Consider the following 124583-nt stretch of genomic DNA (forward strand, 5'->3'; position numbering starts at 1 on the left):
ATGTAGACGTTGAAGAAGCTGCACAGTCAATATGTGTGCTATCTAGATACAAACCAGGCATCCAGAGAACAGCTCATTTGAACTGGGGCAGCCTATGCCTTCAGCTATTGCATCACCATTTTATTACCCTGCATCTCGTGGGGGCTGAAAAATCCCATTAGTATCTTGAAAGATACTCTTTGGCCTCTGGAGAAAGAAAAGCATAGCCCTGGAAATTCCATATCCATGAGGCATGAAAGGTGGACTAGCCTCTACTTTTGTAAATGTGTAAATGAAAAAATCTTACGATCAAATATATATCAAGAAGTTGACCTGATCTTTGTCATTGTGGCAGGGAATGTCCCAAGAATTAATAGACGATCCTTACTGTCAGTAAGACGCTTTAGGTTGTATGTTATCACACCAAATGCCTGCTCTCCTTCATCTTAAGACCTGCTGCATAGCTTTGGCCTGAATATTCTCTCTGATAACCCTTACTCCATTCACTGCATAAACGAATTCACCTTTTGGCTTAACTTCCATTATTTCTGTGCATAGATCAGTACCCATCATATAATGAGTACTTAATAATATTTGTAGGATGAATTAAAGAAAATATTGGCTATACCTTTTATCTCCTAGATCATCCTCCTCAAAATAACTGTCTTTCTTTTGATTATACTAATTATGGAGTCTTGGCTCAAAGGGAATGTGAAAATCTTCCTTCTTAAAGTCTGACTATGAGACGTGGACTAGGCCTAGACTATATCCCAAAGCTGCCTTTTTAGCTACATAGCAGAGAGGTCTGGCCATTGCAGCTTCAGAAGAGAGAGTATTATCCTCATCTAAATCGGGTCAGGGCACCACTGAATTCTACGACTTGAAATGCAAAGGCTATAGGGAACGTTTATTCTGTTTGCCTCCACCAATTTTGCAAGTGTGAAAATTGAGGTTTAGAGGGCAAGAGCTTGGCCAGGTCAACCAGGTGGTCAGTGGAGGAGTTAGGATTAGGACAAGCTCTCAGGATAGTGCTGCTTTCTGCCCCACCTAGCCTCAAGCTCAAACTGAAAAATATCAGGAACCCTGAAAGGGAAGGAGAAGTGATTTATGACATACCAATATCACATAATTTTTTTAAAAAATGATGCTTTAAGATATAATATTGGTCTAGACATATCTTTAAAAATATTTTTAATAGATATCTCAAAGGACTTTCATGACATAGACCATAGGTGTTACCCTGGGCTGGAGCAGTGGTCTTGCAGCTCTCAACATGCAGTCATGCAAAATCCTAAATAACATTGCCATTCTCTATGTGGCAGTTCACAGAGGACTGCCTTGGACCTTCAGCAACATCTTTGCCATATATTTTTGGAAGTTCTGGTCCTGAGAAGTTTGCCTTGGTAAATGAAAGCTCTGGTCACAGTCAAAATAAAAGGACCAGGGATATATATATATTTTTTTGGAAAGTAATGGAAGCCATCATCTGATATTGAAATTGAAAAGGGAAGTCACAGTGGAGATGCTCTTGGCTCCTGACTTCCTTTGGTGTATGGGGGTTTCTCCAGGGGTGGTTACCAACTGCATTCCCTTACTCAGTTCTGACATTGTGACCAGTGGCATGCATTGGCGAGGTGGTAGCTGGGTACTACCTGGAGTGGGAAAAAGTTATTATGGAGCAGAAGGACACATCAGAACTGGACATGTCCATGCTGGAGTGTCCTCACTGGGGCCCAGGGGCAGTGGCTTCCTTACTGGTAGCTTCACTTACATTTTGTATTGAGTTAGATGTGCTCATGTTGACTTGATCACTAAGGCCTCTAGTGACACTGTCATAGGATGGCGGGAAAGATGTAGCAGATGCAGTTTCAGATTTGTCTGGGAGCGCACAACCTTCATTCCCCATGAATGCAACAAAGCCTTCATCTGGGAGTGACACGGCCTCCTCCTCAACCCTGAGCATGCCTGGGGGGTTGGAGATTGTCTTAGAGCGGTGTAGCACATAGCTCCGATAGGCCTTTTGAATGACAGTGGCTGAAATATCTTCTTGCTTCCACCGGAGGGTGGTGGCTATTGGTTCATAGGATGCTTTTGAAAGATTAGTTGCCATAAACTTCTCCTCCATATTTGCCTTCAGAGAATCCAGCTCCCCAGATTCTCCCAGAACATTCTTGGTGAAGGCAAAAAGAATATCCAAACAATGGATCTTATCACCAGGGACCAAAGGCAGGTCCATCTGGATTAATCTATTCCGATTGGGTTTTGGGATTCGCAGAGGGCCAGAGAGGGTATCTGCAAAGTCTGAGAGGGCAGAAAAGGTGATAAACTGGGTGGCCTCGGGGTCGAACTTCTCCCAAGTCTCGTAGAACATGTCAAAGTCGTCCTCACCCAGGGGCTCCGTGCTCTCCTCTGTGGCCACATTGAAGTTCTCCAAAATCACCGCGATGTACATGTTGACCACGATGAGGAAGGAGATGATGATGTAGGTGGTGAAGAAGACGATGCCCACGGCGGGGCTCCCACAGTTCCCTCTGGTCCCATTGTTATTGGGCAGATTGGGGTCGCAGTAGGGGGGCCCCGTGTTGAGGATGGGGCTGAGGAGACCATCCCAGCCGGCCGACGTGGTGATCTGGAAGAGGCACAGCATGCTGTTGGCGAAGGTCTGGAAGTTGAACATGTCGTCGATGCCGGCCTCCCACTTGACGTGGGGGAAGCTGGCCATGCCGAAGATGGAGTAGATGAACATGACGAGGAAGAGCAGCAGCCCGATGTTGAAGAGGGCGGGCAGGGACATCATGAGGGCGAAGAGCAGCGTGCGGATCCCCTTGGCCCCGCGGATCAGCCTGAGGATGCGGCCGATCCGCGCCAGGCGGATGACTCGGAAGAGCGTTGGAGAGAAGTAATTTTCAAGTGATGTAAGAATTGCAGAAAACACCAGGCCTTTCGAGGAGAGAGGAAATGCTCTAATTAGTACTTCCAACCATGAGCCCTGACACAGTTGGCTGTGATCACAGCCCTCATCTCTGCTCCAGATGGACCTCCACGTGAGCATCAGTATTTAAGAACTCTGGGCCCTCTCAGCCTGGCACAGTGGTTGGCATAGAGTAGGCGTTCGGTAAGTGTTCATCACACAAATCCTTTCTTCCTCAAGTGAGTCTCACCCTTCCTACCATGTTCTTATCTTTCTCTCCATCCAGAAGATCGCCATAGTCAATCTCCATGGTCAAAACCTTAGCTTCTGAAGCCTAGTTCAGCTGGAAGCGATTGTACCATATTTCATACACACACTGCCCTTTGTCTGTTTCTGTCTAGGACATAGACCCTGTTCTTCCCTGAGAATTTAGCTTTTGGGTTATGCCCTTTCCCCCACCCTGATCCTATGCTCTGTGAAGTCCAGGACCCCCTATGATTCATCTCCCTATCTCCTACTGTGAAGATTAACTCAGTTCCTGGCACATGGTCCTGGGGATAATTGTACAGAGGCTGGTATTAATTATAAGGGGGCCTGAGGAGTTGGGCAACTTGCTGACAGCTAAAGCAGAATGGCTTTGAAGGGCCAGCTGTCTGTATAATGGTTTTTATTTATTTCTTTCATTTCCAGCTGTGTTCGAACTCTGTCAGGGCCTGGAGATGGGCTTGTTTAAGTCAGTTAAAGCCTCCCACCCCAATCATGAACAAGGTTAGAAAGATGAAAAATGCATACATCTCCCTATCTGGTATCTAACTGGATTTGTGAAACCTGATCTTGGGACCTGCAGAGGCCTACTGGGGCCACAGAAGATTAGGTAAGGCCTTTAGGTAAGACAGAATTCGGAACCTCTGAGGACAAAAGTTGAGGGGTGTGTAAGCCAGCTCTTTCCTTGCCAAGGTTCCCTTGACCCTCTTCTACTTACCTTTTGTCATAGAAACATGAGTAGTGGCAATATTGCATTGGAAGGAGGAAAGAAATGGGAGGAGACTTGGGATATAATTATAATTTAGATTATAAAAACTTTATGAAAGCCTCTCCTAAAGTCTACTTTAACTGGGACATTATTCCATAGTGTGAATTACATTACGTGTCCATATAATCTCCTAAAATTCTGACAGCCAACTGGTCTACATCTACTTCAAGGGAGAATGAAAGTTCCTACTTGTAACAATTGGATACTCATACATGTTTTGCTGGTGGGAAGGAAGAAAGGGAGAAAGGGAAGGAGGGTAGAAGAACGGACAGGTGGAATCTGTCTTTCATTTGCTTTCTAGCTCTTTCTGAGTGACCTCTGCCCAGTGAGTGGATGGTGGTGTTATATAGGTTATAGGAGCTGGTAGTTAAGGTGTCCACATTATAGAACTGAGTACTTTGAGTATATTTTATTTCTATAATACTAATACGGGAAGTCATATAAACAAGCTCCTTTCTCTAATATAAAATCAAAACGGCCTTTAGAATCTGTCGCTTTGGAAGACAAACACAAAATAAACCTCCCACAAAAAACAGCAACAACCAGAAAATAAAACAAAAACCAAAAATACATTGAACTTCCCCTGAAACAACCCTAAAGAAACTCAACACTGTTTCAGCACCAGGATAGGGCGATTGATTAAATGCTGCCAAGTCGTATTTAGATTCTATTAGCCTTTGATAGTAAATCAATGGAAAATTAAATCTACAGCTATGCCTAGACATGAAAAGTAAGCAGGTCATGATATAATAGGTCAGGATGTATTTATAAAGCAAAATAAAGTTAGTGTGCTGATATCTGGCCTTTATAGGGCCAAACTTTGGCTAAACCACAGAAAGGCCAGGGGCAGTCTTTTAGTTGTTGGTGGGAGGCTTCTTGCTTGTTAGAACATTAGCCTGGTCCAAATTCAGTTTTGCCTTTTACAAACTGTATGACCTTGCATAACTTTCTGAATCTCTGAGGTTCAATTTCAAATGTATAAAATGAGGATAATAGCACTTCTTCACAGGGCTGCTAAGAAGATTCATGGAGCCCAGCCCAGCTCAGAACCCAGCAAGCGTTCAATTATGGCTACTCCATTCCCCACTGAATAGAGTTAGCCTCTGACTCTACTCATTTTCTCTGAACACTTTTGGCTCCCAAATATTGGGCTTATCATTCGACAACACCCAGATTAGACCATACTAGCATTGATCTCTTGGCATTGATCTCTTGACTTTTCTATCACTCATATACAGATAGTTATACAGAGATTTAATTCCGGACCCTTGACTACAAATCTCCTTGAACAATCTCTTCCTAGACTTTCCTCACTCCACTGGCAACCCACCTCCTTTTCCAAAAAGGATTTTATGACTCACTCCACATCACACCACCCACTCTTCGATTGAAGATCATAAAAAGAAGGCCCACTGGAGACTCCATCATCTTAGGTGTTCTGGAGGAGCTATTGTTCCCTATCAGCCCCCACCTGGTGATGGTTGTGTACACAGTAGGTGCCTGAAGACACTTCATGACGGCATGGAGAAGACCAGTGGAAACTCTCCATTCCACTGAGAGGCCCAGGGACATTTAAAATCTGCTGCTTTTGGAAGGCAGCAAATATTGGGCTCCTTTAATGTACAGTGTGTTAAAAAATTTGTCGATCTGGTGACAGCCAGAGGGGAAGAGGGTTGGGGGGCTGGGAGAAAGGGGCAAAGGGTAAAAGATTACAAATTAGTAGTCCATGGATGGTCACAGGGATGGGGAGCACGGCATAGGAAATGCCATTAGCATTAATGTAATGGCTAGGTGGAGAGCCAGAAGAAATAAAGGGCAATTAGGGAGATTGTTTTATAAACTATATAAGTGTCTAACTGATGTACTGTGTACTTGAAACAAAACAAAACAAAAAAACCGAATCCAAAACAAAACAAAGTTTGTCGATTGTCGCCCTGGTTTTGAAAGAACAGCCAAAACAACCCCAAGCCGAGGCCGGGCTTCCCCACCATGCATGATGCCCACTTACTCCCAATGGAGAGAACCACGACGATGAGGTCAAACACATTCCACCCGTTGGTAAAGAAGTACTGCCTCAAGGCGAACATCTTCATGACACACTCTCCCGTGAAGACGGCCACGAAGAACTGGTTGATTTTGTTAAGGATTTTTGTCTTTTCTTCGCTCTGATCATCAGTCTCTACCATCATGGTGACCATGTTGAGGCAGATGAGGACCATGATGATGATGTCGAAAGTCTGTTTGGTCACGATGTCAAAGACGAAGCCCTGGTACTTGTTCTGAGGAAACAAGAGATGGTACGCCAGGGTCTTTAGGCCAACATAAACCAGGCATCCGGAGAGGCTGTGGCTCTCCATAGATGGCTTTTTAAAGTCCGTCTCGTTTGTCTCCCTCATGCTCCATAACTAAACAGAAGCCAACTCCTGTCCAACATCTCACTCTTAGTTAATTCTACCTCATTGTTTCAATTCAAGTTCTCATCACCCGTTAGGCCCCATGAAGTCAGCAGGCACTTTGTCCTTGTCCATGCTCTTCCATCCATTGGCAATGCCCTTCCAGCCCATCTCTTGGCTATCTAAATCCCAATAGTCTCAAGTGTTCCATCGTTTGTAAGCCCCACTTCCTCCAGGGAGTTCTCCTTAAACATATCACACTACATTGCTCCATCCCTTCCTTGAATTCCCACGTTCCTTACAGTCAATCTTGAGTTCTAGCATTCCATGTATGCTTCTCCTTTTTTCCTACTAGGCAGTGAGCTCTGTGAGGATAAGGATCAGGTCTTATTTAACTTTGTGTTCCTGTAGTGTCTTGCATAAAGCAAGAGTTCAAGAACTGCTTGCAAAATTTTTGATTCGAGGGTATAGTTAAGTATGAAGGTGCAAGTGACTTCTGCAGATGTTCTCTTTATTCCTGGGGCTATGAAGATGTCTAAGCAAATGCAAGTACAGGGCATGGGGTCAGGTTTTGGCCATTTGCATTCTCAGAGAGAGGCAGAGTGGCTTGGGTGACCAATAGATCATTTCCATGTGGCTATATTTACAGTGTTTTTAAAAAGTTCCTAGTATGGCCCTCGTGGTCTTGACATCATACTATTCTGTGACTCCTTGATCTGAACTCCATCCTTTACCCCTCACCTTCTCCTAAGCTCTGTGGAGCTTTGGTTGGCAAACATCTCCTCTTACTCAGTGGCTGCTTATTCTCTCTCATCCCATGTACTCCAGGGCTAGGAGGTAGGCTTAAGCTCCTTCTTGTTCCCCACTGTCACTTCTAAACCTTTGCTCTTCTTGTGTCTTGTAAAAACGCTTCTTCTTTGAAGCCTGTGTCATCTAGCTTGTCCACCTCCACCTCCCTTCATTGCTGCCACTTACAACCTCCTGGTCCCTCTGCTTCATTACTGATGAGTGAGGCTCTTGACCACACTTGGATACTCTTGGCTATTATATCTGGATTTCTTAGCTAAATCTCTAATGACCTAGTTTTTTCTAACTTAAAGAAAAGTCTTCTTGAAACTCACATCCTCCTCCAGTTACCAGCCTACTTCTCTCCCCACTTGTACAGCAAAATTTCTTGAAAGAATTGTATGTAATCGCTCTTTCCCATTAACTCCTCAATCCACTCTAGCATAGCTTTTGTCCTCATCCTGCCAATAAAATTGTTCTTGCTAAGATCACCAATGACCTCCATAATGCTAACACCAAGGACACTTGTTTGGCATTGCTTACCAGCTCCTCCACCTTGAAACGCTCCCTTCTTGATTTTCATCATGTCTTATTTTTCCTGGTTCTTTTCTTAACTTTCTGGATTTTTTTTTTTTTTTTTGAGTATTCTTTACCTAACCGTTAGCTGTTAGAGTTCCTTAAGGTTTAGTCCTAGGTACCCTTTGCTTTTTAGTCCCATTCTTCCTCCCTTGGCAATTTCTCAAGCCTGTGAATTAATGTATGTGTGATTTTTGCTGATTATTTCCAGGAGTCTCTACACTGTAACCTCTGTGATGGCAGGAGGTTGTCTATCTTGCTCACTGCTATATCCCCAGTATCTGCATAGTACCTGGCACTAGATAGATGCTCAATAAATAGATGAATGAATGGGCGACAGCTCTGTTACCTACCTCAAATAAAATTAGAAAATGACTCTGCTAGGGTTTGATTACATTTAAGTCTGTACACGAGGCACTTACTGAATGCGTATTATGTGCAGGGCTCTACAGGAGTGGCTGCAAGGCAAGAAGAGAGGAAGCTGTTAGGAGCTCCCACCAGGGAGCTCCTCAGAGCTGCAAAGCAGGCGGAGGGGTCAAGGGCTATGACAGAGGCTGGTTCCTACTTTCTGCTTCATGATGGAGATGAGTTGCTACTCTATGGGGTCAGGGCAGAGAATCAGACCCAAGTGGGCCTGGCTCTGGGTGTAACTACTGGCTCACATCATTCCTGGAGGGGTGAGGGGTATTGCTGGGCCACTAATACCTTTCATTTCATCACTAAACATGGTGGAATAAAAGGCCCATTCATGGCCACGTGACTTCTACTTAAACAAAATGGGCAATGACGTTGCTAAGTTCCAGGCATCAAGTTTGTCCTAGATATTCAGGTGCTGGGGAATGGAGCAGCTTACCGGCTGTCTTGGCTTCGCCGATGGGAAGGGATCCCACCTTTGCAACCCTCAGCGCTCTAAGAGATGATGATGCGGTGGATGACTGATAATGTGATATTATAAATCCTATTATTTTTCTATAAAGTGCAGTATGTGAAACCTGCTTTTAGTGATTTCTACTGTAGGGAATGCTGCAGAATAATATTTCTCATTCGTGTGGAAATCTTAGTCTTTGCTATGGAAGAGGCGTACGGTGTAAAACCCGGGCTTCACCAGAGGTGCAGGGTGGTCTGTCTGCGCATGCGTTGGAGGTCCCTCTGTCGTCCGCGTGGGCCGTGCCATGACGTGGCACCCATGCAACTGTGCGGCAGAACTGTGCGGATGCCGTGCTTATCTAATCGGCCTGTCCTGTTGGGACCCTTAAGGGAAGAAGGTGAGCATCTTAGTGCCCATAACCTGGCAAAAAGGAAGCTGGACTCAGGAAGGCAAGTTTTAGGCGGCAGAGGAAATCTCTCTCTCTTTTTTTTGAGTTTCTTTCTTGGCTCTGGACTTTGAAAAGGACAGGCGGTCAGGCTTGTGCCGCTGAGTGGTAGGATGCCAAGATGTTGCCTACCATATGGATGCCAGCCAGGAGCTGGGATGGGCTAAGGCTTGTGGGCCCTGGAGGTCAGCTACATGCAGTTGCTGCTTGAGCCCTGCTCAGCTAGTTTTCCTTGGACAGCCCTAAGACTTCAAAGTCTTGCTTGAATGTTTTGGCCTTGCTGAACTATGCTAAGGGGAACAAAAGAAAGAGTGTTTGCTATTCTTGGACCAGAATTTTGAGGAGAGAGCCATGCTCTTCCACTAAAGCTAGTAAAATATTGATAATTATCAATACCTTCCCCTCCACACCCCTTCCACACACATCTCCTATCATAAATGATGATAAATATCAGGAATAAAGTTGGGCTATTGTTCTTATTCACACGAAGGATGCCCCCCAGTGCCAACCTTGGGGCTTCTTGGTCGTGGCTTAATTAGGATTTTGTTGCAGGTTTTTCTGCCCAACCATCAACCTATTGTAGTGGCTGAAATTCTAGCATCAGGTTCCTACCTTTATATTAAGACAGTGTCCTCTCCAGGGTCCCCTTTTGAGATGCAGCCCACCCTGTTCCGGGGAAACTTCCTTCCTTTAGAGGAGGAAGCTCTGGTAGCCTGTGGGATTGGTTGGTGACAGTGAAGAAGCTGAGAGTTATGGAGAGATTGAGTAGTATGTAGGGGAAGGTTTCAAAAACCACCATGATTTTGCCAAGAGTTGTCTCTAGCATAGAGCTCCTTGGTGTCTGGTTCGAATGCGGATTCGACATGAGTCTAGGCACCAGTGAAGGCCAGCACGGACTCAGCTGTTTGTTTCTCAGTAAATCTGAGGATCCTCCTCCTCTAGCTCTCAATTTGACTAATTGGCTAGACTCAGCCTTTTACCTCCATATTTTAATTTTGAATCCATTCCTGCCCATTGGACTGGTTGACAGAAGGATACTCAAAAAAACTTAAGGACTTTCCTGCAGGTTCACCCAACCCCAGTTATCTTGATCTCATGTGGGAATTGGGAGGAACCTTCTGCCCCTACAGAGGTCTGAACATCCTATCACTTCCCATTATAACATTTTCTTTCAGAATTGATAATAGTAAATTATATATGACCTCTGTTTCTAAGGTGAGTGTGTCAAAGGTCATAATATTTTCCTCCTCCTATAAATGTTTTCAAGATTCTCTGTTCATGAAGTTTTCAGTAACTTATGCAAATCCCATGCCTTGGTTTAGAAATTCTAGTGCCTAGGCCAACAGAATGTACATCTCCCTAAGTCATTTAGGGAAAGGCCTGTCTCTTTGTTGAAGGTCCTTAGTCTCTGCTCTTTTGTGGGGAAGGGCTAATGGGATTGTACCATGGGCAATGTCTGTAGTTTTCTTCATAAATGTTGCATCTTAACCACAGAAAAGTTGTGTAAAGGGACAAGCTACCCATTCCATTCGCTGGAGTGGATGGCTCAGAAATTCTCTGAAGAGGTTCAGCTGTACATTTTCGACACAGCAATATCCCCCCTCCCAAACCTGTTCATCCACTTCCATCAGGGGCCAGCCAGGGGTCTGATTTTTCCACCTTCTGACAGAGACCTGAGAAGAACTTAGATGGTAGATATCACGTATGGTTTGGGCGCTGCATTTAATAGGGGAATAAAGGGGAATGTCTCTTAGGATCTTCGTAAATAAAGAAATGAAAGTGGAGCATGGCCCTAAGTCTTAGTCAATCTTTAAGCATTAGAGTGGGATAATTTTTGGTTGCTATCGTGCCACCTGACCGTGATCTTGACCAGCCCAGGATCCCAGGGGGTTGGGTTTCGGCCCTTTCCTCTCTGTCTACCTGTAGGCCTGGGTGGAATGCAGGCTAGGTTGGAGATACATTACGATCTACATCATGTTGCATAATCACACAAATGTTTTATCTCGGGGCTCTAACCACTCTACTATCACTTAGCCTAATCTGTTCTCAACCCTGTGCTTGAACCCTAAAAATGTTGGGGAACTCAGTACCTCCCTAGATAGGTCTATCTGGAGTAACCATAGAAGACATGTTCACTCCAGAAGATCAGAGTTGCTTCTTGTAGACTTCTTGACCCTCATTACCCTCCTCCTTAAACTCCACTCAGATCTCTGGCACAGAGGTCACGGCCTAGCACAGGCATAGGCTGTCAGGTTAGATTGCCAGACATCTTCTTTTGGGGGGAAGCTCTGGGGGCTCACCAGGGGCCGGGGGATGGGCTTCTGGGGCTTCTTGGAGCCCAGCTTCTTCATGGCATTATAGTACTTCTTCTGCTCCTCTGTCATGAAGATGTCCTGGCCCCCTAAGTATAGGAGAGGATAACATACGTCACTGTTATTAAAGCAACGGGAACCCCTAGGGATACCAAAATCATAGCATGCTGGAGGGGAAGGACATCTCAACTTCCTTCCCACTCTGCAGAAAGACAGGCCGAAGCCAGCATCAAGCAGCGTCCGGCCCAGGGGCCATAGCCAGTGACAGAGCAGATGGGACTGAACCCCAGCTCTGACTCACTGCCTGAGTCGCTGGAGCAAAGCCTGTTCCTTGTCCCTAGGAACTCAGAGATGCTGCATGGACAGAGGTGGAGAGGGTTTGGGAACAGGACCCGAGGAGAAGGTCTGTATCAGTTCAAATCTGAACCTTGAATCCAACCTGCTCATTCCAGTCCAATCCACTGGGCTTCTAGAACCACATTTCCTTCCGGAGGCAAGAGCTTCCCTAAGGGCTTGCTGATGCAAAGACCCTGGGACCCAGCTCCTTGACTCCTTCCTGGAGAGAAGGAGCTGAGGACAGGCATTGCCTTATCCAAGGGTCCTCGGAGAATGCTTGATTCGTTCTCTTAAGGCCCTGTCAGTTGCACTGTCCTCTGTGGTTATAGAGTTCACTGAAGATGCCTTCCTCCCTTAGGATTGGATGTTAGTTTTCTTTAGGGATGCTTTAAATCTCCTTTATTAAGCCTCTCACCTTTTAATTCCTGATATAATTTGAAAGCCTCTGATTTCAATAGTATGTTTGTATAAATTAGTCACTGCAAATGCTGGGGAAATGGACCGAGATCTGTAGGGTTTGAAGGGAGATTTCAGAAAGTTTGTGGACACAGAGGACTTCTTGAGAGAAGCATCTCTGGGGTGGGGGGAGGGGCAGAGGGTTAGCGAGTACCAAGTGGAGCCACGCTGAGAACTCTGGGCCAGAAGCAAACAGTTTGTTGCCCGAGCTTGACCACAAGGTAATCTCTCACTCTATTCCCTGACATGGCCAGCTCCATGCCTAGACCGAGGTTTCCTCAGCTGTAAAACGGAGGAAGTATTGAGTGGATGGTCACAAAGGCCCCAGGGCACCGATGACACTGGTCAGTGCTTTGGCTGTCTTGCTGAGCCCCTCTTGGGCTCCTGAAGACCTGCCCTGCCTCTTCTCATCCTCAGAATTCTGGCTGAGGACGTCCTACAGGTGGGATACCGACCCCACGAAATATATAATCTAAACTATCACAGCGACGCTTTTTCTCTAGTGACTATTGAGTGCTCAGCCCTAAATGGGGTGCTTCTAATACACGGTTTTATTTACCTTTCACCAAAAATTGTGCAAGTAGGTATTAATAATCCCTTGGACAGCATGAAAAAACTGAGGCTCAAAGAGGTTTTAAAAAATTGCCAGGAAGTGGCTGAGTGGGGAATGCAAACCCAGGCTTGTATGATGCCAAAACCAATGCTGTGTTCTCAGTGCTATGCTATGATTTCTCCGTGCAATCCCTTCCCCGATCTCAGTTTATACAAATCCAGAATGGTGCTCTATCTGCCTCATGGAGGGCATTAAACGAAAGGATAGCACGAAAGCATTTTATACCTTTAATAAAAATATGAAAGGTTATCTGGGATTGGAATCCTGTTCATCAGAGTCAGCACCCACGGAAGCAAGGGTCGTCTTCCCCATCCCGAAGAGTGTTGGGATCCTGTCTACACTGGGGCTCTGGCCATTCCTGCAGTGTCCTGACTCAGTGCCCTGGATGTCAGGGCTCCACACAGAGGCAGCAAGTGCTGGAGCCCTTTCTTTCCTTGTTGAGATTTCTCAAGGGGTCACCTGGGACATGGCCAACACACCTGGTTCCAGCTAGGAGGACCACAGCACTCTGGGAGAGAGGAGGGGGGCCCGAGGGTGGGGTGATGCTGATACGGAGAAGTACAACTGTTCCAGCAGCTGCCCCAGACACCAAACAGAGGTGAGGGTCGCAATCGGGGGGCAGAGGTCAGTGTTGGTGTCAAAGGTCAAAACTGGGCTCCCGGTCAGGCACAAAAGGCTGTGAACAGCGGTGACTTGAGCCTTGAGGGACAGGAAATATAGAATTGGCCACTACTGCAGAAACGAAAACCCGAGCCCCACTTATCTTTTTCTTCTGTTGATTAAAGTTGTCGATTATGACCCCGACAAAGAGATTGAGGGTGAAGAAGCCTCCGAAAATGATGAAGACGACGAAGTACAGGTACATGTACACGTTGTTCTCCCACTTGGGCTGCAAGTTCACCTGTGAGCAGACAAGGCGGAGAGCGGGGAGGAGGGTGCTGTTTTAGTTTGTGCTCACCCCAAAAGCCAACCCCAGGACGAGGACCTGGGTGCAGATGCTTCATTTGGGAGACGATGCCAGGAAGCAGGCGTGAGGGAGGAGAAGGGTAACAGGAATAGGAGGAAAGCAAGCGAAAGGGGGTGCCGCGAAGCAGCCGTCACTGTGGGCCATTGGCATGCCATCCTGTGGGCGCCCTCTAGGGAGCTTGACCTCCGAGGGACAGGGAAGCAGGAGCATTTATCTACAGACTCCCAAAACTTGTCCGTGAGGGTTGCCCTTGGGGGCCTTACATCCCTCACCCTGGGGGGAGAGGCTGCTGAACCAGCTCTGAGGCACCGAACAAAGTCACGTCTCAGACAGAGAATCAGAAACACAGCACGTGAGTGAACTCAGAGGTGGCCCGAGGGGATACGGAGCAGGGCAACAACAGTGCGCATGGGTCCCCAATCTTTTTGGCACCAGGGACCCCCGCTCCTATGAGCATCTAATGCCTGATGCTCTGAGATGGAGCTGAGGCGGTGATGCTAGCCCTGGGGAGCGGCTGCAGGTACAGATGAAGCTTTGCTTTCTTGCCCGCCACTCACTCCTGCTGTGCGGCCCAGTTCCTAACAGGCCTCCGACAAGTATTGGTCCATGGCCTGGGAGTTAGAGACCCCTGTTCAACACCATCTCCTCCACCTGGCTGCCATGATAGGACCTGAAATTCTATTTCATTGCTTCGGTTGTTTTTACCGTCGCCCCAGCTCCCACCTCTGCCCAGGGAGCAGCCCCCTTATACACAGTTCTTTATCTGATATTTTCCTCGGTGGCGAGAAGAGAAAGGGCTTGAGAAGCCTGAGGAGTGTGTATGGAAGGGAAACAGGCTTGGTTGGCTGTAAATATCCAACAGAGGGACAGCTGGACACTGCTCCTGAGAGGGATAGTGCCAGGCTGCTGGGTGGTCTCCTCCTCTGGCCACCTTCGCTCCAGTTCAGATAGACTGATGAGGGCAGGACATACGGAGGGCAAGACAGGAGGCTGAGACTCACCCCTCGGGAATCGATAGCCGCATACATGATGTCCATCCAGCCTTTAAATGTTGCCTAGAAACAAGGAGCAGAGGCCACTGAGTATCTGCCCATCTGTCTACACTGGCTTCTGTTTTGATTAACTTATTTGTCTGTTTTTCTCATAGAACACAGGCCCCTGTGGAGCCAATTCTGACTTGCCTCTGTATCTCCCAGGGCTGAGCTCAATGCCTGACATACCACAGCTACTTAGGGATTGTTTGTCAAATGAATGCAGGAACTGGCGGGGAACTGCATGACTAATGTGCAAGCAATTGTGTCAGCACTGAATGAACAAGTGGGTGAAGGCAGGGGATGAATAAATGAATGGATGAATGAATGAAGTACAAATGTGTTTGACTGACATAATCACTAGAATTATCTATCATTATAATAGACTTGGAACATAATCTTTTATCCTCTAGGAGATAATTTGCAGTATAAAACAGAACACGTGGCTGTATCATGTCTATTTTGTATAAGTAGTGAATTCTAAGTTATCACCTGGTACAATCCCCTGGCAGGTCCATCCCTTTATTCTATTCTATTAGCCCACACTGGTCTAATTGTACCATGGGGAGATCACACTCATTGGTAAGGTTCTCTAGCTTCATGGTGTAGTGTGCAGGAATAGGGAATGACCTCGGGTGGCACTGAGTGCTACTCCTTGCAAATTCTCTACATAGCATCTTCTGGAAGACCCCAGACCTTCCATGTTATTGAGCAGCCAAAGAAGAGGCATGTTTGATCTCGGGACTCACCACCTGCAGAAGCGCGAGGTAGCCCATTGCAACGTTATCAAAGTTGACCTTCATGTTGACCCAAAAGAGGTTGCCAGTGTTGTTTTGAAGGCTACAGTCAGACTTATTATTCACAATAGCCAAAGGCACAAGAGAAAAGTCTCCATTGGTGGTGTTGATGCACTTCCCAAACTTCCCTGAAAAGAAGTTCATGCCCATGATGCTGAAGATGAGCCAGAAGATGAGGCAGACGAGGAGGACATTCATGATGGACGGGATGGCACCCACTAGGGCATCCACCACCACCTGGGAGAAAATGCAAAAGGACCTGGAACCCCACAAATGCCCACCCCTCTCTTCTGAATCCAGCTCCTTTCTACACTCGCTCAGGCTGCTTCATGAGCCGGTGGCCTTTGGAAGCTGGAGCAGTGACTTAATCAGTGCAACGATTCAGACTCAGAAGACTGAGAGACTCTGGGCAGCTGAAGATGGGCTCATACCTTCTCTCTAAACTTCTTTCAGGGCAGGGTTCATTGTCTTTCCTCAGGATCGAGGGAATAGACAAGTTTACAATTGCTCACATGCTCATTTAGGGGTGTGATTGGCACATACAGGTTTCTAGAAACTTGCTTTATTTTCCTTAAATGCCACACACAAAAATATAGTTTAGTAGGCATTGCTCAAGAATCAGTGACAACCTAAAACCACAGTCACGAACTTGCTTATTTGTAAATCAGCAACCTGGAGATAAAAATCAAATAAAAGTCAAATTATTTCAGTCAAACACTCCTAGCGTTTGTAAAGATACAAGTTAATTTTGAAAATTCACTTTTGTTTTTGAAGATCTGACATCTTCTTTAAGTCAATGGTGGAGGAGGAAAGCAAAAACCTCACTTTCTGTACCAGGAGACTTTTGTAGTTGTGAGGAAGGGGAAGGGGAAAAATTAGCAGCCCCTCATCTCCCCATAAGGCAAGGGGCAGCTTTGCGAGCATTCCATCTTGAGGAAAACAGTGAGACCAAGGTGGAGGCCGATAGAGGTGTCTAAGAGAAGGGATGGATGAAAGGGGAAAACCCACAGGACCCGTGACTGTGTTAGGTTGGAGAGAAGATGCATTCCGCCAGGTGGTGGCTGAGGTGCTGAGCTGATGATGTCGCTACATTTGAATGGAAGTATCAGAGGAAAGTCTCGAGCTTGGGACACTTTGAAGATTTTGGCAATGAGGACACCTTGGCAGGGTGAGGAGACTGAGGTAAGGGAGGCTTGTAGGGCCGTGAAGCAGGATCACTAAGAGTAGGAGAAGTGAGGCCTGGGTCCTGGCAGCTGTGATGTTTGAGGCGAGAAGGGGAGAGCAACTCACCAAGGGACCTGAAGGGGAACTAGGAAAATTAGGGCACTGTAGCATCACCAGTGTCCAAGCAGGAAGTGAGGACACAGAGCTGACCCGTGGGGGTGGGGCCCAGAGCTCAGGGTCAGTGGCATGGAAGGTGTAAAGTGGGGAAGAGGTACCAAATCCTGCAGACCCAAGTGATTTGGAGGTAGGTCCTACCCGCATGCCTTCAAATCGAGACAGAGCCCGCAGTGGCCGCAGGGCGCGAAGGGTCCGAAGGACTTTGATGGATGACATGTCAGAGTACTCCAGGATCTTGGCTACGAGGCTCGTCAGTGAGATCTGGGTGCAGGCAGAGAGCAGAAGCATCACGTTAGGGTTCCCGAGAGGCTGTCCTGGTGGAAGGAGACGGGAAGTCCCTCCCACTCCCTTCTTTAAGTCGTCGTCCTGGCTTCCCCCTTATTCTCAGTTCCAATGAGAGGTCTAGCGAGAGTGCAATCCCTTCCCTTTTATTAAAGACTACTTTCATCATTTATCTGAACCCCTGGGAAAGAAACACCCTGTCTCCCACATCGCCGGCCCTGGTATGTAGGTGACCAAGCTCCCGGTACATTAAATCAACCTTCCCATTCCTCTCTAGGGTTACCAGCAAGGCCTCAACAGCCTTGAAACTTTGATTGATTTTTAGAGATTTGGAGAGACAATGTTTCTTCATGGGGGTCATGCGAGAGTTTATTTTGAGGAATAGGAAGTTAGTCTCAATTGTATGTGTTCAGAAAAAACAAGGTGGAAAGAATCCATCTGGTTGGGTCTAGTTCCTCTCAAACCCTGATATTTTGTGACCTTGGGCCAGTGCTTTGTTAGTTCAGGTCATACTTTCTTTCATCCCTTTGTGAAATGCGAGAGTCAGACTAAGAGAATTTCAAGGCCCTTCAGTTAGAGTGACCAGCATTAGACCATGAAATCCAGCTTTGACAGACGGCTGAGATACAATGACTGAGTTGTGACTTATTGGTCTGTCCATTTTCCCAAGGATTGCAAAGGACACGCAATGATGTGGAAAACATGGTCACACCTTCCAGGAACTCTGAAGGTGCATAGGCTTGAGTTTGCTAGAGACTGTGACCCAATCATGGGAGACCTCAACTGCACCATGACTGGTCAGCTGACTTAAGGCTTAGCTTATCCTGGCAGCTAGGTGAGATGTACACCAGAACTTTAGAAGGGGAGTGGTTTATACTTGGGTGCTAGAGCCTCAAACAATGCCTATTCTCTGAATGGATGGCATATTCCACCAAGACGAAGACCTAGAATGGCAAGGACCCCCTTCCTTTATCCACATGAGGCTCCAGACACCAGCAGGTGGCACCCGACTGTTTGACACAAGGCGAGGAGGTTTGGGGCCAGTTCCATGCTAGACCCTGTTCAGTCTTTTGCTCAGTCCCCAGGGAAGGCTGCTTCACAGGCAAGATCTGGGGCAATCAGTGGCTGGGGCCTCTCCATCCAAGCCCTGCCACCCAAGCCCAGCTCCACACCCACTGCTCAGGCCACTAGCTTCCCAACTGCTTATCTAGGCTTCTGTGTTGTATCCATCTCATCTCTTCTCCACTAAAAATCTGATTATTGTCACATCTCTCTTACTCCCAATCTTCACTGAAGCTTTATCACTCTTAGGATAAGATCCATACTCCTTAGCCTGTATGACACAGCCACAGTCTACTTTCCCAGGCATATTTTACCCATATATTCGATCCAAATCAAATTGTTCTTTAAATGTACCTGTGTCTGTGCCTTTGCTCAGGGTCACCTTTTAACTACGATGAGCCTCCCCCAGTCCTCTTTGTACCTCAGTGCTCATGCTCATTTTAAGCCCTATCTCTATGGCCACCTCCAATGTGAAGCCTTCCCAGCACCCATTCCCTGCATGGTGGCAGGCTCGTGTCTCTGTGTCCCTGAGATGCTTATTGTTTCCAGCAATGCTCACCACATCCCCTCTTATAATATGTTTATTTCTCTCTGTGTGTCTTATCTGCGGGAATATTGAAGTGTAAACTCCTGGAGATAAGCTTTTATTTATTGGCTTTTATCTCTCCCAGAGTACTTCATAAGACAATCCTATATTTAGTAGTTACAAATACACATTTGATAAACTGAAGAAAAGATGGAAGCATGTTGGGATGGATGGAAGGGAAAAAAGAAAAAAGGAAGAACAGCTGGATCAATAGTTACATAGAAGTATTGATTAAGGGATATAAAAGTGGATAGGATAGATAATTGAAAATAAGGCTGAAAGAAAAAATATGGAATAGTAGATTGGTGGGATGAATAGATGGGGGAAGGATGGCCGGCTGGGTAAAAGGATTGATGGATGAATGGAAAGATGGGGATTTGAATAGAATAGATGGATGGGAGAGATTAGAGAATGGATAGAAGGTTGAGTGGATGGATAAATGGATGGATGGGTGGATGAACGGATGGATGGATGGATGGGGAAAGGGAGGGAGAAGGAATAAATGGCAGGTGGGTGGGAAAAAGAAGGATAGATAGATTAAAGAAAGAATAGAAAGATAGAAGAATAGATGAATAGAAGAATGCTTGGATCGAAGGTACATAAATGAGTAAAAAGAAGGTTAGATGATTGGATAATTAGATAGAAGGATGAATCAAGAGATAGGAAGATCGAAGGACCAAAGATGAGATAGATGGAAAGAAGGTTAGGATGAATGGATGGGCAGAGGGAAGAAGAAAAGAATTTTCAGAATGAATAGATGGAAGGAGAGGACTGATAGGGAGGATAAATGGAAGAAGATGAATGGATGTTTGGAAGGAAGGAAAAAGGAAGGGTGAATGGTTGGATTTATGAAAGGAGGGATGTATGGAAGAGAGGATGGATGCTCAGAAGAAAGAATTAGGAGGAGGATGGATGAAATGAGTAGGTGACCATTTAAAGTGATTAAGACTAAAGCTAGTGAGATATATATAGGTAGGAGTGACTATTCCCCTAATAAGGGCGAGTAGCCAGAATATAAGACTTTCCTTTCATTTATGAATAATTATTTTACATGCACAAAATTATCACCTGTGACTCAGATTTCAGGGCTTACAGTTAGTCCCCGTGGTACAGCGGCCGGAGGCTGCCAGCTATCAGGAAAGGAGAATCGAGTGCACAGACCTGCTGTGGAAGGCCTGACAACATGGGAGGCTGGACAGAATGTTCTGTACTGGACTCCGTCCAGTTTCGGGAGGCAAGTACCAAATACAGACACATTTCCTGACACCTCTGATGTGCAGACCTTGGTGCTGGTGGCTGTTGAAGTGGGAGGGGCAGAGGCAAACGCAAGATGTGCCTCACCCTGCCTGCAGGGACCTTCAGCTGTGCAGAAGTGAACAAATAACTCAGTCAGCCATGTTGCAAAGCCAAGAGGGCAAAGGCCCGCACGGAGATAGAGGACTGCGGTGTTTAAGATTAAGGAGAGATCACTCCTACCTTTTGGGGGGTAGGAAGGCTCTTAGGAGACTTTATAGAGGATGGTTTTCTCACAGCATTGCGGAATCACAAGTCTAAAGTGTGGGAGGCACTTGGTAAATCCCCTGATTGAAGTAGGGACTCTTTGGGACGGGGGGAATAAGTGTGAGTTTGACACAGGAGCTCCAGCTCATCACCTCTCCAAAGGAACCCTCTGCCCCTTTTAGTGCCACTGGGGAGAAGCCAGTGGTGTTAGCTCAGTGGTTCTCCATCCCGGCTGCACACTGGGCACATCCAGGAGCTTTAACAAAATACCGATGCCTGCCTCCACCCTCGTTCTCCCCGCGTCCTGCCCCGGACCAGAAAGATCCCAGTCTCTAGGAAGAGCAGTGTTTATTTATTGTATTTTTAAGAGCTGCCCTGATGATTCCAGCATGCGGCCAGGGCTGAAGACCACTAAGTCAGCGGGTGGGCCGATACCCTGTGCTGTGCAGCTCTCAGCAACCTAAGTCCAGAAGCCTGGTCAATGGATTCAAGGTCATAAGACCTTCGGAAGCCTCATGTAAGTGTGCCTCCTGGATGGAGGCCTAGGAACTGAGGACTCACGTGAGGGTCACGGTTGTGCCAGAATCACGTCCTGCCTGAATCTTACCATTCACAGGTATGCAGGGCCATTCTCAGGCCTCTCGCTAAGTGCTTGAGTCTTTTCTTTGGAGTAGCCCTTGAGAACCAGGCTTCTGAGGTTCCTTGTGCAGCAGCAGCCATTAGTCAGAGGTAAGGCCCCCAAACCCCACGTGCCCACTGAGCCACTCACATCCACAATGAGGAAGTCCAGCCAGCACCAGGCATTGGTGAAGTAATTTTTGAAGCCATAGGCTATCCACTTGAGGAGCATCTCAAAGACAAAGATAAATGTGAACACCCTGTCAGTGTAGTCCAGCAAGGCCTTCACCGTGGGCTTCTGGTCAAGGTAATAGTCTTCGAAGGCCTGGAAAAAAGGGAGCAGAATGGCAGACTGCCTGGTCTCGCATTAGTGGGGCCCGATGATGGGAAAGGAACCCCCAGCTCCTCCCTCAGCCCGTGGGAGAGCTCGGGTAACCAGCTTGCCTGTATCATTTTGTTTTCTCTGCCCTGGGGCGGTAAGGCGGGATAGTGGAGGCCACACGGTGAGATACGAGATACAATCCAGGCCTTCCTCAAGGCGACCTACGGGATGTGCAGCCCTGCTCACACTTTGCAGGGGAGCCGAGTGCAAGTGAGAAAGGAAACCTTCTCGAATTGGATTTTGGAAGGGAACCAAAGGGCTGCTTACTGTGGCTTGGTTTAAAAATAAAAGCATCAAAGGATGTTCACAGGCAGTTCCCAAAAACGAAAGTAAGAATCGCCAATGGATCTCTGAAAAAGACTGTTCTACCTCGCTGGTAATTAAGAGAGTTTGAACGGAAAGAAGATGCCATTTTTTATTTTATCGGATTTGTGAAGATGGAAGAGACCAGGGAACCTCGGTGTTGGCGTGGCTGTGGGGAGGGGGCTTCTCTCCTACGGGGCGGGCCGTGAAAACCAGTTCAGTCTTTTGGAAAGCCAGTTTGGTAACATGACTCAAAGGTTTTAGAAACCAAGCAATTCTGCCTTCAAGAACTGATCTTAAGGACACTAGATGTTGTGGGTGCCCCACCCAGATCCTGTTTAAGGAGCCACAGCACCCCCCTTCCCCCAGCTTTGTGACTATCTGCTGCTAATAGCTCAGCTCCTGAATGCCCCCCGGGAATTTCCTGGGCTGAAGGGACTGCCTTGACCTTAGGAGGCTTTCTGCCCCCTCTGGGGACTGTGGGTTTAAAAGACTTCAAGGTGGGACAGCTCTGTGATGCCCTTGAGCTTCTGAGCTCCGTGGGATCTCTGTTGCTTCCCTCACAGGAGCCTGCTGTCCCCCCATTCCCGGAGAGTCCCCACTTCAGGTTCTGCTTCTGACCAGACCTAAGACAGGAAATGAGCCAATGTCCCCAAAGGCATAGACCATACAGACTCTTTGAAGGTTATTAGAAGTAAACACTGGGATAACTTAAATCCTTTGTGAGAACTTATAGAATGCATAATTATGGCTTCGGCTTTGTAATATTTATGTATCGCATGCATGAGAAAGATGGGCCGGAAGTACACCAAATGTTTTCAAAGTGAGATTCACTCTGAGTGATAGAAAAATGGGTGATATTTTTTCTTTGCATTTTCCCATAATTTCCGAGGGTTTTTTTTTTTTTGTACTTTACTTTGTCAGATGAAAATTCATGTTATTTTTTTTTTTTTTAAAGTACTCAAAGTAAAAGCATAAGGAAGACTAAATTTGGTGCCAGCCTGTTCGGTCCCCTGGGGAAAGAGCCATGGAGGTGAGGGAGAGCCGCCTGCAGAGGGGGCAGCGGCAGGGGAGCTGGGGCGTGAGGGGAAGGGGAGCAGAGAGTGACGGAGGGAGCAAAGGCCAGTGGAGAAATGAGGCGAGAAGGAGAAGGCTCATGGGGGAAAGACGTGCGTGAGCTAAGGGGGCAATGATGGAAACATCTAGTGAACAGCAAATGTGGTTATTATTTTTCAAGGAGGACGAGACGGAAGGAAAGGCGGGTGTGGAGAAAGCATTGCCCAGCCTCCTCGTGCCTGGCCCTGTGGCTTCTGCACCCGGCGCTGTACTGAGACTGCTCCTCCAGGTGGACAGTCGCTGCCCTGTGCCGGGGGCAATGCCATGCCCTCTGCACTCACCCCAGATGGCAGAGCAGCCCTGGTCCGTGGAGCTCTCTGCCTCCTCGGCTGGCTGCCCTTGCTGGCCTCGCCGGCCTCCCACCTCTCAGATCATGACTTCTCAGCTGCCTTTGCTCCTCCCTCAGGCTGCAGAGACACCCTGAGCGGTTCCAGCACCCTTCCCGGGAAATCTGGCACTGAAGCAAGGACCCAGACTCACGAGAATGAAGGACGCACAAGGAGCAAGACAAGCCAAAGCACCTGGAGCCAAGGGCCAGTGAGCGAGGCTGCAGTCCTCCCTTAAGCTAACGGGCTGGGACCCCAGGCAGGTCCCTTCATGTCTTTGGCCTATGGTTGCCTCATCCATAAAATGGGGACAACTGGGCATGATGAGTCCCCTTCCGTGTGCACGTCCACCTTGGTCCATGGGGAATATTAATTGAGACCTTGTGTGAGCTTAAATCACAGGACACAGAGAAGCATTATTCCTTGTCCTACAAAGGCGGGGGTTCAGCAAGGGACTCAGGAAGTGTCTCTCAGAATCTGTTTTCCCGTGAGGCCTTGTTATTCAAAAGTGTGGACCTGCAGCTTCCACATCGCCTAGGAGCTTGTTGGAAACACAGATTCTCAGGCCCCACCCCAGATCTCCCCAATCGGAATCTGCCTTTTAACAGGCTCCACTGGCCATTACATTTTGATAAGTGCTATTGTAACGATTTGTGGTGAACTGTGAACGAGCAAGAGTAGTATCTGTTAAGTGGCTTGATAAGATAAGGAAAGATGGACAGTCTTCTTTGAACCAGGCCTTTGGAGGAGACCAGTGTGGGAGGTCAGAGGGTGGAAAGTCAGGGGCTTTGGGATCACACGAGGGCAAAGTTAGGTTTTGCTACCGACAAGCTGGGTGACTTTGGGTAAGTCCCGTTAGCCCTTTGCATGTCCCCATCTTCCCCATCTGGAAACTGTGACGCTCGTGCAGCTTGAAACACTTGCAGTCCGGTGTCGCGGGCCGTGGCATGGGCTCCTCAAGCGCTACCGAGCCCCGCTGCTGACGGGAGCCCATGTGCTGGACTGCAGCTCTCTTTTTGGACGTAGGTTGGGGATGTTCATCCCAGGAGTCAAGGGAACCCACCGATGCAGCTCCGGGGCCTTTGGGTTGTGGGGGACCCCATCTGGAGGGCACAGGGACGCCACCTTCCCTTACCAGAGACCCGCTGCTGAGCAGGATCATGAAGATGATGAAGCTCTCAAACCAGCTGTGCTCCACGATGCGGTAGCAGGTCTTGCGCACCTGCCAGCCCACGGTCCACGGAAACTTGGTGGTATTCACTTTGCAAAAGGGACAGCGGCTCATGCAGCCTGTGGGGAGAGGTGACCGAGGGTGAGCGATGTCCCACTGGGAAAAGAAGAGCATTTCTACTCCAACCCTGCAGGGAGGCTGCTCTGCTGGGAAATCCGCTTGCCACTGGAATTCTTTCCTGGGACATGAGAGGAGCAGGGTTTCAGGCTTTCGATCCTGCCCCCAGGCATTCCCCTCCACCACTGGTCACGCCTACTCTCTTCTCCCTCCAAACATCTCCCTTCTTACAGATGGTACCAGTGGTCCTAGTTCTTATGTCCACCCACCTCTGGAAGCCTGGCAAGCTGTGCTGCCAGTGCCTGGCTATGCTCTGAGCCCCAACTGAACCGAGGGGCCACCCCATGGCTGGTTTGGGGCGTGGGTCTAGCCCAGGCCAGGGTCATGTGGAACTGGAAACAGGAAGTGTTTGTTTTCTTTTTTTAAAAAAGTGTAATCTTTTTGTTCTTGAGGCCATGGTTTTATAGTATGAACTATATATTTATTCCACAAATATCTATTTAGAGCATAACTTGCCTCATTGTTCTAAACACTGAAGAAAAAGAAGAGTAAGATACAGTTTCTGCCTTCCAGAGTTACACAAAGATCGAAGGACACAGACTCACCATGGCCCTCGTCTGGGTCATTTCTGTCCCAGATGAAGAGCGTTTACGGTGGTGACTCCTTTCCCCTCTTCAACCTCAAGAACTTGGTTTATACTGAATGACACGTTTTTAAACGCGATGAAGAGGGCATGGCATCTGTCTGCCGTGTCTGCTGTGGCAAGAGATGCAGCTCCCGTCCCAAGGCTGCTGTGAGTTGTGGCATTTGTGTTTGATGCTGGTCCCTCAAGCCTAGGAATGAGGCAGCAAGGGGCCCTGTCTCCTGTGGACCCCAGACCGGGGCCCTGGACACAAAGGTGCCCAGATGAGTGTTTGCTGAACTGGATTCTGGCCCTAATTCTTATTAATGAGAGGAGGCCTGTGGCCGCCACTTTACCTTCTGTGAAGCAGTCATCTGGTTCTTCGAGGTCATCCGCCAGCTCAGGGATCTTCTTCAGGATCTCCTCAGGATCCAGGAAGTCCACCGTGCTGCCTTCTGAGGAGCTCGCGTCACCTGCCGCCTGCAGGGCAGAAGCCCAGGGCAGTCAGCTCAGCTCTCCGAGCGGCCCAGTGAGTCTGTACGTGGTCACTGCGCGTCTGACTGGCCAAGAGCTCTGAGATGCTGGGAGAGCCCCTCAGGGCTGGACCCACCACGGTGTCCCTTGTGCGTTTGGTGCCTTGCCAGCTGAGGCCCAGAACGATGATGCTCTCTGTGGAACCCCAGAGCTTTAGCTATGCAAGGCTTTAAACCTCCAGGCCCCTGATGGAGAGCTGGCGATGGCCCGAGACACCGTAATTACACCCATAAAGACTCTGAGCATTCGCTGGGCTTGAATATTTAATCACGGAGCAATGCTGCAGCTCCGGCCCTGTAATGTCTCCAGATGAATTCAATTAGGAGCTGAAGCTGCTCTCATATTAGTAAACCTGATAGCTTGGCTAATGGACCCAAATGGTGGGGTGCGTCCCCATCTGTCACTGTCAGACCCCTCTCTGCCTGGTCAGGGTCATGGACGAAAAAAACAAACACAAAAAAAACACAAACCAAAACAAAACCAATACCCCGCAGCCGTGGATTAAAAACATCGAGTAGAAAAAACTAGCCAGGGGAGTCCTTAGAAAGCTCAGCAGGAAATGTGACGTCCATAGGCAGAAGGTGGCCACCCTCACCCAGCTGGATCCCAGTGGCTTGTGTGCACCCAGGGCCCCCAGATCCCATCTCAGCCCACCCTCTTATCTTACCCTGTCGTGGTCAGCCGTGCCCAGGGGCACACAGCCAGTAGCTGACATTCCTCAAGCTGAAGGGCTCGATAACTTTGGGGATGAATGATGTCTTCCTTATCTTTGCCCAGCCCAGTGCCTGCCACAGCGTCAGCACTCAGTGGCTAGGTGTCAAGTCACATTCCTGATTTTAATGCCACGGTATTAACGATGCTAAATCTTTATATAGACACTTCTTTCTCTATAGCCTGTTTTCGTCAAAGATTTGTAATGAAACCACCACGTTTATTTTTACCTCTTATAAGACATTTCTAAACACCGATTCGTCTTCCTGTTCAGTCTGCGTTAAGGCTGTCAGTATACTACTCAGTACAAACGGCCTCTCCAGAGCACCAGAACGTTTTTGGCTGGAGAAAACGGCATGGACAAAAGAAAGCGGGGGAGGGGAGTCACAGGGAAGACTGTTTCACCCACGAGCAACTCTGACTTTTATCTGCTGGCTCAGGAAGATGCTAAACTTTTTCTGTGCATTGTCTTTTGTTTCCTTTTTTCTTGGCTGTCATTTTCTGGGCACTTATTCCATTTCAGGCAGGAGCTAAACACTTGACAAGCAGCATCTCATTTAAGCCTCAAAATAAGCCTACCACGTTGGCATTACCATTCGGTTTTATGGAGGAAGTCAGAGAGGGCGCGGAGAAGGTGAGGAACTGGCCCTTCCCCCCACCCTCTGCTCCAGCTCGTGGAGCCTCTCACTCTTGCCTCTGAAATCATACTGATTAGCCCAGGAACTAGGAGGGACTTTATTCCCAGGGCGTGACTTGGGGTTACATGGTCAGGTGCGGTCTGGAATACCCCGCCTCTCCAGGAAGCTCACATACCTACCTCTGCGGGGGCCTGAGCAGCAGCCTCGTCTTTCCACTTCTCACCCAGGTATGGAGCCAGGTCCTCGGAGGACGTTGTGGAGCCTGGGCTCCTGGGTGCCGGGTGGTCCTCACATTTTCTTACTTGCTGCAGCTGCTCCTGGTAGTAAGAGAGGGTCCCGGCTGGGTACCTGTGCCCGGCCTCAGCTGACGACTTCTAAATTCTAAGAGAGCTGGCACTTCATAGTCTGCCAGAGCTAAGGACCTGATAAATGCAACTAACATACATATATACATATATACACACACTGGTGTGAAGTGAAGGTGGAGACTCTATAGCCTGTTAGATCTTTTAACTCTTGGCTTCATAACTTATAAGCTGTATGACCTTAGACAATATATTTAACCTCTCTGATCTTCACTTTTCCCATCTGCAGAATTGAGAAGGCAAGATCTACTTCATTCGGTTATTTTGGGGACTAAATATCTTAATGCTTATAAAACACTTTGCCTGAAGTGCATGGCTCAGTAGATGTTAGCCATGACCATTGTTACTTGTCTGGAGGTCAGAGTGGTAGTGAATTTGGCCATTTGGATTCCCCCAAGAACCCCGAAGTAACTGGAAATGCCAATGCCTGTGCGTGGAGGCTGCCATCACAGAGGTCATGTCCTTTACTCCGGGGATGGCGACGCCCTACCCTTGGCTGTCACCCAGACAAAGGCATGCAAAATACGGCAGCTGATCACAGCAGCTGCTGGAACACAAGACAAGTGGCAGCTGCGGGGGAAGAAGGCTGTGGAAGAGCTGCAGACTCGACGCACAGATGTCTAAGGCCACTTAGTGGCCTGGCTAGCAGCCCTGTGCGTCCCCGGGCCCCACAGGGATCCCTGCCTTTTCATATTGTGCGGAAGTGCATGCCTCTAGTCATTGAAAAGAGGTTAATGAGGGTTGCTATGTCAGCTTCAAGTAATAGGGAACCGTGCAAAGTATTTAAAAATACATATTACCAAAAGGCCGGAATGCGCTTTAAGTTCTTTGGTGCCAAAAGGAACAAATGTCACTTTCCTGTGACAGCCCTTGTCAGGAAACCTGAATAAATGAGTCACATAATGACCAGGACTCCTTGGCTTCTGGTGAAGACTAGAGAAGCCTTGCTCTTGATGACATCCTGTTCTTAGAGGAATCTCATTAGTATCTCATGCACAGAGTCAGGGTTTGGCCAAGTGAGGAGGGCTGCAGTGTAAAAGACCGTCCTGCCTGGCCTCAGAGTGGCCTGGGACTCAAGGCTGGCCTTCTTCCTGCCTGCCTGGGAAATTCTGGCCCTTTCTTTCAGGTGTTTAAATGCCACCTCCCAAAAGCTTGGCATGGCTTTAACCTCTTTATGTCAAGGGCTCGTCTACCTGGTTTGCCTGGGGCTCTTCAAGGCCAATGTTAAAAAATCTCCTTATCGCAACTTCCTCCCCTTGCCCCCATAACTTCCTCCTTGAGGTCTCTCCCTGATTCTTGTGGCTATCCTATGGGAGAGCTCTTACCTGTCTGCGGGGGATCACTTCCTGCTGGGAGCTCCAAGCATCCTCTTCCTCCTCCTCCTCCAAATCATCAAGGTCAGATTCGCCCTCGGCAATGGGCACACAGACCCACACATTAGGATTGGTGATAAAGTCACTGTGGTCAACCCCGGGGCCTCTGAGAGCGAGGAGCCCTCCGGGGCTCCCCACGGCTGAGTCAGCAGTGATGTGGTTCTCCGCTTTGGAGCTGGAGAGTGGGATCTTCACCACCAGCTGGGGCTCTGCCTTGGTTCGGGGGAGCAGGCAGGGCCTGCGGAAGAAGCTGCGAAGGGACTTCATGGTGCGATGGGCAAACGTGTGGATCCGTGCCAGAGCCACCTGTAAGTTGTTCATCTCCCCATCATCCTCTGGGGCGGTGAGGTTATCAGCGCTGAAAGAGTTCAGCAGCAGGGCGATGAACAGGTTGAGCACCTGAAGAGAACCAACAGGAGGGAAGATCGCTCAGTCAAGAGCTGAACCCACCCACGGCCCACCAGGTGGGCAGCCACACCTGGGCCTCTCACTGCACTCCCAGGATGCTTTTCCTTTTTGGGGAATAGACTTTCTGAGAGCAACCGAGGGGATGTCCCAAGTGACCTGCCTCATGTGGACAAGGCTTGGAAACACCGTCTCCACCACAGAGGAAGATCACCCCTGCTGAGCAAAGGGACCTTCAGGGATGACAGTGAGGAGCAGGCGTGAGCCTGCCCTGGGACCACTTTCACGTGCCGAAGCCCGGGACTCCAGTCCTCACCTTGGAATCCTGGGCACAACTCAGAGCTTCTAACTTCATGTTCTTCACCTGTAAGCTGGGAGCGTGGACTCTCTACCTTTCCAGTGGTTGTAAAGAAGAAATGACATGAAGGATGTAAAAGTGCTCAGAGAGGCAAACCTTCTGCCTGAGAGTTAGGGGACCCTGTGGCTCTGCAGGCAGGGATGTGCACTCAGCCTGGAAAAAAAGGCGTTCCGGCTGGCCCCTCACTCAGGGACATAAGCTGAAGGCTTCTAGCTCAGGGATCTGGGTGGGAAAGACTTTGAAGAGTGTGGATTTGTTGTTTCGCACCCTCTCTTGGTTTAGCTGTCTCTTGTCTATAAAACTCTTATGGAAAAGAATCTAAGTTGGTCGACTTCCAGGCAATGAGAAGGGAGGGGCTCCTGGAGTCTGTGTTCTGCCTCCAGCGGCAAGTCTCCCAAAACTAGAGCAGGTGGAGACAAGCTGAGGGCAAGGGGCCAGGCTGGGACTGAGAGAGGGTGCTGGGACCAGTTCGCAGGACGGCCTTTAGGGGAGATGCCCCCAAACCTGGGAGTGGATTTCGTTATTGCTCCTGTAGTGTTGGATGTTGTCCACGATCCAGCTTCCCCCTTTCATCTCATCCCCTGCTTCTCGCTAGGATCTGTGTAGCTTTGAGAAATCAGTCAGCTTTTACTCCTTTGAGAAAAAATATTTTCTGAGACTCCCTGGAGAGGGGAGGGAAGTTTTTCCTTCAATAGCTAACAGCTATCATTTATCGAGTTCCTGCCATAGCCCAGACACTGCACTAGGCAATTTGCATATGTCATCTCCTGTAATTTAATTCTCCCAGTAAGCTCATGAGCAAGCACTATTTTCTTAATTTTAAGGAAATTAGAGCTTGGAGAGATTGTCTCTTGGGCCAGGTCAACCAGCTCTACTAGAGGTAGAACTGGGATTCTCAGCCAGGTCTTTCTTTCTCTGTCACGTGTGCTCATTACTGCAAGTCGGACTGCCTCCCAAGGAAAAATTCTTATAAAGTGTCCCACATGACAACCCAGGAGGTACGAGGTGGGCATAAAAATGGGCAATGTCAAAGCTTTTCAGGATAACCTGGAAGTCTTCTCTGTTGCCCATGAGACAGTGACCCCATGGGGGCTCCACACTCACCACCAGGTTCCCCAGCACCATCACTGTCAAGAACAGGATGAGGCATACGGATTTCTGGCTGACTTCCATGCAATTCCACATGTTCTCAATCCACTCCCCACAGAGGATCCGGAAGATGATGAGGAAGGAGTGGAAGAAGTCATGCATGTGCCAGCGAGGCCATTCTTCTTCCGGTGCAGAGATATTCTGCCAATTCTTGCCGTAGTCGTCCCCGAGGAGCTGCTTGCCGACCAGAGCAAAGATAAAGACGATGATGGCCAAGATGATGGTGAGGTTCCCCAGAGCCCCCACCGAGTTTCCGATGATCTTGATGAGCGTGTTTAAGGTCGGCCAGGACTTGGCCAGCTTGAGGACCCGCAGCTGCAGAGAAACAAAGACCATGTCAGGTTCTGGTGGCTGTTCTCATCATTGTTCATCTCAAGTCTTGGCCTGAAACCCAAGGCCTGGGAAAGGCACAGGCAGCTCACATTAATTATGGGGTGCTCGCAGGGAGGTGCTTTCAGAGACCTTTCTCTCCATGTCGACAGTTACTCAGAAATACGATCAGTCCTCTATGGTCCCTACATAGCGATGTGCTTCACTGGCTGTGGCAAAGTGAGGGGTCTCGACTGGTGGTCTTGCCAAAAGTACTCTGTTCTGTAGCCTCAGGCCTCCTGAATATAGCCCTACTCTATGGAGGCGAAGCGGGGTGTGATGGACCTCAAAAACAAGTGAGAATAGCCTGCTTTTGACACGAAGAGAGGCTAGCCTCCTGCGGGTATGGCATGGCGCACTGCACTGGAGATGGTGGCGAACCATCTCTCTTAGGGCAGTTCTCATCCTGGGGCCAAGGACATCTGTTGCCCCCACCAGCTCTGAAATGGCAAGTGTCTATGATTTCATGGACCCAGCATTAAATAATTCATGGGTTAATTTAGTTGACCAACCAAACTAGTACTTTATTGAACGCCAGCCACACATGTGGCTGTACTAGCCTGAGAGGTGGGTGGAGAGATGCTCCTGCCCTCATGGAGCTAATGGTTTAGTTACAGAGACAAGACAAAGACCCCAAAAGTCTTCATTATACACCCAAATGTGCTACGTCCCACAAGAGAGCAAAAGCACTGTATAAACATTTTAAAAATACACTCGTGTGGTTCTCTGATTTGTTAGAAATACCTGGGCTTAGCTGGCATAGGGTATTTATGGAGCACCTACAAAGAACCAGGCTCTGGACCAGTTGTGAGAGTGCTGAACAGAGCACTGTAGCAAGTTTTATCACCCACGGAGGAGTTATAATCCTCTTACACAGAAATTCTGCATCCATTTCTCTTAGCGCTAATCTGGAAGTTATTTTTGTCATACTGGAAACGGCTTAAAACACCAATTTCGTGGACTGGACATACAGGCAGCTGACAAACCCTAATAAAAACTAAGTGTTAGTAACTAGACAGAGTCCTTTCGCGGAGGGTATTTGGAGAAGGCAAAGTTTCCTTAGTGACATGATTGATAAGTTCTCATTCTCAGAATAAATTCTGGACAAGAGCAAAAGCAGAAGCTGGAGTAGGGCCCTGACACAGGGTGACATCCACTTACCACAGCACAGAGTCTGTGGGGCCTAACGGCAAGGGGCACCCTGGCAAAAAGACCAGGCAACGGCTAGTTTTAATTGCACCTGGCTAAGGGTTTCCTCTGGTTCCTTAGTTAGGTGGAGGGGTGTGTGTGGAGGGTTTAGAAATTAATACAGTTGACCCTTGGACAACATGGGGGTGAGGGGGACTGATCTCTCATGCAGTCAAAAATACAAGTATAATTTCGACTCTTCCAAAACTTAACTACAGTTGACGGAAACCTTAACGATAGCTTAAACAGTTGATTAACACATATTTTGTATGTTATATGTATTAGATACTATGTTCTTACAATAAAGTAAGCTGGAGAAAATACATCATTAAGAAAATCATAAGAGAAAATACATTTACAGTATTTATTGGAAAAAAAATCCTCATGTAAGTGGATCTACAGAGTTCAAAACTGTATTGTTCAAGGGTCAACTGTGTTAGAATCTTCTTAGATAGCAATTTGTCGTCCATATTTAAGCTTATACTAAACTGTAAGCAAATCGTGTATAATTCTCATGAATTAAGTCATTCTCTATTAATGCTTTTGTTATCTCTTTAAAGGGCAGGGAAACAGGAGCCCTCCGCTTGCTATTCCAGAATTATTTGGATTTGGGGGCTGCTACTGGTAGCCAGTCAAAACACACTCACAAAGTGTCTGCTGCTGGGTTGTAGTACCCCTAAATGACCGAGCTGGCTTCTGCTGATACCTAGAATGAGTGGTCCAGGAGAGCCGCCCCACCTGTATCCGTGTTCCCCGTGACCCTTACTTCCACCCCCATCTAATCATTCTCTGTAGTTTTTGCCCAGCTTTGCATTACATAAAAAGAATTACTTCATATTATCACAGAAAATTTATAAACTGTTTTAATAGTTACTGAATATGCCTTCACGTTTAATTAACCATTTCTCTAGTAAATCTTATAATTAATATAAAATTTTCTATTTAGGTGGGGAAAGGCTGGAAGGAAATAAACCAAGCTGGTAACATGAATATATTTGTATAGAAACATATTCAAATATTGCAGGTCGTCGAGGTCATGTTATTAGGTTCTAGCTGATAGAATGGAGATGGAGCCAGAAGTCATGTACACTATTTTCAGGCGGAGCCATGAAACACCATGCGCTTTCGCTTGCCCTTCCAGGGCCACCTGGATCTCTGAGTCGCAACGTGGAGCAAACATTCTCAGTAGAGCTTTCCAGGCAGCATTTAGAAATGAGCATTTAGTTTCTAACTGTAGGCTATTCGTAGAATGTGCTACGAAACATAAACCTGTGCTCTGTTAACCGACAGATTTAGAAATGGTCACTGTGACGAGTCGTACGCATCTTGAGTAACGTAGAACTGGTACATTGAAAAAAGGGGTTGCCAAAAAAAGAAAAGAAAAAAAGTGTCGCCATTTTGCACGCATCAAATATATGGCACTGGCTGTGTGATCATATAGCGCACAACAAGGAAACTGATATAAAAGGCTTGGGAAGTGTTGATCTGTGTTGCGGTGGCAAAATTATTGCCTGCAATCACCCTGAGTGCAGCACGAGCCAGCAGCAGCCCGAGAGGAAGGGTTTGTAAAACAGACCTTAGTATTGTGTGTCAGTTGTAATTGGTTATATTTGTCAAGGTACTATAAGAAAGAGAGGAGCTCAGAGATTATTCGGCCGATTAATAAGAAATAAGAGGAAATAGGATCCAGAAGTTTAAAGACTTGAAGTTTTGGGGGAAGTACAGTGCTTTGTATCTCAAACAGTAAGCACTGGGATTAAGTCTGTGAGTGTTGAAGACTAGTTAAATATTTCAATGAAATGAAGCGACTCTTAGCAAAATTATATTAATGGTCTGGTCCCCAATAAATTGAGAGAAAAAGGCATGGGGACAAGAAAGCAAAGAAATAAAGCAGCACTGAGAACTCTGTCAAAGACCGTATGATAGGTATATAGCACCCAGAGAGGTCCGAAGTCACATAAGTTTTAAAGGAAGTGGATTGCAAAAGAAACCATAAGCCCTGACTAAAAAGCCTTTGACTGTTTAAAACTTGAAATGAGCCTTGGCCTCTCCTTTTCCATAAGCATGAGTCAAGCTTCAAAGGTCGAGCAGGCCATCTTCAGTCCTAGTGATGCCTGACTTGCATCATACTAGGACATGAGCAAGAAATAAATCTTTATTGGGTTAAGATGCTGAGTTTGGGGATTGTTTGTACAATAGCTAGAATTATTTATTGTTAAGTCACGTAGCTTTTTACAAACAAGATAAAATTAAAATACTTAACACAATAGTTAGTTGGAAAGAATAACAAATGAAAATTTATCTTGGAGGAAAGTAAAGATTTTAGCTTTTTACTTTAGATTAACTACTCGTGTTTTAATTTCTGAGGCAACCAAAGAATAAAAATGAGCATTTAGTTTCTAAACCAATAAAATGGAAAATGAGATAAGGAAAAAGTTACCAATCTAAAATAAATCAAGAAGAAGTAGGGGAGAGAGAGAATACAAACACATGAGCAAGTAAAGCAAATAGAAAACCCAAAATATAATGATAGACCCTTATCCAAATACATCAGTATTCACAAAATAAGTGGACTGCATGCTTTGGTTAAAAGACGAAGATTGGATTGTCAAAGCTGAATAAGAATCTAAAATCTGGCTATGCTGTTTGCAAGAGGTGTATAAAAACCCTGAGGATACACAAAGGCTAGAAGTAAAAAGATGAACAAATTCTAAACCAAAAGAAAACATTATTGAATTAAAATTAGGCAAGGAAAATTTTAAGGCAAAAAGCATTTCTAGGGATAAAGAAGATCAACTCTTAATGATAAAAGTTTCACTTTACTGGAAAGATATAACAATTTTAAACACGTATGCATTTAATAACCCAGCTTCAAGTTAGAACCATAAGGAGAAACAGACCATGCTGTAATCATAGTGGGAGGTATTTTTATACACCACTCTTGCAGTAGTTACTAGAACAAGCAGACAGAAATAAGCAAGAATATAGGATATTTGGACCACACAGTGAACTTTCTGTACTCAGTGGATTATGCAGAGTATTGCACCCTACAACTGCAGAAGACACAGTCAAGTGCATAAGAAATATATGTTCAATATTCTGAGCCAAAAGGATATTATCGATAAGTTTCAAAGCATTAAAATTATACAGTGCATGTTCTTGGACTATAACGCAATTAAGCTAGAACTCAATGGCGTAAAGATAACTAGAAATATCACATGTGTTTTGAAATTAAGAACCATGCATCTAATTGACTTTAGAGTCAAAGAATAAATTGAATTTGAAATTAGAAAATATTTATTTATTTATTTATTTTGAAAGTTTACTGGGGTAATACTGGCTAATACAATTATGTAATTTTTCAGGTATACATTATAATTTGACATCTATATATTCTATTGTGTGATTACCACCCAGAGTCCAGCTTCCTTCAGCTACATATGTTTTAGCCCCTTCATCTACTTCCCCCTCCCCAACCCCCCAAAATTTGAATATATTTAGAACCGAACAATAAGGAAAATTCTACACATGAAAGCAGTTCTTACAAGGAAATTGAAGTCTTAAATAAATATGCTGGAAAAAGAAATAGGTTAAAATTTTTATCTTAAGAAGTTAGAAAAGAATAAAATATGTAGAATGGAAAATGTAATTAAGATACATGGGAAGATGGCAGAGTAGGTAAACACTGTGCTTGTCTCCTCTCACAACCCCATCAAAATTACAACTAAGCTACGGAATAGCCATCATAGATGGGTGGTGGCCATGTGTGGACTGCCTGGTGGCTTATGCCAGATGGCCCGGGCAGGGTACAGGCTACGGTTAAACTTGGCCTGCAACAGGGCCCCTCCCAGAAGGCCCCAGCCTGCATGCCTGGTGGCTGGCTTCCGTCTGAGTCAGATTACAATCCAGGGTCACATTTGGGGACGACACACCCAAAGGGCAGACAGGGGAGTCACCAGAGCCCTGCCAAAGTGAATCCTGCTCAGTAGAGTCAGGCCCCTGCACAAAAGCTCCTCTACTAGTGATGGCCAGTCATCACAACAAATGAGCCTGAGGGTCAATGCCTCCCATCGACAAGCAAACAGGAGCCAAGACTCAACCACAACAAGAAGGCACATAAAACCCATATAAGGGACATAGCTGAAGCACCCGGCTCAGGTGACCAGGAAAGACTGTGTCACTGGGCCCCACAGCACATCTACTACATGAGGCCACTCTACTAAGACTGGGAAACATAACAGCCCTACTGAATACATAGAAACAAAAAGAAAGAGGCAGCCAAAGTGTGAAGACAAGGAAATCTACCCAAAATGAAAGAAAAGAACAAAGCATCAGAGAAAGAACTAAACAAAATGGAGGCAAGCAATCTACCAGATGCAGAATTCAAAACACTTGTTAGAAGGGTGCTCGATGAACTTAGGGGAAGAGTAGAGAAATTTAGTGAGATAGAAACATAAAGGGAGAGATAGAAAACATAAAAAAGAACCAGTCAGAAATGAAGAATACAATCACCGAAATGAAGAACACCTTAGGAGAAATTAACAGGAGATTAGATGAGCAGAGCAATTTAAAAGGTAAGGTAGCAGAAAACAATCAGTACAGCAACAAGAAAAAAGAATCCCCCCCCACCCCCCGCAAAATGGGGATAATTTAAGGGGCAACATCAAGCATAACAACATTCACATCATAGGGGTACCAGAAGGAGAAGAGCAAGGAATTGTAAACCTACTTCAAAATAAATGACTGAAAACTTTCCTAACTTAGTAAAGGAAATAAGACATACAACCCTAGGAAGCACAAAGAATCCTAAATAAGATGAACCCAAAGAGGCCCACACTAAGACACATCAAAATTAAAATGCCAAAGGTTAAAGATAAAGAACAGTAAGTGAAAAGCAGTTAATTACCTGCAAAGGAGCTCTCATAGACTGTCGACTGATTTCTCAACAGAAACTTTTCAGGCCAGAAGGGATTGGCAGAAAATATTCAAAGTGATGAAAAGCAGGAATCTACAACCAAGATTACTCTACCCGGCAAAGCTATTATTTAGAATCAAAAGACAGATGAAGAACTTCCCAGACAAAAAAAAAAGCTAAAGAAGTTCATCATCGCCAAGCCAGTATTACAGGAAATGTTAGAGGGACTTGTTTAAGAAGAAGGAGTAATAAGAAAAGATAAATTTGACTAATAAAATGTCAATAACCACATATCAAGCAACAATTACTTTAAATGTAAGTGGATTAAATGCTTCAATCAAAAGGTAGGGTAGTTGAAAGGATAAAAAGAATAGACCCTTACATATGCTGCCTACAAGAGCCTCAATTCAAATCAAAAGACATACAGACTGAAAGTAAAGGGATGAAAAGAGATGTTTTGTGAACATGGAAGCAAACAAAAAAAGTTGGTATAGCAATACGTATATAAGACAATGTAGACTTTGAAACAAAGGCTTTTAATAAGAGACAAAGAAGTTCCCAGCAATCCCACCTATGGGTATTTATTTGAAGAACACTCCTTGAAGGGACATGCGAATGCACACGATGATTGATATTTACAATAGCCAAGATAGAGAGGCAACCTGGGTGTTCACCGATGGATGAGTGGATAAAGAAGAGGTGGTACACGTACACAATGGATTATTACTGAGCCATAAAAAAGAAGGAAATCTTGCCATCCGCTACAACACAGATGGACGGAGAGGGTGTTGTGCTGAGTAGAGTAAGTCAGACCGAGAAAGACAAACGTCATTTGTGAAATCTAGAGAATAGAATAAACAAACGAACAACAAGTTCATAGATACAGAGAGCATTTTGATAGTTGTCAGATTGGGGGTGGAGGGATGAATAATGGGGGAGGAGATTAAGAGATACAAATTGGTAGTTATAAAATAGGTACAAAATAGTCATGGGCATGTAGAGTATAGCATGGGGAATGTAGTTCATAGTATTGTAATAACTACATATAATATCAGATGGGTGCTGGATTTATTCAAATGATCACTTCCTAAGTTATAGAAATGTCTAATCACTGTGTTGTATACCAGAAATTAATATAATATTGTATGTTAACTATCATTGAAAAAAATAATATATAAAAATTTTTAAAAATTGGCCAAAGTAAAAAAAAAGATAAGATACAGTGTTAATTGAAATAGAAAACATCAATGAAATAGAGAGACTCAAGAAGCTAAAAGCTGGTTCTTTGAAAACACTAATTACATTGATGATCTTGGGCAAGACTAATAAAAATGAGAGAAAGCACAAATCATTATTTTTAAAGAAAGAAAAGGGTGCTATAAGTACCAGACTGTTAAAAGGTAACAGCATAGCATATATGATTTTGTGCCAATAAACTTGAAAATTTAGATAAGAAGGAAAATTTTTAGAAAAATATAACTTACCAGAACCAATTCAAGAAATAAAAAACCTGACTAGTTCCACAGCCATTAAGAAAATTAAATCAGTAATGAAAAATGTTGACCTCCAAATCATTTCATTAGTGAATTTTACTACATCTATAAGGAAAAAATAATTCCACTCTTACCCAAAGTTTGGGTGCAGAAGAAGAAGAATATTCTTCACCTCTTTTTATGGAGATTAAATATCCTGGCAACTAACATACTAAATCCTGGTGAGGACAATGCAAGTAAGGAGAATTATAGGCCAAGTATTACTCATCAATATGAATGCAAAAAACTTAAGCAAATTCTTAGCAAGCTGAATCTTCCAAAGCATAAAAATTATATCATAATCAAGTTGGGTTTATCCCAGGAATGCGAAATTGATTTAACATTAGAAAATCAATTAATGTAACTACTATAATAGATTAAAGGAGAAAATCTTGTGATTATCTTAATATATGCAAAACAATTGTCTGATAAAATTAAACATCCATTCACGATAAGTATTCTTAACAATAGAGAACTTCCTAAGCTGATAAAGATTTTTTGAATCTTTAAAAGAAACCTGCCACAAATATCAGAACTGGTGAAATATTGAAAGAATTCTCTTTGAGATCCGGAAAACAGTAAGGATGTCTGCTATGAACACATCATTTCAACAGCGTCCTGGATGTCCTAATCAGTATGATAATGTAATGGAAAGAACCAATGGTATAAGTATGAGAAAATAAGAGACAAAACTCCTTATTTGCATATGTTATGATTGTGTTCAAAAGAGAACATAGGCCTCTCTTGGCTGGAGTAAAATGAGCAAGAGGAGATTGGAGAGGTAGGCAGGCCCCGGTTATGCAGAACTTTGCATGTCATCGCAAAGTCTCTGGATTTTATTCTCAGACCCATGACTTTCTGGCCTAGAAGTGGACTTAGCGAGATGGCTGGGCACTCTCTCCTTTGTTTTGTCATCTTTCTCTAAAGCTAGACACTGGGTTCTCAGTTCTCGCTGAGAGGATGCTGAGAACAAGAGGCCGGTACTAACAAACCCTGCCATTTCATAAGGCTTCTTGCCCTACTCCCAAGAGTCAGTGAGGCATCATGCGTCCTCTAGATGGCCTGGGAAATTGGGAGATCCCAGTAACCCAAGACTCTCCTAGGAATCTGGCAAATCTGACAGATGTGGCTCTTACAATGGTGGCCTAAGGGCAATGGGGCACGGGTGACCTGAAGCAGGGAACTCATCCTGTAGAGGGCACCCCAGAGCTGAGTTTGGAGAAGAGCCAGGCCACACGGGGGCTGTGATCTGGGGTACCAGGGAATCAGCGGATGACATCTATGAGGAGAGAGAAGCTGGTACTCTGGAGTGAGGCAACCTGACTTTGAGAAGCAGGTCTGCTGCTCGCTGGTCAGATGGGAGACTCTGGGACATCATTTAACCACTCTGTATCTCAGTTATCTATTCATGGGGATGTTAAAAGCCACTCTCTCAGGGTCGTTGTAAGTATAACATGAAGTATGTCATGTCAAGGGATTAACGCTGTGCCTGACACAACGTCGGTGCTCAAGAAACATTAGCTGCTATGGTTATCGTTGTTATTATTATTTGATAAGAGAACAGGAGGGTGCTGGGAAGTGCCCTCTTGGTGCAGATAAGGAAACCCAGATCCAGAGAGGAGAAGGCATGCCCCTAATCTGAGTAAATGGAAAGCACCAAGTCTCCAGCTCCCAGAAGCCATGCCTTGTCTCCCACAGGGATGGGAGAAGAAGAGGGAGCTGGCTGGTGGGGTCCCCGAAGGACAGTGTCTGTTCTCGGGGATGAGCCTTCCTGTTTGTGAGGGAGTTTCCCCAGGTCGCGGAGGGAGAACATTACCAGGCGGAAGGACCGCAGCACCGCCATGCCGCCCTTCTTGGCTGCGCCCAGCTCTATCAGGCTCACAGTGACGATGATGCAGTCAAAAATGTTCCACCTCTTCTGGAAGTAATAGTAGGGGTCGAAGGCAATGATTTTGAAGACCATTTCGGCCGTAAAAAACACAGTAAAGACCTGCAGACAGAAACAAAGATCCGTCTCAGCAGGGTCTGTGGCGTCAGGAGCAACGGACAAATAAGGCGGGAGGGAAGTGCCTTGTTTGTAAAACAGCAAATCCTTTTGCATTGTTCTTATTTAGTTTCTATGTTATCAGCTGAGTCCTGAAGGATCAGGAATGGTAACAATCAATGTGGCAACTGAATGAAATCTCAGGATCAGCACTCAGGACGTATGCATCCGAACCTGTGCTTCAGTGTTTCCATGGGAACGGTGATAGGAGGGGAGTAAGTGGATAATCATTAGGATAATAATTATTACATAATTAGGTAAATTAGAAGTCAATCTGGTTCAGTGGTTTAAAAGCATGGATTGTGGGGCAACATAGGCCCAGATAAAATCCCAGCTCAGCCATTTCCTAGTTTGCGTGAGCTTGGACAAGCAATACATCCTCTGTACCTCAATTTCCTCATCTGTATAATGGACATAAAAATAAGATAATGCATGTGCAGGTCTTAGCAAAGGTCCTGGCAAATAGTAATTCATTAATAAATAATACCTGTAAGCAAGAACTGAAATAATACATTGTCTCTAAGATTCTTTTCAGTTCTGGGTGTCTTTAATTGTCTTAGAACAGAATTCTGACACTGAGAAAGGTCAGGACCAGGGTCAGGTCACACAACACCCAGTAGGGAAGGACGACAGATGAAGAGAAAGTAGAGCACACAGTCAGGGGCTTTTCTTTCCTTTGCTCTTATCAAAGCTTCTCACCAGCTTCGGAAACAAAGCCCCTCACCAGCTTGGGTAAGTCAAAGGGCATCTTTGGAGGACTTGATGCAGGCAAGTCAGGGTGGTGTAACAGGGGATTGATGTTCTGTGCCCTAGAGATACCTGGGTCGACTCTGGCTCCATCTTCAGAATACTTAACCTCTCTGAGTCTTAGTGCTCTCTTTTAAAGTGTGAGCATGATGATAACCTCATAGCATTGTTGCGACTCTGAGATAACACTTACAAGGCACCTGACTTGTCGTAGGCACTAAACAAGGCCTGCCTTTCTTTCCTTTTTAAATATGGCGCTATGCTTTGTCACAGTGGGAAAGGCCTTTCTCTCTCAACTTCTCTGACTATAAAATGGGGTGTGAGCCCAAAGGTCTCTTCCATAAAACCCTCTGTGGCAAACCCTGACTTCTTAGGAATAAGCTTTCCCTTCCCTTCTTTCTGTTTCTCCTTTTCTGGAAGGAAACTAGCAAGTCCATAATTGTCTTTAGATGGGAAAGTGACATTTACCCCCATTTCAAGGTCAAGGTGACTGATAGCCTAAAATTCAAGTGGCTGTCCTGAACTCAAGCAAGCTTCCCCTAGGTTGGGCTTTCTCAGTCTACTTCCCTGTGCTCATTCATCCCAAAGCAATGTCCGCTAGCCCAGCCTGGCCCCACGACTTGGCTTCCTGAACTCAGCATCTACACATCTCCTACACTGCTCCTCTGCTCTCAGCTAGCTAGACCAACAGTCCAACCAATGGGAGCATGCTGCCACCCCACCCAAAGCCCCCCAGCCATGATGGCATGGGCCAGGGCTGCCAGTGCACTCACAATGTTGCCTATCTGGAACATGGTTTCGAAGGTGGAGCTCATGCCGTGGTGCTCCATGGCCATGAAGATTGTGTTCACCACGATGCACAAGGTGATGGTGAGCTCCGCGAAGGGATCTGACACAATTCTGAAGAGCAGCGTCTTGAGCTTCACCCATGTGGGGCAGCACTCCCAGATCAGATACTTTTGAGCCAAGCTGGTCAAGCAGGGTGGGCACCTCTGTCCAGACTCCTCGAGTTCTGCATCACAAATGTAGTCAGTGACAGCTGTCAGTCATGCATCGCCTCAGACCTCCTTCCCACAGCCACCTCCCTAGACCTCATTATCGCTAATAACCACTACCTCTAATCTCCATTTCAGCCTTCCATCTCTCTGATTACCATTTCCTACTTTTTCAAGTTCCTTCAGTCTAGCAACTCCATTCTGGTCTTTGTCCCCATCCAGTCCTCCAAACCACAGACCATATACTTTTTAACTGCTCATCACCTATGTCATGTCCTTACTTCCCAACTACCCAGCTCAGAGTTCATGTCCATCCCTCTATCTTTTCCTTCGAAGACACACTCAATTCCCCGGCCCCTCTCCCCCTCCATTGTACTTGCCTGACAGAATCCAAACCCTGAATAAACCCAATGTGCAGAGCACTCTGCACCAGCACCCGGCCAGCTGAAACTGGTTGGAAAAAGTACACAAGGGACTTGTGAGTCCCAGTTTGTCACTGCCCAGAAACCCTGCCATGTTTCTCTATTTCAGTCCACTCCTTTAGTCTACTAGACTACTTTCTCATTTCTTCCTCTCTTCTCCAACCTCCATTTCCCTCTCTCTACTCTGGCACTAAAAAGAAGTACAGGAAGTGGTGCTTAGTGAAGAATCTCGCAGAGACCCCATTGTTGCAGGAAGCAGCTTGTCTGTGAGCCAAGACATGAAGACACTCAGCCTTGTAAACAGCCTTAACATTGCTGATCTTGATTATCTAGGAAGACAGAGAGGCTAAAAGAATCATGCACTTGCTAGCGTGCAACATGATCATGGTTCTTCCCCAGAAGAATCTCCTGGAAAAAGCTAATCCACAAAGAACTTTCCTTCTTTCCTTCTGTTACAACGAAAGAGGTGTCCCTCCTATTAATAGCCGGTGTCTCCATGTGTGCATCCTCTCCTGCCAGCCGTTTCAGAAATCTATTGACTAGTCCCTCTTTCCTTTATTTTCAGTCTTTCCCATTCTCATGTCATCCCAAATTAGCTTGTAAATACGCTTTTTAAAAAGCCACACACACACAAATAAGAAAAAATATTCCTTCAATTCTACTTACGGTCTAGTGTCATTTTACTATCTCATTGTCAAAGGCAAACTTCTTGAAATATTTATCTAAATACAACAGTGGTCCCCAACCTTTTTGGCACTAAGGACTGGTGCTTCTGAGAATCTAATGCCTGATGATCTGAAGTGGAGCTGAGCTGGTGATTCTAGTGCTGGGGAGCGGCTGCAGGTGCAGATGAAGCTTTGCTCGCATGCCCGCCACTCACCTACTGCTGTGCGGCCCCATTTCTAACAGGCCACATACTGGTACCACTCCACGGATCGGACTGGTACCAGTCCATAGCCTGGAGGTTAGGGACCTCTGAATCCAACATCTTCATTTCTTCCCCTCTCACTTATTCCTCAACCCCTTCCAATGTGGCCTCTGCTTACTGCTCTACTCCATCAATCCTTTCTTGCTCAACCACCAAGGACATCCACTCGACTAAAGCCCTTGGGCCCTTTTCGGGTTTGATTGTGTTTGATCTTTCAATTGCGTTGCCTCTTTTGACCTTTCTGTTCTTTCTGAAGGAATTTCGACCCTTGGTTCTGCATTATATTCTTCTGGGTCTCCTCTTATTTCTGGGCATTCTTTCTCAGCTTCCTCTGCTGGCTTCATCTCTTCTGCTCAATCATCGATTACTGTAGTTTCTTAGAACATTGTCCCAGCCCTTCTTCCTTTTTTAACTTGATTCCCTCTAGGTCATCTATCCCTTGCATCATCTCAAAATTAACATCCATATTCAAACTGCTTTCAAATATGTATCTCTAGGTCACCCTTGTTTTCTAATTTCTAAGCCCACTAATTATAAAGCCAGCTTCCTACTGGACAGCCTTACCTGCATGTCTCAAGGGTGCCTGAAGCCCAATAGGTCCCAGACTCAACTTCCCCTCTCATCTTTTCCCAGCAAATCGCCCTGCTCCAGCGGAAGTGTCCCTTTATGTCATTGCACCAGCATCCTTTCAGTTGCGTATGCCAGATCAACATGAACCACCAAGTCCTGAATCTTCTGTCCCTCTCAGATAGCAATCAAACCCTCCCGTTTCCCATCATCCCCACTGCTACCTCCTCGGAGTCCAGGCATCGCCATCTTTCATCTGGTTTTCTCCCAAGTGGTTCGTTCCCCTGCCAACACTCTGAATTCCATTCTCCACATGTCTCCAGAGCAACCTTTATAAAATTTAAATGTAGTTCTCCTGCCTCCAGTTCTTCAGTGGCACCTCACTGCTCTAAGGGCGCAGCATCCAAAATCCTTAATACAGCCCAGGAAGTTCTGTGGGTCTGACCATATCTCTGGCCTTATTTTAAATCCCTCTCCTCCTCGATCTCCATGCTCCAGCTATATCAGGCTTTTTCCATTTTTTTTCAAGTATTATGCTCTCTTCTGCTTCAGGGTTCTTGCTATTCTTTCTGTCTAGAATATTTCCCTAACCCCAGGCTCAACGTAGCACATTTCCCTTAGCATCCTGCACTTCTCCTTCAAGACGCTCAGCATACCAGCAATAACTTGTTCTATGTGCTTCTCTTCCACTCGGCATGAAGGCGGAGACTGGATTGTGCTCACTGTTGTGCTCCTGCTTCTGATCTTCTGGTTTCGACAACCGTTAAGTCTTAGCTTATATGCTAAGCATAGATGGTTCACATGCTTTGACTTCAGGGAATTACCAAGTTCTTATTGGCTTGAACCAAAGTTTCTCAGGTACGATCACTCCCAAAGAGGTGGCCTTTAGAAATCCTGTCACAACTTGGACAGCATCAAGCATCTTTCATGTATTCCATGGGTATAATGGATATAATGTCCAACCAGAGAAGATCACAGGTGATCTGCTCAATGCTTAAAAACTGTTGGCCTCTTTGACCTAACCTAAGGTTACCTTTACCCAGATTCTCTTTAAAAATATCATTGTTTCTCCTGCCTTTCACAGTCTTCTCTCACAGTATCTTCCTTGAGAGGAAGTCTGTCCTACCTCGGGATATTGGATAATTCTCTATTCTCTTTTGATTCATCAGTTTGTATCATTATACATTAGTATCACCCTCTTCTCTCCACCAAAATCACTTTTGTGCATCACACTCATTCACCATTCATTCAGCAACTATCAGTTGAGTACCTACTATGTGCCTTGCACTGTTCTTCTAGGTACTAGAGATCTAGCTGTGAGCAAAACAGATACATCTCTGTCCTTGTGGAATTTATAACTTAGTATATATTTTAAAGATGAGAAAACAGAGGCACAGAGTGATTAACAGGGCCCAAGGGTTCCAGGATGCAAACCCAGGAAGTTAGGGCCTGTGTTTTCAACTACTACCCTCTGCTGCCTCTCATCCAATCAAGACCTCCGTTGTTCTTACCTAAATTGGGATGTGTTTAGGAAACACATTTTGATTATTCCTGTCTCATTTCTGCAAAATACACTGCATTTTCTGTTCTTTTTTCTGGAACTCTCACCCCCTAGGTTCTCACAAGGCTGATTCCCTTACCTCCTTCAGATTTCTGGTCTCTTCAGAGAGGATGGCCTTCCACAACCACCTCATCTAAAATAGCACTCTCCATATCCTTCTCTAGTTAATTTTTTCTCCTCCGTCTTATCATTACCTGAATGTCTACTTGTGTTTACCATCTGTGTGCCCTGGCTCGCAGGATGTAGATTCCATGAGGGCAAGTTTCTATCTTCTTTCTCATCAAATCCCCAGCATGTGAAACAATGCTGGACATGTAACAGGTGCTCGATGAATGTTTGTTGATAAGTAAATAAATTAAAAGAAGGGAAAAGAGGAAGCTTGATAGTACTTGGGAATAAATGAAAAAGCAAACTGTTTGTATTCTGTATTTGCTGTTTGATGGTTAATAGCAATAAATAAATAAATAAACAAATAAATAAATAATCCCAGCAATCCACCTGGCCAACAAAAAATCATGGGTAGATTAACCTGGTGAAATTCCAGGCAGCCATGAAAAATGTTGGGTGTGCAGACACTATTACAATAAAAATAATTAAATAATTTTCAATGAGGAATATATGAGAGCCTGGACACACTGCTGTCACTGGAATGTGTACACACTTCTCAAAACACAAACTCAAGTGTGCAAGGAATGTATGGATTTACCCAACCCCCGTAACTGCATTCAATTTATACTTCAAGTTGTCAAACAGAGGACTTTGTTTTGGCTAATTCAGTGTCTGCTACAACTTCATTATCTGAGGTTGTGTCTGAGTTCAGGGGGCTCAAGGTTGATGGAGGGTTGAGCAGGTCCTTAGTCTTTGCCAAGTGCATTTACATGAGCCATCATAGTTCCCATTTGGTCTTTGGTGGGGGAGCCATGGAAATGGCTGCTCCTTCTTTGCCTCTCCAGATTCCCTATTTTAGGCTCTCACCCATTTCCTTCCATAGCCTTCAACAGGGGCGAGGTCATCACCCAGCTACTCTCCTGTCATGCTGGGGCCACAGGGCACACTCTGAGCTGCCTTAGGCCTTCTCTCCCCAGATGTATTACCAGTTCATGCTACTCTACAGTATCTGTGCCATGCTGGGCATGTGGGTCTCTCTCTAAGGGCTGCGACCTCTGGCTCCACCTGGAAAGTAATGCACAGATTAGCTCTGTTTTTAAGTTCCTCTCTCTCTCTCTCTTTTTTTTTTCTACTGTCCAAAATGTGCTCCCCCACAGTTAGAATTTGCCCCAAAGCTGGGAGGATAGCACATCGGGCCCCTCCTCAGGAGCACCCTTCTCCCTCTACTAGCTAGGACATTTAAAGTATTTCTAGGGGAGATAAATACCAGATAGGACTAAGGCCATGTTTTCCATATCCTGAGGTAGAATAAAGGCTGGATAAGAAGGCAGGCCTTGTACTCAGGGTGAGGAGGAGGCAGCCAAGGGAACTTGAGTGTTAGGCAGCCATGACCTAGTGCCACACCCTTGGCTTGGTGTAAGCAACTGGAACTTAGATGCATCCCTAGGGAAACTAAGTGGATTCCCACTGAATTAATGAACCCCTGAATTAATGAGAATTTAGTTAAACTGTCTGATTAATTTATTTTAATTGTCTTCCAATGCTCTGCATAATGAGGGTTGAGACAGAAGTCAAATTATAAGCATAAAGTTACAGCCAGGAAAACCCCAGGATTTTGCCATGTTTGGGAGTTAAAGATCATTAAATTTCTTGCGTATCTGAAAGGTAGCTTGACATTCTCTGCCAGAAGATTTTTTTAAATCTAGTTTTGTGAATACGTATGAAGCAGATGTTAATTTGAACAAGAGATGGACTCGGACATTTTATCCATTGATTCTATTGTTTTTGAAAATTATCCACATTAAAAAAAAAAAAAACCACATTGAGTAAGGGTGAAGGTACATAAAATGAAGAGTATTTAGGATCCCAGGATGCAGAGACAGGTGCTCTTTGACACAGGTTTGGGCCCCACTGCCACTCACATGGGGACTCATCACAGCACAGTGGACTGACATTCTGATGGGCAACGCTTACCTTCGAGGACAGAGGTCATGATACTGACAACACTCATTGCCCTTTGGGCTCGGAAAGGTTCATTCAGGTATTCTGCTGATAATAAAGTCTTCTTATGTCCTGCATCACATGCCTGCCAGGACACAAACAGAGTCAGGACACTCCCCCAACCAGGAGTCTTCAGTGGCAAAGACAGGTCACTCAGTCTTTCATTGGCTAGTCTCATGGTTATGAGCTGTCCAGTGAAGCTATGAGGCTCAGCAGTCATGCTTGGAGAAACTAGGCTGCTGTTTGAACATGGGGTAAAAGCTCAGTCATGACAACCAGGACACAGAGCTAGGGTGAAACAGAGCCCAGGTTTGCAGCCAATGGAGTGACCAGGGCTCACTTGAGGCTCTGCAAACACTTGCCCTAGGACAGGGACCTACGCAGCAGGGTGAGGACAGGACTACCTCAAGGGTCTCTGAGGTTTCTGCCAAAGGGAGGAGCAGTGGGCCAGGCCGTCATGAGACGGCTTCTACGGCTTCTGAGCTGTGCATCTGACTTTTACACAGAATTTCTGCTCTCAACCTCACTTCCAACAGGCCCATTTCCCTCCTCAACACGTAACCCAGTTCTGATTCCACACAATCTCTTTCCTTCTGGGGGAACATTTGTGTGCCTTGATTGTCCAGTTGTTAGTTTTCTGACATAATCCTTTTGATGCTTCTCTTTAGGCCTTCCCTGGAGGTTCCGTGCCAGGTCCCTAACTCTAGTCACACACCTGGGACGTGGGAAGTTCGAGGCCCAGAGCTGCTGATTCGGCACAGCACAAACTATTCAGAATCCAAATTTAACAATCATTTACTGAGCATCTACCATTGGTGAAGCTCATAGATATATAGTAAGTGCTTAAGAAATATAAAGTTTAGAAAGTTTCCAACCATGAGGACTCAACAAAAGATACTAGCTGATACTATTATTTGTCAGACACATGTATATAGATGTAGGTACTTTATTATTCCGTTTAACTCTTTGGCTGTTTAGAAACCTTTTAGCAAGAGGAGACATGGAGGCTTGAAGAATTCAAGGGACTTGCTAATGGTGACAGCTGGTAAATCGCACGGCTATGATTGAAACCCAGGTCTACATGACACAGAAGGGCTTAAAGAGTTAATCTTGCATCAAGCCAAATAATTTAACTAAAATACATCAGGGTTACAGTATCTAGGAAAGTGGCAATTTAGGGAACAATAACAAGGTTTTCTAAATGAGGCCTTTTCTAGGATGTTAAAACACCTCTAAGGAGCCCTGCAGACTGGCTTGGTCTTTCCGACTCGTTGGTGATTCTCTGTTGGTCCTTGGAGACCTATTCGCCCTTCTCTGCCCAGCTAGCTCTGTACCTGGGGAGGGTGACCTGTACAAACTGTGTCACTGTCACCCTCTGGTTCTGGTCAGGTTTGAACAATGGTGCAGATAGGAGATCAGAGGCTGGAAGGAGAGGCGAGTCGGTATCTACCACCTTCCCCACTGGGCTGTGGCTGCGTCATGATTGCAGTCCTCCACCTGAGATCACGAGTTCTGCCAGGCCACCTCTCACACGCAGTGGCAGCTCTTGCTGGGTCCCGGTTCTCATCCTTTCCCTCACCCTCCACCCCAGCACATCCAGCTTCCCACTACGCTAGTCTCTAGGAGCCTCGCTGTACCTCTTTGGTTCCCAGAGCCCTGTCCAACCCTCTGTAAATACACCACTAAATCCTCCCCACTTGCCCAGTGGTTCTTCTGTTTCTTGCTGGCATCAAGCCAGTAGAGCCATATAATGGCCTGTTCGCAAGTCTGTTTGCAAATTGCTAGCCAGAGAGGGCAAATGAAAAACACTAGCAGTGTCATTACTACACTTGGAGGGAGAACTCACATCAAGTCATGGCTCCCAACTCAACGAAGTGTCCCTGGATTGTCATTACGCTCTGCAAATATTCTAAGAAGAGTGCTGGCCAATTAGTCACTATTGCCTAAGTTGTGCCTTTTGGCAAGTTATTGCTTTTCTGAGTAAATCAAGGGATATTCTGCTTCTGCTAAGATCTGTCTAGGGTGCCTCCTAGGATTTCTCTGGGTTCACTTGCCAAGCCAGGATAGCTTGCAAAGAGCCACAGGTAGGAAGATAAGAACCTTCAATTTTTCTCATGCTCATCCAGGAGCAAGCAGGCCTCTCTCTAAAACAGTGGTAGTGAGTGGAGACAGAGAAACACTGAAGAAATATGGGATCGACTGAAAAATAATCTGTATCACTGTACCGCAGAGTAAACCAGAAAACCTGTTTGACCTCAAGTAAACCCAATCTCTTTCTCTGGGTCGCATCTGCCCTGTCTTTAAAGTGGGGGCAGGTGGAAAGGAGTTGGGCAGAATGATACCTAAAGGACCATTCAATGGGTGACACTTAGGGCTCCTTGGCTCAAGGCCTCTAGCTAGAATACAGCCCCAAATAGTCTAGAACATTATTTACAAACTCACCGAGGGGTCTGTGACTCCAGGGCCAAGCTCACCAGTGGGCAATGTGGGGTGTCCATCTTCTCCATGCCCTGACCCACGGTTGGTGGGCTGAGGCAGAGGGCTCTTAGGTTGGGTGCCTTGCTGGCCAGCACCCCCACCCAGAAGCAGGGAGCCCCGATGGCTGTCATGGTCTCCAAGAAAGACTCCATCATCTGCAGCTCCATCAGGGAATGAACCTTCTCGGGCAGGGGACCGGAAATGGAACACACTGCCATGGCTGGCACGCCGTCGCCCAGAGTTGAGGCCTAGGAAAGACTGGGCATTGCCCCAGAGGAGCAGGAAAGAATAAGGCTGGAAGTTCATCCTGCGAGTGAATCTGGAGCTCGGCACTTCCCTCTACTCACTCCCATTTCCCTGCCCTGATTTTCATAACCTTCCAGCAGCAAATTAAAGATGCAGATCTAAGGGGTATTCTAGGTAAACAGGAGGAAAGAATGGAGAAAAAGAATATTCTTAACACAGCCTGGGAAAAAGCCAGGAGAGATGAGAATTTACAGGGTGCTTAAGATCAGCAAATAAGTCATTCATGATCAAAGGCATGTCGGACGACAACCTTGTGGCTTGCTGGGTTGGGTTAGCTGTTTGTCAGCCTTTGGTCACTGGGCTGCTCCAAGTGCAAAGCTGTGATCTAAGAAGACTAACTGTTATACACACCAGTTCTGGAACATGCTTGGTAAATGGTTGTTGAATGAACTACTGTCCTTTATTGTCTGAAAATTAAGTTCCACAATTCATTAGATTCAGCCTACATGGGTGGTAGTATTTGTGTGCAAAGGAAGAGATGAGGGCTTTGTAATGTAATAAGCTTTCAGGATCCCTTGAGGCAAACTTTGAACAGTCAACAATAGGGAGATTGAAAGGAGAGTTACAGCCTACTTTCCTGGAAGAATAATGCCATTCCTCCAAATCGATAAACATTTCTCATCAAAATCTTCCTTGGAGGTAACTGTGTGGTGCACAATTGTCAGAGGAAAGGAGCTAATTCACAGGCCCAGAGCCCCTGGAGAGTCAGTATGCTGACTTCTTACCAAATTCTGATCATGATACTAAAAATTTTCCTCTTCCTCAATTCCTTTTATTTACTAAACTACTAAAGTTGGGACATCTTGTCAGTTAGAGTCCTCCTTACTTATCCCCTGACCCCACAGAACTAAAGTTTTACTTTTTTAATAATTTGGAGCCCAGCCCTGTTCAGCAACCACCATTGCTGCTCTGGTATTGTGAACAGAGCACTCTGCCTAGAATTTATGTCCAAGGACTATGGAACTCATAAAAATTCATAAATTCTTTCCACTTGTGAAGCAAAAGAGCAAAGTAAGCAAATCCTTACTAAAGATGGGATGACTGAGTTATATTTGCACTTAGACGCTAAGCAAACCAATGAAAATCTAGGAAGAAAATTTAGGTCCCATATTTGACAGGCAGTGCCTCCTTGGCCACCAATTAACATTTCAGAATTAACCTATGGTGGACAATGACTTCTGAATCTAAGTGTTAGGCTTGCCTTAAAATGCGTCATCCAAGTAGGCCAACTGTTTTCCCGTGCGTTACCCCAAACACCTGCTGTTTCTCCTAGGTGCTACCCGCAACAATTCTCTCATTTCTGTTGGTCAGAAAACAGCTTCATATAAAAACTGCCTATGGTCTATTTACCGCATGAATACACCTAGGAAAAGAGGAAGGGGATGCCTCCTTGTATGGACTCCAGTCAACCAGTTAGCATCAAAGAACTACCCAATTGCCCCTTCCTGTCTTTGTACATACATGTTCTTCTTTCTGCCTGGAAAATACTTCTCCCCAAACCCTTTCAGGCCTCAATTACTGGAAGAACTCCTACTCATTAGTTACTTTTCACTTCAATCCTTCTCTGTGAAGCCTTTCCTGACACACCTCCAACCCCATAAGAGTCTTGTTTTCTCTTTTTTTCTCCAGACACCGTGTGCCTGTCCCTAACACAGTACTTAACACATAGCTGTTTTTATATCTGCCTCCTCCATCTGAATGGAAGTCCTTAGGAAAGGAACCATGGTTTAGTCATCTCTTTATACTAAACATCTAGTATTGTTAAATTAACAAGACAAAGTTCCTCTTTTTTCTCTTTGAAGATGTGCCTAGCTGGAGAGACGAGCACACATACCAAACAATTATCGGACGTCCAGGTGCTACTCTATATGGGGCTAACCGAATGGGGGAAATTAAAGCCCAATTCAGAGTGTCGTTGACATTTCCATGAAAGCTGTGATTCATCCTGTTCTATGATTGCCAAAGCCCTTTTGAAATGTCTTCTGAACTGTGCCCTGTGCATGCCAGGTGCTGCTCAAAAGAGGCAGAGCAAAGAAGAGAAGGGCACAAACTCTTACAAATGCTGACATGAGTGTCACTGTGGCCGGTATGCGTGTGAGCGTGTCTGATATGCACACGTAACTTTGAGTGTTGTAGAGATGATACTCCAAAAAAGTAGAGCATCCTTCAGATGAGCACAGGAAAAGAGACTGAGAAGAAACTGAGGGTCAGAAGGCCTGAGCAATAGTCAGGTTTATCCCTTTTCTCATACTATTAGTGTGGAAATTATTCTCACACAAAGGGGTTATTATCTCTCAGGCCTGTGGAAAGGGGACATATTGGGGTACAGAGGACTTTCAAGGGAAAGGAGGGTGGTGGGAAGTTTGGTAAGTATAGGGAATCTTGGCATGGGAGGTAGAGGTTATGATGGGGGAGGGGGGACAGAATTGCTTCAGAACCTGAAGTGAGGTACTGAAGTTATTCCTGGGCCAGATTGTATCACAGAGCTGTGTGCTGGGATCTTCTGTGGCAACGATAGGTGGGAATTTGAGCTGCAGGGGTTGAGACATGAGGTCAGAAATAAGCTTGTAAATTATTTCAGCACTATGGACAAGAACCTTCCTTCCCTGCTCTAGCACTGCAGATCAATGTGTAAGGAGGAAACTTGATGTTCACAGGTCTACAGACACCTCATAGTTATCACTCCCAATGGGGGTCCGCCACCTTCCCTACAAACCTGGCTTCTTTCTCTGGTGCTCCTGTTTTAGAATCGCCATCCATCTAATTGCCCAATCTTGAAATCTGGGAGTCGTTTTGGACTCCTCTCCTGTTTTCCACGTTCCATAGTCCCAGCATTGTTGATTCCGCTCCTACCCATAAAAGTCTTTTCAATACACCCCTTTTCCCCATCCGTGATGACCCTGTCCAAGTCTAGACGTCCATTGGTGGGTGGGTTGGGATTACTAAAACATCCTCCTTATCCCTACGCTTCATCTATCTCTTTGTTACAAACCTCTTCCCACTTCAACCTACTGTCCACGACAGCTGCAAAGGTGGGTAATCTTTAGAGCACAAACCTGAGCCTCTTACCATCCTGCGCTGGTTATAAGTCTCTGATTGGGGTGATTTGTTGTCATCTGCAGAGCCGTCGGACACTCTCGGCTTCATCCTGTGCCTTCTCTCGCTGGCGTTTTTGGAGGCTAAAGGTGATCCATTGTGGGAGTGGAGAGAGGCTGTGTCAATCCCCAGTGCTACCAGCACCTGAAGAAAGAGGACAGTAGCTGCAGCCAACAGCATCTGGTTGGGCTTAGCATAAATGTGTCCCCCAGACATGGGGTTTCCCAGGGGTGAGGGCATCTGAAACAGAGGAGGTCAGGATAAAAACCTGGGTGGTTTTGGGATTGAGACATGGTAGGAAGAGCCTCCTCTGGGTCACCTCTCTCATTCATACCCTGTAGTAGACCCTGTTGAAGCCCTGCCCAGATCTCTTTTACCAGCACATGCATCTCCAGCTACTTGAGTGTTAGCTGCTAATGGCTTACGGCTACAGCATTCTGCAAAAAAAAAAAAAATTCTTTTCACTATACATTTGGCTGGGGCAGGTATGGGGATACCAAAGGCAAGCCCTCTTCCCTCAGTGTAAGGCTTACTCCGTGGTACAAGTCATGCTCCAGAGCTCACATGGGATCAGGCTGAAGGTAGTCGCTAGCTGAAGCCACTTTCTTATTTAACTCTTCTCTTTTTCCATTCTGTTTCCTTGACTCTCCTTCTGAGAGCATCCTTTAATACATCACTTGCATAACATCTTCACTCAGGTTCTTTTTTTTTTTTTTTTGAGAAAAACTGACATAAGATTATTCCTAAAGTGAGATAAATCTTCCTAAAGTTCCTAAGAATAACAACCTTAATCTAAGTGGCTGGTCCAGACCTCTCCCTTAATAACATACAGCCTGCAACAGACTTTCCAAAGCTTCACCCCTCACAGACCTCCTCCTCTTTCCGGAGCATCTCAAGAGCCTCCTGGAACTTCTTTTCCTTGGCTTCAATTTCATTAATGGTTGCCTGGTTTTGCTCTTCATATGCCATGGTGACCACAGCCAAGATCAGGTTGACTAGGTAGAAAGATCCCAGGAAGATGACAAGCACGAAAAAGACCATGTAGATTTTCCCAGAAGCCCTCAGGGTCTGCAGATTCAAGACAAAGAAGAGATATGTACCCAGAGTACATGGACCCTGGACATTGTCAGGTTCCACCAGGAAAAACATAGCCACGTTGGACCCGACCCCTCAGCCTCCAACCAAGTCTGTTCGGGGACATGCCAGTTAATACCTGTTGGTAGAGGCGTTCCCAGGAATCCTGTGTCATGAGGCGGAACAGTGAGAGGAAAGCCCAAGCAAAGGAATCGAAGCTGGTGTAGTTAAAATCTGGGTTGTCAGATGTTTTCAGGCAGAAATAACCTTTAGGGCAGTGGCTGCAGCAAGAACAAAGAAGTTCATCGTAAATTGTATAGCTTCTTGCTTACTGAAAGCCAGGTAGCCCAGGGCTGCAGGAAGATGGGAGTTGAAGGCCTGGTATTCCTCTTATGAGCTGGATGACCTTGGACATTTAGTCTTTTTAGGTCTCAGTTTACCTTGCCTATTAAATGGGGATGATAATACTGTCACTTCAGAGTTTCATGCAGAAGGGAGTGACCTGGGGAAGGCCAGCTGACTGCCCAGACATGACCCCATAAGGTGCTAAGCTCTTTCAAAGTTCACACCAGAGGAGAGAGAGTCAGTGTCGGTAACAGACTTAAAACCTGAGCTGGTTGTCATCGCCTGCAGAGTTGTCTATCAAAAGAGGACTCACATTAGCCAAGTTCATTGACCAATTATATATAACAATGATAACAACATTTTCCACTTACTGATTACTTACTGTGTGCCTCTCTTTCTCCTACGTGCTTTACAAACACTATAATTTAATTGTCTCCACAATCCTGTTTTACAGGTGTGGAAGCTGGTGTTCAGAGAGAAGTCAGTTAAAACCACACAGATGTCAATATATTTACTTAAAAGGAGAAATATAACTGTCAAGTCGCCTGTGAAGAGTGACCTATGAAAGAAAACCAAATTGAAGATGATTGCTTGGTGCGCATTGCAGTGGGAGTGTTGGACTCCTCTCTCTCTCATAATAAGAGGCCAAGTTGATGTCAAGAAATATCTCTAAGCTCAGGACATGTGAGGTGCTCTCATCCACCCCAGGGGGATGGCTTGGTCAAGGAAACAGTAATGTCATGTTTGGATTTGGGGTTCTACTACTCCAGGGTTTCTCCGCTAACACCAGCCTCTCGGGCTCTCCTTATTCCCGATGTCCGCGTGAACACACAATCCCAGTACCCGTACAATTGCTTAGGATCTCGGCAACTTGATTGTAATCAATCCTAATTTTATGTCCAACCTTGGTTCCTAGACTCTGTAGACCCACATTTAAGACAGCCTCTTGGTTCGCTCTCCCAAGGAACTAGTCAACCCATCACCCACAGGTTGGCTAGTGAACCCTGAGGACAGCCTTATTTGTGCATCTTCCATAGAACTCCAGTGCAGCTTCTACACATCAACAGCCAGCTACTCTGAGAATTACATGAGACCATGGTGCAAAGCCTCTTGCATGGTACCTTCAGCATACTAAATATGATATGTGAAATGCAAATGGAAATTCCTGCTGTTTTTAACCTGAAGCTACCAAAAGAATGGACTGGAATACTACATGTAAAGGAATGCTGAAAATCGCCAAGTATTTCCTAGTCCTTGAGACCCCAGGCTTTCCTCCCACAGTGCCACTGGGCAGTGTGGACCTTAGCCCAGGGCTTCGCTTCTCTGTGGCCCAGCACAGGACTCAGGTCTGGTGTTCACAGCATGGCCTCCAGGGCTCACTCTGTCTCACTCTGTTGTCCAGAACTGGCCTCTATTTGCCATCTCAGCCTTATCCACTCCTTTACAATCCGGCCAGGACCTGTTCAGCAGGTCTGGCCTCTCTTGGAGCTTGTGGGGGTGCCCATGGATGGACCTCACAACTTTACCACAGACAGTGCTTGGCCTACTCTGGAGCTATCACCATGAGAAATGAAATGCCATTATCTAAATGAGAAAAGGACATTGATGGGCTCTCAGTTTAAATTTAAGTCAAAGGCAAATAAAAGCCGACATCAAAACAATACTGTCCCTGAGCCAAAGAACCAAATGCCAAGCGCAATTGTGAAGAAAGAGGCCAAGGAGCCTATGTTGCTCAAGTTCTTCTGTTTGTCCTCATCCTTCAGCAACATCTGAGAATGTTTTCCTAGTGAGCTGATGAAGGCAGAGCTCCATACAGGTCCCACCCTTCTCCACTTGGGCAATATAGGAGCTGTCAGCTACTTAGGGAGTGGGGTCGTGTGGGCTCTGATCTTCCAGGCCCCCAGCCATGGAGGTGGGAGAAGCAGACTTTTCTCATCAATTGCCTGAATTCTTTCTGTTCACATCTGTTCTAGTGCTCAAAGCAGCAGGCAGACCCGAGGGCTCCCCTACCACTTGCTGTCTTGCATTCTGTTCTGCCACCCGGAATGGCCTCCATCCAAACCACCTCTTGTCCACCCAGCGTGGAGACGCCCTACCATCTCGACCACCCTTCCAGGAAAATTTCCCTGCCCTGCCCTGCCTCACACCACCACCTCCTGGTGTTTCCCCAGCCCCTGGAACCTCTAGCACAGCACTGGTTCTCCACAATGTAGCATCTTCATACGTATAGGCATCAGAGCTCACAAACTGGCAGCTTACAGCCTGAATTTGGCTTGCAGAAATATTTTGTTTGGCCCACAATATATAGAATTTTTTTTTGGAATTAGTAGCCGATGTTTTAGCTGGGAGATTTCGCATACAAATCTAAATTTCCTGTCTCTCTTTTAAAAGTTGGAAGAGCTGGAAGCAATGGAATCGCATTTTCACATGGCAACCAAGAGCTGAACTCAGCACTGGCTGCCCCCTTTAGATGAGGCATAAACTCTCATCGCCATGGTTCCCACCCAGCCCACTCCTCTCGTTTGTTGTTATGTGTCTGGACTCTAAGAATTTTAAATTGCAAAAACTAACGTATGTTCTTTTTCCTCTGTAATGTGTTGAAACCCATGTGATGGAGTTGTGATGATTAAATGTGGGTATTTGATACAAAAAAAAAAAAAATTAAATATTAGCTCCTTCCTGGGGTAGATTGCAAAAACGGCCACACTTATTTCCCTCCCTGCATCTACATTCCTTTGCAATATGATGTTGTGGCTTCTCCCATCAAGAAGTGGAGTCCACTTCTCCACCCCTCAGATCTGGATTGATCCGTGACTTCCTTTGGTCAATAGAATGTAGTTGGAGTAACATTGTGCCAGTTCTAAGCCTAGGCCTCAAGAGACCTTGCACATTTCCACTCTTTCTCTTGGAACTCTGCTTTTGCCATGAGAACAAGTACAGGCTAGCCTGTTGGGGGATGAGAGACAATATAGAGCAGAGATAAGCCACCCCAATTGAGGCCATCCTAGGTCAGCTGGCCCCTGGGTAATCTATCCACTGTCTATAAAATGCCTGACATGCTGATGTGCAGAATCCTGAGCTAAATAAATGGCTGGTGTTCTAAGCAACAAAATTTTGGGGTTATTTGTTACACAGCAAAAGCTAACTCACACATTTCCTCCCCACAGACATGGCATGGCAGAGGCCATGACTTATTCATTTTTACATCTTCCTCTGCCCAGGAAATGCCGATGACAAGAAGGAAAAAGGACGCTGAGCCATGGTGCTGGGTCATGGGTTGAACACTCACCCTGCATCAGATCCATTGCCACAGAGTAAGCGATCGGAAGTGCCTGGCTTATTGATGTAGAAGTCTGCAAAAGAAAGGGAAAAACGAAAGCTTTGCATATGGTTCTGAACCCTACCGTCAAGCCTCGGGTGGTGAAGGCAGCACACTGTAAGAGTGAAGTCAGTTCCCTTGGCTATATACACTCGGTGGGCATGCTGGGATACTTGGAAGGGGGAAAAGTCCCATCTGGGAAGAGAAAAGCTGAGCAGTGACTTCAGCTCCACGACTCTCCCAGAAGAGGCATAATGGCCTGTCCTTGGATGTATGGCTCATTTCCTTGTAAAAGAGACATTGGGCAACAGAATATGGGGGACCCAAAGGTAAAATGCAACTCAGGAGAAGCATTTGAGCAGGGAAAAGGAATCAAAATACGTGTCTATATGGGGATGCAGGGGAGTCACGTCCCTTGCCAGCCAGACCTTCGTCGCCATGGCAGGAATTCCACTCGCGTTTTTCGTAAGAAAAGTTACTGGCCGTCTCGTTGAAAGCTGTGCAATTCTTGACACATTTGTTCTTGAGGTTGCCCTTGAAGAGCTGCAGGCCCACAAGGGCAAAGACGCTCAAGCAGAAGACGGTGAGGATGGTCACATCAGCCAGCTTCCTCAATGAGTGGATCAGGGCCCCCACGATGACCTTCAGCCCTATGAGAAGATGACAGTGATACCCCCACATGGGTCAGTTACCGCACACAGCACACGTGTGTGCCTGGCATGCTTTCATCTTGGCCATCTTGCCTCCTCATTACATGCAGGTGTGAGGCGTTTTAAAAACTTTAGGGCAATTCCAAGCCCAGTTCCTTATATAAACCTAGTAACAATCCTGAAAGGCAGGCTGGAAGGTACCCATTGTAAAGACAAGGCAACTGAGACCCAGGAAATGCATTTCTTATCATAGTAAGCCTAATATATTTCTGATAATAGCAATTTGATTTAAAAAAAATAATTGTTGAGTACCTGCTAGTTCCAGGCACTGTGCTAATCATGAGGCTACTAACTTTATTCCAGTCATTTGGCATCTGTCTTTCTGCATTCATCTCACTTCTGGGAGGCAGCTTGAGGCCGGAAACACATGAATCCATGAACCTCGGTGTGTGTGTGTGTATGTGTGTGTGTGTGTGTGTGTGTGTGTGTGTGAGAGAGAGAGAGAGAGAGAGAGAGAGAGAGAGAGAGAGAGACTGAGAGATACAAAGGAGATAAAATGAGACAGAAAAAAAGAAACAGAGACGCAAAGACACAGAGAGATGAACATAGCAATAGAGTGAGACCATGAGAGACATGAGTGAGACCATGAGAGAATCACTGAGTCAGACACAGAGAGCATCTGAGAAGGAGCTATGTCAGAGCCACACAGGGCTGGCAGCAAAAATGGGGCCCCTGCTTATCTGAGGGATAATTTGCTGCTCTGGCAAATAAAATTGCCTTCTTTGGAGGGCATATCCATGGGTATCAGAAAGAGGTCTGACTAGAGAAGCAGTCTGGGGTTGAACCTTGCCTTGTCATCTTGCTCAACAAATAACCCATGAACACTACCTGAGGCATCTTGGGCTGGGAGCTGAGCAATGGTTGAGGCATGTGGTGGAGTTGTCTGACCATCGACAGGGAACTCCATAGAATTACCAAGCATAGCATTGTTACACATAGAAGCAGCCTGTAACCAAAGCCTGGGGATAGGAACGGGGTGGAGTGGAATGTGGGGAAGTTGGGAAAGACCATGGAGTCTCCTCGAAGAGGTCAAACCTCAACAGAGCCCTGAGGAATGATGATGAGTTAAGAGAAGAGGACTCTCTTGACAGAAAGAGCAGTGAGGCTGAAGGCTGGGAGAGGAGCAAAGGCATGGAGTGTTTGTGGAACCACAGGTACATTCTGGAACATGATGTGAGGTGAGTCGAGGAGAGAGATGAGGCAGGAGAGGGAGTCTGGACAGGTCAGGTCTTGTAAACAAGACTCAGGGTCTTCCTGGCTAAGAGTAGGTGAGAGAGATACCAAGAGTCAGAACTGGCTACTTATTGCCATGGCTGTCTTCATGAAGAAGCTTGTCCTGTGGAAACTGGCAAAGCTTTCCAATCCTTCCTTAAACAGCCAGACACAGTGGAGGGACTTCCACTCTAATTTGAGTGTTTATTTTCCAGATGAAGAAATGGATTCTCAGGAGTATCACCTCACTCTCTTCTCCTCTTCAAGGGGAGATAAACCATCAGGCCACAAGGAGGAAGAGTTGAGTCCTGCCTCAGTGTGGTTACCTGGTCTCTGGCCTCACCTTCCCCTCCACCAAGCCAGTAGGGGATGAGGAGTATCACTGGGCTACTGGGGACAACAGAGAGCTTAGAAGGGCCAGTAAGATGAGTGCTGGTGGCCTACTTTTGTTTCCCAACTCTCTGTAATCAAGAATTGCTTAATGCTCTTCTCCTCCATGTGTCCAGAGACAGGACCGAAACTCAAGCTTTCAGATTTATGGAAATGGTGAAAACACTCACCAGACTGCCTTCTCCCTTCCTCCCGATTTCCAAGTTTACACCTTTGGTTTAAGTCATAAACGAGAATCTCCCTGGAGGTTTGCCTGACCCCCACAACAAGAATATAAAATGAGGACCTGACTTTCTTATCATTTATCCAGGGCAAGGCCATGAGACACTATGGACAGAGCAGTGGTGTAGGACTAGAGACGTTAGGTTTCCAGGTCACACTTTGCCTCTTACTAGTAATGAGGACTTGGGACTGTGTTTTCTACTCTCCGGGCCTCTGTTTCTTTGTCTTTTAAATGGGGACAACAGTTCATGCTCTGGAACTGTGCAGGGCTCTTGTGAAAATCAAAGGCAGGCGTTAGGTTACGGACACCAACACATGTTCCGTGAATAAACGCACTGGCTAAAGCAGCTCACCTGGGATCACAGAAACTGTCTTCAAAGCTCTGAGAACTCTGAATGTCCGCAGGCCCGAGACCCCTCGAAGATCAATCGCTTCACCAATGTATCTGTGGGACCAGAAGTCAGTCAGCATCTCTGCCAGGAGAGGATCTTGTGATGCATGCAGCATAAGAAAAGACAATCCGGGGTAACATGAGCCTAGGAAGGACCCAGAATACATGGAGAATCTAGTACCACTTTCACCAATAGACCAACACTAACACTGATTTAATCGTTGCAATATCTTTCAGAATGGCTTCTTTGAGAAGATGCATTGTGGTCTCGGTGGCTCCATGTGTGATGTGTAAAGATGGATATTCAAGCATGCAAGCTTGGCCAACCAGTCTCCTCAGACTCTGGTTCCTCAGGAAAAGAGCTTCATGCCAGGTAGGTGCAAGGCTGAGCCTTGTCTGATTCACTTTGACAGGCCAGTCATCAGCTCAGATTTGAGGTCTCTGACTTCTCCCTGAGGGTGTGAGACTAACCCTGGAGAGTGACTCCCAACAGTGACAGTCTATGGCAACAACAAGACCCAAGGCCATGTGGTTTCAAATGAGAAAGCTGTATGGATAAGGAAACACCCCAGAGTGTGAGCCTGGGCCCACCCATAAGCTCCACACAGACACACAAATAAGTCAGTGTGGAAAAATACTCACGCCAGGGTAATGACGCTAAAATCCAGCCAGTTCCAAGGATCTCGGAGGTAAGTAAACTCATTTAGACAAAACCCTCTTGCCAGTATCTTTATCAAGGCCTCAAAGGTATAAATGACAGTGAAGACATACCTGGGAGGGAAAGTGGAAAGAGAATTAACTGTGCCATGGAGAGAGCTCAGAGGGATTGCTGCTGTGTGAAGATCATTGCGAGGGTGGGGAAGGGGAGGGAGGTGAGGTGAGGAGACGAGAGGTAGACTGAGGAACTCAGAGGAGCCACACAGGTGGGTGGGATGGGGAGGGATGTGTGTGTCCGAGACGATTGGCAGCATCTGCTGCTCTGACGGTAGGCAGAGGGCAATGGTAGGTGAAGTTTAGAGCAAGGACCCTCCCACTCCGTGAGGTTCCCAGAGGCTCCCTGCTCTGAGGAAAGCTGGGGGCTCCTCTCCCAACGTGTTGATGGCTGAAGATGTGGAAGAGGGACTAGGTCCTGCTACCCTGCTCCTCTCACACTTCTCTACTTCCACTGTCTTTTCTTCTCACCAAGCCTGGTCTGCAGGCATTTCTGACCTCAGAGACCCCACTCTAACAGCCATGTAAGGCAGTAAACAACTAGGCGTCATGGAGGAGAAAAGCGTCTAAATCTACAAGCATCTCCTCAGGAGGATGGATCTTGTTAAAGGACATTATCTTAAAACAGCCCTTTTATTCTGCTGGGCATTTCCTGGGTTTGAATTGGAAGAGATGGACCTGGAGCCGAGGTGGAGGGGAGCGTAGTGTTTCTCAAATGTTTAGAATCACTTTGTCACCTACAGCAGTGGTTCTCAAACTCTAGCAAGCATTTGAACCACCTGGAGGGCTCGTTCAAACGTAGATTTCTGGGCTCTACCCACAGCATTTCTGACTCAGTAAGGCTGGGGTTGGGCCCAAGAATTTCTTCTATTAACAAGTTCCTAGCTGATGCTAATGCTGCTTGCCTGGGGAACTACCATTTAGAAACACTGGCTAAAGGGATCCAGATGTGCACATAAATGAAACATAATTTTAGCTACATTAAAACATTTTAATTATAAAATTATAAACACTGGTATTAAAAATGGGACGACTTTTGATTAAACATGGCAGATGAAACACATGTATTTACCTCCATCTTTTCTGATGTTCTTCTTAAATGACAATAAAAGGATTTTTTTTAAAGAATATAAACCCACTAGGACAAAGATAACAGAGAAAGCAACATCATTTTAGAAATGAGAGTGAGGATGGATGAGAGCGGACCCCAGAAAGCTGAAAACTTAGCTGGAAATGGGGAGTCCCCAGAAGAAAAGCAAACCCACGCTGAAGACCTGCTTGAGAGTTAAAGATGCTGAATGCCTCTGAAAGTGGGGTTTGGGGGGAGGGCAGAAGGTAGGGCTGAAACAGTTTAAAGTCTTTCCAAGAGGCAGCTGGGCTTCCTAGACCCCACTCCACACCACCTGTTCAGCGAGGAACTGCTTCCTCTGCTCTGGAAATAGATTGGATGTTCATTATCTCAAGAGATGAATGAGAAGGGAGAGAGGAGGGAGGGAAGGAATGAGAGAAGGCGGGGGGGGGGGGGGAGGGAGAGGGAAAGGGGAGATGTGTGTGTGAGAGAGAGAGAGAGAGAGAGAGAGAGAGAGAGAGAGACAGAGACAGAGAGTTTTAAAAAAGAGATGCACACTAAAACAGGAGCACCGAGGAAAAAATTACATAGTCAAAAGCAGACAACCCTCCCATCCATTTGCTTCTTCCACTCGGTAAGTTCCTAGAAGTCTGGCAGTCAGATTAATAGCCCAAGATGCTGCGCTCTTAACATGGACGGCCAGCCAACAAGCACCAGGAATTCGAAGGATGTTGCTAACACCAGAGAATAAAGAAACCAAACAGGAAAAAAGACAGAAAGAAAAAAAAAAATGAGACAACACAGAAAAAGAGCTAGGAAAAGAAAACCCCATCATTAATAGTTTTCGAGTTAAGAGATGAGAAGTTATTGGGTGCATAAAACAAAAACAGAAGGCTATAAATAAGAATATTCGGAGAGGAAGAAAGAAAATGGCGTAGATGATAAGGGCTCTGTTCGTCCCTCTGGTAACCAAATCGAAGTTGTGACGGAAACAAGGGGCAAAGAGCAAGGAAAATCACCTGGGATCTAGACGAACAAGCCATAGACTATGGAGAGATCTACGAAATCACCCTGCAATGGCAGAAGGTAGCACGGGGCGAGGACACGGGGCTGGCCAGACCGTGTGGCTGTGCGCGCCAGAGGCCATGGCAGCGGCAGCGGCAGACGCCACTTAAAGGGACCGCATCCGCGAGTGGCCTTCTGTGGTGACGGACCTGCTCGCTCTGAGCGCCAGCTCTGGTTTGGCTGCACAGAGGGCATTAGGGACTTACAGGGGGACATGCAGTTGTTGCAGTAAGGGCCAAGGCAAGACTCGCTCTGTAGATAAGTGCAGGTGGTACACATTGTTCCTCTGTTGAGTCCTCCCCCATCTCACTGTGTAGACTCAGCACTGCCATAGTGGAGATGTCATCAAACTGCATAAGGGAAGCTGCTCTGCCTAGAGGATTCCCTGAAACTCTGCTTCCCCCAACTCACAGCCCCAACCAAGCCACATCCAGGTGTGTCCTTGCTTAGTCAGGTGCCCTTGCTGAGCAGCACCTAGACTCACACTTATGGCAGCTGGCCTCAGTTTCTGGTATGGCCTTTTGAGGCAACTATAAGCTTGGCATCTGTGGATTGCTTGCTGAATCTTAACAGATGGACCCACAGGGGCACAGGCTTGGGCTAAACTTGGCCTGCAGCTGAACCCCTCTCAGGACTGTGGCACTGGAAACCTACCACACAAAGCTATGTTAATAAAAATGTAAAAATGGAAGACTTAAGAACATTGCTTAGAAACAGATACAGAAAAGCGGCCAAAATGGGAAGATAAAGAAACAGAAATCATATTAGAGAACAGAAGAGAAATCCAGAAATAATGGAGTCAAGCAATCTAACGGATGCAGGGTTCAAAACACTGGTTATAAAGATGCTCAATGAACTTACGGAAAGTGTAGATGATTTCAGTGAGAACATCAACAAAGAGATAAAAAAACAAAAATGGAAATGGTAATTATAAAAGGGAATCAGTATGAAATGAAGAACACATTATCTGAGATGAGAAGTATATTACATGGAATAAACAAAGTGAATAAAGAAGAGAATCAAATGACCTATATAGAAGAAGGGAAAGCCAAGGACACTCAATCAGAATGGCAAGAAAAAAGAAGCCAAGACTATAATTATAATTTAAGGAGCCTATAGGACACTATTAAAGGTAAAAATATCTGTGACATAAGGATACCAGAAGGAAAACAAGATGTCAAAGAGCTATTTGAAGACATAATGATGGAAAACTTCCCTAACCTGGTGAAGGAAATGGACATAAAACCTCAGGAAGCTCAGAGAATCCCCCAAACCAGAAACTCAAAGAGGCTCACACCAAGACACATGATAATTAAAATGCCAAAGTTTAAATACAATGAGAAAATCTTAAAAGCAGCAAGAGAAAAGCAGCCATAAGTCTGGCAGCTGACTTCTCAAAAGAAACTATGCAGAACAGAAGGATTTGGCACAAAATATTCAAAGTGATGAAAACCCAGGATCTACAACCAAGAATACTTTATCCAGCAAAATTATCATTTAGAGTTGAAGGACAGATAAAGAGCTTCCCACACAAAAATAAGCTAAAGGAATTTATCATCTCCAAGCCAGTATTACAGAAAATGTTGGAGGGACTTCTTTAAGAAGAAAAAACATGTATCAAAAACAGGAATAAAGAAAGGTAATAACTACATTGCTATCAACAAGTACCTCAAATGGAAAAAAATTAAGTGCTCCAACCAAAATATAGAGTGGCTGAATGGATAAGAAAACGAGACCCCTACATATGCTGCCTACAAGAGGCTCACTTCAGATTAAAAGACACACACAGACTAAAAGGAAGGGGATGGAAAAAGATATTGCATTGATGGATCTAGAGGGTATTGTGCTAAATGAAATGGGTTGGATAGAGAAAGACAAGTATCGTATAATTTCATGTACATGTGGAATCTAAAGAACAAAATCAACAACAACAACAACAACAAAAGTGCAAATAAACATAAATTTAGAGAATATTTAGAGGGATACTAGATGGGAGGGAGGTTGGGAAGATAAAAAAGGCAAAGGGATTAAGAGGTACAAATGGATAGTTGCAGAATAGACATGGAAATGTAGAGTGTAGCATGGGAAGATGGTTAATAATGTAATAAATATGTAAGGAGGAAGGGGGTACTAGATTTAGTGGGGTGGTCACTTTGCAAGTTATGTGGATCTCTGATCACTATGCTATACAACTGAAACTGGTATATTATTGTATGCCAACTATAATTGAAAAAACCTGATTGACTTGTACAATGTAAATACAAGCAACTAATTGTCTATTATATTTCAATAAAGAAGAGGGAAAAAGAATATTTATAAAACAAACAGAACTTTTGAAAACAAAAATGTGATAGCAAAACTAAAACAATAGGAGGGTTGAAAATAAAGTTGAGTAAATCTCACGGAGAGTGGAACAAAAATAAGTGGGTAAGAGGTGATAAAAAGTATGAAAATTAGAGAAAAATTATCTAAGAAATAATTTAAGAAAATTTCCACAAACTGAAGGATCTAAGTATTCAGTTATAAACACCCACAAATATTCAAGAAAATGAATGAAAAAGGCTCATATCAAGGCACAACATCACAAAATTCAGAGCATTGTACACAAAGAGAAGAGCCTAACTCTTTGAAGGCATGAAAATCACAGGTCACACACAAAGGACTGAGAACCAAATATCATCAGATTTCTCAAGCAACCATGGAGGTTGTAAGACAATGAAACCATGCCTTCAAAACTTTGAGAAAAATCATTTCTAATGTAGAATTTCTCCCCCAGCCAAACTGTTAAGATATGGCTAGAATAAACACAATTACAGATATGTAAAGTTTCAGAAATTTTACTTCTTATCTACCTTTCTAAGAGGGTTACTTGAGGATGCACTCCACCAAAACAAAGAAGTAACCAGTAAAGAGGAAGGTATGGGATACAGGGGAGAGACAAATGGAATCCAAGAGAAAATGGAAAAGAAAAAAATCTCTAGGAAAGAGCTGTGCATCAGGCCTAGAGAATTATCTAAGCCAGACTGAGACAGGAGATGGACTGCAAGAGTGATATCCCCAAGAAAATTTGAAACTGTGGATAACTTGATGTGTTTGAATAAACTGAAGAAATAATTAAAACTCTGAAGAAGAGTTTGGGAATGAATTAGTGGTAAATACATAGGACACTGAGCAAACGAAGACATGAGATCCTTATTAAGTCTAGAGAAAGCAGAAACATTGTGCAAAATGAAATGTAATCAAAGTATGCTGTATGCCACAACTGTGAACAGAATTTACTATAGACTATTCTATAGTCATATATGCAGTTAGACAATGTGCATATTGTCTGATTATCTAACCAAAAATTATGATAATTATGGGAAGGTGAGTATGAGAGGAAATGAGTGTGTGTGTGCGTGTGTGTGTGTGTGTATCTAATCCTTTTTTCCCATAACAGAAAGCCAATAGATAATATCTAAAATGGAAAAATAAAAAATGGCAGTGCAAGTATATTATTAAAGATAGGGAGGTATCAGAAGAAAAAGGTAAAAAAATGAAGTCTAGAAGTTTGCCTCAGGAAATATGGGATTAGGCGATGAGGAACGTAAAATTGCTATTTTTGCTCGACTCCTTATAGAACTATTTGACCTTTTAAACCACGAACCTGTATGTCTTAAATAAAAGTAAAAATCAAGTTAAAAAGCGAATAGTGGTAATGGCTTTTCCTATACATGAGAGGAGAAATAGTGTTTGAACTAATTCACAGAGAAATCTTCATCTGGCTAGACAGCTGCTTGAGCTGTCAGCGTCTATATCTTGCTGGTTCCCCCTCACTCTTTGTGTTTTCTAAATTAGAAAGTCTTAACCCAGAATTATAGGTTGTGGGGAAGATTTGATGGATCGTTCGGCTTTTTCAGATCAAATGCAGATCCAGAAATTATGGAGAGAGTTCTCTCTAAACACTGCTTTTCATCTTTCCCTGGAGGATGAGTGCCCCAGCTTAGCGCCCCTGCAAGCTGGAAGGTTAAAGTTCTCAACATGAAGCTGATGAAGTCACATCCTCTCTCTCTCTCTCTCTCTCTGGTGGCAATCGGCTTATAAGCTATTTCTTCAGGTTCAGTTGCAGCATTTCGTTGTGATTTGTAATATGCAAAAGAAATTTCTTTCTTTCTTTTTTTTTTTTTTGATGAAGAAAATCATTGGGTATTGGAAAAAGTCAAACTCCTTGCCATTGAGTTGTTTGCACCACTGTTCAGTTTCAAGAAATCCTGATGTCCGATCATTTAAAAAAAATTCTATTATTTAAGCCCTGAAGTCAAAGATCCATACTATTCAAAGTCCTAAATGTCTTACTGAGACACAGTATGTGTATTCACAGAAATGGTTATTTAAAAAGATTTCATTCCTTCTTTTAAAACAGTGTGGGAGAAGAGCATCTTGTACTCACTTTTCATTTCCACCCTGTAGGCTGAGGAGACACATGCTAAGTGGCCACAGTCGGTTCGTAGTCACAGTTTCCATGAGGTCCCTCAGCAGCACATCAGAGTCCGGAGGCGTGCTATAGACCCCCACTGTTTTCCATGAACGAGGCACGCACTGCATTTAGGAGCAACGCCTTTCATTTGAATAGTGATCCCTTTCCTTGCTGACCATGTTGCTGGAGCTTCTTCAGTACCCATTCAACATATCTTTTTATGTTATATAGTAAAATACATACAAAATTTACCATTTTAACCATTTTTAAGTATACAGTTCAGCGACGTTAAGTATGTTCACAGTATTGTGCAACGATCATCACTATCCATCTCTGGAACTTTTTCGTCATCCCAAACTGAAACTGCATAACTCCCCATTCTTCCCTTCCCTACTCCCTGGCAACCTCTATTCTACTTTCTGTCTCCATAAATTTGCCTATTCTAGGGATCTCGTATATGTGAAATCATACAATTTTTGTGCGTGTGTGTCTAGGTTGTTTTACTTAGTATAATGTTTTAAAGATTCATCCATGTTGTAGCATATATCAGAATTTCATTCATTTTTAAGGCTGAACAACATTCCGTTGTGTACAGATATACCACATTTTGTTTATTCATTCATTTGTTGATGGACATTTGTGTTGTTTCCACCTTTTGGCTATTGCGAATAATGCCGTTGTGAACATTCATGGACAACATACCTTGTAAAGTCTATTTCATATTTTACAAATTAATCTTTAGTTAAACCAGAAGTCTCTTAAAACTAACTTTACAATAAGTAAGACAAAAGGTTAGGAAGCACTTATTTCTCACAAAAATGGTGAATATACACTGACAATTTGTTATAGTTTTACTAAACTGTAAAGTAGAATGCCTATTCATTTACATATATAAAAGTCATTGATTTCATATGCCAGTCATATTACAAGAAATTCAATAGTTATGATAAAAGAAGTCTACCAATTATTTGTTGCTTTCTTTCTGACTGCAATATTTGTTATTGATTTTGAAGATGTTTTCATATCTTACTACCAAGAGTGTTATTGTACTACAAGGGTGAATAATGACGCTAAAGTTTTCATGTCTTTTCAAACTTTAACATGAAATTTTGACAATTTTTTACTTGAAAGCTTATTTTTTGTTTGCAGTAGAGAAAGTCAATTGTTTCCTTTAACTTTCATGAGGTTGATAAGTTTTATTGGAAAATAATGTGGAAGTTTTAGTAGCTTTATATTATTATTTAATAAAAATGTTAATAGCTAATAAACTGAGTACTAGGACAAAGGGTCATTGATTCAATAAAATTTAATCATAATTTTTACTATCATGCTTTCTGTTTTCTTATTTACTTTTTATCTGCTTTCATGAGATTATTCATATTCATTATCCACCTATCTCTGACATATGGATTCAAGCTTTATATTTATGACAGAGCCCACTCATCACTTATATTTTTGACCTTATTTCATATTGCAGGATTTATTTTTTATTATTTTTTCCCACTATTATTATATTTCTGCAAACCACTTTTGAAATGTCGATTCATTCTTTTGAATTGTGTTATTATGTAATACAACAGCAACAGTGACAAATGCAGGTTTAACGAATGTAAACAATAACTGTCAGATGACAGTAAAATATATCATTTAAGATAAACTACTCCATGTTAATCAGTATGAACTAAGTCAGTCCTTGAATACACGGCTTTTAAAAACATAAAAATTCAGAAATTCTATGAAAACTATGATTAATCTTACATTTCAGATTTTTAAATTATCTGGGCATGAAATGATTGCATCGCTTTTTCTTCTGAATTTGTCAAATAATTTAGAGGCTACTGAGAGACTTCTAGTTATCAATAGAGATCCCTAGATCACTTATTGCAAAACATTGTAGGGGATGGAGAGAGTCGAACTCCTCCATAAAACAGAATGAGAAGAATCTGAGTTTCTAGGGACGAAACGGAAGGAAGACAGTGAGTGAGGGAGATGGAAAAGCAACTCAAAGGGACAGTTTATGAGAGGATTATGTCAGCCTCATTTACTAAGACAGAGCAGTTGAAATATTGGTAAATTGAACCAGCAATGATCGAGTTGGAATCATTAAAAATAGATTAGCAAATTTATTAATATAAACTACTGTATTAACAGATGAAAGACTATGTGCTAATCTTAATATAGAAATGTTGCTTAAAAACCAATATTCAATCATCATGAAACTCTTAACAAACCAGAAGTGGAAAGAAATCTCCATAACTTCATAAAGGGTAATTATGAGAATCCCATAGTCATCATGATAATAGAAATATTTGAAGCATACTCTTTAAAATCAAGAGAAAAATAAAAATGCTTACTATCATAGCTTCAGCATTGTGCTGTAGGTCTTGGGCAGTTTGAAAAGACAGAAAAAGTAAACAAGTGCCATAGACATTAAAGAAGAAACAAGTTCATCATCATTCGCAGATGATACGATTGTTTACATAGAAAACACAAGAGAACTTACAGAGAAATGTAATTTGTTAGAGTTCAGGAAGGTTGCTAGATGCAAAACCAATACATAGAAATTAATAACATTAATACATTTTAGCAATAAAAATAAATATTCAAAAGGATAACCCAAAAGATACTGTACCTAGGGATAAGAAATTTAAGAATGTCTTAAGAAATTTAAGACATTATAAAATGTTACAGAAGAATGTAAAAGAAGGCCTACATATAGATTGAAATCTACACCATGCTGATGTGTGGGAAGGCTTGATATTATAAGTGAGGCAAGTTTTCCTGTGGTAATAAATAAATTCTATGCATTTACAATCGAAGTTTCAATAGAGTTGTAAGAAAAAAGTTTGAAAATCTGACCCTCAAATTGAAATGGAGAAGAAACAGGAAGAACTTAGATAATTTTCAAGAAGATAGAAAAGGAGGGGTGATCAACCAGGTCAAATCTTATTATAAAGCATTTAGATTGGTGCAGTGTTCACACACACACACACACACACACATGCTCACGCTCTCTCTCTCTTTCTCTCTCTCTCTGAGAGGATGAACTATCTAAATGAAGAAAAAAACATTATGGCTTTTAGAAGAAAATACAGGAGAATATCTTTATGGAATATTACATAACTAAAAAAATAATAAAATAATTTTTCAAAAGCATTGGCTAAAGCATGCATGCAGTATGGTATCATCCATATAAATTTGCAAAGACACAAAAAACTACTTTATGTGTGCAGGGCCAGGCGCCCATTCCCCTGTTTGCCATAGCTTCAACTTCATTTCACATTTTCTTTTCCAGGTGAGGAAACATTTCTCTTTCCACTGTACTTTCCCCTGCCACCAAATTGCTGTATTTTGTCAAACGTTTCCCCGGATTCTCAGTGTGATTAGTGATGGGTATCCTAGGGTCATCGACGGGCGCTTCAATGACTGTGGGAGCTCAGGGAGGGTGGCGATGGTGGGAGAATCTGCTCTAGTCACTGTTAGCTCTTTTGCATCCTCCTGCGCTTTTCATTTCCTTTTGGGGTCCAGTTTGATGCATTGCTCTGACCACAGTGAATTTCTAGTTTCTTACTGAGCACATAAAAGGATAGACATATATCAAATCTTCCCACAGCAAACAGGTAGGCAGGCAGGGAGGGGCAGGGAGCTACCTTTATCAGCAGGCAACAGTGCAAAGTTAACATTTCAGAGAGGTATTATGTCAGGGAGAGGAGGAAATAAGGGAAGGGAACGACTTATATCCAAAAGGCTGTATCAAGAACATGGTGATAGAATCGGTTTCTGATTCCTCACTGGTTACGATTTAATTTCTACTTAAAAATACACAGCATGATCTTTGTAACCCCAGTCTACCCTAAAGCCATTTATTCTTTTCCTTTGGGCTCCCAGCAATACAGTAAACTTTAGAAAAAATCTGGAGTCCGATCATTTTCCTGAGGCCAAGGATGCTCGACATCATTCAATACCCTTCACATCAATTTCTAGAACTAGGACAAGATAAGTAGAGTTTTATCTTTTATATTTTTTCTAAGTGTGTTTATAAAGGAAATTGTGTTAATAATTTAGTGAGTACAAAATCTTAACAAGTATAGATTTAATAACAAGTGGGAATGAAAATTAGTGGAACTTTGGAAAACGATTTGGCAAATATCTTTAAAATTAAAATTTTATTTCCCTTTGATGTAGCATCTCCACTTCTAGGAATTCATCCCTCACAGTCACTTATGTTATGTATACAGAGCTATGTGTGTACAAACAATAATACGGTGGTTACCAAAGGGAAAGGGGGCCCGGGGGAGGGTTGAGGGGGTCAAACACATGGTGACGGAGGGAGACTTGACCTTGGGTGGTGAACACAAGGTGAACACAATGCAATATACAGATAATGTAGTATAGAATTGTACGCTTGAAACCTATATAATCTTATTAACCAGCGTCACTCAATAAAGTTAATAAAACTAAAAAAAAAAAGATATGCATGTTAGGATATTCACCAAAGAATTACAATGGCAGGATATGAGGATTATGTTGATCAGGAGCAACAGAAATGCCTATCGATAGGCTAATAGCTGAATAAATTTTGCTTCATCCATGTAAGTAAAATCTATTTAGTCAATTTCTATAAAATATCTGCTGCTGGAATTTTTATTGCGATTTCACTGAATCTATAAATGAATTTGGGCAGCACTGACATTTTAACAACAGTGAGTATTCTAATCTACAAATATGAGATATCCTTAAATTTATTTAGATACTTTAAATTTTCTCTCAGTAATGTTTTGTCATTTCTCAGTATGAAAAGTTTTGTGCATAGTTTTTACAATAGCTTTTTTCTTATTGGTTCTACTGCTTTTCTATTTTCTAACTTTTCCTTTTAAATATTAATTTCTTTTGTTTTACTTTAATTTTATTTTTTTCTAGTTTGTGTTAGGAATTTAAATAATTCTCATATTTTACTGATATACATATTCTATGCTTCATTGCTGTGAATTTCCTGAGCACTTCTTTAACTGTACCCTATAAGTTCTGATTAAAGTGTTTTTTTTTTTCTTCCCTGGAAAGTCTATAATTTTAGTTTGTGGTTTATCTTTTATCTAAGAGTTCTTTAAGAGAAGTTTTCAAAATTAAAGGCCTCTCTCTTTTTTCCTGATTTAGTTATTATTTTCTAATTTTATTGCAGTGTGATTAGATAATACTCTTTATTATTTCTACTTTATGGAACTTATTGAGGTTTTGTTGTAATTTAATATTTGGTCAATTTGTATGGTCATTTAAAAAGGTCATATATTCTCTGTTTTTCAGAAAATACAGTTTGATTTATATTAGTCTGATCTATTTTATTGATTATGTTACTCAGGTCATGTATATTTTTACATGCTTTTTTATACATTTGATCTGTCATAGGCTGGAAGAAATTCATTAAACTTTCCTATCCTTACAATGTTTTTGTCTTTTTACCCTTCTACTCTTAGAATTTTCCATTAATGGACATTTTTGCCACATTATTTGTTGCAAAGATTTATATTACTGTTATGGATTATTTAGCATTACATCACCATTTTTGTCCTGTTTAATGATTTTGGGCCCAAATTCCACTTTCTCTGTTATTAAGATCATGCCTCTTCCTCTCTTTCTGTTTGCCTTTGTTTATATATTTACCTATTCTTTGATTTTGACCTTACAATATCACCTCGAATAGGATATTTTAATTCAACATGAAGTTGGGTATTGCTTTGTTATATATGAATATATATGAACTCTTTAAACAGATAAATCAAAACAGTTTATTTTTATTGACATGACAGATTTGTTTGAGCATTGTTTATATAATTGTTATGTAATTAAATTTTTTCAAAACATTTCATTGTTTGATATGTTTTATTTGCTGCATTTTTTGTGTAGGATTCTGAATTTATTAGTTTTTATTTTAGTTCTAGCGATTGCCTTTATAAATAAAAAATTTATAATTATGCTTTAAACTATGAACTGCACTGCCCTTGGTACATTATCTCTTTAAACAATACCTGATTGTATTTAATAATATTTTTTTCATGCTTACCTTTGTACTGTTAAATATAATTATTTTCCATTCCTTGATCGATCAACTTTCAAGAATACTCTCTAACTTCTTGTGATTATAGTAATAGCAATAAGTGAGCAATAAGAATATTCTGCTTCCATTTTCTTCCCCCATTCTCTCAATTTTTGCTATTTGGACCATGTCAATATTTCAGAGTCTCTGGCGTTTTAGGGGGTAAAATGCACTGACAGTCATTTTGATCCCTCTTTGTTCTCACTGTAGTTTAACAGGCACTGATCTGCTAAGTCTTTTGCCAGTCCTCCACCCACGTACAGTCTTCTGAGATTGTTTGACATCTTTTGTCCTCTGCTTTCTCCTCTTTGTTTTCATATATTTCTAGGGTTCTCATGTTCATACTGTAATTTTATTAGCATTTTGAGAGGGTTGAGGTATCACATATGCATGCTACCTTCCATATTTAACCAGAATCCACAAATAACCCTTACTTTTGAGAGAAAATGCTTTGCATTAAAAGTTCAAGAAAAATAGAAATTTTATGTGCTATATGAGCTCAGCCATTTTATATCTGTATTTGTATCTATATCTGAATCTGGATCTGGATCTATAACTATATCTATCTATATCATCTATATCTCATATCTAAATCTATATCTAATCTATTTATGTCTATGGGAGAGAGAGGGAGAAAGAAAATGACAATCAGCTAAAATACTAATGGTGATTTCTCCACCTCTCGACTTAGTTACTCTCTTCTGATTTGTAATTTTCAGTATTCTGCATTTTATGCAATGGTCATTTATTTTTAAAATTATTGTATTTTTAAGCTTATATTATGATATATAACAAATGTAATAAAAATGCACACAAAATATATATTAGTTGTAAAATGAATGCTGTATGTTGGTCAGCTTGGACTGCCACAGCAAAATACCATTAACTAAGCAGTTAAAGAACAAAAATTTTTCTTCTCATGGTTCTAGAGGCCGGAAGTCAGATATCAGGGTGCCAGCATAGTCAAGTCTGGTGAGCCCCTCTTTCTGGTTTGCTAAGGGCCAATTTCCGGCTCTGTCCTCACCTGTCAGAGAGACAGCTCTGGTGTCCATTTCTGATGAGGGTATCGGTTCTGTTGGGTCATGGCTCTGTCCTTATGACTTCATTTACCTTAACAATTTCCTTAAAGTCCCCTCCTTCAATATAGTCACATGGGGGACTAGGCTTCAATATATGGATTTGGGGGGGATATAATTCAGTCCATAGCAGCTGTGCAACAAACTATTCATGTCACAAAGTGGACATGAATGGCCACCTTGTGAGCATCTCACAAGCACCTTCCCAATTACAACCTCCCTCCCTAGAGGTTCCTACTATTCTAATTTATGGTATTTTTTGTTACTTTTTATTTATATTATTACTTCTTAAGTATGTATGCCTAAACAAGACAGTTAAGTTTTGCTTTTTAAAAAAAATTTTGTATAAATGGAATCATACTTATGCAATCTTTTGTATGGCTCTTTTTTTTTTTTTTTTGGTTCAATATTATATTCCTAAGACTCATCCTTGTTTTGTGGAACTACAGTTTATTCATTTTCATTGCTGTACATTATTCCATTTTAAGACTATAATGAAGATATTTAATGTACTCAAAAATTTGTGCACATTTGGGTTGTTTCCAATTTTTGGCTTTTATGGGCAATGTTCATGAACTTTCTTGTAGCTTTATCCTGGTGCCCATAAGTACATATTTCTGTTGAGTGTATGATCCTAATAGTAGAATTTCAGAATCATGGTGTGTGTGTGTGTGTGTGTGTGTGTGTGTGTGTGTGTGTGTGTGTCTTCACCTCTACTTGATAACATCTACTGTTTTCTAAAAAAGTTGTACAAACTTACATTCCTACCAGAAGTACATGAGTTTCTGTTGCTCCATGTCTTTCTCAATACTTGGTATTGTCACAATTAAAAAGTTTTTTTTATCTGATCAATGTTTAATAATCTCTCTGTAAATTTAATTTATACTCCTTTGATTAAGAAAAAAAAGAAAAAAGTTAAGAATATTTTCATGTTTATTGATTATTTGCATTTCTACTTTTGTGAAATACTTACGTAAATTTTTTGCTCATTTTAAAATTGATTGCTCTGACATATTTCTAATCTATTTGTACAGGCTCATGATTCTGGGTATGAACACTTTCAAGGTTTATGTGTTGCCAATATCTTCTACTCAGTTTCTGATGAACAGAAATTCTTAATTTTAGTATACTAAAATATATTCGTACAGGCTCATTTTCCTTCTCTGTGGTTAGTGCTTCTCATGTCCTACGTAATAAATTTTCCTCTCACCTGAAGTCATGAAGATACTCTCCTTTGTTTTTTCCTTTTCCCCTCTAAAACCTGTATGTCCGTCTTTCACAAAGAAATTTAGAATTTAATCTACCTAGAATTTGACTCTAGCGTGGGGTGTAAAGTTAAATGCTCGGTGTAATTATTCTATTGGGATTCTTCATCCTTCAGCATCATTTAATGACGACTGCCCTTTCTCCATGTTTTCTACTACCACTAGTGTCACAGATTCAATGGCTGCATGTGCCTCGGTCTGTTTATGGGCCAATTGTTCTGTTCTACTGCTCTGATTCGCCAATGGCACGCTGTTTCAGTTACCGGAACTTCGTAGTAAATCTGGATGTCCAGTAGACCAAGTCCTCTTCTCTCACCTTGTTTTTCTTCCTCAAATATCTTGGCTGTAACTTACTGTTTGCGTTTTCATATAAATCCTATAGTCGGTTTGTCAAGTAGTACAAGAAAAAAGCCTACCGAGATTTTGATTGGGATCAAACTAAATTTTAGTCATTTAGGGAGTCTTACAATAGTGTGGCTTTGAATCCAGAAATTTGTCTCCATTTATTGAATTTTCTGCAATATTACTCAATATTTTAAATAATTTTCTTCATAGAGATCTGACTCATACTTTGATAATCTTATTTCTAGATACTTGATATTTTAGAATGCCAGTGGTAATAGTATTTTAAAAAATATTTTTTCCTTTTTTTTGCTGATATATATTATTAATTTATGTATATTAATTTATACCCAGCTAGCTACCTTACTATACTATGATTAATGCTAATAGTTTATCTCTAGATTATATTGGCTATTTTATGAACAGGATCATATTATCTGTAAATCATGGCATCTTTAGTACTTCTTTTTTAATTCTTATGCCTTTTATTTCTTTTCTTTGCCTTATTACACTAACTAGGATTTCCTTTATAAAGTTGAATAGAACTGATAAAACAGACATCTTTGCTTTTTATTTTTTCTTCTGATTTCAAAGAAAAAGCTTTCCATGTTTCAAAATTAAGTATTATGTTTGCTACTTTTTAAAAATTGTTTACCCTTTATCAGAGTACAGCAATTCCTGTCTATTCCTACTTTAAATTATGAACAGATATCAAACTTTATTGAATGATTTTTCGGCAATGATTAAGATGGCCACATGATTTTTCCCCTTTAATTTATTAATACAAATAGAATATTTTTCCTATTATACATGTGTTAATGCTATAGTCAGCAAAAAAATAAGAGTTAGAGGAAGAGAAAGCTCTACAGAGTTCCTGTTACTATACCAAAGGTGTGTTCAGCTTGAGTTGAGGTGGGGGCACCGCTCCCAGGTGTGATGGTGCAGAATGTTATTTGAAAGGCCCCACATTCTGAAATACAGAGCTTCCATCTGCAAACCCAGGGAGCTAGAATAATCTCAGAATATTAAGGTCATTTTGAAGTATATGAGCCATGATAACTGAATCAGCTTCATTCATGTGTTATTTTCTGAATATGTTCCAGAACCATTTATTCTTATTTCTCTATCAATTTTGTGCCTACCTCTCTTTCCAAGTAGGCCTTCTCTGACCTTCATCCGTGTGTGCACCTAGCAGGTGAATGCATGTGGTGGGGAACCCATATGATCAGATCACCCCTGACTAATGAAATCAGACCCTCTGGGACTGGGACCCAGACATCGATATTTAAAAAAACCTCCCCAGGGGGTTCCAATGCACAGCCAAGGATGAGAACCACTAGTCGATAGCTCTTCAAAGCTGAAAATCATATGTGCGTTTATGAAGCCAAGGCCCACAGAGAAAAAGATCTATGATCATTACAAAGTCAGATACCCAATTAGAACTGGCAGGATAAATAAAAGAAGAAAATGGGAAGGAAAATTAAGAAGAGAAGAGGACAAAAAGGGAAGACATGAGAACAACAGAAAATCTACTTACTCCATTCTCTCTGGAAGTTCGGTTTGGGTCATGAACACACAATTGACCAAAATTGTGACTGTGATAAATGAACTGAACCACGTGAGAAGCTGTGTTAAGGAAAAGCTGAGTCACCATGCTTCCCTGTGGCATCTATGATTACCTTGACCCTGAACGATTAAATTCATAATTCCTAGCTAGGATCAGCTTTATGGTCTTGTCCCTTTAATAACCACTAACATTCCTGCGTGCCTACCCTGCACTGAGTACTTTGTTCGTATTATTCCTAATATAACTAATTTACAAGTGGACATTATTATCGACATTTGAAAGCTAAGAAAACAGGTTGAAAGAGCTTAAATAATTTTTCCATGGTCACACAGCTAGTCAACCCTGAGATGTGAACTCAGACCGTTTGATAATAGAACCCTAAGCAAGATGAAAGGAAACAGAATCCCTCTTCCAAAATGTCCTTCTGCCCTGAAGCCTTCATTTCACTCTACAATATGGCCTGAAATTTCATCCAGAAAACGTCTCTTTTTTCCTATAAGACAGAATACTCCTAGGAAGTTAGAGATAAAGGGAGGGCTACAAACTTTCATGGGAATCAGTTTAGTCAGGTTGTTTTCCGAACACAGCTAAGGTCAGGCACACTTAATAGGTGGACTTCTGGCTAGGAACGGGGGAGGCAGTACAGGCTAGTGAAATGCGGGGTCCAGGAGTAAATTCCGTGTAGGATTAGGCTGCTGTGGAGCATTCTGAATAGCCAAAGAGGAGAATCTCAGAAAGGTTGGACAAGGGGATTTTCGAAAGGGGAAGGAAACAATGAAAAGGAAGGTGAGTCGAAGAAGATAAATAGATGGTGGGGAAAATCCAAGCGTAAATTTCTCCCACTGGACATTTTTCTCAGGACTACCTGGGTTCTTAACAATTACTTCCTGAAGAAAAGTAAAGACCGAAGATGATCTCGACCTATGAAGAGAGTGAACCACTCATCTTTCATCATTTTGACTTGAACAGAATTATTTAAATCTATTTTAGTTTTCTGTAAATGCCTTTAATGTCCCCTGTTTTTACAGTTACTTAGGAACACATCTATTTCAAAAAGAGAAATTCTACTAATTAAGCCATCTTTTTCTGTTGACTTGCAATTAAATTAGAAGTGTGTTCACATGGGGAGGATAATGCTAACCCAAAGATTAATTTAAAATCATATCCTCAATCCTACAAATCTTTAAAAGTAATATGACATATTATATATAATATTATTTATGAAAACATTCATAACAAATTTAATTAGAAGTATAATTGTGATGAAATAGTACTAACAGGACCCTGAGAAATCCATACCTTGAAGAGTGTTTTTTGGAGGTAGGGCTACCAAGTTCATGAGATTTAAATGTATAAATGCAGACTTTTGATAAGTCTTGATCAGTCCAGCTTTGACTGTACTATGCAATTATTTACTCATAAAAATCTCAATACAAAAAGAATATTCACTGGTCAATTGATCCTTTAAAGGGTTTTTTTTTTTGTTTTTTTTTTTTGTTTTTTTTTTTACTAATTAGCAGTTTCTTACTTATCTAGATTTAATTCAACCAGGATGCATGGAGAGGAGCTCGTGCATCTCTTTTTTTGTAAATTTATGTATATATATATTTAAAACCCAAAGAGATATGACATATTGAGAATGTAAATTACCCTAATTTATTTCCATTAACTGCCTACTTCCTTATTGCTGATACTGCTCTGAGCAGGATGTAGGCTGGACCTCTTAGCTAGTGAGATGACCTTAGACAATTTACTTAATGTCCAAGTGTCAGTTTCATTATCTGTAAGATGGGGGTGTTAATTCTTTCTTCAAAGGCTTCTGACCTGTGAGCGCTGACACTTAGGAGATATCTGGCTAATGAGAGTCTACTATTATCATTAAATATCCTTTTATTGAATTGAGAAATCCAAGATTCGATTAAGAAAACATACTTCCCACTGGTCACCCATAAAGATAAAGCATAGAAAGGGAAGTAGTGGCAACTTCCTTAAGCTGCAGAGTTTCACGCTGAGTTGGCTCTGCCAGGCTAACTAGCTCCCTGGAGGCTGTCTGGCAACCCAGAGAGAGCCTCAGGTGGGAGGAGCAGCTGCTTTCACCAGAGCCTCTTAAGAGGCTGGGCACCACCCGTCGGGAAGCTGAGGCAAGGCTGTTCTTGCAAGTCAACCTCCTGGAAGCCAGAACTGCATTTGTCATTCGGAACTTCCAACTTAGACAGTCACCAGGGAAGATCCTTGGAAACCAAGCCAAAGTCTTTTTTCTTTTTGTATTAGTTTGGCTTGCCTTGGGGAAAAACAAAACAAAACAAAGAACACCCTACCCCCTAAAAAAAATCGAAGCCAGTTTCTGAAGCCACCTAAAACAACTAAGCAATTAATATAATATAGACATTTGAACAATTTGTCTCTAATCATTACATTCCCCAATGGCATGAACCTCAGACTATTGACATTTTTAACCTGCTAGTAATTTGGGTGTAACCTGTGATGTTGACAGTACCCATGACCAATGTGGTCCCGTTGAGACAATCTACACTCTGCCCATTGTGGTCTGTTCTCTTTGCTATCTGAGAGGTGCTACTCTTTTGCCTAATAAGCTGCCACTCCCTAGCATAGCTAGGGTACAGAGAACAGCTCATGCTTGTCTTATCTGCCCAAAGAAGCCTTTTACTGGTTGTTATGTTGTGGGAAGAGCAGGCCACACATGGCGAGAATGTGCCTGGGTGTATCAGCAAGGCTTCCCTCATGACGAAGACATTTTTCAAGTTGTGCATCTACAGGTGTATCTAGACTAGTCTAGGTGAACCCAAACGCACCTCTGGGTTGCACGAAGACCTCTGCCTTGGGACTGCTTTGGGTGTTGGACACATGAGAACCACCAGCACTTATTTCAATTTAATGATTTTAAAAAAGGATTCAGTTGGAGGAAGGCTCTGTTGCTAATCTCTAAAGAAGGTACTGTACACGAACGTAAGGTCTGAGTCTAACATGTGGAAGAATCAACTGTGCAAAGGATATGAGTGGACAGACACTTTGATGGCTGTTCTTCTGATCAGGTTGAAAGGACTGAATAACCACAGGGCCCGAGTGGCACTAAACCGGGAAATGGTCCTCCCTTTGTCCAGCACCATAAATGTCTAAAACAAAACAGAAAAGAAGGCAGACCTCTAGTGAGAAAATACATCCTCACATAACCATGTTTTAGAGCATAAGTAGCATCATCTCAGGCTCACGAGCAAGAAGGCTCTGGGAACCATGGGTCAATGAGAGTCAAATGGAGAAGCAGAGATTTGGGAAGGATCAGGGATGATAGCCATATAGCCTCACCCCCTCTGCAAAACCCTAGCCCTCGTGGCTGACTGTGCATCAAGATGAGCCCACTGCAAGTGCCTGACCATGGAGTTGGTGAGATGCATCATGCCAGAGAAGGAGGATGGCATTCTGTTGCATTTAATTTCTCTTCTAATTAGTGGATCATCATGGTCCTGTGATGTTCCTTCAGTTCTCTACCTCCTAAGTCTCCACTTTTAAATCCTCCTCTGGTTTCTTCCTCCAAGCATGTAGGGGGAGTGAGGGCTCTTGGCAGATAAAAGGAGGGAGAAAGACATTCCAGTGCCTTTATTTTCTCTACAAACCGTATTTGAGATGGCTGATTCCTGCCCCTCCTGACTCCCAAACATGCACATACCATTTTTTTCATCTGCGTAGTACAACTAAGAGACAATACAAACAGGATAATTGTCAGGGAACAGTTCTTGTTTAAACTAGTGGTTCTCAAAGTTTTTGATTTGAGGACCACAAAGAGCTTTTTGTTTGTGCCACAATTGTGTATATAATACTAGAAATTTAAAACATAGAAAAATTTAAAACACAGGACTATACAAGCATTCATTCCAGGAGCTATTAGACTGATGATGTCATCCTCCATCAATACCTATACATTCAACCTCAGGCATTTTGAAATCGTACATTGAAGATCACTAGTTTCAGTCGTCGGGATTTCTGTTCCTCTTCTGTACTCTATCCTACCTCCAGCCTCAAGCTCTCTGCTCCCCACTTGTAAAGAGAGCCAACAACTCTGTAGATCCTAGACCAGAGCTCATCCAAGGAAACAGCCAACTGCCTCCGAAAACGCCACAACAGTTGTCACTGCTTTTGAGGATTTAGGTTTAATTCACCTCTACTATAAATATAAGGATTTGAAGAGAGCATCCAAGAAGTGAGTTAGATATATTTTTCATTAACTGGGTCTAGCTGACAGCTGCATCATCCAGGGTGCAGGAGGTCTCCCTGGGATAGGGGCGTGGGGAACAGAGGCTTCCTCTCCCAGAACTGAGAACAGCTGTTCCAGCCAGCAGCCCTTACCCGGTGTGTGCTGTAGAAGGGGTCCAGATCCTCCAGGGGCTCCCCGACCAGCTCTGCAGGGAGCTCACCATAGAACTTGGGCAGCTGATTGCAGGCTTTCAAGTCTAGCTGGGGCCGAGGCTTCTCCTTTTGGTCCTTCTGCTCACTGTGCTTACCTTTGGCTTTCTTTGCTGCCTGCTCGGCAGCAATTCTCTTTTCAATCTCCACCAGGGACTCTGGAGTGAATCGGCGGAAGTTGGTAGTTTCCGGGGACGCAAAGGGGAATTCCATCTTCTCATTCTTCTTTAGGAAGAATTTATACTCTTATAAGAGTGGACATAAACACAGAGACATAACAGCCTGCCCACTGGCCTCTTCCTCTCATCCCTCCCACCTTGCTTATGAGACCAACTCTTCCATCCATCTCTCTAGTTCTTCCCTTAACACACACTGAGCTCTCCCCAGGACTCTACTGCCCCTGCACAGCTCTCGGAGGAGACCATTCATTCCATCCTGCTCCAGTTACTGCAGGGTCATGTCTATGCTTTCCATGAGTTTCTAAGTCATTGCTCCTTCAGGATTTTGTAATGCACCACCACTACGAGCACCACTAGATCTAGCCGCACTGTCTCCATGACAGCTGAGTAACAGGCATGCTCCCACATTTATCAAAAAATTTGCTTCATGATCTACTGTATCTTTAGTCTCATTTTACCTTCTCATCACTTTTTATTTATTGATATTTTCAATGTTTCTTCTCCTCCCTGCACTCCCTTTGGACCCTTAGGCTACTTTTTCTTGGTCCATGGCCAAATGCTTTTCTCTATATCCAGATCGGATCTTATGGTCACCATTTTGACTACTCCCTTGCCTTTATTCCAAAGACCAAGCCTAGGTCAATTGAGATGAGTCTATTTCCAGTATCTCTGAATCTAGACTGCTGAGGGGTATTGGGGAACCTCATGCTGCTTGGGAATCATATAGTTTCCCTAGGTAGCAATTTCTTCTAGTCTGACATTTCAGATATTGCTCATATTTTCTGATTATCCTTTTACTAAGACAATGACCCTGTTCTCTACTTCATGGAGAAAACAGAACTCTCCACTTTATTCCCTCAAGCCTCCTACTTACCTACATCTCCTTTCCTCCCTCCCTCCTGTCACAGCTCGGAGGATATTGCTCCTCATTCTGGCTAAAGCCAATCTTTTCCTTCTGCTTTGGACCTTATGCCTCTACTGCCTCCTTTCTCTCTCCCTACTTGTCTACTGGCTCCCTCCTAACAGCATTGAGATATTCTCAAATGTGCTTCCTTGCAAGGATACCAGAGGCCTTCCTGTAGTTAAATTCAAGGAGATCTTCTCAGTTCTTATTTTGATGGTCCTATTGGCCATTTTGACCACTTTCTTCTTCTCGAAACATGGCCTCTTTTCAACTGTTGCAACACTCTCTCTTAGTTTTCCTAACTTTCTGTCTGCTCCTTCTCAATCTCCTTTTTCTCACTTTCTCTCGTGTGTGAATATAAATCATGGGGATCTATATTATGCTTTCTAAATTTTTGAATGACGGTAGTAATAACATCAACAGCACCGATCATAGCTAGAATTTGCAGAGATTCTGCTATGTTCCAGATGTCGGATTAAGTATTTTTATGCCTTATCACATTAACCATCATAGTATCAATCTATAAGCTATTATCTCTAATATATAAACAGGAGATCAGAGTGGCAAAGTTAACTTTACCAACATCACAGTACTAATAAGTGTCAGGACAGATGCTCAGTCTCAGATCTGTCTAAGACAATCTCCTGAAAGCAGCTCGCCCATTCCCATAGCTTTAATTCTCATCTATGTGCAGATGGCTCTTGAGTCTCTATCTCCAGCTCTCACTATGTTCTTGGGGCTCAGACCCCCCCATTTGGCATCTCCACTTGAATGTCCAATGGGCACCTCAAACTCAACATGCCCCAAACTGAACTCATTATCATCTCCAATACTAGATTCTCCTTTAAAGCTCTCTCCCTCTGTGACTGCCCACAACTTGGGTATTATCATTATGTCCTTCTGTTTCATTTCCACATCCAATCAGACATCCAATGCTGCTGTGCCCGTCCCATTAGTATCATCTCTCGATCATCCCAGTCGCCCAGCCACTGTCATCTCAGTGACTTTCTATGTGCCCTGGCTTCCCCTCTAGTCCCTTCTAACCTATTCTCCAATTGTAACAAGATGGTCATTCTAAAACTCAAATCTAGTTATATTTAAAATCCTTCTTTATAATCGTGCTAAGCAAAACAACCCAGACAGAAAAAGTTGAAAATTACAATATCACTTATATGTGGGGTATGAACCTAAAAGCAACAAAGGAACAGGACAAACACACAGAGACTCATGAACATGGATTATAGACTAGTGGTTACCAGAAGGTATGGGAGTGGGAGGATGGGGGAGGTAGATGGGGTAAAGGGGGTCAAATATGTATCAGAAAGAAATTGAACTATGGGAGGTGAACACACAGTGTAAATATATATATATGCCTTACTGTTAAAGTATACAGATGAAACTTACTGGATTTCGTTAACCAATGTTAACAAAAATTTTTTAAAAATAAAAAATAAATAAAATCCTTCTTTAAAATCTTTCTAAAGTTTCCCACAGGATTCAAGCTAACCCCAACTGTGTGCTTACCACTCCAGCTCTCTGGTTGCCAGTCACACTATTTTTATTAGTTTCTCTCTCCTCGAATCGGACCCATTCATCTTAAAGTCTTTCTGTGGTACATTTCCTTTATCTGAAATTATTCCCCCACCTCGCTTAGCCTGACTAAACCCCTATCGTTCTTCAACTCTTGGGGTTTAGATAACACATCCATTTCTGATGCCACGTGATATCTGTGTCAGGATAACACTCCCTTTTCTCTACGAGCCACTGATTTGCAATCGCTGTTTGCTTTTCTTTTTCTCTCACAAAATTTTAACCTCAGTGAGGGCCAGGAGCACATCTATTCTGGTATTTAGTCAATGCTCAACAGATATTGGGTAAATGACTAGCGCTAACTACAAAGTTTAGAAAACGAAAAACCAAAGTGCATTTTTTTTTTTTGGAGAAGTACATCAGAAATTACAAATTTGACCATAGGAATATAAGGAACCAAAGAGATTATTGAGTCTAGTGGTGACTTTATAAAGCTAGCACACCCAAAAGTCAAGCAGGTGGTGGCAGAGGCGGCTCCTAAATGCAATACACTTGTGCCAGAGACTCTGCTTGCTGCTACCCACTCCCTTATTGCGCTGTGATCCTGGAAGGGACCCCCACTCCTTTTCCTTAATGCTCTCTGTGATTTTCTCCTGGAAACGTTCTCTGCCTTATTCTTATTTCTCTGCCTTCTGCCTATTTATGCCTGGTCTGCCTCTCAGGGAACTTTTTAAAGTGAACCTATGTTACAGGATTCAACATCTGTCTCCTAACCTCTTATATCCTAGAAGTCGTATGTGCCGTGTGCCCATATTCTGATTAGCATGATGTTTTTATGCAGGGGTTACTCACTGTTGGCTTGATTGAATCCCATCGGTGTCTTTAATTCTTCCCTTTTGAGTCACAAGAGCTAAGTTAACTTTCTCTTTTTTGTCTGAGGGAGAAGAGCTACTTATATAGTGAAACCACATTTGAGTCCCAAGACTCAGTTGCAGAGAGACACCGCAAGGACTTCCTGGGTGACCCTGGGCTGCCATGGTAAGGATTGAGCACAGGACTATGCCAGAAGGCCAGGAGCCAGACCTGGAGCTGGAGGCGAAAGTTGGCTCGGCCAGGAAGATGACTTGATGCTACAAGGCCTTAATCGTTCTACTGGGCTACCATAAATTACTTTAGCCAAGAACATGGTTGTTCTTGGGGTCAGGTAGTGAGATTATGCTCACGGGTGGGAATCTGAAGTGGTGTGATGTAGGTATGAGAGACTAGTCCTTCTCCCAAAACTTTCCAATCAGGAGAGAGCTCCGGACTTGGGGGTCCCTTGATCGAAGTGGTCTCTCTCTTTCCATCTATTGCCAGTGATTTTATATGACACCCTGAGAGAAACATTTGGGTGCAAGTAGTTTATCTGAGAGCTAATTTCAGGAAATCAGATGAGAGTGAAAAAGTAAGATAGAAGAAAGCCGAGAGCATTTTTATGATTGAATTCCTCTTGTGGTCAGCCAAGGCACAGAACTGGTTTGCTGAATGGTAAAGATACTGAGATTTAATCTACTGGTCTGCAGCCTTAACTGGAAATCCTTATTTCTGGTTCCATTTGAATGCAGTGGGGAAGACGTGTCCCTTGTGAAGCAGCCATGTTGAACCTATGGATCTCAGGGTTAGTCTGGGCCTGGGATTTGCTTCTTGGATTGATGGCTGGGGAGGAGCTAATCCAAGAAATTTCTATTCTGCTTTATCCTTAAACTAAGCTTTGGCTTTAAGATAGCCTACCTGCGTATTTACAGGTATGGTCCCTCCAGCCCAGCAGCTGTTTCTGCTAAACAAAATTCCCTCCTCGATGGACTTTCAGCTCTCTTAAGATGAACCACAGGGCTAGTTTGTTCTCTTTGTGCTCTTAATGCCAGGCAGGAAAGGGCCTTTCTCTATTGTTCCTCTAAACACCCCAGGCCATCCAGAGCCTATAAGACTCTCTGGGGAAAGCTCCTTTAATACTAAACCCAGTGAGGGGTAGAGGAGATTAGCTACAGGGCCAGTGTTTTCTTCTCTGTTGTTGGCGCCCTCTCTGGTTCCAGCTCCCAGGAGCCAGGCCCAGGCCTGCATCTTTTCCTCGCAGCAGCCTCCATCACTCACATTGTGTAATCAGTCATAAGGGTTTGGGCTCAGAGCCTTCAGAGAGGACTTGTCTAATCCTGCATTTCCTCTAGAATTTTAGCGTACTGTAAATAGGTGATCTGCAGGGGGAAAAAAAAATGATGCTAGTAAAATTTCTCCCACTGAAATGCATTTGTCAAAAAGAATGGAAGACACTAATGTGTTTTATTTATTTATTTTTTACATAATGGAGCTCTTTTAAGAAGTGACAATTACTCCTGGACATGGCAGACAGGTAGAGGAGAAGGCTCAGCTCCTTGCATCCGTGGCTGCACTTGCCAGCTGAGTGTAGGTAGGGTGCTGTCTGCCTGATGCTCTCCAGCTTGCAGCGTATTTGTAAATTTTTGTTCTATATAAAATAAATTCTTTAATTTTTCTAATTGGTTGCTTTTTTTTTCTTCTAGTACAAATTTTTTTCTTTAAAAGAATCCTACAAATAAGATTTTAATTATTTCTTCAGATGATTGATTCCTGTTGCTTATTTCAATCTAAGTACACCAACATCTCCTAAGACCCTGTTGATGATTTAACAGGTCATGGTGATTTCGAAATTGTTCTCTGGTCCTGTAAGTTTGCAAAATTCTGACCTAACACATGGTCTCTAATGCAGCCAGACAGGGCTTCTGGGGCTCTGGTCCATCATGACCCATGCAAAGCCTGGAAGGCACTCCAATGACTCTCTAGGTTTTCCACAGACTGCAGTGCTCGCAGGAAGCCTACCACTCCTGGGACTAGTCCAGAAATAAACGGGATGGCCTACCATCACAGAGGAATAGGGCAGTATCTCTGGAGCATATTCCCTTCTTCCTCTAGGGAAGCTAGATCTGAAGTTCTTACAACAGGCCTCTCTCCTCTCAGTTCTCTGCAGTAACCACTGGCTCGGTGGATAATGTCATTTTCCCATGCACTTTAGCACAACAATCTTAAAATGCCAGTTCACGGTCTGGTGCTGGGCTGGTTGCATCGCCATCATGGAGAGAGCCAGTTAAGATACAGATCCCTGAATCCCACCTGCAAAGAATCTCATTCGATCGGTCTGAGGTAAGGCCCAGGAAGCTGCATTGTTCACAGGCTCATAGCTGAAGCTGTTCTACCATTAAGAAGCACTAGAAGCCTTTGCAACTGTGGATGCAAGATAGAGTCCAGGTAGAGTTTGTAGGATCAGGGTAGGACCTGTTGATCTCCTCCCACAGCTCTAAAGCTTCGGCGAAAGTCCTCCTGGATTGTGGAGGCAGGTCAAGAGCTAGTGTTGGGTGTATTAGGAAGGAAGAGACCTGGTGCCAAGTGACAGGGTTGGCGCCTGGATCTTCTGGCTTAGTCCTGTGCTCAGTCCTTACACTGCAGGCCAGTGTCACTGAGAAACTCTGGCTCCCAAAGGACTGCTTTGGTGGGGCAGCCCTTGGGACATTCTACCTACTATTGTCAGAAGTAGGCTGACTGCTAGCTAGCAACTTCAGGGAGCTTACCCTCAGGAAATGGGAGCAAAGAGTGAAATTTGGTTGTTTCTGAGAATCAAGCTTCTATAGGTTATTTATCCTGTGTCTAGGACTTCTGGGCTACAGGAAGACCCATTGAGTCTCCTGTTGAGAGTATCTTAACACGGATTTCTGAGTCCTGGTGAGTGAGCACTTTCTAAGAAGAGATGAAATAAACTTTAGGTGATTGAACAGATAACAGATGTTTCATAGTTATCATTTCACTGGTGATGGAAATAGCTTTCATTTGGTCAAGACCTATGGTCTGAGAAGGCCAGCAGGGCTGCTAAATGAAATTGGATGTGAATAAGGATGTAAATGGGTGTCTCCCTGAGATTAAAATGGGCAGGGCTGGTGTGATGTTGTGATTTATAGTAAGAAATATATATTTGGTCTTTGTCCCCTGTTTCTGGCACAGAGCTCCTAAAATCTTTGGACCTCCTAAGTGATGAGAATCAAAAAGGTATCTTCTATTATGTTAATGAGGTGACTTTTGGGACTCACCTAAGAAAGGAGGCTGGCTGCCCGTGGAGCCAACCATGTGATTAGAGAGTTGGAATTTGTAGTCCTATCCCAGACCTCCAGGGACCAGAGAGGAACAAGAGATTGAGTCCAATCATCAATGGCTGGCAATTTAATTAATCATGCCTACAAGATAAAGCCTCCATGAACCCCCAAAAAGACAGAGGTTGAAGAGTTTTCAGGTTGGTAAACACATGAAGATTTAGGAGAAATGGTACCCTCATACCCTGTGCTATGAATCTCTTCTATCTGGCTGGTCCTGAGTTATATCTTTTTATAATAATCCAGTAATCTATTAAGTAAAATATTTCTCTGAGTTTTGTGAGCCCCTCTAGAAAATTAATTGAACACAAGGAGGGGTTCATGCGAACTATTGATTTATAGCCAGTAGGTAACAACCTGGAGTTGTGATGGGCATACTGAGGTGGAAGGGGGTAATTGGAACCTCCAATCTGTAGCTAGTAAGTCAGAAGCACAGGTAACAACCTGGGCTTGTGATTGGTATCTGAAGTTTGTGGTGTGTGTGTACGTGTGTGCATGTGTGCCTGTGTGTGTGTGTGTGTGTGTGTGTGTGTGTGGCAGTGGGGGGTGGTCTTGCAGGACTGAGCTCTTAATCTATGGAATCTGACGCTATCTCCAGGTAGCTAGCATCAGAACTGAGTTGCATTGCAAGGCACACAGCTGGTGTATGAAGGATTTCTCCTTGGTGGTGTGGGGAATACCCTCTCCCCCCACACACATTAGAATTAGGTATTAGAACATCTCAGCAGAACAGAATGCCCTTCCTCCCAGCTTCTGTTGTTCTCACCAGGACAAATGTTTCTCTGATTATGCAACAAGTCTGAGTTGATCACAAATATGTCTAAGCCTGATGAGAAGAATGACTTAATTCATCAATCCACAGCAACAACAGTGGACATAATTATCTCTTTTAATTCCCCCAAAGAAATCCTGTGGGGCAGGTAGAGGTATTTTCTTGCAAATAACAGCACCAAGAACCAGTAGGGTCTGTGCTTATGACAGGCTATAAAGATATTGATTGGACTAAAGGAGCTTGTCTCTGAGTCTTTTGATTCCATACCCAGTGCTGTCCCATTTCTAGGATGAGTCTGGCTTGCTGGAGAAGTTCTGAAATCCTACTGACTGGAGCATGACTGGAGGGCTCTGAACTTGAGAGAAGCAGGAACCGAACTGAATGCACTCAGATTTGGTGAGGTTTTTCAGAGAATAGCTCATTAAGGCTCTTAGACTCCAACAGAGGACTTTCCCTACTAGCGTAGTATTTGGCTCTGTATGGCAGATATGATGTGGGAAAACAGGTAATAATCGTTTTTCCAGATCTGATTTGTAGGTCAAAGTGTCCGTCTCTCATCCCATGTAGGATTACATCTTCTCATGCTTCTCATGTTCGCCCTCATCCATATAACTAAAGTTATCATTTTTTTATGCAGGGGACTCCTAAATCTGGACCTTGCTTCTGAACTCCAGACCCATGAGTTTAATGCCTTTGTACATACCCCTTGAATGCTCCATAGACACCTCAAAATCGTTGTCTCCCATGATCTCTCCATCCTCTTCCACTCCTACTTTTCCTCCTCGTATGCTCCCTCTCTTAATGAACTTGTGGTCTTTTCTGTCTCAAGTCTTCCTTCCTTATGCCAAACATGGTTTTAGAATCAAACTGCAAATCCATAATCTTTGGGAGCTTAAATGTAGCTCTGGGTCTCAGGCAACTTTTCCGGCCAGCTTTATAGGCAGACACTTCCCAGAGGCGAAAAAGACTAATGCTACAATGACAATATGGTTAGTCTGGGGTTACATTGGAAATAAATCTAAATATCTCCAGCCTTCGCCTCCCACTTACATTCTAAATTTTTCTATGAAACCATCCTCTCATCACCCCTCACCTGGATGTCCGGTAGATATAAACACATGCCTATTAATTTCTTTACCCCAAATGTACTCTTTTCTTAGTTATCTTCATTTCAACAAATGAAAACTTCATCCTTCCAGTGGCTCAGGCCCCAAGTCTTGAAACTTTGGAATTAGCCATTACTGCTCTCTCAAAGCTCATGCTTGGCACCTCAGAAAATTCCAATGACCCTGCTTCTGAAGTATAGCTGTCTACTTCCCATCACAGCCACTGATACCGCCATAGTTCAAATCACCATCACTCACTTCCATTGCTGTCACCGTAGTCCAATTCACCATCATCTCTTGGCCTGGGCTGCTATTAATATATATTCTGAGCATGTTTAACGGCTAGCATTCTCTCAAATCTTAGTCATTTATACCTTTTTAAAGCAATGAGAATAATCCTTTTGAAGCATGCCTGGAAATGTGTTCCCATAAACTTCATCTCTGAGCTCACCTCGTATCATTTCCCCCCTTGCTTGCTGGATCCCGGTCCCGTAGACCACCTTGCTTTTTCTTAGACATACCAAGCACACTCTTCCTTCAAGGTTTTTCAGCTTGTTATTACCGCTGCTTGGCACTCTCTTCCCATTTATAACCACATGGCTCACTCAAATGTCACCTTGTGAGAGAAGACTCCCCTGACCACCTTTTCGCAAACAACAGCCCTCGGCCACTCTCTATCCCTTTACATTTCCCCTCATAACATCTTTAACCATTTTTATTTGTTTCCTATATATCTCCTTCAACCAGAATTTTTGTTCCCTGAACGTATAGGTATTGCATGTTTGATTAAATGTGGAACCTTTAACACTAAGAACAGTGCTTGGCACATCCTAGGTGATCAATAAATATTCGTGGAATAAATAAATGAATAAAGTCAAGGTATCTTGAGAGGGTAAGTATAAAATATTTTCGAAACACTGCTAGAGGTTTTCATCTGTCACCAGGATAGATTTTGGGAAAAACAAGACAGAGAAAGCACAGGTACCTGAACTGTGAGACCAGGGTGGATAGAAACTTACCATATCCTGTGTTACCAGAAAAAAAAGTCTTCAATTCAATACCAATTTAAGACTTAGGGTTCCTAAAACCCATCTTGATTTGGATAAATGTTGTTATTCAAGGTGGAAGGATTGTATGGTTTGGCTCTCTAGTTGATGGAATGAGCAAACAAGCTACTTCAGCTCTGGGGTTATTGCTGGGCTCTCCATGCTAATGGGAGCATGGAATTAAATATCCCTATTTGGGGGAATGTGGCCAGATCAGTCAAGACTTAGAGAAGTCTCTGAGATGTCAGCATTTTAGATAGTCAGTGATACTGACATGTGACAGCTGAGCCGTCCACTGCCCTGAAATTTTAATTGTTAGGCATCTGATTAAAGTAACAGGGAACTGGACACATAAATAAGCTTTTCAGGGAGGAGATAGAATTTGAGGTAACTATGTTACTGGGAATGTGTAATAAGTGGTTTGCGACGATGAACATGAGACCACACAATCCATGATCCCGCCCAGTAGTCAGAGAGATTGAGCCTTAGTTATCTGTGGCACCAGACGAATTTCGCTGAACCGTCTTTGAAGTTGAATAGTACTGACTTGTCCCTGGTCCTAAAGAAACGGGGCTAGGGGAATCCTTGCTGCACACGGTTTACCTCCGAATGATCCAGAGACAATAGCTCGCTAATCTGTCATCCAAGGATGGAGTACAACTAAAATAGTTACAGTGCGGAGGCAAGTGCGTGCTCTGTCCGTGGTTCTGACCAAGCAAGGGGCTGTCTGGTATGGCATTGAGCTGTCCGCGGTTCTGATCTAGAGCTTTAGGAGATGAATGGAAGATGAGTGGGGATGGTTTTCTGTGAGGCTTGGTGAGTAACTAAACCGTTCTGTAGTGCTGAATGAGTGTGCCAGGATGAAGTGCTGAGAATAATCAAGCTTCTACAGGGGCTAAATTAGAAGAAAGGAGTAATTCAAGAAAGAAAGAAATCCTGGAGTTTGGGAAAGTGCCTAAGAGGCATTTAATCAAAACATCTTTGCCCACCAGAATGGAGATCCAAATGAAGTTAAAGAGGAGAAATAGATTCTTTTGTGAAAAGTCCTTACCTCCCTACCATCTCCTTGAACCTATTGAAAATGGGATCCTAGGAGAGAAAAAATTTTTGTCACTAAGGAAGAAAGTAAGTTCCTCACCACATGGTCTGGCAACGTGGACCCAGAAACTCGAGATGGTTGCTTGAGTTAACTCTAGAGACTTTGAGTTATAATTATTCACAAAACCCAGAAAGGTGATGTGGTTTTATCAGAATAGTAATGGTCGCAGTGACAAGAAGCTTGAATTCTGACACCGACTAGGTTTTTGAATTCTCTAACCCTCACTTCTATGGTTTGTAAACTGGAGATGATAACATCAGCCCTGTTCATCTGACACTGTTGATGGTAGAATGGAATAATGTACGCAAAAGCATTTTGTAAGCTAAGTGCTGTACAAGTACATAATATAGACTTTAATGTTTTCCATTAAACATACTACTTAATAGACAGTAGCCGCTTAGCCTATTTTGATCCCACGCCTCTAGCTCTCAGCATATAAACTAAATAAACACGTGAGATCATTTACAATTAAACACAACATAAAAAACTTATAATATTTCCACTTTCCTTCTCCAGGCTCCATCTTCAGTGCATAAATTTTTGAATATGGTTAAGCTGCCAAAAATAAAAGTGTTTGTTTAATTAGGTAATACAAATTACAATAGATTCAAGAATTTCAAGGGGATTCATGCTGTGGATAAGAGTTATTATTTAAAACATATAGAATCTACTCCCTTTCTCCTATTTATAATACCGTCTTCCAACAGAGTTTCTTTCTTATTTAAGAGAACTCTATCAAAATATGTCTCTAACAGATCTTTCAAATTCTTGAGGGAAGGGGTTTGGCAAACACTGAGTTATTACAATTTTTAAAATGATGGCTTGCCTTGCCCAAGTATATGTAAGTAAGCCAAAGATTTTGTAAGGATAGAGAGTAAGCTTGATTCAACAAGAATAGTGAAATCACCACATAGACAATTCTTTGCCATTTGTAAAATCTTGGTAGACGGTAGAATTTAGGTGGTCAATACATAATTGATTAAGGTTTCTTAGGGATGCTGGAGTCCCCTCACATCAGATTCCCAAAGAATCCTGTTCCAACCACCAAGCCACGACCATCTCTTATTGGGCCACTCTGCTTGCTTATTAACTGGTCTTTGTGCACACTCCATCTTGCCTACATACATAGCAACCAACATAATCTTTTAAAAATGTTAATCTGACCATATCGCTCCTCTGACTATACCTTTCAAAGACTTCCCAAGCTCTTCGGACAATGTCTAAATTCATTCACGTGGCACACAGGCCTGGCATGATCAGGTCCGCGTCCATCGCCTCCTTCTCTCTCACTCTTTCCCTTGCTTTCCTCGCAGTAGCTAGCCTGGTCTTCTTCCACGTACTCTAATTCACCGAGTTTCTTTCTGCTCCGGTAGCTTCACACATGACTTTTTTTTGCCCCTCTCAAAAATGCTTTTTTTTTTTTAAATCCCTTTCCTCTATCTTATATTTTCACTTCAATTTAGTTTAAATATCACTTCTTTGGAGCAGCATTTCTTGTCCCTCGGGACTAGACTAGTTTTCTTTGTTACTCATTTGCACAGCAGCCTGTTCTTTCCTGTGGCTATTCGTTTCAGTCATTATCTCTTCAGTGTCTGCTTTGATGCTAGAAAGTAAGCTCCCTGAGGCCAGGGATTATGTCCATCTTTCCCCCTGCAGTATCCTTAGCAGCTAGGACAATGTGACACATGTCAGTGTTGGACAACTATTTGTTGAGTAAATGAATGAATGAATAAATGGCACTGGCTTTCCTCAGAGACAGGCTATTTTAAAGCGCCACCACGAATGTGACCCGTAGCTGTTTAGTACAGAGTTTCTGTTGTCAGTGCGCCTGATTTGACTTTAGAGTGACAAAGAAGGTTTCCAATTCCCAAAGATGCTGAGCATCTACATCTTCTCTGTTGTAGACACAGGAGCCTGGAGCTATACACGTTGGTGAGAAGACTGAAATGGGGGAGAATATGACTGAAGGAGAATTCAGTGACATTTACTAGGAGATGGTCATTGTAATGCAATGTAAACAACTATGATTGGGAAGTAAGGAGACCTGGGTTCTTATGCTGACTTGTTTTCTGATTTTGAATTTTTTTTTTATTTTTATTTTTATTTTTTTATTTTTTTGGTCTCCAAGAAGCAGTTAGCATACAGGAAGATGAGAAAGTGCTCTGAAGTGACATTTGTGAGTTCTGGTGCCTTATAAATCTGGAAGAATGTTATGGCATTGACTCATTCTGAGTCTAATCTTGTGAGGCAATGAAGGTTTTGTCTAATTAAGGGCTAAGCAGATTCCCTGAAGACAGGTTGACTTTGCAATAGCAAACATTAGGACTGGGTTTGATCATGCACCTGGCAGAGGTATTTCTCTGTAACATGACTGGTCTGTTCAGTCACCTTCTTGATGCAGTGAGAGGACTGAGGGATAAGAGGATTGCCCTTCATATGTGTTTTGGTTCTTGACTACCTAGAGAATGAGAAGCAAGAGATCTGTGTCCTCTTGGCTACAGTCAAATGTGAACATGGCCTTGTGCCTTTAAGGTTTAGGGGCTTCTTTCTTGAAACTGCCACAGCCTGGAAGTGCCCAGTTGAGCTGCTGGAGGCTGCAGGGTAATTTGAGAAGACTTAGCTCTTCCTCATTCTGTCAAATACTCCACAATGTTTTCATCCTTAGTAATTGCTGAAGGCCTAGCGTGCATTTAGCACCGTTAGGTGTTGTGGAAGATGGTGTGGTATAAAGGAAAGAGTGTAGGGCAGGAAGTCAGAAGACTGGAGTCCCAGCCACAAGTCTGTAATGAACTACGTTTAGTCTTTGGGTATCTTCTCTCCGGATTTTTGTTTTTTCATCTGTACAGTGAGGGGATAGGTCTAGGTGTAGACTAAGGCCTTTCTATCTTGACAAAATGCCATGTCTCTTGTTTTGGAGGCCTTTGAGTCTTCTTGGGGAGAAAAGAAACCCTTACAACCTGGACATGATTAGAAAAATAAGTAAAGACTAAACTATGTCCTCCTGACCATGGAGTTTTAAGCACTAAAGACAACTGCCTCAAGGTATTGAAGAAGGGAGAGGCCAACAAGGAGGAGAGAAGCTGGTGAAAGCTTCCTGGAGGAAGCTGTCTGCAATGTTTTTAGCACTGTATGTGTCACAATACGAATGCTACATGCTCAAGCTGGGAGAGGCACAGTGCACGCCGGGTTTTGGCACCCTAAAGAATATGCAAATGCATGCCCAGGCTGAAGGCCCCCAGGGGGGCACTTTCTTTCTGTGTCTGACCTTGATCGAACATCAGTATGGGACCCCTTTCCATGAGGCAATTCTGTGGTTCTTAATCTTCCTAAACATTAATTATTTTAGAGCCAAATAAGTTTCTCATGAACAATAATCTCTCTTTTTCTTTTCTAGGTTCCTGAAGAAAAAAAAATATGCAAATTCTGACGGATAGAAAAGAGTTTTGGACAAGGTTCTAAGGCAAGAGCACTGTGAATATTATTTAAATGGCAAGCAATACAATGCGGCCCATCAGTTTATTCCAGGAAAGCAAAGGGTACTCAGCAAATCCAGGGCTGCTGCACGGTTCGTGATGCTGAAAGAATCTGTCTTTTGTCCATAAATCACATTTCGATTTGGTCCTCAAATTCTGCTTCCAGAAGGCAAATTCTGTCAAAAACAGTATCTCCTTTTAGGCCACTGCTTACATGTCACTTCCTCAGAGAGGCCTTCCTTGATCTTGCCTTTCTAAATTAGGTGCCTTCAAGATGATCTCCCAAAGAATCCTGCCCCTTCCTGACACTTATCACAGCTGATAATTATATTTATCTTTGTGTTTGTTTAATATCTCTCTGCCCTGCTAGACTGTAAGTCCTGAGAGGGCAGAAACAAAATTTGCTCTGTGCACATCTCTGTGCCTGTTAGTGCCTGGCACAGTGTACAGAGTGAAATACTATCACTAGGTAAAAATGGGGTCTCAGTGAAATTGTCACAATTTAAAAACTATGTAGCATATGCTTAGCATTTTAGATCCTTCAAAATGGGTTGTGTGATTGCATCTAAAATTTGAGTCCTCTAAATCTTTTTTACACATCTTTACACTTATCACGCCTCTCCTCCAGTATAGCAAAATTGATCCCATTGTTTAGGAAGCCAATGTGTAGAGTTCTTGGATTCTGGAGCCAGACCATCTGGGTTTAAATCCAAGTTCTACAGCTTACTAGGTGTGGGACATTAGGCAGTTCACTTAGCTTCTCTGTTCTCAGTTTCCTCATCTATAAAACAGGCACAATAATAGTACTGTGAGGTAGCCACGAGGAGGCAATGAGTTGCCTAGAATAATGACTAGAGTGTAGGACACATTATCTTAATTTTGCTGTGTATATTCCCCAAGGGAACATGGTGATTAAGTAGTCGACCTAGAAGTGCTACACAAGCTGTCTGATTTCACATTAAACCATAAAGTCTCCCTGGAGTACAGTTATCTCTAGCCAACAGGTGAAGAATCTGACACCCAGGTGGAAAACGGATCTTGCCAAAGGGCTCCAACTAGAGAGAGGGATGAGAACTCAGGTATTCCAGTGCTTTTTACAGTGCAACACCGATGCTGTCAGTTTCCCCAGGATTCCCTTTCTCCTGCCCTCATGTGATTTCCTACAAAGCTAGAATTGGAAGAGATTGGAGCAGGAGACACAGTGCAGTGTCTGGATGAGCACTGAACCAGAGGGCCAACCAGGATGTTCTGAGCTGACTCGATTCTTAACCCATTTCTGCAGATAAGGTACTAAACCTCGAGGCTGGCTTAGCCCAGGTCATAATCTATCAGAGACCTAAGTCATTATTCTCATCTCTTCTGTCTAGAAGGTAAGGAACGAAAATATTAACACTGATTATTCTTGGGGAGCGATATTATTGGTGATTTCTTTAAAATAGAAGGATAGTATACACACAGAAAGAGTGTAAAGTACACTAATCTTTAAGTTTATAGTTTGATGGGCTTCTTCAACTATGCAAACACCTGTCTAACTACCACCAAGAGCAAGATATTGAACATTTTTTATACCCCAGAAGACTACCTCCCATCCCTTCTCAGAGGCTAACATGGATGTAACCACTATTCTGACTTCTGTCATCAGAGTCAGAACTTTCTAGGAGTCTCTAATTGTAGTTCATGCTGCCTGGTCCACAGTAACCTCCCCTCTTTCTCCATCTATCTAATCCACCCATTGTTCAAGGCCTCCCTCAACTCTCTTCTCCCTGAAGCATCCTTGAATCGTCCTACTGGTCAGCTCTGTGAGCACTTCAAACTAATAATGATAATGATAATAATAATGATAATAACACCATGACTCACTCCGCCTCCTTTCTCCCAGGACTGTGTTTAACGCAAAGTTAAGCTCACACCTGTTGATGCATTTGTGTTGAGCTTTGAGTGCTCCGGCACCTGCTTACAGAGTACGAACAAAGCATCTCCAATGAGGACCCCCTTCTGTCATCTTGGAGCCAGTCACTGTGCTGGGGGAATGTCATGAGTTGTGGGCAGGGTACCTGGGTCTTGCTCCTTGTGCCAGTAACCATTTATGTGACCTTGAAGAGTCACTGAAACTAAAACTCCAGATCTCAGTTTCTTTATCTATAAAATGAGGGCATCAGACTAAATAATAATAGGAATAGTAGCTAATAGTCTGGGCTAAGCACTTTATACATTCTCCTGTTTAAACCTTGTAATCATCTTGTGAAATAAGTAAGTATTGTGGATATTTTGCAGCTGAGGAAATAAAAGGTGTGGGAGGGGGTGGGGGGAGTTGCTTAATATGCTAATAAAAAGCACAGCTGGGGCGCGAACCAAGGTCCAACTCAGTCCACAGGCCTGTGCTCTGGGCCACTGTCCTCTCTACCTGGCCGTGGTCACTGTGACCTCTTTCTGTTCTTCTGAACCAGTTCATAAAACATGGCTCCAGGGCTCTTTGCAGAGCCAGGGAAAAGCATGGCAATGAATAGCAATGTAAGAAGAGTGCCCATGGGATGTAATGAGCAAGATGGACCAGAGCGACAGCCTCCCTAAGGACAGAGCCTTTCGGAATTGCTGCCAGCCGGCAAAGAGAGACCACATTTGTTTGAAGGGGAGGAAAGAGAAGCTGCTGCCATGTTTGAATCTCCTTCCCATACGATCCAGAACACCAACCCATGTGTTGATTCAGGAAGCCCTTTCCAAGCTGCTAATGTGTACAAAGCTTCGATGGAGGTAAAAAAAAAAAAAATCAAGGAGACTGAGACCCTGCCGCTTATAACCCACACTCTGAGGAGGAGAGAGACAAACAGAAGCACCGCTCTGACCAGAGACGTGTGTCCTAAGAATAAACATAAACGAGGAAGGGAGGCAGAAGCAGGGGAAGGGAGAGAGGACGGTAGGCTGTGGGGGAGAATGAGGTCTATTCGGGACTCAGAAAGACAGGTAGGATCTGGGCAGAAAGTGACAATGCACAAAGGGTGAGCCCAGTGGACGAAGAACGTATGAGAAAGGGCACAGCAATCGCAGAGCGGGAGGGATAGGGTTTCTTTCCTGGGCTCAGGAGGCTGGTGGTTTTGATGTGTCTGCGGGACCCGAGGACCAGTCTGTGTGCTGAGAGATGGGGAGCTACTAATGGCAAGTGTGGGGCTGCTGCTCAGAAGAGAAGCTGAGGTCTCAAAAGTCTTCTTGCCTTGACCGGTCTCTGACACAAGGGAACGTATGGCTGTGCCCAGAGTCAGTGATCACTAGAATAGCATTTCCGTGGCAATATTTATTCGTACAAGACTTTGAATCCACCATTTACCACACAGATCATTCTTAGGAGTTTTTTTCCATTCCCTTCTGGTCATGATTTTTCTCAAAACCATCCTTTCATATGCCTATGAAAAATGCGGATGCCACTTTAAATCTTTGTTAATTATATTTGTTATTATTACTACCACCACTACCTGACTTTGTGAATAAACAGGGAACCAGCAACTTATTTTTTTAAGGCCACTCTGAAATCTTCCTAACATTTCAAGCCAACTTTATGCCATTTCAAAACAAATTTTTCCATCAGACTAAAAGCAATTCACTTCCCTGAGTCGTTTCCACCTTCCTCCCACGCCGTGAGGCTAGAAAGCCCAACCTTTTGACTTCTGTTACTCAAAATATATACATGAGGTTGATTCTACCTGTTTCATTTTGCAAGTCCAGTAAAGCTGAATCAAACCACCTTTTAAAATCACGGTGAACTTTTCTCTCTTTTTCTGGCACCAGTCCAATCAGGTAATCTTAAAGAGGAAATTATGATCATGAATCAAACTTATACTAAGTGCACTTGAGCTTTTGAAGGGAAAAGGCCAAACAGAGCCCAAACCACAGACATTTCTGCGTCATTTCTCTGGATTGCAGATTTGAGGCTAAAAGCAAAGCGAGGGGGCCTTTGGTCCTACCTGTTGTTACCTTTCTTCACGTGTGTAAACACTCCACTGCCACTTGGAAAACACTTTTGGTTACCTGGGCTTGTCCTTCAGCACCATAATCTTAAATTAGGGTTCCTCAATCTTGTTGCCTATCAGAATTTTCTGGAGAGTATTGAAAAATATATATATAGATTCCTAGCTGTCACTCTAAGGTATTCAGTTTCAGTGGTCCTAGCATGGGATCCAGAAAGTTCTCCAGGTTATTCTGATGTGTGACCAAGAGTGGAAAACACTGCTCTCAGCCTTACTCATACTTCTCTAAAAAGAGTACTTGTTACCTCAAATTAGAGGTAAAACTCAGTTCCGAAAGAGTGCATCACCTCCTATCCAAACACCAAGGATTCTTTGTTTTTTTTTTTATGTTCATTTTTATTTAGTTTTAACATTTTCATCAATACTCCTAGGATATTTGGCCTCTGTCACCACACCTTTGGTAAAATTTCTGAAATCACACCTGTTAATAAAATATCACTTTATATTATGAGACTCTTTGAAGAGCATAAACTGAATATTGATGTGGCACGTAGCAATTGATAGTTTTCGGGTTTCGCTATAGTTTTTTCCTATTATTCTTCAGAGAAAGGGAAGCGGCAGGAGTCTTCTATACAAATAGGCTAATAGTAACTATTTTTCTAAGAACTATGGTTGTTTCGAGAAGGTCACTTATTCAAACAGCCTACAAAATGTGCTCCATTTTTTGCTCCCATATAACCCCAAGCGTATATCTTTACATCATTAGCCACAGACTGGCTCCCGAGTCCCACAGCCAAACCTTTGCTGTTCAGACTTGCTCGTCTTCTAGGTGAGAGGTCTTCTCTTCTACCCCAGCTTGCCGCCGCTGGAAACCATGAGCTCCTGGAACATAGGTTCAGCTTAAAAGTCAAGCGTGGCAGGAAGAAGGAACTCTGCCTGATGTCTGTTCTGCCGAGAGGTTAGTGAGCAGCTCTGGTCGGGGAGGCCAGTCCGAGACCCCCAGTTCTGCAAAGACTTACACTCGCTCGTCCCCCTCGGTGAAAGTGGTGTGGCCTGTCTGGCGGGCACCTCGCCGTTGTTCACCGACCTGCAAGGAATCGTGCTTTCTTGGGTGCCATTCCCATTTCCCGTCACGAGTCCCACCCTGGCTTCGGGTGCTCCAGAAAGTGTACTCCTTGGATAGAAGCAGGGCGGGGGTTGTGGGAGAGAAGCTTATGTGTGATTAGATGGTAAAGTAACAAATGTGATTTTAAATGATCTCATGGGAGATGCTGAAACCCGAGGAAGCAAAGAAGCTGCATGCACTTAGATAGCAATGCCTTTCGCATCCACAACAGACTCTCGACCCGGAGCGAGCCTGCCTTAGACAGCAGGACAGGCAGCTTCCTACCACTGACCCATTGACATGGGAACTCCCGCGTATCTGGGTCCTTCCTTGTTCTAGAACAATCACTCATTTTATTAAAATGTTTTCATTCCCCTTCCTCCACTAAAACTTAACATTTTTATTTTTTTTTTTTGCCTCTTAGAAAATTTTCATTGAAAAGCCTATGTAAGTAATTTTTATATTCTTTACGCATACTCAGTAATAAAAATAGGTCTGAAATATAATTTTTTAAAAAAATATCTGAATCCTAAGATTCAGTATGAGGATAGGGCAAGAGTGAATAACCTGTCCACACAGCCATGGGACCCAGAGGAAGGCAGAAGTGATAGGGAGGGGTCACGGCCCATCCCGAGCCCTCTGAGGATGCCCGGTTCTCTCCGGGCTGGCATGGGAGTTTATGTGGCAGAAAACTAGCTGGACACTTGATTGCATGATGACTCATCTATTCACAACCTCCCAAATCAAACAAAAAGCAGCTTCTTCCAGTCAGGATTCGGTTCTCATGATGTGTTGGCATCTCCCTGAAAAGACCGCAACTTCAGAAGGGCCTGGCTAAGGGGAGCCAGCAGCCTTGCTCCAAGGCACGGCTCCCTGGAAAGGGTGGAGGCTGGATGTTTTGGGCATCAGGAAAGCTCTGTGACGCGGGGGGCTGGGGGGTGGGGAGCGGGTGGAGGATGGTGATTCTCCCAATACACTCTCTGCAAGGCGGCTGGAATGTTCTTTGTAATAGACATCTGATCAGAAAACACCTCCGCTTGTCTACGGCCATGCTACCCTGAACAAGCCCGATTCCATCTGATCTCGGAAGCTAAGGGGTTGTAAGCCGACAAGGTCCTTGCAATCTGTGAGGTCAACCAAGGGCTGCCTCACCTAACAACAACAACAACAACAACAACAACAACAATAACAAATAATAATAATAATAATAGTAAAAAAAAAGAAAAAAGAACATGGCTGCTGAAAACCTGTAGCTGTCTGCCCACTGCTGTAGCAATGAAAGCCCAGATCCCAGGAGAGGCTGATGAGCTCTCCATGACCTCTCAGCTTAGTGGGGGACAACTCCCCCCCCCACACACACACACTTCATCCTCATTTCCATGCCCAGGTGATACTGGGCTACTTTCAAATACTTGAACGCATCATGCCATCTTCAAATTCGAAGACCTTGCAGATAATTCTTGTTTTCTTATGTTTAATTTCCTCCCCTCCCCCTCACTTTCTTTTCTTTCACTCCTCAGACTAAAACATCGCTGCCTTGAAAATATATTCCCCGACCCGCCAAGCCATGGTAGGGACTCACGTTGTACCCTCACGTGAATTACTTTGTTCATTTGTTCCACACGGATTTATCGAGCACCACCTATGTGCCAAGAGCCCACATTCTAGATGGGGAGACAGATACGGAACAAATAATTCTGAGAATGACTGTGGTCATGTGTCTTGTGATGATCTACCCCATAGTGATGCAAATTAAGACAGAAAGCAATCAGCGATTGGCTTGTCCTCTCATCTTTGGCAGCTGGGTCACTTTGCGAGCCTCATGACCATGCAACGCACATTCTATGCTACCCAACTTTGGGGTCTCGCTTAAGGCATTTGGCAGGGTTTTACCGTGCGACCAATTGCAATAGGAAGAATAAAAGGAATGAAGTGCTTTGTTATCACTGAGGATACAAAGCACTTCTCCAACCCGTGTGTTTAATGCCTGCCTTCCCAACTGTTTACTGATTTAACCAGTGCTTAAACAGGAACCCACTATGTGCATACGTTGAACGCTGAGGTTGCAGATGTGAACATAACCACGTTCTGCTCTCATGGAGCTTACATTCTAAAGACGGGGGTAGAAGATAAGCAGCTAAAAAATTAATGAATGCATACGCGATGCGATTTATAAGAAGAAATACATGTATTTGGTCTTTGCCCTTTTTCCTGGCACAGAGCTCCTAAAACCTTTGAAATTTCCTGAGGCGAGGCCGGAGTGAAAAAGTTGTCTCTTGTTGTGTTAATGAGGTGACTTCCAGACCACACCTAAGAAGGGGGACTGGTTGCTAGGAGAACTAACCATGTGATTAAAGGGTTGGAACATTCGGTAACCTGCCCCCCACAACCATGACTATACCCAGGGAGGAGAAGGGGGCTGGGAGTTTAATCTATAGCCAATGGCCAATGATCTAATCAACTATGACTACTTAATAAAGCCTCCACAAAACCCCTAAAGGACAGGGTCCGGGGAGCCTCCGGATTGGTGAACGCGTGGAGATTCTGTGGGGAATGGTATGCTCAGAGAAGGCATGGAAGCTCCACGCCTTTGCCCCACACACTGCCCCATATCTCTTCCATCTGCCTGTGTCTGAGTTATATCCTTTTATAATAAACCAGTAATCTAGTAAGTAAACAGGTTTCAGATTCTGTGAGATGCTCTAGCAAATTAATCGAACCTCTGATTTATAGCCAGAAGCACAGGTAACAACTGGGCTTGCAACTGGCATCTGAAACAGAGGGCGGTCTTGCAGGTCTGAGCCCTCAGCTTGTGGGATCTGATGCTATCTCCAGGTGGATAATGTCAGAATTAGGTTGAATCGTAGGGCACTCAGCTAGTGCCAGGGAATTGCTTTCGGATGTGAGGGAAAGCCCCCAACCCCCAACCCGTACCTACACACACATTGGAATTGGGTGCTCAGGACACTTTTAGTATATTAAAGGAAAAGGATTATTTTCCAGAAAGCAACATATTTCACAAAGATTTCTTTTGCTCCAGGCAACCAGAAAATCGTATGATACAGACCAGTTTTCATCCCTTTTGACTATAAACCCCCTCGTTCCATGCTTCATCTCAGGAAACCTCCTGTCACGAGTAAAAACACGTATGAAAGTCTTCTTCCCCAATAAATTACGATTTCCCTTCGGCGTTTTGCAGGTACGTGTCTCATGTTCACCTCCCTAAGTAAGAAGTTGTATTTGTGCTCCTGGAGAAAAGTGTGACCATTCCTTTTCGTAGTGCTAAGCATACAGTAGAGCAACAAAGACCCCCTTTTTGGAGGCTGGAGTCCTGGGCAGGGTTCATGACTCATTCCTGAGTGTCCAGCCCCTGGCACCATGCCTCTCTAGATAGAAAGGTCCTGAGCTAAGACATTGAAAGAATAAAGGAATTACTCCTTTTAATCCATCAGCAGTTTGTCATGCATAGATTTATCTAATTCTTTTGAACACATATTATGATTTTAGCCTGCTATATAGTAACAATCCCTTAGAAGTACGAGGGCTTTATAGTTTACACTTCACCTTTGAATAATGATACCGGATGAATATCTGGAGGATAAAACGACCCTTAATTTCTACGTGGGGAAGCAGGGCTTAACGAGGTGGATAAAATGATCCTTGATTCCTATGTGGGGAAGCAGGGCTTCACCAATGACACCCAGGACAAGGATGAAACTCAAGGTCTCTGACGCCTAAGCTCTTGAAATCACACAGCTCCCAAATGAGACTCTCAGCTCCTTTGGTTACAGCTCCATTGGTCAAAGCGCCGTGGGTAAGCCTTCTCCTGCCAGGCAGTAACCATCCACAGGAATCCTGGCGGTGGTTAGATGAGGTGGAAGGGAGAGAGGATCATCGCCCGTTTTTCAGTCCTTCTGATTTCCCTGCACCTCTAAGCCCCTGTCGTCTATCTCTGTGCCCGTGATTGCCCCGGACGCAAGCTGAGAGGGCGAGGAAAGCTCAGGGGCCAGGGTGCTCTGTGGAGACCGGCCTCCCTGTCAGAACTCCAAGCACCAGGGAAGGCAAGGAGCTCAGTTTCCATGGTAACCTGCCCACCCAGTCCCTGCAGCTGCAGCCCCTCTTGGGCCCCTGAGCTGGGGGCTGTGGGTGGCCCGAGCCAGCCCTGTGCCCACGTCAGCCCCCGCTGGGTTCAGGCCCCAGGCAGGCTGCTCATTCTGAGCTGGAGCTCTGCCTGACACCGTTCCCATGGGGACGGCTGTGGGCACACGCTGGCTGTGGTCAGATCCCCAGATCAAACCCGCCCTGCATTTCAGGCAGCTCCTCTTGGGCTGGGAGCCTGTGGAAGAAAGACTGAGTTTCAGGTGCCCTGGTCCCGCCCCTTCCCACCCCCAACCAAAGGTATAGTTAAGAACTTGAGATTGTGGGCCTTCCCGCGTCATGTATGGGACATGTCCTCACTGTCTGGGCTTTAGGGACACCAAGATGACTGAGTCACAGTCCCCACCATAAAGAAAGGGCAAGGAGGATGGCTATTGAGCTGATAATTACAATGCGGCACGGCCCAGCAACAGTGGAACTCAGGACAAGAGACAGGAGGAGCTGAATGACACGGGGGAAGTCGCCTCCAGGTGAAGCGGCCTCCTTTCTCAGCGCGGCTCCCACAGCTGGGCCAGAGCTGCAGGAAGGCTCGCGGGGTGACTATGTGATTGCCACGCAAGTATGGGTCAGTCGACAAGGCCTCTCTACCTGCCAGCAGCCCCATGTACCGGGGACGAGGTTGCCAGGCTCCCTCCTCCCCCCACCTACCCACTACCTACTTAAGCATCCAAGTCCAGGGCCTGGGACTGTCCTTAGGGCCTCAGGGCTGGAGCAGTGATACGTGAAGAAAAGACGCTGCCTTCAGTCCTGAGCCGTGCACCTGTCTGGGTTATAAGCAGAAATCCATTCGGTGAGAGTGGAGGAGAAGGGGGGAGCTGGGTCTAGGACCTGAGGCAAAATTCACTTGGTTAATCCTCCTCCTCGGGCGCCTGCGTCCCATTCTCTTCCCTTGTACATACCAGCACGGGGTAGACTTTATTCTTCCCCTCCACCTCCTGACAGATAGCTCCTGAGCAAGATGGTCACCTCCGTTCGCTGAGCAGCCAGGACATGCCAGGCCTGTGCTGGGACCTCACTGCAGCCCCCACAACAGCCCTGGGAAACAGGCGCTGTCATTCCCATTTCACAGAGGAGTAGCCGAGTCCCAAACGCGTTAAGTCACTCACCTGGACCACACAGCCATTGTGGGGCAGGACTCGGGGCTTAAGAGAGGGTCTGGGAAAAGGGATCAGGGTCACAGAAGGACAGAAGGACAGGACAGAGACGTGTGGGATCCCGCAGGAAGGAGAGAGAAATCCTGCAGAGCCAGAGGGATGTTGGAGCTTGCAGTTCTGGAAGCCATGGCTGGGGGAGCTCCTGAGGCGGCATCCTGAGAGGGGAGCTGGCGCTGTGGAGGAGGGCGGTATGGATGAGCTAGCTTGCCTTGGTGATCCTTACAGGGGATCGCGAAGCAGATTTAAAAGGCGGTGCTGAGTGGCATGCCACTAGAGACTAGAGTCCAGGAGACCTGGTCTCTTGTGTCTGGGTCTCAAGGTTCCATCGTGCAAAATGGCTGGTGGGTGGGGTAAGGGAAAGAGGAAACGGGGTGGTTTAGAACAGTGGCTCTCAGACCTCAGTTTGCATTAGATTCACCTGCAGAGCTTGTTAACACAGATTCCTGGGCCCCACCCAGTGATTCTGACTCTGGAGGTCAGGGGTGGGGGGAGGTTCTCGTTCCTAACAAGCACAGGGGGTGCTGGTGCCGCAGGTCCCAGCGGCGGTGGGAGGAGCACGGGGCGGGGGGGGGGGTGGGGGTGGTGGCCTCTGTGGGCCCCCTGACCCCAGCATCCCAGCTTTCTGAGGCTCTGACACAGGCCTCCCCAGCAGGGCCCCCTCTCCCTAGGGATGGCCGCTGCTGACCCCGGCAGGGGAGAAGCGGTCTTCTTGCTCCAGGAGCCATGACTGAGAGTGACCGCCACTCTCGGTATGATTTTTGTGCCGACCTTACAGATAGTAAGCCTGGAGCTCAGAGAGGTAATCCCAGGGAGGTTACAGCTAATAAGTGCTAGAGCCAAGACTAAATCCTGGGTAGCTGAGACCCAAGGGGGTGAGGCTTAGCCACTCAGGGGGGCTCATCTGAGATTCTTCAGGACCTGAGGGAAGGTAAAACGGGATAATTTGGGGGAGGCCTGGGAGTCCGCAGGCACGAGATTCATTGAACCACCCCCACTCCCGGTACGGGAAGGTCACTTGGATGAGAGAGACACTCTGCCTAGGGGACAAAGAACCATCTGGAAGGAAATGGATTGATACCATGACTTTTCTTCTTGGGATTCCAACCTACGAGGACATAGGTGGGCTGAGTGTAGTGAACGTCATTTGGACGCTTTAACTTCACATGAGCAGGTGACCCTCGGAAAGAAAGACACCCTTACAGAAAGGAGCTTCTGCTGTAAGGGAGCTTGGAGTGGCATGAATTTGAATACTGAAAGAGATGCGATTTTATTTTCTATCCCAAGCTTCTCATTCCGATAGCCTCTGTTGGGGGTGGCGCTGGCAGGGGACATGTACTATTGCCCACATTCTCTTTGAAATAGAGTCCCCTTTGTTTAAACGACAATTGTTTTAGAGTCATAATTGATACCCGTTTTCATAATTTCAGAGTAAGAGGGAAAAAAAAAAGTAGGTAGAAGAAAAGATGCCTGAGTCAGCACCGGCTCCCTCTTCGGACAATACCTTCCCCTTTCAGAACGCCGTTCAAAGGAAAACGCACTGCCTGGTGTGGATTCGGTAGAAGTTGGGTGAAGAGATTTTTATAAGAAGAGAAAGCATTTGAGATCTCAAACCTCTTAGCCCTCGGCTGAAGGCAAAACTCGGAGATGGCTGACAGAAGCAGGGCGTGTGCTAAGAGCTGCGTTGAGCCATGCCCAGGAGAATAGGGAGCTCGGAATACGACTTAATCTAAATGGACAAAGGAAATACAGAACGGCTGTTAATGGGCATTTCAATCCAAGCTGAAATAGGAGTCCAAGGAGCATTTCAATGCAATATATATTTAATTGAAGTCAACATGGAGTTCCACGCAGAGTGGGAATTGCTCTGAGACCTTTATTTTCTCCCTCTTTCACGCTCACTTTGGGAGAGAACCGTCAGCTTAAGCATTTGCTGACCGAAGGACTGGGTGGATGAATGAATGAAGTTGAAATCGGCGGAGGGTTTTTGAAAACATACTTTTAATAATGCAGTTCCTTTCATGCGCTTCCCGGGTTTTCTACAGCGAAAAGATATCACTTTGGTCATTAGAACAGGATGAGGCAGGGGCGGGAGGCTGGTTAGGAGTCCGTTTCCTTCGAGGAGAGTTTCCTGATGGTGGCGAGACACCAGTTCTCCCGGGTCAGAGGTGGCGCCCCCTCGGCGCATGAAGGAGCCCCTGGGTGAAAGATGAAGGAAGAGAGGTGCCGCCCAGCAAAACGGGGACAATGCACCAGCCGGGACAGATTCTCTCTGTATCCGGAGAGTGAGGTGCAGGGGGTTGCATCTAGCTGCACCCCAGGTGAGGGTGCGCAGACGGCCCCTCCCCCAACAAGCTCGGGCCCTGAAGGTTCATGCACCTGGCACGTGTAATTCTAGAACAACGTGTCCGTGCCTGTGGCCAGTAAAGATGGCCGTGCCAGAGCAGAGCTGGAAGATGACTCGCGGATGGGTGGGAACTGTGTCTAACTGAGAAATTGTTGTTAAGGCAGATAAATGTGCATTGTCTCACAGGTCAGAAATGACTGGAACATGGTGAACCTCTCAGATCTACCTGGGGTAAGCTTTTTAACACTCAGAGAAGAAAATTTATCTGAGGATTTCACTGGAGGAGGGTCAGAGTGAACTGGAGCTGTATCTGGGCTCTTTCAATAAGGAGGATGGAGAGGTGGGATGGAGAGACCCAGCAATGGTCGGGCAGAAGGGCAGCCAGACGCCATTGGTGGGAGCGTCCTGTCCAGCAGCACTTGTGAAACTTCAGTAACTGCCTGGGGCGACCCTAAAATGCATAGTCTGGACCCCTATTCCTAGAGAATTTTCCTTCCTTTCCTTTCCTTTCCTTTCCTTTCCTTTCCTTTCCTTTCCTTTCCTTTCCTTTCCTTTCCTTTCCTTTCCTTTCCTTTCCTTTTTGTACTTCCGGAATTGATTCGAAGAATCTGCATTCTTCACAAGCCCTCTCAATGGTTCTTTGCAGAAAGTCAAGCATTGCACGTGGGGTACTGTATCAGCTCGGGCTGTCATAACAAAATACCACAGTCCGGGGGACTTAAACAACGGAAACTGATTTTCTCGTGGCTCTGGAGGCTGCAAGTCCAAGATCGAGGTCCAGCGGAACTGGGTTCCTCGCGAGGACTCTCTGCCTGGCTTGCAGACAGCCGCCTTCTCACTGTGTCCTCACGTGACCTTCCGCGAGCACACAGTCGCTGATTCTCATTTTTCTCTTCTTGATCAAGACACCAGTCCTATCAGATTAGGGTCCCCCTCTTATGATCTCGTCGAACCTTAGTTATCATCTTAGAGGACCTGTCTCTAAATACAGTCACATTGGGGGTTAGGGTTTCAAGTTATACATTTTTGGGAGGCACCTCCAGTCCACAGCAGGGAGTGCTCCCACAGAAGGAGAGTGGGGCCTGTGTACCTGGCAGAGGATGGTGGAGGGTGTTCACGGACAGGGCCAAGACTCCGGTGGAGGACCCTCTGCGAGGTGATCGATGCCAGCATTGCCACCTGCTTTAGATCATCTGAGGATCTGCATGCAGCCGGCAGGAATTTTACTGTACTGTAACGCTCAGGGGCAAGCAAGGCTACATCACTTTATTTTTTCTAAAATTAAATGACATGTCTCTGTGACATGTTCTCATCCCCTGGAGGGGAATGAGAATTCCGTCTCAGTCATCCCTGGGGCTCCTTGTCTCTCCACCTCCTCCCGGAGACAAACGAAGCTCTCCGGGCCTCCCTCACAAGGTCGGGGAACACTCGGGGGAGGCGCCGTGGCCGCGCACTCATGCCGACCACAGCGGCCGTGCTCGTGGTCTCTTGGAGGTGGTAGGTTGCTTGGTACTCGGCGCCCTGCTTGGGCAGACATCTCTTGCCAGGGCCCGGGCACCCAGGGCCTCAAATGCAGCTTCTCTTTAATATCATGAGGCTATCTTGCTCTGGTTCTGCCCTTTCCCCTGAACAACCGCCCTGCTCCTAGCTCGAAACGTCTCCCCAGCCTAACTGAATAGAGTACACAAAGCACGGAGGTATCTGGCATTCAAGAAAATCCCTTTTCGAGCTCCAGGGAACGTCCACTTTATCCTTAGACCCATTAGTTGACCCTGCACCCCCCTGGGCCTCCCCGCTCTGGGAGGACCCTGTGATCTGTGCCCAGTAGGCCCGTGATGGAACAATGCTGACCCCTTCTAAGAGACCAGTGGCTTGATCTTTCCCATTTTAGCACCAAAGAAATGTAGTTAGGGACAAACCTTTTCAAGTTACAAAGAGAAAGGCCAGGTGACATGCTGAGGTGGCCAGCTCCTCGAAGACCTCTACGCTGCCGATTGCCCTGGAGAAACCCATTAAGAATGCACCTGCAGAGTCCCCGGGGGCCCTTGGATGAGGACCCCTGGGAGAACGTCCACCCAGAGGCTAGTGGAAGCCGGGTCCCAGGATGCCGGCTCGCTCGCAGGTTGTTTCCGTAGCGGCCTCTGAACGCTCTCCTACCCATCAAAGGCATGCAGCAAGGAATGAGGTGGGAGGTTCCTTGCGGGGCGAGGGGAATAGAACTACTCTTTGTCATCTGTGTGCCCCTATCCTGACTCATCAAAATCCAGCAAATATACATAAAATAAATATCGAATACATAGGCATGAAATCGACGCTGATGAAACTATATCTCCTTCTAAGGATCACAACTACCTCACGAAGCAGGTGTTGTCATCATTGTCGCCATTTTTTTCAGGTGATTAGAGCCTCAGAGAGGCCGCGGGGTGGAACCAAGGTCGCCCCACACGGATGTGAGCCCCGAGGAGCCTCCACAGTCTGCCGCGCTTTCAGCCCGGGGAGAGCAGCAGTATTCTTGGAGTGAGGATAGCCCAGGGCAGAGAGTAGCCTGGACTCAGACACCCACCCTCTGCAGTTCACCCCACACGAATGTATTCACTTCTGGTCATTTGAAATCCAATTAAAATTCCATTATTTTATTCTGGCGACGCAATATATTGTATCGCCAGATGACAGAGCCAGTGCGTCCGTTAGAAATTTCCCACAGTTGCCTGAAACAGGGACTCCCGGAAGAGTGGCTTAGAGAATGCGCGGCTCCCGTTTCCGCTACCGTAATGCGAGATGCGGGAGTAGGTGGTTCGAAGCCAGTGCCACAGACCTGTGACCCCATCAGACCTCCCGCTCTTCCCGCTCTTCCCGTGTTTCCTCCCGGCCGTCCTCAGGGCGTGGCTTCTATTCTCTGGTGTGCCTCGTGGTCACAAGGCGGCTATTGGAGCCACAGCATCGCATCCGTATTCCAGGTAGGAGGAAGGAAGAGGTGGTACAGGATAAGACGGTATTTATGAACTGACTTGGCCCCCTCTCTTTTAAGAGAGTTTTTCTGGACGCCTCATCCAGCAACGTCCATTTATAACTCATTCGGCCAGAATTTGGTGCAACTTTACTCTTAGCTTCAAGGGAAGATCGAAACTGTATTATTATTATTATTATTATTATTATTATTATTATTATTATTATTTTACAGTGGGCATTTTGATGCTTCTAATAAAATCGGATTTCTTTTATTAAAGAAAGAAAAAAGTGGACGTTGGGTGAGCCCCTCACTACTCTGCCACACATTTACTTTGCCTTGACTCTGGCCCCAGTCCCGAGCATTTTCATAGAGACTCAACTGTGAGTGGCTTGACCCTCAGACACTTTGAGGTGAGTCTGGCCCTGCTCTCAAGTCTTTGAAGCAGTGGCCTCAACAGCACAGCCTGCTCTGGGCTGGCCTCAGGTAGGACAGCCCCATACGTGGGGAGAATCGGTGCCTTGGCTTGGCTACGCCTCATGGCTGCGGTGAGCCTCTGGGCAGCTAATGCATGGAATGGCACCTTATAAACTAAGATGAACTGGGTGTGTGTCTGGGATCTCACTACTAAAATGGGCTCCAAGAACCAACAGTGTTGGTATCACTCGGGAGCTTGCCAGAAATGAAAATTCTCAGCTCCACCACGGTTCTATTGAACCAGAATCATTTCAATAAGGTTCCACGGTTTAAAAAGTACTTCCCTCAAGAGCTTTAGGCCTGTATCAAAAAGGAGGCCAGGTGATAAGAGACAGGTAAATTCACCTGAGACACTCCCTACAGCCTGGTTAAGGGTCTTGGGAAAGTTGCCCCCTCTGGGAAAAGTCTTCTCACCTGTCAGAAGTGCAGTATGCACCAGACCCTTACTCTGTAAAGCGTGGCCTTGGACCAACAGCATAAGCTCCGCCCTGTTACAAAGGCAGAATTTCAGGCCCTACCCAGAGTGACTGAATATGAGTCTGCATTTTAGCAACCTCCCTAGGCGATGCATCTGTACATTAAAGTTTGAGAAACCTGCACTAGACACTCTGTGCGCCCTGAACCCAGAGAAATTTCAAAAATTTAGAAAATTTAGAGAATCAGGTAATTTTGGAAACGAGTCCCAGGGTCCCAGATGGTGATGTGGATGCTGGGAGCCCACTGATTGCTGCAGACCCATGGGTTGGATGGAGTGGAGAGACACTCCCTTCGAAAGCTCAATGCCTGGCAGCCTAGGGTCAGGGAGTGTGGTGAGCCACTTGGCTGCTACTATGGATGCCTGGGCTAGGTCTGGGGCAGGGATCAGGCTTGGGGGATTCTTCATCTGACACTTCTCCTCTGGGACTGGATGAGTACCTGGAGACGGAAGCAGGAGAGGCAGCGGGGGGTCTGGGGATGGCTCTGGCCCACACCGTCCTTCTCCCCGTCTCTCTCTCCAGTGTTGGTGGGCACACCTGGGCTACATGCGGTTGCAATGAGCAATGCTGCTGGCTTTCAGCAGCAGAAGGAGACAGAGTCTACCTTATCAGTCTCCTTGCCACTGAACACTTGGTTGTTAAAAAGAATCCTTTTTTGAAGACTGATGTTTTGGACTAAATAAAGCTGTACTCCCACTCCAATTGAGCTTATAATGGAGTTTAATTTTATAAAAAGGCGAATTAATGGCTTTGTAAATATAAAAGAAAGGATCCCTGCTTTTTTCTTGACCAAAAGGCCCCAGAAGTTAGTCCTGTAAAAATGTCAAATCTTGCTTTAAAGAATGGCAGGATTTCTCTGAGCAGAATAACAGGAAATGACTCACGAAGGGTACCCCAAGGCCACTCGGCTGTACAAAAGGGCCCCCTGTGCAGTAATGTGAGGCTGCTGGCCCACTGTGGGGAGGAAAGTGCCCCGCCTATGGAGGGGAGCTGTCTTCTCCAGGCGGGGGCTCTCTGTGGGGCCCAGGGACTGCCGGCATGCTGGCTCACGGGGACCGAACAGCACTGAGGCTGAGTGCCCGACGCAGTCAGAATTTGGCCCCTCAAGGAAAGCTCACCTAGAAATCGTGCTAAATTAATGATACAAAGCTGTTAGTCTAGGGCCTCTCCCCTGTACTGGGCTTGCTCTGGCTCTCGCCTGGATCCCATTTGATGAGTAGAGATTGACTGCAAAGATGCTTCTCCTGGTTTCCTGTGGGCTAACGCAGGCCTGGATCTTCTGTTCTGCCATCTAGCTCCGTATCGGCCTCCCCCTCTCTTCCCTTCCTCCCTTTCCCCTCACTTTCTCCGCCCCCTTGTCCTATTTCCTCCTCAATCCCTAGGGTTGTCCATGGCCCTTACTCCCAGATGTTCAGGCTATGGAGAGTCAGAAGATATTCAGATGGAACATGCCAGTGCTACCACAGCATTATTAACATATTCAACCTTTTTCATGCCCAGTGTTAAGTGGCTGCCGCCTTGAGCCCCTGTTAGTCAGAAAGCAGAACCCACCTCAGGTGGTTCGGTAAACATGAATGATGCAACTGTTTACAAAGGTACCGGTGCAGTGTATTAGTTATCTGTTACCGTGTAACAAGTTACCCCAACATTGTGCAGCTTAAACCAGCATACAGTGATGACCTTGCATAGTTTGTGAGGGGTGAGGATCTAGGAGTGGCTTAGCCGGGTGGCTCTGACCCAATGTGTTTCATGAGATCACAGCCAAGCCAGTTTGCAGGCGCTGCTGTTATCTCAAGACTTGCCTTCCAAGCTCACTCGGGGGATTTTGGCAAGCCGTGATCCTGGCCGGCTGTTAGAGACTTCAGCTTTTTGCCATGTGGTGCCCTTTATAGGGCTGCTCATGACCTGGCAGCCTACATCCCCCAGAATGAGTGACCCAAAAGAGAAGAAGGCAGAGGAAACTCAAGACAGAAGCTGCTGTCTTTTGTAACCTAATCCCCAAAGCGACATTTCATCACTTCTGCTGAATGCTATTGGTCATACAAAACAAATCTGGTACACTGTAGGGGGAGACTACTCAAGGGAATCAGTACCAGGAAGCAAAGACAACTAGGGGCCAGCCCGGAGGCCATTGGAGATCAGCGTGGCAGAAGCAGTCCCATGCTTATACTGGGAGGGCCCAAGGGATGGTAGTGCTCCCGGAGCCCAGGGAGAGTTGGACCCATGGCAAAAGAGTACCTAATAAGAGCCGTAGCCTCAGAGGAACGCAGCCACTGCTAGACACAGCTCAGAGTAAGCAGGAAGCAGGGAAAATACCCTGACCGCTTCCTCTTCCTTCCCTTCAATCTCTTGCTGGTTCCTCCTGTTGGCGAACCCAGATGGAAGCCAGACGGTAAATGAGTCCAACTGATGCGGGCTGCAAGACTCTGCTCTCCGGACACCGGTCAGGGAAGGGAAGGGCAGAGAGGGTGTCTGAGCTGAGGGTGCAGGTAAACGGATTCTAACCAGTTCCTCCTCTGGCTGCCCAAGCCGCCCGAGTCCTGCCTCTGGGATCCCACCCCTAATGTGTCCTGTGATCCAACAACTAAAGGGTTACGTTCACCAGGCCTCTAATCCTCCCTCACTACATCATGTTTGACCACTTTCTGGGACCTTCTCTGGCACTCAGAGACATCCGTTTTGTTTGGTCAGTGCCCAGGCCTTACCAGGTTAAATATTTTGAAAACCATCCCTAGTCAGAACAGACAACAAAGGAAACGATGTGAACCGAAGCAGAGAATGATGGCCCAAGGAGAGTTAAAGGAGGGAATTCCATCTAGAAAGGGGAGACCCCTGGTTCAAACGCTGTCCCATATTTCTAAAGCAGGTGCAGCCAGGAGCAGAAGGAGCTCTTGGGGCCCATGGGGAAGGGCTCCCCTGTCTCAAAAGAGCCACCTTTTTGTATTTGGAACGAATCTCTCATGGCCTCCAGCATCTTACCTGTGGTTTGTCATGCTATGTGGACCCCAATGGCGGGATAGGGGCAGGGTATAGACATCGGGGCAGCAGACAAAGCTTGTACTCCTGGACAGAACCTCTGCCACACTGTGCCCAACTTGTTCCCTATATGTGGATAGGATATATAGCATTTGAGGGAGGGCAGAAATCTCCTAAGTCATCTCAGAGAGTGAAGGTAAGCAGAGAAGCTTCCAGAGCTGCTTTGGGAAGGGAACATAAATGGGAGGGTACTCCAGTGGAGGGAGTGGGAGGGAAGAGGATGTGGGGGCAGGAACCACCAGGATTATGCAAAGACCAGCCTAAGGACTGGCAGGGTCTGAAAGAGAAGTAATGAGTGTGTCAATTGGAGGTAAATTGTCCATTGGGGGCAGAGAAAGACCCAGCCACCTTCATTCTTTCTCTCCCTGAGGCCCAAGCCTGAGGCACAGTACATCTGGGGCCAGCTGATGAAAGGTCTGGAATGGTGGGTGGAGTTGGAGACCATACAGGAAAGGGGGCCAGGCCACTGTGCTTTGGACTATGCACCGTATAATTCTTTGCCTCTCAATTATAATGTGTTTACTCACTCAACGAACAGAAATCCATCCAGAACTTCTCGCCCTTTTCCAACACCTCTGTTTTTGTTTGCTTGTTTGTTTGTTTGTTTGTTGACATTTCTGCCCTTGACCATTCCCCTACAGATCTCCAACCTGGATGTGCCCCCCTGTTCTTGCTCTGCTCACCCAGAGATGAGGGGCTGTGAGGATAAACAAATCGAGCACACACCTCTGAGACATCCAAGGCGGCCCTTACTTTTTTATTAAGGTCAAAGCCAGGCCCCACAGACCGATGGGCCTTTCTCAAGGTCACACAGCAAGTTGGTGGCAAAGCAGAGATCAGGCCCCTGCTACCCTGTGAGGAGAGGCAGGAGGGTTTTCTCAGCACGGTGCAGAGGGAGCGGGAAGCAGCTGCAGGCCCGAATGGCTTTGAAAAAAGGCTGTTGTGGGGCCCATCAGAGCATTCTTAAGCATAATTGACTTTTAGGCATTAAACTTTTACCAGAATGAGCTCACAAGGTCTATAGGGAACAGGAAAGTGCTTGGCATTTCCTGCCTCTTGGGGCAGTGTCTGGGGTGCAGAAAGCCCATCCTCCACACTGCAGGATGGAGTTCTCCCCTGGGAGCGAAAAGAGGGGTGAGGCCCCAGTAGAGAATGCAGGCCAGGATACAGAGTGTTCAGTAGCCAGCTGGTTCTCACTAATTTTGAGGGTGGGGAGATGGAGGCTAAGAGCGCCCACTCAATAGCCCTCAAGCAGTTGTGCCTCTGCAATGAGTGATGACTTCAGGGGTGGGAAAGATGAGACAGAATACCCAGTCCCTGTTCATAGAGTCCCTCCCCTCCCCTGACCATGCTCACTCATCATTTTGTCCCTAAACCTGTCCTATCAATTACAAACTTTGTTTAAATCATTACCCATTTCTGGACAATAGCTTCTTCCTTCCTTCTTTCCTTCCTTCTTTCCTTCCTTCTTTCCTTCCTTCTTTCCTTCCTTCCTTCCTTCCTTCCTTCCTTCCTTCCTTCCTTCCTTCCTTCCTTCCTTCCTTCCTTCCTTTCCTTCCTTCTTTCTTTCTTTCTTTTCTTTCTTTCTTTCTTTCTTTCTTTCTTTCTTCTTCTTTCTTTCTTTCTTTCTTTCTTTCGTCTGTATGATGAAGGGATAGACAAGATGATGTCTTGAAAATTTTTGAGCTTTGTCATTCCCTAATAAGGGAGTTATCCTAATTCGTAGTCCAAGGGCTTCTTTCCAAATACTGAGGGAGCCACTAGGTAGGGTGTTGCTTTTGTTTGATGTGTCTTCCCGGGCTGGTGGGTGGGTGCCATGGCTTAACTGCCATCCCTAGGATAGCAGTAGCCTGTCCCTTCAGATTTTAGTGCTAAAGCAAGAGACCCAGAGGCTTATTGAGAATTCCATTTAAAAAACTCAAGGGCTGGACTTTTAAAAACAGGCTCATTGAAAGAAAACTGATATGCCATGAACTGCACATATTTAATGTATATAATTTGATCAGTTTCAACATATATTATTCACTTATTAAAAAACTATCAGCATAATCAAGATAGTGAACATATTCATCATCCCCAAAAGTTTTCTCATGCCTCTTTATCCTTATTTTCTAATCAACCCTTCCTCCATCCCCGGGTTACCACTGATTTACTTCCTATCACTTTATTTTAATTTGCATTTTCTAGAATTTTATATAAACAGAATCATACAATATGTACTTGTTATCTAGTTCCTTTAATTTAGCATAATTTATTTGAGAATCATTCATATTGCATATGTGAATTCATTTGTATTGAGTAGTATAGCACTGGATGGATAAACAGAATCATTTATCATTTACCTGTTTATGGCATTTGGGTTGTTTGCTAAAGTTTTGGGCTATTAAAATTAAAGCTCCTATTCATATCTATGGGCAAGTCTTTGTCTAGGCATATGATTTTATTTCTATTAGATAACTACCCAGGAGTAGAGTGATTGGGTTGCGTCATCGGAGTATGTTGAACTTTGTAAGAAATAACTAAACTACTTTCCAAGATATCTGTACCGTCTACACTCTAACCAGCAATGAACGACAATCCCACTTGCTCCACATTCTCACCAAAATTTGGTGCAGTTAGTTTTTTCTTTTTCTTTCCTCCTTTTCTCCCTCTTTTCTCTTAGCCATTCTAATAGGCATGTACGTGGGACCTCACTGAAGTTTTAATTTGCCCTTGCCTAGTGACTAGTGATGTTAAGTATCTTTTCATGTCCTTTTTCTTTGCCATCTCGTAAAATCTTTTACCCATTCTTTTCTTCTATTGCTCTCCTTCTTGTTATTGAGCCGGAAGATTGCTTTGTGTATTCTAGATGAAAGCCCTTTGTCTGAATATATGTTTGAAAATATTTCTCCCAGTCTGTGGGTCACCTTTTTATTTCTTAACAGTACCTTATAAGAGCAAATGTTTTAATTTTGAAGTCCACGAATACCATACACAGCGAAACTGTTCTTCAGAAATAAAAGATAAAGGCATCCCTAAATAAACAAAAGCTGAAGGAGTTTATCACCATTAGACCTGCCTTACAAGAAATGCTGAAGGGAGTTCTTCAGGTTGAAATGAAAGGATGCTAACTAAGTACCAACATTAAAACATATTAAAGTATAAAACTCACTGGCAAATGTACAGTCAGACTTAAAATTAACATTGTAATGGTGGTGCATAAAAAATTTTATCTCCAGTATAAAAGTTAAATGTCAATATTATTAAAAAAAAACTATAGCTATAATAATTTGTTAATGGATGTGCAATTTAAAAAGATGTAAAATGTGACATCAATGTCATAAAATATAGGGGGAGAAGTGAAAGCATAGAGTTTTTGTATGTGACTGAATGTAAGTTATTAGCTTAAACTAGACTGTTACAAGATGTTGTCTATAAACCTCAGAGTTATCCTAAAGAAAAAACCTTTAGTAGATACAAAAGATATAAAAGGAAAGGAATTAAAGCACGTCACTACCGAAAATAAATCACAAAGGAAGAAAGCAGAAGAGAAAGAAAGAAACGAAGGAACTATAAAACAGTTGGAAAACAATCAACGAAATGGCAATAGTAAATCCTTAGCTGTCAATAATTACTTTAAATTCAATTGGATTAAATTTATTAAATTCCCTAATCAAAAGACACAGAGTGGTTAAATGGGTTTTTAAAAAAAAAAAGTCCAAAAATATGCTGCCTACAAGAGACTCATTTTAACTTTAAGGACACACACGGGCTGAAAGTGAAGGAAGGAAAAAAATATTGCAGACAAATAGTAACCAAAAGAGAGCAGGCATGGTTATACTGACATCCATGAAATAGACTTTCATCAGTATTGGTCACGAGAGACAAAGAAGAGGTCACTATACAGTGATAAAGTGGTCAATTCATTAAGAATATATAAGAATCGTAAATACATATGCACCCAACAATGAAACACCTAAATATTTAAAGCAAATATTAACAGAACTGAAAGGAGAAATAAATTGCAATACGATAACAGTAGGGGATTTTCATACTCCACTTTTAACATTGGATAGATCATCCAGACAGAAAATCGATAAGGAAACAGTGAACTTGCATAACACTGTAGAACAAATAAACCTAACAGACATATATAAAACATTCTATCCAATAGCACCAGAATACACATTCTTCTTAAGTATACACAGGACATTCTCCAGGATATGTTGGGACACAAAGCAAGTCTGAACAAATGTAAAAAGATTGAAATAATATCAAGTACCTTTTAGAACCATAATAGTATGAAACGGCCAATAATAGGAGGAAAATTAGAAAATTCACAGATATTTGGAAATTAAACAATACATTCCTGAGCAACCAGTGGGTCGAATAAGAAATCAAAAGGGAAATAACGATCACCCTAAGACAAACAAAAATGGAGGCACGACTTACCAAAACTTATGTGAGGCAGCAAAAACAGTTCTGAGAAGAAAGTTTAAATTGATAAATGCCCACATTAATAAAAAAAAATAAAGATCTCAAATGAACAACCCAACTTTGCACCTCAAAGAACTAGAAAAAGAATAAACTAAGCCCAAAGTTAGAAAAAGGAAGGAAATAATAAAGATTAGAGCATAAATCAATGAAATTGAGACTAAAATGGTAATGGAAAAAATCAACAAAACTAAGAGTTGATTTCTCGAAAACATAAATGAAATTGACAAAGAATAGGAAGAGGATAAACAAAATTATAGATGAAAAAGGAGACGCTACAGTTTATACCACAGAAATACAAACCATCACAAGAGAGACTATTATAAACAACTATATGTCAACAAATTGGATAGCTTAGAAGAAATGGATGTATTCCTAGAAACATACAACCTGCCAAGACTGAATCATAAAAGAAATTGAAAATCTAAACAGACCAGTAATGAATCAGGATATTAGATTAGTAATCAAAAACTTCCCAACAAAGCAGAGTTCAGGATCTGATGGCTTTACTGGTAAATATGACCCAACTTTTAAAGAAGAATTAATGCCAATCCTTCTCAAACTCTTCCAAAAATTTGAAAAGGAGGGAACACTTCTAAACTCATTCCACAAAGCCAGCATTACTCTGATACCAAAGCCATACCAGGATACTTCAAGAAAAGAAAATTATAGACAAATACCTCTGATGAACATATGTGCAAAAATCCTCAACAAAGTACTAGCAAACTGAATCCAACAGCACATTATAGGGATCATACACCATGATCAAGTGGGATTTAACCCTGGGGTGCAAGCATGGTTCACTATATGCAAATCAATAAATTTGATGCAGCACATTAACAAAACAAAGAATAAAAATCATATGATCAATCAATAGGTGCAGAAGAAAACATTTGAAAATTCAACATCCTTTCATAATAAAAACTCTCAACAAATTAGGTATAGGAGGAATGAACCTCAACAGAATAAAGGCCATATATGACGTGGCCAGAGTTAACATCATACTCGAAGGTGGAAAACTGAATGCTTTTCCTCTAAAATCAGAAACAAGACAAGGGTTCCCACTCTCACCATTTCTATTCAGCATAGTACTGGAAGTGCTATACAGAGCAATTAGGCAAGAGATAGAAATAAATGTCATGCAAATTAGGGAGGAAGAAATTAAATTGTCTCTGTTTGCAGATGACATGATCTTATATATAAAAAATCCCGAAGACTCCACCAAAAAAACTATTAGAACAAAAAATGATTTCAGTAAAGTTGCAGGGTAAAAAAATCGACATGGAAAAATCAGTTGCATTTTCATACACTACAACAAACTATCAAAAGAGAAATTAAGAAAATCTCATTTATAATATCAAAACACTAAAAAAAACTTAGAAATAAATATAACCAAGGAAGCAAAAGAACTATACCCAGAAAAGTATTAGATATCGATGAAAGAAATAGAGGAAAACACAAAGAAATAGAAAAATAACTGTGTTCTCATATTGGAATTTACATTGTGAAGATTTCCACACTATCCAAAGTAATCTACAGATTCAGTGCAATCTCGAACAAAATTCCAGTGCCATTTTTTCCAAGAAATAGAAAAAACAATCTTAAAATTTGTATGGAACCGAAAAAGACCCCAAATAGCTAAAGTAATCTTGAGAAAGAAGAACAAAGCTGGAGGCATAACAAGTCCCAATTTCAAACTATATTACAAAGCTACAGTAATTAAAACAGTATGGCACTGACATAAAAACAGTTACATAGTCTGATAGAAGAGAATATAGAATCCAGAAATAAACCCACACATATAAAGTCAACTGATCTTACAAGGGTGCCAAGAATACACAATGGGGAAAGAATAGTCTCTTCAATAAAAGACGTTGGGAAAACTGGATATCCACATGCAAAAGAATGAAATTAGACCCTTATCTCATAGTATATATTAATATCAACTCAAAATAGATTAAGAACTTAAATATAAGACCTAAAACAATAAAACTATTAGAAGAAAACATAAAAGCAAAGCTTTTTTTTGGTTAGGACACCCAAAACAAAGGCGACAAAAGAAAAAATAAATAGATGGTACTACACCAAGGTCAAAAGCTTCTGCATAGCAAAACAAACGAACGAAAAGACAAGAAACAAGCAATGAAAGGTAAAGGTAATATGGAATGGTGGAAAATATTTGCAAACCATATACCCAAAATATATAAAGAATGCATACAACTCAAGAGCAAATAACCCAATGAAAAAATGGCAAAGGACCCAAGTAGATATTTTTCCAACAAGTATGTGAAAAGGTGCTAACATCACTACTCATCAGGGAAATGCAAATCAAAAGCACAATGAGATACCGCCTATTAGAATGGCTATTATTTAAAAAAAAATAGGATATAATAATTATTTGTGAGGATGTGGAGCAAATGGAACCCTTGTACACTGTTGGAGAGAATATAAATTGGTACAGCCATTATGAAGAACAGTGTGAATTTTTCTCAAAAAAATTAAAAATAGAACGACCATATGATCCAACAAATCACTACTGGATATATATCCAAAGGAAACAAAATCACCATCTCAAAGATATAGCTGCACCCCAGTGTTCATTACATCACAATAAACAAGATATGGAAACAACCTACGTGTCCATCAATAAATTAATAGATAATGCAGTGTATATATATATGTATATATACAAATGGAATATTGTATAGCCAA

General features: G+C 44.0%; 1 protein-coding gene across 1 annotated transcript; it reads right to left on the reverse strand.

Moving 5' to 3' along the window:
- Positions 1–1702: 1702 nt before the first annotated feature.
- On the reverse strand, positions 1703–83656 carry SCN10A (sodium voltage-gated channel alpha subunit 10). The gene is made up of 27 exons (XM_016123915.2): positions 83387–83656; positions 82040–82158; positions 78995–79075; positions 62025–62153; positions 61345–61436; positions 58886–59107; positions 58428–58491; positions 54933–55074; positions 54590–54787; positions 53693–53863; positions 50282–50575; positions 47813–47924; positions 42031–42269; positions 40283–40456; positions 30418–30777; positions 28503–28949; positions 26992–27129; positions 25286–25409; positions 24155–24309; positions 21044–21217; positions 16983–17105; positions 15456–15740; positions 14677–14730; positions 13472–13609; positions 11292–11396; positions 5932–6202; positions 1703–2919 (listed from the first exon to the last, which is right to left on the reverse strand). Exons 1-27 carry the CDS (start codon positions 83654–83656, stop codon positions 1703–1705), a joined length of 5898 nt encoding a protein of 1965 aa, XP_015979401.2.
- Positions 83657–124583: the final 40927 nt, after the last annotated feature.

The sequence above is a fragment of the Rousettus aegyptiacus genome, unplaced genomic scaffold, assembly GCF_014176215.1.
Source record: "Rousettus aegyptiacus isolate mRouAeg1 unplaced genomic scaffold, mRouAeg1.p scaffold_m13_p_4, whole genome shotgun sequence".
Classification (NCBI taxonomy): Eukaryota; Metazoa; Chordata; class Mammalia; order Chiroptera; family Pteropodidae; genus Rousettus; species Rousettus aegyptiacus.

Bases quoted from the DNA above. Each gene is read 5' to 3' on its own strand.
- SCN10A (XM_016123915.2), bottom strand. From the start codon at position 83,656: ATGGAATTCCCCTTTGCGTCCCCGGAAACTACCAACTTCCGCCGATTC. The intron at 40,457-42,030 runs GTGAGTGCACTG...TTCTGTCTGCAG, and splicing joins TGTTCCAGATAGGCAACATT to GTCTTTACTGTGTTTTTTAC. The intron at 13,610-14,676 runs GTGAGTCTCAGC...GTCTGCTCACAG, and splicing joins CGGCTATCGATTCCCGAGGG to GTGAACTTGCAGCCCAAGTG.